This window comes from Eleutherodactylus coqui, chromosome 5 (assembly GCF_035609145.1).
Source record: "Eleutherodactylus coqui strain aEleCoq1 chromosome 5, aEleCoq1.hap1, whole genome shotgun sequence".
NCBI lineage: Eukaryota > Metazoa > Chordata > Amphibia > Anura > Eleutherodactylidae > Eleutherodactylus > Eleutherodactylus coqui.
The window spans coordinates 200,411,013-200,532,908 of NC_089841.1; the positions used below are offsets into that span (position 1 = coordinate 200,411,013).

Consider the following 121,896-nt stretch of genomic DNA (forward strand, 5'->3'; position numbering starts at 1 on the left):
CTGTACCTGGCACCTGTTCTAGGCCCGGTCACCACACAACCATCACACGTCTGTGCGTGCTCTCTGTAGCTCAGGCCATATCCCAGAGACAGCGTGCCCTTACGGTTCTCCTCTCTGCACAGCATCCCTCAGGCAGTCTCCCATAGTCTGCCTCAGTCCCATTACCAGGTAGCGCGAAGCAAGTATAACCCCAGGATCAGAGGCAACAGCAGGCATTTGGTCCCCGCTCACAGGTGGAAACAGCAAACTCAATGTATAACATGGATCACTTATCTGTGGGGGGTAGGTAGAGTTAAGAAGCTTAATCACACATTTTACGTTCATCACAGCGTGAGGACTTGTCATTAACTTTTATCTATCGTGGGGTCAAGTCTTTCTATCTCATATAATTATTAACATTCTCTATACACAATATTTACTGCATAACATTAAGATTCACACAACTACTACTACTCCAATCATCTGCAGTCGCTTGATCCTCCAACCTTAACAACCCCCCTCAGGAATTTCTCTTATCAAGGAGAGGTAATGGAGTAAGATAAACAGAGCTTTAGCTGTGTCTGCCTCCTACAGATAACTGCAGCATCCTTGTGCTATCCTTCCCTTAATAGGGACACTCAGCTCTCACATTATCAACAACTTCATTATTATTATATCTTACATGACATTATCACATTGAAAACACCATTTAACAATCAAAATCACTGCAAACCAATCACAGAACGGACATGTACACAAATAACAGCAAGAATGGACGTTCCCTGTTCACACAGGTTTATACTAAACTTCATTCCTGATCATCTTCATTACAGGTCTATTCATATCAAGCAAGCAGAGCATGGCTAGAGTCAGTCACACTCCCCCCTCCCTCCCTCACTGAACTCTAAAGCTGAAAGGTGGGGGCGAGGGTGAAAGTAGCACTCCCATGTAACAGACGATTTAACCATTTGTGAGCTGACCCCATCTTATAGCACACACTTAATAAGATAGACAACATATCATCAACACACAGAGGACAGTGATGGAGGCTGCTGACTATTCCTATGCAGTTCAGAGAAGGCACTAATCACTGGTGTTGTGTACTACAAGTGCAAGCATTGGGATGCCAGGTAGAAGGTACAGCTATGGGATGTAAGGAGCCAAGATGGCGTCTGGGCGGCGGCCGAAGGTATTACAGCAGGTACTAAAATGGCCGCAGGCCATGACTAGCACTAAGATGGCCGCCAGGGACGTGGCCTGACTAGGAGTACTATCAAGCCAGGCAAGCATCTAGCCACGCCTTACCCCTTTGTGTGCAATGCCAACAAGTCCCTCATCTGACACACATCTATAATAATCTTTGTGTATAGCGCCAACATATCCCGCAGCGCTTACATAGACAGGGGAATACAGAAAGACAAAAGTACAAACATTACAGAACCACGGTTACATAGTAATCAGGCGATGCGAACAATAGGGGTGAGGGTCCTGCTCCAACGAGCTTACATACTACAGGTAATGGGGTGATACAGAGGGTAAAGGGGCTGGAGATGTGCACTGTATGGCGGGGTGGAGATGTGCACGGTATGGCGAAGTGAAGAGTGAGGGATGCTATACACATAGACATTGGTCAGACATTTAGCCGTGTGACGGCAGAAACGGTGTGACTGCAGGAGCGGTTTATGATGGCTAGCAGGGATTGCAGTCAGTAGGTCAGGGAGCAGATCTACCAGTATGGCGCTCGTCACTCCTTCTATAGAAGTTACACTCAGAGCTCTCCCAGCATCCCCCATGTGTCGGACGGCGCCCCCTCCTGGTCTTATACTCCCTTCTGCATTGTTTAGCACAAATAATACAAGACAAAAAAAATTTTTTTTTAGAGTAGATGGTAAACCCCTAGGCTGTGAACACTGTCCATATGAGTGCTACCATCCCCCCTGTTGAGACATGACACAGGCCATGGCTCAAAACTGCTGCACATCTGAAGAACAATTTAGGTAAGATAGCTTTTTTTTTTTTTTTTTTAACGGAGATGTACAGCCCATCTACAAAGAGTGTATTCAGCATCTACAAGAGATACCTCCTGCAGATCTGGTCTGAGTAACACCTCATGTGCCATCTCTCCTAGACAGTTGTATGGAGGACCGTCTGAAGAAATAGGCAGTAAGGTGGATGGATGGAGCGTAGCACATCCCTAGGTTGTCAGGTGTGGCTGAGAGCAGTAGTGCCCTGCAGGGGGATGTCTAGGAGGACTAAGATATGAGTATAACTAACTGCGTACGGTACTCAGTGTGTGGGGGGACAGCACTATAGTGGCAGAAGGTCTGACTACCGCTTGTACACAGGCTGGGAGCGCTCGGCCACTGGATCTAATCTACAAGAGTAGTATGCCAGCGGTCTGCTTCCCACGTGTTCCTGAGTTAACACAGAGGTGATATATCCTTCTCCTGAGTCAACAGTTAGCACAAAGGGCTTGCTCTAGTTCAGCAGCCCCCCAGACTGATGTGCCCACCAGAGTCTGTTTTAACCTGACAAAGGCTTCCTCAGAGGCCCATCTCACTGGATCCTGCCGGCTGCAGCCAGAGGGTCATCATAGATGATTCTGGTAAGAAGCGCTGTCAGAGATGCAGAATTTGAGATCCAGGAGCTATAGAAGTTTGTCTGTTACGATCGTGTGGGCAAGCAAAGCACGGAACCCACATGATCATGACCAAAGGGGACGCACACGGGTATCACCAGGGTCACACGGGACTCACACCGGTTTCAGGCAACTGACCCTGTGCTACAAGGGAGGATGATAGTGGCCCTACCTAAGCGGGGACATTGCCCTAATAAGGGCAGCCCAGCGGTCTTCGGATCTGGGCCCTAGCTGATCCTAGGAGCCACACACCAGAACAGGATGCATTCACATGCCACATGACAGACCCAGAATACACCGCATACAACATACAACCACTAGTAACAGATTGGAAGCTGAATATAAATACCAGGTATTGGTTGACATGTTGTACAAGATGTTGAAAGCTAGCAGGCCACTTCATGGCTCCTGGTTATACTGCTAGTCCCTACACTAACCAGGAGTCCAGCAGAACCGGACACCGTTCACACCGTACGCAGCCACAGGACAGGACACAGATAGCAGGACACACAGCAAGCTAACACAAAACTGACAGAATTTAAACGTACAAACGGACATGAACCAAGTCACACTGCAACCCTCACCAGACAAGCATTCATGACGGCCCACCTGATAGACTGACCAGGGGATTGGCTAGCAGACAGCACCACACCCAGCCAGCTCAATCATTAACCCTGTGAGTGCTGTGCTGCTGGAAACACAATAGAACAACAAATCCCAGCAGCACACGTAACATTCTCATTCCCAAAAAGGAGATCATTTGCTCATAGTTGTGGGACCTCCAGAATTGCTTGCCTACCTTCATCTGACAGGTTATACCCCAAATATTTAACCGTTTGCTGACCGTATTGGAGTTTCTACATGTTTACTTTATGGCCTTGCTCATAAATAAACCTCAAGAGTACGACTGTGTCCCTCCACAATGCTCTCCACTGTCTGCTGCTGACTACCAACATGCAGTAGTCGCTGACTACCTCTAAGAGGCTGGAACTGGGCTAAGTGTGCTGACATAGCCTGGGAGACAATTGTTGGAGGTTCACAGCAGCCCTGAGGTACTCTGGTGAAGGTATACCTAATTTTATCATAATATCTGATCTCCACACATTTACTGGTCATATTCAAGACTATATAATCTGACATTCACAGGCTTATTTGTCTCTAGGTCTGTTATAACTGGTTCAGAGAGGGATTCCCTGTGGGTCCGGCCATTAACCCCTCTTACCAGGATATGACTATTACTACATTTAACATTGGCTACATATTGGGATGTATTAATGCCCTGGTGGCTCCTTAGCCCACCAGGAAAGTAATCATCCGCCCATTCACCTGGAGATCTATCTCAGGCAGTGGAGATTGCCATGAGATCCTCCAAGTGTTGTACATCCACCCCTCCTAGTCATTTTTCCCCAAGGTCGCTGAGAACATTGTTTCTCAGGGCACTCTCGGGCAAAATCACTAGACTTCCATTATTCAAACACACATTTAAATCCCCGAGCTGCATCCCACATCTGCTTCTCCCTCTGTCTCTACTTTCACATCCTCTTGCTATCCAATAACCTCTCTGACTTTCTTGAACCATCATATCACATTCCTCTCCCTGTATAAAAAACCTCACTTTCTGACCCTTTTCTTTGTAACACTTTTCTGCATGTTTTGCATATTGCAAAACATCCTGCAACGATCCCATCCTCAGGGTAACTATGTATCTCATTATATAACCTCCTATTTCCTTCTTTACTGCACTTACAAACGTGTTCCTTAATGGCTGATTATATGCAGCATTAGGATCATCTCTCATGCCCCCTGATTATACTATGGAAGGGGTCTACCATCTCCTCCCCTCCCATTCTAAATTCCTTCTACAGAACTCCAATCTGGCCATAGAATTCTTCTATCTGCTCTCTCTATTTTTCATTCAATTGGAACTCCCCATTAACCCTTTGAATTGTCCATCAAACTGTCGGGGGTCTATTTTTATACGGGCGTGACAGTTTGGGGCTTCTTTTAACCAGACTTCAGCAGCGGATAATCCGTATTTCTGCTGATCTTTTAGCTGATTTTGTCCGTATTGTATCACATAATTCTTTACAACTAGAACTTTTAATTTATTTATTTATTCCACTCATCTCAATCACTCACACATTCGCTTCATGCAATATAAGACAGCAATACAAATAGTACATTATGTTAGTAGGCGGCCGCCCTCTTCATATTCTTAGTTACTCTATAACACAATATCAAAGAGAAAGTAATAGAAAGATAAGAAGTAAAGTTCCTGGACACCCCTGTGTCCCATGACGTCATCTAACCACTTTTTACGTGTCGCACGGAGTTAATTCTTTCCTGTAGCCTTCTCACAATGGCTATGGTCTCACATAGACTACTGCTATTGCCCCTTTGGCAACCCATTCGTCTATACTTCTCATTTACCTTACACATTTCACATAGACTACTGCTATTGTCCCTTCGTCTATGATTGCCTCTCATTTACAATACACATTGTAAATTCTACTAACACTAAAGTATACAGAAGAAGAAGAAGAGAGAAGAAAAGTTTAACCATTGTTATACTTACTACACGTTATCTGGGAGGCTTCCAAATTCTCCGGCTAGTTCGGAAAAACGTCACTGTTTCAGACAGGATGCCCGACTGGCCTCTAATTACGTCTAAGCAAGACGGAGGTCTTTTAATGATCGGAGAGTACTTCAGACCCACCTTTTCACAGCCAGGCTGTCCTCTCCCTCTGCAGTGAGTGATTCCGGCTCGAAGGACCAAAAATGTAGAGAGAATTTGTTTTCAAGAAGAAGACTATCAGATTCCGTGTAGTAATCTGAGCTCAGGAGAAATTCAAATCAAACCACTTATGTGGTATCAAATAATTTCTGCTTTATTCTGAAGTGGACAAAGCATATATAGTCTAAATGACATCACAGTAAAGATTATACCTCCAAAAATGGATAGAATATATGATAGGTTAAGATAAAAAATGCTTAACATAGGTTACACCTTCTAGGGTGTATCTATTACATACAATGAGACCACTATGAATTCAGGAGAAAGGAATGCATGTAATACTTTCCAGACCTATCCCCTGTGGTGTGTAGCTTCCTGTCTATAGATATGCATACATGGGGGGTCTAGTAGACTATCATCTTTCCTGAGAAGACATGGAGGCCTAAAGAAGGGATATATTTAACTCTTTCACTACTCATACTAGTATCATGCTCTACAAGGCAATATAGAATAATTAACTGATACATTGATCTACAATTTTCTTAACACACCTCCCATTGCTGGCTGCGAACAAGAGGCGTGTGCTTAGCTCCGCCCCATTCCACCTACTCCCATTGCACTGCATAAAGCCGGAGGGAAGGAGAGAGGAAGTGAGTCGGTGAGGGGGAGGGAAAGGGAGGCAACAGCATTGCGGCGTCAGCGTATATGCCCCAGGGCCTGTGCCTTCTGAACGGGTGCACAAGTGCTGGATTTGTGCGCTCATTTACGCGTTTTTATGGCGCCTGCGGGCGCACCTAAAAGCTCCTACAGACATGTGAAAGTGGTCTCAGTGTGGGCCTCTGAACAAGGGGAAGATAAGGTATTAAATCCCATCCTGCACATAACAAGTTAGCCATTGACACCTTACGTAGGATTTTTTTTTTCCAGTACCCCCTTATATTGAAGAGAGTAGTCCACTACACTTTTTATTGCAGTCAAAAAACAGGATACAGCTATTTATATAACACATCTTGGCCAAAAGAGCCCTGTTTTAACATTTGTCCCATGTAGATCTATGGATACATCACACTATATGTTGGGGTACTCTTTTCAATATTCAAACATACTGGTGACAATACCCATCAACGTGGTATGAGTCACACCTAAGCTGTCCTTTTGAGGACTCCAATAAAATAATATTTCATGATGTAATTAGACTCTATTCCCAGAATTCATGATGAATAGTTGCAGACAATGACAAGGTGCTTGCATTTAGTGGGTATTACAATGGATCTCCAATTATGTGTAAATTAAAATATTGACCCTCCTGTCTTTAGAAGGGATACTTTTAACAAATGGATACTTGAGCTTCCAGCAGTGATCAAGCAGGACAAACTATATCCACCTACCAGATTGTCTTTAAGAACATTTATTTAACATTAATACTAAACAGTGAAAAACAGGTTTAGGGCTTATTTACATGGACGTATATCGGCTGGGTTTTCATGCCCGGCCGATATACGCTGCCATTCTCTGCAAGGGTAGAAGTGGGGCAGGGTGGCAGCTAGTGTGCTAAGCTCCCGCCCCCTCTCCGTCCCCTGCCACTGATTGCAATGGGAGGGGTAGAGCAGGGCTAAGCTCTGCCCCTCCCATTGCAAACAGTGGTGAGGGCCAGAGAAGGGTCAGGAGCTCTGCTCACTAGCGCTTGTCCCGCCTCCTCCCCCTGCAGAGAGGGGCAGCGTATATCAGCCGGGCATGAAAACCTGGCCGATATACGTCCATGTGAAAAAGCCCTTACCGATAGTATTTCCTTTTTCCAAATCGATACATTTGACATATTGGTGTCTGTATGTAATATTAAAGACTTCAATTAAGGAAAAGAAACTCCAAAGACTTTGATTCCATTAATAAGTATCATATCTACAAGATTACCTGTTTTCTCTTAATGAGAACAATCAGATTATGTAATATCAATGACACTGATACACATAATGTGCTATAAAAATATTCATACATTTCTTCAAATCAGGCTGTGAGATAATTCTACTAGCTCCAACAGTAAATCATTAGCCTTGGCTGATTCATGGCCTAACATGAAACAGATGCAAGTTCTCAGGAAAGAACGAATCACTAAAGATGCTGCTCACTTCATCCGTATGATAATAGAGAACAGATGATGGCCTGGTCACACAAGATATCAGCCGCTGGGATGATCAAAAATCAGCTTCAGACTATCCAAAACACGTTTAAGGTGCATTCACACGGACGATAACGAGTCGCGCCTGACATTCTCAGGTGTGACTTGCATTGCACAGAACATGGACAGTCCATCCGTGTGCTGTGTGATGTGCAGGAGACCGCACATCTGCATGTTCTATTCTTATGTGAGACTCACACGAAAATAGGACATCCTGCGATTTTTCAGTGCTGTGAGAGAAAAATTACTGATGTAAATACACCCGTAATGGGTTTTTTTTTTTCAAGCTAGTTTTGTGTTTCTCGCAACGCACAGCGCACTTGTGCACGCTTATACAGGTATCTCAGTAACCTGGATGATATAAACATAGCAGACTGGCTGCACGTTTTATTTGTTATGCGTATAGATAACAGAGGGATGAAGAATTGGTTTTCTTTTCAAATATAACAGTATTGCTGATGTTAAGATATGTTGTAGGGTTAACTAAAGGGAGATATGTGAGTGATCTCCAGCATTATCTGCCGGAGGGGACTGCTCTTGCCCTACGCTGATCTGGCAGGGAAAGGGAGGACTGTGCAGTCAGGGCATGTGTGGCTGCAGAGTCCTCCTGATGATCGATCAGCATACTGCCGAATCATAAAGGCTGCGGTCAGGGGTCTCTGGATCAATCAGACCTCCCTGCCTCTGGACAATAAGGTGCAAATGCTTTTCAGCAAGATTTCTGCCCCTCACACCTCAAATTGGGCATTATAACCGTAGACCAGATCTCAGTCAGAGACCAATTAAACCTTCACACTAGTTCTGCTTTACATCGTTTGTCTTATTTAGTTAACTCTTCTTATGTCCATTTGTGTATAAAAAAATAAAATAAGATAAGCATGTTAAAATCTAAGAAAATGTGTAATTCATAGGGCTTATTCACAATTCATTTTTAGGAATTAAATCACTGGAAGATTATAGCGTGGGCCTCTTTATAAACCCTTATATCTTGCTCGTTCTCCAGGAGGGGCAACCAGCCAATGTTGTATTTGCTGTCCAAACTAGCTATTAATGACCCCACCCAACGCCTGACAACTCCGCACGCAAAGATCAGAACTTTCTTGGCTCTTGACAACACAGCTGCTTGGAAAGAGTCACAGAAGAGGCCATTCCAAGGGCAACAAGAAGCCATAGCTCATGCTCATCAATGGCAGAACAAGCACTGTACATGAGAGCATCTGTCACTGACAGGACATGGAGACGTGCGATTTAACACAGAATATGTAGAAGGACGAATACATGGGGTGTTGGGAGCGGGAATTATTGGAAGCTGGTCAGACCACAGAAAGAATGATGTGCTGACATACAGACCACCACAAAACATAGCTCACACTATAGCTATGTAATGATTTTACTGGGAGTCTTTAAACTAGATACTAGTGTAGACTGTATTTTATCCCCACAATAACAAAATACTAAAGACTATGAATATATGTATATATATATATATATATATATATATACATATATATATATATATATATATATATATATATATATATATATATATATATATATATATAAGAGATATAGCTACTAGAAACTGGAGTATCAACCCTTTTAACTCATAGTGCAGTTACACATGATATCCCAAAGTTTGGTTTATTCATCCATATAGAATATCAGCATTTACATCTCATGGGAGTTAATACTATGGAAATATATACATGAAAAATATACAGTTCTATATTTTGTAGTTCTCAGTGCCCACAAAAAAGCTGTAAAGGTGCCTTCACACAAGCATAATTTGCTGTGTGCCGCCTGAGTGACACGAGCCACACGGTGAGCAGCAAGTATGCATCGGGCCAAGATAGAACATGCTATGATCTTAATTGTTCGCGTATTTCGCTAAAAATGTGTGAGCAGCAACTTTGGAGGCTATGGCCAACAGCGGAATCCCTGTGTAACTTTTTTCTTATTTCTTTTTCTGTACTGTGGATGGTTCGGCCGTCGCACATGCGCAGTACAGAATTTCCTGCGATGTCGCTAGGCAATGTCGCGGGTAACCGCAGCCAATCCAGAATTGACATTGCGGATTGGCTGCGGGTCAGGTGGCTTCCATTGACTTCAATGAAAGCGGTCCATGCGGAGCTCGCACAGAAATGGAGCATGCTGTGACTTTTTTGCATTGCATGCTATGGGTTGTATGTGCTGCAGGAATCTGGAGGCGGACGCCCACTCCGGATTCCACAATGCAAATCCACCCGTGTGCAAAAATATGTATTTGGTATCACCGCGTCCGTAAAAGTCCGATCTATCAAAGTATGGCATTATTTTCCCTGCACAGTGAATGTCGACAGAAAAAAAATAAATAAATAGAGAACGCCAGAAATGCACTTTTTCAGTCACCCTGTCTCCCAGAAAAAAAACACAATAAAAAGTGATCAAAAAGTCGTAGGTATTCAAAATCGGTACTATCGTAAACTACAGCCCATCCTGCAAAAAATGAGCCCTCGCACAACTACGTCGACGGAACAATAAAAAAGTTATTGCGCGCAGAAGATGGCGGCAGAAAATAATTGAAAAAAATTAAATGTCTTTGAAAAAAAAAAGAGTAGTACGGTAAAAAAGTTTGGTATCGTAGTAATCATACTGACCCATAGAATAAAGTTATCATGTCGTCTTTGTTGCAGTTTGTATGCTGTAGAAACAAGACGCACTGAAAGATGGCAAAATGTCTTTTTTTTTTTCATTTTACTCTACTTAAAATTTTTTTAAAGTTTTTCAGTACATTATATGGTACAGTAGATGGCACTATTTAAGAATACAACTCATCCCGCAAGAAACAAGCCCTCATACAGCGACGTTGATGGATAAATAAAGGAGTTACGATTTTTTTGAAGGGGGGAGAAAAAACGAAATTGCAAAAAAGAAAAAGGGGCTGCGTCATTAAGGGGTTAAAGTATTTTCCAGCAATCACTCACAACTATCACCAAAGTAGTGTCTTAAAATGCAGCCATTTTGGGGGGCATGGCCTAGATGCAGGCAATACTAGACGTGTAGTCCCGAGCTCCGTCTAGACCTTAGCCTTTATGCTACAAATATAGCTTTACCAGCACTACAAAACACTTTAACAAGTACTGGAGGACCCCGGGCAGATCATGCAGAAGAGAAGGACATCTAAAGCACCTTTACAAAAGGTGTCCGACTTCTTCTCCTCCCGCGGCCGGGACAGCAGGGGCCGACAGGCAGTCCACAAGCTCCGGAGCGTGACATACCATCAGCCTGCACAGATGCACGATCCAATGGAGCTGTTCCTGCTTCAGCTGACAAGCCGGTGAGACGCCGGGATGAACTGTCAGGAGGTTCACTGCAGCGTTGGGTAAGTGACTATTTTGATAATCCCGACATGAACCTCATGGCTGATCCCAAAATGGCGCCGGAGCGCCCTCACTCCATGTCTGCTCCCTCTACTCCCTCTGCAAGCCCTGAGAAGCAGAGACCACGTCTCTCACCCCCCACAACCACCTGCCAGCAGTTATACCAAGCAGAGGATAATGATCCTATCAATAATCTGCCCTCATCAAGTCTCCCTGCTTCCGAGGACTTTATCAATAATATGATTTTAGCACTACGCGGCTCACTACAAAAAGATATTAAAGCTCTTTCTAATTCACTTAATGTCTCCCTAAAAGACCTGGAAATGCGCACTGACCATATTGAAAACAAAATGGGGGAAATAACATCTTCCCACAGCAAGTTAATTGATGCGCATTACATGCTGGAAAAAGAAGTGGAAAACATAAAAAACAAGCTGACCGATTTGGAAAACAGGAGCAGAAGAAATAATATCAAATTCAGAGGCATCCCGGAAAACGTATCCCAAGCTGAACGGAAAGATTTTCTCACAAAACTAATAAAACAAATTCTCCCAAACTCTACAGAATAAGAGTGCATCCTGGATAAAGCTCACAGACTAGCAAAGCCAAATTTTCTACCCGACTCAATCCCACGCGACGTGATTGCAGGACTTCACTTCTTTCACGTAAAGGAGGCTTTGATGCTAGCGTCGAGAAATGCTGACCTCCTTCCGTCTCCATTCTCCAATACCAAGCTCTACACCGACCTCTCTCAATCTACGATTCAGGCCAGGAAGTCCTTTTCTCAAATCACATCAGCCCTGAGAAACGCCAAAATACCCTACAAATGGGGCTTTCCGGCCAAATTAATAATCCACAAAAATAACTCCACTCAAATAATTTCTTCACCAGAAGATGGTGCCATAACCCTAGCTAAATGGGATATTCCTATGCCAGAAATTCTTCCTCCAGCTAAACCTCAAAGACCACCAAAAACTACTAATCGACGCACGCTACCTTCTACTCCTCCTTGAAGAAAATAAGCGTATCTTCAAACCTCCTCTACTCCGTTGAATTAGCTCAATATGCTGGACCCTTAAATTTCTCTAACACAAGACAAAGGTTATTGTCTATGTGCCAGACTTTTCCCCCCAAATGAACCAGGTTTTAACACCTGCTACTTTTCTCTGTTTTATTTGTTCTTATTTGCAGGTCGCCATTCACCTTCCTGGAGTATTCACCACCTACAACTCCAAAGGAGACACACCTCATTCTCCTTCTACTAGAAGACCTGCTTCTGTTTTTGTCGTTAACCAAGTTCCCAGAATCTACTCTGCAAGAAACCTATTTTCGCTACCTTCCACAAGTAGATCTGTATTTGTTTCTGCTTTATGTAAGTTCATTTATTCATGTATTACATGTTATTTCTGCTGCCACACTAATTCCACTCTCAACGCAAATACTAAAAATATACAATGTCAGTCAATGTTTGCTCGCTAAATGTCAAAGGACTCAATTCTCCTTTTTAAAGGGTGATGGTCTGGAAGGACGCTAGGTTAGCAAACATTGACATTTTGTGTCTTCAAGAAACACACTTCGCGCAACATTCTCCCCTTCCCCCACAAGTTCACCAACACCTCTTATCCAAATATCTTCCCCGCAAACGCACCAAAAAAACATACAGGTGTCTTAATAGCCCTGAGGAATAGTATAAATTTCTCCCTAAAATAATTAATCACTGATGCAAAAGGTAGATACTAGAGATGAGCGAACGTACTCGTCCGAGCTTGATACTCGTTCGAGTATTAGCGTGTTCGAGATGCTCGTTACTCGTGACGAGTACCACGCGATGTTCGAATAACTTTCACTTTCATCTCTGAGACGTTACCGCGCTTTTATGGCCAATAGAAAGACAGGGAAGGCATTACAATTTCCCCCTGCGACGTTCAAGCCCTATACCACCCCCCTGCAGTGAGTGGCTGGCGAGATCAGGTGTCACCCGAGTATAAAAATCGGCCCCTCCCGCGGCTCGCCACAGATGCATTCTGACATAGTTCAGGGACAGTGCTGCTGGTGCCCGAGCTGCTATAGGGAGAGCGTTAGGAGTATTTTAGGCTTCAAGAACCCCAACAGTCCTTCTTAGGGCCACATCTAACCGTGTGCAGTAGTGTGGAGGCTGCTTTTTGCAGTGTTGCACATTTTTTTTTTTTTGGATATCGGCCGTGCAGAGCATTGCGCCCTGCAGTAATTATACATAGTCCAGGGCCAGTAGTGGTGAGGCAGGGACAGAAGACATATAGGCAGTGGGCCTTTCCAAAAACATTTGGGATAAAAAATCTATTTGGGCTGCCTGTGACTGTCCTCAGTGTACTGGGTCTATGCTGGGTGTAGTTGTCCTCCTAATTCATATGCAGCCAGCTAAGTGTTACAGCAGGCTTGCGCAAAATTATTTCCTGGCTCTGTGTTGGCTGTTACATCACCGCTGTATTCCAGTCCACAGTGCAACAGTCTGCAGTTATTTTACATACTCCAGGGCCAGTAGTGGTGAGGCAGGGACAGAAGACATATATTTATTGAATATAGGCAGTGGGCCATTCCAAAAACATTTGGGAAAAAAAATCTATTTGGGCTGCCTGTGACTGTCCTCAGTGTACTGGGTCTGTGCTGGGTGTAGTTGTCCTCCTAATTCATACGCAGCCAGCTAAGTGTTACAGCAGGCTTGCGCAAAATTATTTCCTGGCTCTGCTGTGCCTTCCGTAAGCGAAGTTAGCCTCCAACCACAGGCCAATAAGCGGCACATTTAATTACAGCGTTCTGTTTCTGCATTACTGGTAATACACCATGCTGAGGGGTAGGGGTAGGCCTAGAGGACGTGGACGCGGGCGAGGACGCGGAGGCCCAAGTCAGGGTGTGGGTACAGGCCGAGCTCCTGATCCAGGTGTATCGCAGCCGACTGCTGCGGGATTAGGAGAGAGGCACGTTTCTGGCGTCCCCACATTCATCTCACAATTAATGGGTCCACGCGGTAGACCTTTATTAGAAAATGAGCAGTGTGAGCAGGTCCTGTCGTGGATGGCAGAAAGTGCATCCAGCAATCTATCGTCCACCCAGAGTTCTGCGCCGTCCACTGCTGCAACTCTGAATCCTCTGGCTGCTGCTCCTGATTCCTCCCAGCCTCCTCACTCCATTACAATGACACATTCTGAGGAGCAGGCAGACTCCCAGGAACTGTGCCCAGACCCCTGCCCAGAATGGGCAGCAATGGTTCCTCTCCCACCGGAGGAGTTTGTCGTGACCGATGCCCAACCTTTTGAAAGTTCCTGGGGTCCGGGGGATGAGGCTGGGGACTTTCGGCAACTGTCTCAAGACCTTTCAGTGGGTGAGGAGGACGATGACGATGAGACACAGTTGTCTATCACTCAGGTAGTAGTAATTGGAGTAAGTCCGAGGGAGGAGCGCACAGAGGATTCGGAGGAAGAGCAGCAGGACGATGAGGTAACTGACCCCACCTGGTTTGCTACGCCTACTCAGGACAGGTCTTCAGAGGGGGAGGCAAGGGCAGCAGCAGGGCAGGTTGCAAGAGGCAGTGCGGTGGCCAGGGGTAGAGGCAGGGCCAGACCGAATAATCCACCAACTGTTTCCCAAAGCGCCCCCTCGCGCCATGCCACCCTGCAGAGGCCGAGGTGCTCAAAGGTCTGGCAGTTTTTCACTGAGAGTGCAGACGACCGACGAACAGTGGTGTGCAACCTGTGTCGCGCCAAGATCAGCCGGGGAGCCACCACCACCAGCATGCGCAGACATATGATGGCCAAGCACCCCACAAGGTGGGACGAAGGCCGTTCACCGCCTCCGGTTTGCACCGCTGCCTCTCCCCCTGTGCCCCAACCTGCCACTGAGATCCAACCCCCCTCTCAGGGCACAGGCATTACCGTCTCCTGGCCTGCACCCACACCCTCACCTCTGCTGTCCTCGGCCCCATCCACCAATGTCTGTCAGCGCACCGTCCAGCCGTCGCTAGCGCAAGTGTTGGAGCGCAAGCGCAAGTATGCCGCCATGCACCCGCACGCTCAAGCGTTAAACGTGCACATAGCCAAATTTATCAGCCTGGAGATGCTGCCGTATAGGGTTGTGGAAACGGAGGCTTTCAAAAGTATGATGGTGGCGGCGGCCCCGCGCTACTCAGTTCCCAGTCGCCACTACTTTTCCCGATGTGCCGTCCCAGCCCTGCACGACCACGTCTCCCGCAACATTGTACGCGCCCTCACCAACGCGGTTACTGCCAAGGTCCACTTAACAACAGACACGTGGACAAGCACAGGCGGGCAGGGCCACTATATCTCCCTGACGGCACATTGGGTGAATTTAGTGGAGGCTGGGACAGAGTCAGAGCCTGGGACCGCTCACGTCCTACCCACCCCCAGAATTGCGGGCCCCAGCTCGGTGCTGGTTTCTGCGGCGGTGTATGCTTCCTCCACTAAATCACCCTCCTCCTCCTCCTCCTACGCAACCTCTGTCTCGCAATCAAGATGTGTCAGCAGCAGCACGTCGCCAGCAGTCGGTGTCGCGCGGCACGGCAGCACAGCGGTGGGCAAGCGTCAGCAGGCCGTGCTGAAACTACTCAGCTTAGGAGATAAGAGGCACATGGCCCACAAACTGCTGCAGGGTCTGACAGAGCAGACCGACCGCTGGCTTGCGCCGCTGAGCCTCCAACCGGGCATGGTCGTGTGTGACAACGGCCGTAACCTGGTGGTGGCTCTGCAGCTCGGCAGCCTCACGCACATGCCATGCCTGGCCCACGTCTTTAATTTGGTGGTTCAGCGCTTTCTGAAAAGCTACCCACGCTTGTCAGACCTGCTCGTAAAGGTGCGCCGGCTCTGCGCACATTTCCGCAAGTCCCACACGGACGCTGCCACCCTGCGCACCCTGCAACATCGGTTTAATCTGCCAGTGCACCGACTGCTGTGCGACGTGCCCACACGGTGGAACTCTACGCTCCACATGTTGACCAGGCTCTATGAGCAGCGTAGAGCTATAGTGGAATACCAACTCCAACATGGGCGGCGCAGTGGGAGTCAGCCTCCTCAATTCTTTACAGAAGAGTGGGCCTGGTTGGCAGACATCTGCCAGGTCCTTGGAAACTTTGAGGAGTCTACCCAGATGGTGAGCGGCGATGCTGCAATCATTAGCGTCACCATTCCTCTGCTATGCCTCTTGAGAAGTTCCCTGCAAAGCATAAGGGCAGACGCTTTGCGCTCGGAAACAGAGGCGGGGGAAGACAGTATGTCGCTGGATAGTCAGAGCACCCTCCTGTCTATATCTCAGCGCATTGAGGAGGAGGAGCATGAGGAGGATGAGGAGGAGGGGGAAGAGACAGCTTGGCCCACTGCTGAGGGTACCCATGCTGCTTGCTTGTCATCCTTTCAGCGTGTATGGCCTGAGGAGGAGGAGGAGGATCCTGAAAGTGATCTTCCTAGTGAGGAAAGCCATGTGTTGCGTACAGGTACCCTGGCACACATGGCTGACTTCATGTTAGGATGCCTTTCTCGTGACCCTCGCGTTACGCTCATTCTGGCCACTACGGATTACTGGGTGTACACACTGCTCGACCCACGGTATAAGGAGAACCTTTCCACTCTCATACCCGAAGAGGAAAGGGGTTCGAGAGTGATGCTATACCACAGGACTCTGGCGGACAAACTGATGGTAAAATTCCCATCCGACAGCGCTAGTGGCCGAAGGCGCAGTTCCGAGGGCCAGGTAGCAGGGGAGGCGCAGAGATCAGGCAGCATGTACAGCACAGGCAGGGGAACACTCTCTAAGGCCTTTGACAGCTTTCTGGCTCCCCAGCAAGACTGTGTCACCGCTCCCCAGTCAAGGCTGAGTCGGCGGGAGCACTGTAAAAGGATGGTGAGGGAGTACGTAGCCGATCACACGACTGTCCTCCGTGACGCCTCTGCCCCCTACAACTACTGGGTGTCGAAGCTGGACACATGGCCTGAACTCGGGCTGTATGCCCTGGAGGTGCTTGCTTGTCCTGCGGCTAGCGTCTTGTCAGAGAGGGTGTTTAGTGCGGCTGGGGGAATCATCACAGATAAGCGTACCCGCCTGTCAACCGACAGTGCCGACAGGCTTACACTCATCAAGATGAACAAAGCCTGGATTTCCCCAGACTTCTCTTCTCCACCAGCGGACAGCAGCGATACCTAAACAATACGTAGGCTGCACCCGCGGATGGAAGCATTGTTCTCTATCACCATCAAAAACGTGGACCTTTTAGCTTCATCAATCTGTGTATAATATTCATCCTCCTCCTCCTGCTCCTCCTCCTGAAACCTGACGTAATCACGCTGAACGGGCAATTTTTCTTAGGCCCACAAGGCTCAGTCATATAATTTTTGTAAACAATTTTTAGATGTTTCAATGCTCATTAAAGCGTTGAAACTTTCACCTGAACCAATTTTTATTTTAACTGGGCTGCCTCCAGGCCTAGTTACAAATTAAGCCACATTAACCAAAGCGATTAATGGGTTTCACCTGCCCTCTTGGTTGGGCATGGGCAATTTTTCTGACGTACATTAGTACTGTTGGTACACCAATTTTTTGGGGCCCTCGCCTACAGTGTAATCCAATTAATTTTTTGCCCACCTGCATTACAGCTGACGTTACATCAGCTGTGATGAGCACTGCAATGGGATATATTTATGTACCGCCGGTGGGTTACAGGGAGCCACCCATGCTGTCGGTCCACACGGAGTTGTAACTACATGTGTCCACTTCTAAAGAACCCCACTCTGACTGGGGCATGCAGTTTGGGCCGAAGCCCACCTGCATTTAATCTGACGTTAGCTCTGCTGTCCAGGACCATGCAATGGGATATATTTATGTACCGCCGGTGGGTTACAGGGAGCCACCCATGCTGTCGGTCCACACGGAGTTGTAACTACATGTGTCCACTTCTAAAGAACCCCAGTCTGACTGGGGCATGCAGTTTGGGCTGAAGCCCACCGGCATTTAATCTGACGTTAGCTCTGCTGTCCAGGACACTGCAATGGGATACATTTATGTACAGCCGGTGGGTTCCAGCGAGCCACCCATGCTATGGGTGCACACGGATTTCCCATTGCGGAGTTGGGAATTCCCAGTTGTACCTGCTTGTGACTATTTATAAAAAACCGCGGTCTGACTGGGGCATGCAGACACCTTGACAGAATGAATAGTGTGTGGCACATAGGTTCCCCATTGCTATGCCCACGTGTGCAGCTCCTGATGGTGGTGGCACAGGATTATATTTCTCATTGCTTCTGTATAGCATTGTGGGCTATCGCCCCGCCCCTTTTAAAGAGGGCAGCATGTAACCCAGGAGAAGTGGCCGCAGAGTGTCATGCAGGCAGTGATTGTGCTTTGTTGGAGGTAGTGTGGTGCTTAGCTAAGGTATGCATTGCTAATGAGGGCTTTTCAAAAGTAAAAGTTGTTGGGGGGGCCCACTCTTGCCGCTATTGTGGCTTAATAGTGGGACCTGGGAACTTGAGATGCAGCCCAACATGTAGCCCCTCGCCTGCCCTATCCGTTGCTGTGTCGTTCCCATCACTTTCTTGAATTGCCCAGATTTTCACAAATGGAAACCTTAGCGAGCATCGGCGATATACAAAAATGCTCGAGTTGCCCATTGACTTCAATGGGGTTCGTTACTCGAAACGAACCCTCGAGCATCGCGATAATTTCGTCCCGAGTAACGAGGACCCGAGCATTTTGGTGCTCGCTCATCTCTAGTAGATACCTTATTCTGCTATGCACCCTTAACGAGGTCCCGGTGACTTTAGTTAACGTTTACGCACCTAATAAGAAACAAATTTCCTTCCTAAATAAATTAATGAAGAAAGTCAAAAGAATCCAATTAGGAAAGCTGATTCTGTGTGGAGACTTTAACGCTGCCCCAGACAGTAAATTAGACTCCACAGCACAAACAAGAATGGCCCCAATGCTCCAGCCTTGGCTTCATGGAGAAGGGCTCTATGATTCTTTTAGATGCCTAAATTCCTCATCAAGAGAATTTACGTACTTTTCTCCAAGACACCAAACATACTCTAGAATCGACCTCATACTAATAGACAGATGGACCCTTGCTTCAGCCATAAACTCGACAATAGGCACCATTACTTGGTCAGATCACGCTCCAACATATCTAAAGCTTAATATCAACGCTCCCTTCAATCCAACCAGAATCTGGCGCAATGATGTAAGTCTGCTCAAATCTCCTACCTACCAAAAGATAATAAAAAACGCCATAGATGAATACTTCACCCCCATGCCACCCCTGACATCAACAATTTTACATTGTGGTGTGCTCATAAAGCTGTAATTAGAGGGGTCCTAATTAAACTAAAAATTCAAGAAAGAAAAAACAAACAAGCAAAAATTGATCACCTACTAAATAATATCAAAACGCTAGAAAAAGCACAACAAGACCCCCCTCAAAATAATCTCCACCAAGAACTAACCACACTAAGACGAGAGCTAAGGAAAACCCTACTAGACAACTATAACAGAAATATCACCTTTCTTAAAGCTAATTATTATTCTTATATGGATAAACCCTCAAAGTTAATGGCCAATTTAGCAAAAAAAAAGATGAGTCAAGGCCAAAATCCCATACATAAGCCATTCCAAAAATCCCACTCAAAAAATAACCCATCCCCAACAAATAGCGGAACAATTCAGATCCTTCTACGCTAACCTCTACAACCTAAACAAAGACATAAACACCTCCCAACCCACTTCAACCCTTATAAAAGAATTTTTGGACACTGTGTCCCTCCCTTCCCTAGCTTCTCAAAACGAATCATTAAATAACCCAATTTCCATCCCAGAAATTACTAATGCTATTAAGAGTCTAAAAAATCACAAATCTCCTGGCCCTGATGGCCTATCTAACGAATACTATAAAATATTTGCCTCCTCTCTTTCCCCTATGTTATCCATATTCAATGACTCAATTAGTCAAGGAGAGATGCCAGAGGAGATGTTGCAAGCCACAATAATTACCATACTGAAGCCAGGAAAACCCACACCTCTCCGGCAAACTTTAGGCCCATTTCGCTTCTAAATACAGATACGAAATTGTATTCAAAAATCTTGGCCAATAGACTCCTAAAGCTACTACCAAAGATCATACATAATGACCAAGTCGGCTTCACGAGGGGCAGGAACGCAACAGATGGTGCACGGAGAGTACAGAACCTACTGGAATTGACTGGCTTGAGTTGGACGCCTTCTCTCTTCCTTTCCCTGGATGCAGAGAAGGCGTTCGATAGAGTCCACTGGGGCTTTGCTTTCGCGGTCCTTCATAAATTTGGTGTGGGAGATAATTTCCTCTGAGCGGTTCGGGCCCTTTACGTGAAGCCCTCAGCCAAAGTTCTAGTTGATGGAGCCTTATCTTCAGCATTTCCAATCCCAAATGGGACCCGCCAGGGCTGCCCCCTTTCTCTCCTATTATTTGTAATGTTAATAGAGCCTTTGGCGGAAAAGATCAGAATGTCGCCAACAATCAAAGGCATTCCAGTTGGCTTAAGGCAATACAAAATCGGCCTTTTTGCCGACGATGTCCTTATTTCAATAACGGATCCCATAAACTCTTTAAGAAGCGCATACAAATGTATACTTCAATTCAGCCAAGCCTCATTTTACAAACTTAATTCAGACAAATCCCAAATTATGGGTTTCAACATTGACAGCACACTAAAACATGACATCCAAAAAGAATTTCCCTTTCAGTGGAAGCAAAAAATCCCCTACCTTGGGATTACGCTCTGTAACTCCACATCAGAAATTATCTCAGCAAACATGGACCCGCTACTGGCCTCTCTAGACAAAGAGCTAGAAGAACTGAGGAAAATGGATCCCTCATGGTTCAGAAAATGCTTATCCTACCAAAAATACTTTATTTTTTCGCACCTTGTCCATCCCGTTCCCCCGAAACACAATTGCCAACTTTCAAAAACAGCTCTTAAACTTCATCTGGAACAATAATAAACCCAGACTCGCAGCATCTATTCTATTCCTTCATAGAAAACAAGGAGGCTTGGGAGTACCAAACCTACAAGCCTACTATAACGCGACTATCTTGAACCAATCAGATATCTGGTTAAAAAACTCATAGCATCCGCCCTGGTACTTCATAGAAAGACACAGAAACCAAAACAAAATCCCTAAATTCTCTTATAAAAGCCTCAACACTAAGTATCCTGTACCCAGAAATTTCTCTTCTTCTGCATGTTCAAACCCTCTCGCCTTTAATGCTGACCACTCTACATTGCTGGAACCTCTTGGCACACAAGCTTAATTCCAACACCAAGGGCTCTCTAACAAACCTTCCTCTGGAGACCCTCCTATATTATATACAAGATTTAAACCTCAAAGAATGGCTCCGAAATGGCATCAGATCTATCGCAGACCTTCTGGAAGGAAGGAATTTGTCCTCCTTCTGGAACATCAAATCTAAATTCAACTTACCAGACAAAGAGATTTTTGCCTATTTAAAAATATCCTCTTTTTTCCGCAACTCCCAACTAGCTAAGCGTGTTCTTCCCAAAGAACTAGAAGATCTGCTCCACAAATGTACCATTTCCCAAAACTCCTTAACGAGAATTTTCTACGACACCCTAGCAGGCAACATGAACAACAACAAAAAAATACACCTACTAAACTGGGAATATGACCTACATGAGAAGTTCCACACAACACAATGGCTGAAATCCTTCGACAGAGCAAATAAAGCCACTCTCTCAGCAGGTCTTCTTTAAACTCACTATAAAGTACTAACTAGGTGGTACTACACACCCACAAAGTTAGCTAAGTGTTTCCCGAACATAAACAAAAATTGTTGGAGGGAATGTGGCAGTGAAGGATCACTCATTCACCTGTTTTGGGACTGTCCGCAAATTCAAGGTTTCTGGAAGGAGGTATTTGACACCATCAGATCTATCTCAGGAGTATGCCCCACATACTTCCCCCACTTGGCCCTCCTCCTTCTAGAATGCGACTCTCTCCCCCCAGGAAAAAGACCGTGGATTTGCCATTTTCTACTGGCCGCAAAGAACGCTATAGCAAGAAAATGGAGAGCAACCTCTTCCCCTGTGTTAAAAGAACTGTTGGACTCAATATCAGACCACTTCTGTTACGAGAGACTGTATGCGAGAAACAACAGTTCTCTCCCTAAGTTTACGAGCAAGTGGAATGACTGGCAGAAATTCGAATTAAATTGTTCGTTTAACTGTTTTTTTTCACATAACTGTTTTCTTCTGTTTTTTTTGGATAGCTGACATAAAACTAATGACTGATTCCTATAACTATGGCGTTGGCGACTCATTTCAAAATTTCTGGCTCAGATTTGCCAGAAAAGCCTGGGTGAATCAGCACACTTTTGTCTGGGAAGGTTTGGGCCAGCATGCTGGAAGCTGGACAAACCCCATTATAGTCAGTGGGATTCAGCGGCACCGATACTGTCGTTGTTCAGCTCCAAGGATGGAGGAAAGAAACAGAAATGACACGGAAGCACAGGTGCAAGTGTGAATATGCCATATATCACCTGCATCACTTTTTCAATCAGTTTTTCAAAAAATTGAAAAATCACTTTTTCTATCAGTTTCAAAAAGTGCCACTAATGACATGAATAATTTCCTTTGCAGTTTGCTATTTAGGAAATTTAGGATGTATTTTCCAAGCAGCTTTACATAGTGGTGTGCTTCCATCTAGTGGTGAGAACTGTGCCAGGCAAAAAGGATTTTATTTATTAGTTCCAATGTGTATTTATATTAAGTAGTTTTATATAATGTGAGCACATGTCTGATCAGATCCATAATATGCCATCAAGAACATCTATTGCAAGCCACGTACATTGATTTCTAAGCAATCAAATGATTTATGGGCATGAAAATTACTATAGGGTTATTTCATATGTACCAGAAAATTCCACAATATGGAGCATGCCAAATTTGAGACTTTTCTCTGCACTGAAGACTACTGAAAATGGGCTGGGTTTAGTGTTATGGTGGTGGTTAACAGTGGTCCGACAAATGTATTAAATTTAAAGCTAGAAAATAGCAAAAAGCAGCAAATATATGCAATCTAAATCCATCTTACATATGACATTAGTATCAGTATTTCATCAGTATCTGATCTGTATTGTATTAGATTTGTAGATTTGTATGCTTTATCATGGACGCAGAAGCTTACAGAAGCAACACTGATGATGGCTTCACACTGGCGAGGGAATCGCAGGATTTCCCAGCGCTGTGAGAAATTGCGAAATTATGAAGCCAATGGCTTCAAATGGCTCCATGCACATGTGTGATGCTTTAACGACATGTCCATTCTTTCTGCGATCTCGCCCATTCATTTCAATGGGGCATGCAGCAGCAGTTGCAGGGGACTGTCCGTGGTGAGGATTTTCGGGGGGGGGGAAGGGTGGGGGGCTTGAAATATATATGCCCCCATGCTGAAAATAATACATGACTGTTGAAAAAAAAAATACTAATACATCACCTACGGAGCGTTGTCATCTCCGGTGCGTTTCCTTGCAGGTGTCGGCACTCTTCTTTTCCTTGTCTTCCGGCCAGGGATTTAAAAATCTCTACCCCCTGAAAGCGCTGCCTCTGATTGGCTGAGCGCTGTGACCAATCGGAGGCAGCACAGAGCTGTCATTCATTAAATAAGCGCTGCCTCTGATTAGGTTAGCGCAGGGACCAATCAGAGGCAGCTCTCAGCTGTCAGTCAATAGCTGAGAGCTGCCTCTGATTGGTCACAGTGCTCAGCCAATCAGAGACAGCCTATTTAGCAGGCAGGAATTTTAAATCCCCGCCTGCTGAATACTCCTCAGAGCAGTGCCGGAGAAGAGCCGACAGGAAGCGGCTGAGCCCCGGCAGCTGAAGAAAGGTGAGTATTTTTTTATTTTTATCCCCATTTTTTTCTTCTTTTTCAGGGAAAGAATCATATTTAAAGCAATTACAGGATGCCGGCAGCTGGATCCCCTACTGCAGCTGTCATCTGTGACAGCTGTGGTGTGGAATTCTTTATTCCCCGCAGGGATGAAGAATTTCTTTGCTGCATCTGTCACAGATGTGGCAGGTGCAGCCGGAAATTCTTTTTCCTCTCGGGGATGAAGGAAACATCTGCTGCATGTGGCAGATGTGTTCTTCATCCCCACGAGGACACAGCAGCGGCAGACAGGTAAGCATTATTTTTTATTTTTTTTACACTAATATGTTTGTTTTCCAGGGAAGGGCTTATATGTAAAGCCCTTCCCTGAAAAACAATTCAGGGGTACCGGCAGCCCATTGCCTTCAATGGAGCCACGGCAGCAGCCGTGGCTCCATTGAAGGCAATGCACGGACCTTCATACATGCGTGTTTTTGCGCATACATAGGTGCGCACCTATGTATGCACAAAAACACGCTCGTGTAAAGCCACCCTTACACGTACAGATGATCACTACCTTTAGCCAGTTGCAAATAGAAAACAGAACCTCCGGCACTTCTGTGGATACCAGAATAAAAACAGCATTTTATTTAGGAGGCTGCAAAAGTGCAGCGAACTGGCCGAACTGAACTCTTCAAAAGTTTGCTCATCAGTATTGTAAAAGTTTACAAAACAGACCTTGAGGTACCTGACTTCAATGACGAACACCTACACGTGTTTGGATACTTTTTTAAACCTGAAGGAAGAATGCAGAATTCCCCTTAGTATCCTGAGGAAGATTTGTAAAAACAACCTTCATAATAGTTACCTTAATATGGACATTGAATTGAGAAGCTTTCTGTGCACGCCTGATCTGCAGAACGTTTATTTTCTTCATTAAAGAGAATTAAGAATTATTTGCAGTCCAGCATGAGTGAAGATCGCCCAAATGCTCTGGCCGTGTTGGTAATAGAAAGTCTCTGAATTATGATGATATAATTGACCGTTTTGTAGCACAAATAGCACATCAGAAGAAGTGCTGCTTTATAATTCACTGAGATGCGTGTACACACATTTTTGGGTGGCTTTAGACAAAATATTTCCTAGTTGCACAAGAAGTTTAACCTCTATATTCATATATTGTAATTTATTGTTTATTGCTAATGTTAGTAATCAGCATAGCATAGTTATTTATTATTACCGTCTTGTTTTGAGTGAAGATAAACTGGATTAGACAAAAAAATTCCCTTTTGCACTATATGCTGTTCTATATTAATATTATTTATTATTGTTTATTGCTAGTATTATACAGCATTATTATTTATTATTGCCATATTGTTATTATTGACGAAGATAAACCATTGCAAATTATTTGAATGCTTACCATATACTGTTTTAGGGTGACTACCACACTACAGTTTTTTTTTCTCTGCGAAATTTGCAGCGTTTTTTTTTTCTCTGCAGGGGTCTATGGGACTTGTAATATTAAAATCGCAATTTACCTCGAAATCGCGATTTTGTGCGATCACGATTTTAACATTACAAGTCCCATAGACCCCTGCAGAAAAAAAACGAATTTCGCAGTCAAAAAAACTGTAGTGGGTAGTCAGTCACCCTTATTTAGAATTTAGGATTCATGAGGCATAGATTTGACCATAAATAGTGTAGTATAATTGCTGTAGGTTGTGTTTGTGGGGCACCAAACTCTCTCAAATCAGTTGATGTGCAGAAAACAAAGGATGACAGTAAAAGATAAGTCTCTGCCAGAGGTGTGTGGCAGTAGCTTATTTCCTTCCCCTTAATGAAAACCCATCTACTGTAAGCTGAGCCTGTACGTCTATGGAGGAGGTGGGATGGCTGTCGGACTAATCAGCGTTTGGCCAACAGCTATGTAAAGTGTGCGAGTAGCAGTTTTAGGCAGGTTTCACATAGTCAACAAAGTTTCACGACTTTTCTCACGATGCGACAGCGCTACAAATTGCATCCATGTGAAGCCCATGCTTTCCAATGGGTTCCATCACATTAGCAATGTTTTGTATGCCTGCTGCATTGTGAGAAAAAAAAATGTGGGTTGCTACATATTGCCGTGATTTGCGAGGGTTTGTAGCCCATATTTCCCTATAGAGCCTTCTTATGTGTTGCATTGCATCTCATGAAAATGCGGTTTTCGTGCGGTGCGAGCAACTTTTACAGTAGGAAATCCTACTGTAAAAGCGCTAAAATAAGCCCTAGCTGCATAAAGAAAATACATCACCTAAGAAGCGCTCCGCCACACGTCTCTTTTGGTCCCCAGCACACTTGCTTGTAGTTTTCAGTCAGCATTACCTCGTAAGGTAACCCCTCCAGGAAGCACTGGCTGTGATTGGTTCTCCATTGTCGTAGCTCAGCCAATCAGAGCCAGCGCTTGATGAACCAATCAGCGATGAACCTATCACAGCCATTCATTAGGTGATGCTTTTTTCCAAGCCCTACACCCCAAACATCCTGCCAAAGGAGCGCTACAAAGTATTGCACGACTTTGTGGCAACACAAATTCGCGATATAGTCGTGCGAAAATGCAGTGATATCGCACAGAACACCGCTGCAATATCGCTGCCGCCCATATGAAAGAGGCTTCACCTTACTTACCCACAGAAGGTGCGAACCCTAAAAGTGCCTAGGGCAGCAAGAATTCTAACTACAGCTGTGGCTGCATAACACTTATTTTGGAGACTTTATGGTTACAGATTAGAAGTATTTGTAAACTGTGTAAGGGTGCACTCACGTGTAGTGGATTTAGTGCAGATTTTTTGCAGTGGAAAATTAGAATATGCAGTACAAAGTATGTATGGGTTTTTTGTTAACACACCCTAAGGCTGGATTCACACGAACGTATATCGGCTGGGTTTTCATGCCGAGCCGATATATGTCGTCTCTCTCTGCAGGGTGGAGGATAGAAGAGCCAGGAGCAGGAACTGAGCTCCAGACCCCTCTCTGCCTCCTCTCCACCCCCTCTGCACTATTTGCAATGGGGAGAGGCGGGGCTAATTCTCAAAACTTAGCCCCGCCCTGCCTCCTTTCATTGCAAATAGTGGAGAGGGGCGGAGAGGGGGTGGAGAGGAGGCAGAGAGGGGGCAGGAGCTCAGTTCCTGCTCCTGGCTCTTCTATTCTCCCCCCCTGCAGAGAGAGACGACATATATCGGCTCGGCATGAAAACCCAGCAGGAGCTCCTGGCTCTTCCATGCTCCCCCCCCCCCCCGCAGATGAGGACGACGTATATCGGCTCGGCATGAAAACTGAGCTGATATACGTTCGTGTGAATCCAGCCTAAAGCTGTATAACAGCCGGGCACTCAGAGTAGGGAACAGCTGAATGCAGAAGACAAGTGGCCCTGCTTGTTTTCTGCAACCCCCTTTGGAGCGATCACCTTGCACTGTAAAGAACACAACCAGGCTTTACACTAATTTATATATATATACACACACACAAACACACACACCTTTTTGGATCTATTTCATTAAGTGTGAAGAAGAGCCCTGCAATGGTTCAAAAGCTGGCAATAACATCATGTATTTTTGTTAGCCATTAAAAGGTATCATGTCTACAAGATGACTTGGTTTCTCTTACTGAGAACAATCACATTTTGCTTTACTGGCTAACATGGTACAAAACGTTATTCATTTTACGCATAATGCAGTAACAACAAATTCATCCACTAGGTGGTGTATGACCGCTTTCATATTCTACTACAGTGAACTGTGGAATAGTCTTTGTAATGTAATCAGATGGTGTGCGGAAAGCAACTCTCAGACAACAGTTCCATCCACTGGGAAATGTTGCATAGCTTCTAGATCCACTTAGGGAAAACAAGTTGATGTCACTCACCCAGTACAGAATATTTGCTGGAATCTCCAGTGGATAACACACAGTCATTGTTACCTGTCCTTTTATACTATAAGGAAATTAGTGCTGCTGCCTATGTAGAGCCGTGTACCTGACAAAACTACATAGCCAGGTGATATGAAATAATATACATTTAAATCATTACTTTTCTTATTTCAACTTAGCACTATAAGTAACCAGTTACAATAAAGACATTAGAGTTCTACCCTATCATTCTGCAAAATTATACTTTACCTCTTGAGGACACAAGCAATATTCATTTTTTTCATTCCCACCTTCCAATAGCCATAACTTTATTTCCCATAGACATATCCATATGAGAACTTGTTTTTTTGTTCGACAAATTGTATTTTTAGTGGTACCTTTTAAAATACCATATAAGTTACTGAAAGAACCTAAAAAAACTTTTACAGGTAAAATTAATATAAACTGCAATTGTACCATCTGGGTTTTGTTTTTTTATGTGTGTTTACCATGTGGTAAAACTTATGTTACCTTTATTCCGCTGGTCATTATGATTATTACATCTATACAAAATTTATTAAGTTTTCATTTTGCATGTTTTAGTATTTATAAACCCCTTCACAATCCATGATGTACTATTACATAATGGGAATGAGACAGATAGATAGATAGATAGATAGATAGATAGATAGATAGATAGATAGATAGATAGATAGATAGATAGATAGATAGATAGATAGATAGATAGATATGAGATAGATAATGAGAAATAGAGATAAATAGATATGAGATAGATAGATGTATATGAGATAGATAGAAAGATAGATATTAGGTAGATAGATATTAGATAGATAGATAGATAGAGATATGAGATAGATAGATAGATAGATAGATAGATAGATATTGGATAGATAGATGGATATTAGATAGATAGATAGATATGAGATAGATAGATAGATATGAGATAGATAGATAGATATGAGATAGATAGATAGATAGATAGATAGATAGATAGATAGATAGATAGATATGAGATAGATATGAGATAGATAGATAGATAGATAGATAGATAGATATGAGATAGATAGATAGATGTATATGAAATAGATAGAAAGATACATAGATATAGATAGATAGATAGATAGATAGATAGATAGATAGATAGATAGATATTAGGTAGATAGATGATAGATAGATATTAGATAGATATGAGATAGATAGGTAGATAGATAGATAGATAGATAGATAGATAGAAAGATACATAGATAGATATTAGGTAGATAGATAATAGATAGATAGATAGATATGAGATAGATAGATAGATGTGACCAATGAATGTTTACTCTAATAAGGTCAAATATGTTAAAGACTTTAACAGCAAATCCAGTAAGAAGATTGTTATTCATAATCACATGGAGGGTGGAGAATCAGCATGAATGCCCAGGAGTCGGCATTAGTTGATTGTGATCCTGATAATTTACTCCAGGGCCTGGTTTCATATTCTTTGTTTCTGACAGTTGGAAAATCAGAAAGATGATACCAAAGTGGGTTAGGGCAGGTATTAAGTTACACAACTGGGAATAGTAAGAGCTATAGAAGGCTTTCCCTACTGTGCATCCATTGCATTATAGCCTCATGTTTATTACTGCCAGATTATGGCAATGCTGTACATACTGTGATGGGAGAAAGTATTCCCAGATATTTCCAGAAGTACCACATTATTGCACATTTGTCCAACTGTCCGTAATGTTTTAACTCTTTCACTGATTGAAATTTGGATGCTGTTTTTGCTCAAGTTGCCAAGAGAATACTTTAGTTTTTGCCTTACCACATTCCGACAGCCATCATTTCATGTTGATGCATTTGTATGAAGTCTTCTTTTTGGGAGATGAAATGCTGTTTTATATCCTATTTTTTTCCAATCTGCATTCCATCCTTCAGTTCAAGCACTTGTCTCCTCCGCTATGAATATGACTCAGGGTAAGCACACACAGGGTGCGGTTGTCATGTGGCTATGAGTCGCAGCAAGTCTATTTTTCATGCTTTTCTATAATAATTTAGATATGCAGCACAGATGGAGCAGAGTTGATTTATAGATTTCCTCAGCTATGGATTAAGCATTTGGCCATAGGTTTCTACCTGCCTGTCTTTATGTATTCTGCTGTGTGTTGTGCAGGAAGCGTGTGTCTCAAGTTATACAAAACGGCACCCAAAAACACCCCAAAAATGTATGTACCAGTTAAAAAAATCATTTTACATGCAGTTTTAGGGCCAACAAAGCACCACAAATAGACTATTTGTAAGAGAAGCCTAAATCAACAGTTTTGCAGGGGTGCTGGGAGCAAGACTCGCAATGACCAGCTATGGGTTCGTTCATATCAGTGATTTCCGATATGGATCTGTTAAAAAAAAAAAAAAAGCTAGCAAAACGGAATTGAAAGGGAAACAAATGGAAACAATAGTTTCCGTTTTTAAAAGTTCCCGAAAATGGTTCAGTTAAAAAAATGGACAGTTTTTTCTTCCATTTGCTTTAGTTTACATTCTATCTTGAGAGATCTTTTTTTAGTTCTTGTGTCTTTCTAATCTTCTATGCATGCTCATTTTAAAGCAAATCTGTTAAACAGACATCAAAAGTGAGACCAAACAGAAGCGTTTTCATTCCGTTCCGTCACCAATTGACTATAATGTGAAAAAAAAAAATCCTTTTAATTTCCATTTTTTTAAACGGAAATAATAGCTCCGATTGCTGCGCTAATGTTTCCATGAAAAAAAGGACAAAACTTAAAAGGAATGAAATTGAACGGAGCCTCACTGAAGCTCAGAAAATCCCATTGAAACCAATGAGACTTAGAACAGAATGATTTTTTTTCTGCTTTGCAACTCATCTTACAGAAACACAAAGCGGAAATCAAAAACAGTGACGTGAACGACCTCCAACCCCTGTGGACAAGAGGCTGTCCCTTTACAGAACTTGACAAAACACTTTTTTTATCTAATGTATTAATTTTAAGGGTTTTTTTTCACAAGATTCAACATTGTTCCCGGAAATCAATGCACCTTTCAGTTGGGTGTGACCCTAAATTGTCAGACACTGTCCAATCTTTGCTGACAGGTCTACTTTTAGGAAATACAGTAGTGTCCTGTCAGTGTGATGATTGAAAAAGTAAGTAGCATATTTTTTGCAGGCTTATCACTTTAAAAAGATTTATTCTATATTCCTCTCTGTAAAAAGGAAGTTTATTCCATCTATATGTTCATGTAAGTGTCCTGTAGCGGCTCTTCACGTATGGTTGACACAGTATAAATAATAATAATCTCTATATAGCGTCAGCATATTCTGCAGCATTTTACAGATCAGAGGGTACCTGTATAGACAAAATCAGACATTACATACAGTATAAGGCCTGTTTCACATGGGCAACGCAATATTTCCGTGAGAAAATCATAGCGATATCGCATCAGTAGTCCATGCAATATAGCTGCGTTTTCTCGCGGCGATACCACAATTTTGTGGCGCTACAAAGTCGTGCGACTTTGCAGCATCATGTGCGAGGATGTTTGGGGGTGGGCTTGAAATATAAGTCCAACCCCAAAAATAAGCCCTAGGTACATCGCCTAAGAAGCACTGTCTGGCTTCGCTGCATCCTTTACCCGGTCCCCTGCACTTGTCTTCAGGCATATCTTCTGGTTGGAGATTAGAAAATCCCCACCTCCAAGAAGTGCTGCCTCTGATTGGCTGAGCGCCAGCGCTTGATGAACCAATCACAGCCATTCACCGAGTGGCTGTGATTGGTTCATCGAGTGCTGGCTATGATTGGCTGAGTGCCGCAGCGTTCAGCCATTCAGAGGCAGCGCTTTCTTGTGGTGGGGATTTTCCAATACCTGGCCAGGCGACATGTCTGAAGACAACTGCCGGGGACCAGAGAGAAGAGGCAGCAAAGCTGACAGCGCTTCTTAGGCCTCCCTCACACAGGCGTTTTTGTACAGCATTTAGCGCTGTACAAGGCTGGCATTCTTTTCAATCGTCCTGCTCACACAAGGCTGAAAACACAGCGTCTTCAATGCTGCGCTTTGACAGCATTGCATGTTCTATTTTTGGCTGTTTTCAGCCCTGTGTTGCCCATTGAAAGGAATGGGCAGCGCTGCCGAAAACATGGCACAACTTAGTATTGCGCTTTTAGCAGCGCTAAATGCCCTAGCTACACTGCCTAAGTCCAAAATAAAAAAATCAATCCTCACCTTGCAGGTGATGTCGCTGTCCCCGGTTGCACTCTCAGGACTTGGCAGGGGAACTTTTTCTCTGCTAACGGGGATCGCTCTGATTGGCTGAGCGCCGTTGAGTGACAGCCCACTCAGCCAATCACAGCCAGCACTGGATGTGTCCAATCGCAGCCATTCATTCATTGAATGGCTGTGATTGGACGCATCCAGAGCTGGCTCTGATTGGCGCAGCCAGTTGTCACTCAGTGCCACTTAGCCAATCAGAGCAAACGACCGGCTTCACAAGGTCCCGACAGTGGCACCTGGGACAGAGACTTCACCAGCTAGGTGAGTATTGATTTTTTTTTTCAGCAGCCAAATGCTGGCATAACGTATGCCAGCGCTGCTGAAACCGGGCGGAATCTGCAGTAAAAGCAGCATTGAAAAACGCTGCATTTCTGCAAACGCCTGTGTGAGGGAGGCCTAAGGTCATGTATGTTTTTTTCCCCTGCAGGTAGAGCTTAGTTTCCTACTGTCAAAGTTGCATTGCACCGCACGAAAACCACGTTTTTCGTGTGATGCGATGCAACAGACAGGAAGGCTGCATAGGGAAACATGGGCTACAAAACATCACAAGTTGTGGTCATATTGCAAAGCCCGCAAGGTTTTTGAACCGCAATGTCGCATGCTACAAACCATCGCAAATGTGAAGGAAAACATCCTCATTAATATTAATTTACAATCATTTACTCCCCTGCTTGAATTCTCACACAAAAATGTTATATTTATTATTCATTATTATAACACATTTGCTATAGAAATGAATTGACATAAGACAGCAAGCGTTCTTTCATAACATACATCGATCGTTAGGTATGATATAAGGATCCTAACTTTCGCCTCAACTTTACACATTTGAATATTAGAGTCCTGAAATACAACAATCTGTATTTTGCAGTGCATAGAATAAATCTATAGCCATCTAATACATAGAAAAATATGGAAAATATAGTTTAGATAAAATGTAAGAACATATCTGAATTCATTTACAGTATATTGCTTTAATTAAAAAAGAAGAATGTCTTATTTGCCGGTGAAGTTCTGAAAGACATCTCCGACTTCAAGCCATGTCCGGATGCAGGAAAGTCCTCTGTCTCTTATCTGTTTTCTTCCTTTGTCTGTAATTACCTCCCCATTTTGTTTGATAATGACAAGTTTTGGTAAAGCTGTAATCTTGTACTTGACTTTCAGTTCACTGTAAAACAGAAGGGATTCTAAATGAATCAGATGTAACACTATAGGCTGCCCATATGAGTAAAGAGCTTACATTTTAAATTAACCCTTTGCAATCCAATTTTCAATTTAGAGTTTCCTAGGGAGCTTTCTCTTTCGGCCATTATACAATGGCGCCATCTGCTGGCTAGAGCCAGTACTGCGGTATAGGACATGCTGGAGAGGCTCCCAACAACAGAGCGGCCAGTAATATACAGTAAGAATACCCTGCCGGACATCTTCTGACGTCATAGCTGTACAGCCTTCAATCAGAATGTCTTCAGACGTTAGACAGTGCATTGGAAAGGGTTAAATCATAGACATAGAAAAAAATATATTGAGAAATATAAGTGGAAGTCTGGTTTAGAAAACTTATTTTCAAATACACTATTACAGCATTGTGAATAAAGAGTCCCTTATTCAGAAGTCCCATCAAATAGCGGCAGTAAGCTATTGTCAACTCCTCCCCTTGGCTCTTGATTGATGACTATCAGCCAATCAAGAGCCACGGGGATGGAGTGACAAAAGTCTGCTTTAGAAAACCCAGAACCACTATCCAGCAATGAAATCCACTGGACCACCCTAGTGTGATTTACATATGGTGTGTAGTGGTTTGAAAAGAGCATTTCCGGGCTCCTGAGACTGGCGGAGCAGTGGAGGAGGTGTGGTTAACCTCTCAGCATACCTGGTTTGGTATCCCCAGAGATGTTGACAGATGTCCTTTAGGCTAGGGCAACACAAAGATTGCAAATCTATTGACAGCTGATGGTCTTATATTACGACCTTTGACCTAACTCAACTGCGAACCAACAGTTACAAAAATATCCATCTCGGTTGGATTTTGATTAGAGATCATAAGTCACAAATAATTTTTCACCCACATCAATGTACAGTATTGGTTGAAAGTATGTGAACCCTTCAGAATTTTACATATTTCTGCTTATATTTGACCTAAAACCACATCAGAATTTTGCACGAGTCCTAACAGTAGACAAAGAGAACCAAATCAAGCAAATGAGTCAAAAAGTTTAGACTTAGCCATTTTTTTAAGGAAAATAATCAAATATAACATGTCTGGGAATGGCAAAAGTTTGTGAACCTTTAGGATTAGCAGATGATTTGAATGTGAGTCCGGTGTTTTTAATCAATGGGATGACAATCAGGTGTGAGTGGGCGATATGTTTTATTTAAACAACAGGGATATTTTAAAGCCTGATCTTTATGATGTGTTTGTGGAAGTGTATCCTGGCATGAGCAAAGGAGATTTCTGAAAAACTCAGTAGAGTTGTTGATGCTCATAAGGCTGGAGAAGATTACAAACTCATCACTAAAGAGTTTTGTTTTTACCAATCCACAGTCAGACAGATTTTATACAAATTGAGGAAATTCAAGACCATTATTACCCTCCCCAGGAGTAGTCAATCAACAAAGATCACGCCAAGAGCAAGGCATATAATAGTTTGCAAGGTCACAATGGAACTCAAAGTAACCTTTAAATAACTAAAGGCCTCTTTGTATATTAGCTAATGTTAGCGTTACTGTGTTACTGTTAAGTTCAATATCAGGAGGACACTGAACAACAATGGTGTGCATGGCAGGATTGCAAGGAGAAAGCCGCTGCTCTCCAAAAAGAACATTGCTGCACATCTGCACTTTGCTGAAGATCACACAGACAAGCCAGAAGGCTGTTAAAATAATGTTTTGTGGATAGATGAGACCAAAATCGAAATTATTGGTTTAAATGAGAACTGTTATGTTTGGAGAAATACAAACACTGCAATTTAGTATAAAAACCTCATACCATCTTTGAAACACGGTGCTAGTATTGTTGTTTGGGCTTGTTCTGCTGCATCTAGGACAAGATTGCTTGCCATCATTAATGGAACAATGAATTCTGAATTATATCAGGATGTATAGCAAAAATAGCGTGGTACCATGTTAGCCAGAAAATCTCAGTAGTGTTATGTTTTCTTGTATAAAAAAAGACAAAAGTATTATAAAGGTGATACCTTTATTGGCTAAACAGAAAAATTATACAGCACTGCCTTGACATACGAGTTTAATCCATTCTGAGACGGAGCTCGTAAACCAAAAACTCGTATGTCAAAGCACTTTTCCCTATTGAAATGCATTGAAATGCCATTAATGTGTTCCAATGCATATCAATGGGGAAACTAACTGCAAGTAAAAAAAAAAAATCAATAGTCACCTACCGCCAACGCTCCCCGATGATCTGCGACGCTGCTGCATGCTGTCGCTCCCTCCTCCACACCAACACAGAACATTGCTTTCTGGATGCAGGGCTTGAATGCCCCACCTCCAGCAAGCTAATGCTCTGATTGGTTAACTCAGAGCAGCGCCAGCCAATGAAAGCCGGCGCTGGGTTAACCAATCACAGCCATTCAATGACATTGAATGGCTGTGATTGGTTAACCCAGCGCCGGCTTTCATTGGCTGATGCGGTGCTGAATTAACCAATCAGAGCTTAGCTTGCTGGAGTCAGAGCATTCAAGCCCCGCATCCAGAAAGCAATGCTCTGTGTCGGCGTGGAGGGAGCGACAGCTTGCAGCAGCGACGCAGACCATCACGAGGACTCAACACCGGCTGCAGGTGAGTATACATCCCCGAGCCTCAGCTTCCAAGTTTTTTAACTTGCAAGCAGGCTCGTACCCATGAGTTTTTGCTCATAAATCAGAGCAAAAATTCGGGAGAGAGCCTGCTCGCAAGTCAAAAAACTCACAAGCTAAGGAACTCGCATCCCGAGGTACCACTGTATATGCAAACTTTTGATTCTGTTTCATGCCCCTTCATCAGGTGTGTCGGATTATAACTGAGGAGACATTCAATACACAACAGAACAGAAATGGTGTGATTAATTTACATTTGCAAATAAGGAAGAAGGAAAAATATTTCTGCAGCACCACCTATTGGATGGCAGCATTCCTGCAAATCAATGTCCGACCCTTTATCCGGGTCTTTATAACAATCATTGGGAATTAAAGACTAAGAGCCAATCAGAGGCAGCACTCACTCACCCATTCATGAATTCATGAATGGGTGTGACTGAGAGCTGCCTCTGATTGGTCAGGCTGTGACCAATCAGAGGCAGCTCATTCAGCAGGTGGGGATTTTAAATCCCCGGCTGCTAAATACTACAGAGAGCAGTTCAGGAGAACTGCCGGCGGCCGCGGCTGAACTCCGTCTGCCGGGACAAGGTGAGTATATATATTTTTTTTATTTTTACACATTTCTGGATGAATTGCAGGGAAGGGCTTATATATTTAAGCCCTTCCCGACAATTCATCCCGCACTCGCCCGCAGCGCATTGCTTTCAATGGAGCCGGCTGTATTGCCGGCTCCATTGAATTCAATGCGCTGGACAGCTCCGGCCCATTTCGATTGAAACGCGGCTAGGAACAGTTTTTTCGGGCGATTTTTCAGCCCGGTCACGCGATTTGCGGATGCGCATCCATCATCTGATCCGCAAATCGCGGGAAAAAACGCCCGTGTGACTAAGGCCTAAGAGAGCACTTTAAAGCATCATTTGACACAACACCAATCGGTCGATGATAGTTGGGTGTCGGCCAGCAATCAGCACATATAATAACAAATAATAGATAGGTTAGGTATTACTACATTACTGTAGAATAGAGGAAGGATGCATAAATTGGGTTAAAGATGTAGTTTTGCTAGAGTACTCTATTGTGTATGCCTACTCCTGATGATGAACCGAAACAGGGTCATGTTTTTGGAGAAAGCACATTATGCTAGAACAGAAAAGTGAAACTTAGATCGCATTAACCTTTGGTTTTGTACGATTATAGCAATTATTTTAACCCTATATGTATATTTACTTTTCCTTGGGAAATGTATAGGCAAGATTTTACTGTATTTGAAAACACTAAGCATGGATTTACAGTACTTTATCAGTACCTTTACACTGGCTTTAATCACAAAAGTAATTTTTTTGTATAGAAACTACATTTTTAACTCCACTGATAGGACAGTGTCAGCTGATAAAGAAAGTCCATCATTTAGGAAGATGAATTAGGTAGATGACAGAGCATCTATTAGGGTGCCTTCACAAATGCCGTATTTGCAAATCCACACCTTAAGGGCGAAGTCAGGCGAGCCTATGTGCACAAAAAAAAGCTTGTCTATTAGAACCATTGGTTCCCTATACAGTGTTTACGTTTTTTACAGGCGCAAAATGCTCGCTCCTGCAAAAGATAGGACATGCGTGCATCGGGAAGATTTTTTGTGCGCCTAAAGATTCCCCGCATGGAGTCCCCTCATTACTGAACTCTTTGACAGCACTGTCACAGTGTTCAGTGATGATAGGACTCCCCGCGGGGATGAAAGAATCCCCTGCCACAGCTGTGGCAGTGGACACGATGTTCTCCCATCAATGAATGGCTGAGCGCTGCTTCTGATTGGCTTAGCGCTGTGACTAATCACAGGCAACGTTCAGTTGTCATTCAATGAATGGCTGAGCGCTGCCTGTGATTGGCTGAGCGCTCAGCCAATTAGACACAGCACTTTCAGGAGGCAGGGATTTTTAAATCCCCGGGCAGCCAAAAGTGCTTTAGAGCAGTGCAAGCTAACATGACCACAACAGTCAGAAAATATCCCAAATCTTGGGATCTGTGTGTCTTCAGCTTTGGCCACATTATACATAAGGAGTTCAGGGAGATTTTCATGGTGACAGCTTCCTTTCCATAAAAGCTTTTAGCTGCTTAATCATGATTCTAAAGATACGAGCCAAGTTTAAGTTATTTTCCATTGGGTCAAAGTTCTTGGCTGTTACTTTTTTATGCTATTTCACAAATCACCTGCTAGTCTGTATTAATAATATGCATGTGTGTTCAATCATTAAAGCACAGCTTACAATGTAATTAATGCTGGGGCTACATGGCGACATTTGTTAATGCATAAGGCCGGGCTCACACGACCTGATCGGATTCCCCATGCAGGAGGCCTGCAGCGGCTTCAGCCTGTGAGCCTGGCTAGTGACCCTGCATACGGCAGATAATTGCATTACGTATGACCGCGGAGATATGCAGGAAGTCATGCGCAATACAGCTTTTAATTTGGTTTGTATTTCCTGCGCCGTCACTTAGCGATGACGTGGGTACCTGCAGCCCATACGCTGCGTATGGACTCCGGGCATAGAGCCTGCAGTAAAAAAGAGCAAGCTGCAATTTTTCTTTCGCTTGGGACAAATATGTCCCTTGGTCCTCAAAGAGTTGAAGAGGTTATCAAGCCTTTAAAAATTGATGGCCTATCGTCAGGATAGGATATCAGTATCTAATTGAAGGGGGTCCACTACTCGGAATCTCTGTCGATCAGCTGATTGAAGGGTCTGATTGATCAGCTGATTGAAGTGAATGGGACAAGCCTGTAGTACTCAGGCAGGCCGCTATAAACAATACGGCGTTCTAAGAATGAACGCAATCGTGCACAGAGACTGAAGCGCTCACAGGAGTCCCGCTGCCCCATCAATCCGCTGATCGGCGCTGATCCTGAGTACTGGACCCCCACCGATCAGATGATGTGCTATCCTGAGGATAAGCCATCAATTTTTAAAAGGAGGATAACCCTCTTAAGGAAACACTGATGTCGCACTGTGGGAATCCCATGATATTATGCCTCAGCCTTAAAAAGGATATGCATTTATTATATGTAATGGAAGGAATGTAGTGGAAGTATTCACCATCTACGGTACTGTGCAAACGTTTTAGGCAGGTGTGAAGACAATGCTGCGAAATAAGAATTTTTTCAAAAATAGAAGGCACCTGATTGGCTCCAAATTTATTCTGCAGCAGAACAACAACCCCAAACATACAGCTAATCTTATTAAGAACTATCTTCAGCGTAAAAAGAACGCAGGGTCCTGGAAGTGATGATATGGCCACACAAAGCCCTGATCTCCTCATCATGGAGTCTGCCTGGGATTACAGGAAAAGATAGAAAGATCTGAATAAACCTACATTTGAAACAACCTCCCTGCCAAGGTTCTTCAAAAACTGTGTGCAAGTGCACCTAGAAGAATTGATGCTGTTTTAAAGGCAAAGGCTGGTCACATTAACATTTCTATTATTAAAGCATTCTTACTTTGCTGCATTATTTCCACAACTGCCCCAAACTCCTGCACAATACTGTACATGAAACAGACGCCATAGCGAAGAAGTATGAAGTATTAAGAATGGGAAACGGGTTGGATTTTAACTCTTCTGATCATTTGTTGCCGATCTGGCCATGCATGTTTATGCAGTCAGGGGATGGATGTCATGGCAGATCCTGATTACAGGGATCAGAGCTGAATGGAAAATCTAAAAACTATTTCATGGCAGGATCTAATCTTTGCTATGTTTATCTATTGCTTATATAAAGTAACTGTAATTCACATAAAGAGCGTTTTCTCAGATGGGTGAATCTGGTTAATTGATCAAACATAGTTACAATGTTCACTGCTTCCCTTAGTGCTGCTCTTCTGTCTACAAAGCTATGTAGTGACCACATAGTACTGTGTTAGAATTGTCCACCATAATGCCATAACTGGCCACTGCCATCATGAAGAAGTGGACCTAATCAAAGAACTAGTGACTGAGAAAGCAGCAGACCACAATGGGAGAAGAATTATTCTTCATAGACTTTTCTATTTTCTTATAGTGTACTCAGACAAGGAGTTTTCTGGAGTTAACCTGAAACTGTAGAACTCCTTGAAGAGTTGCATTATTACAGGCAGGCAGGTATGAGGAAGCATGGAATTACAAATACTATCACATAAAGATAAACAAATCCAATTTCTATCACATCAGTCATATTTCATTTCAACTCAGTTTATTTTGGGCAAATATTAAACGCTGGATACATGTATACTAATAGTAATGCTGATGAGAAATAAATAGACAATCACATAGATTTGTAAGTAAGTCTTACACTGCAGTTACTTACTGTTTGTATGGATCATGCCAAGGTAAAGCCAGCCAGTCCCCATGCATTTCATGCATGTAATCCACCATGTCTTCTGCACTTCTATCCATAGAGATAAATACAATTTCAAACTGTGCAGGCTGGTCTGCTTCTTCCACCAGATCAGTGTAAAAGTCACACAAAACAGGGGTGAAGTCCCTGCAGGGGGAACACCAAGCAGCCGAGAAATATAATCCAACTATTTTATTCTGTAAAGCCTCCTCAGGGTCCATCTTTTGCCCATCCTTGTTAACCAGGGTATGCCCAGTGAATATATCCATTCTAATTAGATGTATGGAATAACAGTGTGGAATGTGTTATTGTGCGCCGCGACTCCTAAGGCTCTCAGCAAGAGCTGACAGTGATGTATAAATACTCATTTCTTCTAATTCCTTTTAATCCCATTCCAATATAACCCTGTGCTGCACATTGCCTGCTGCCATCTGTTCTTCAACTACTACAGAGCAGTTCACCCTATAAGAAAAGTCTCATACATCAGTTTTCTAGTTTATGTTGTTGTTGCTTTGCTTAGTCACCTAGTAAAATTGTTAAAAAAAACAGTGCTCTGTTTGGGCTCAATTAGCCTTGTATACAAAGTTGTTAATTCTCAGTGCTGATTATGAAATACCCATTTCCTATATATTCATACTCACAGGGAGTTTTATCTCATCGCTTCTATTTTCATTTGTTTGATTTAATGTTGGTAGGTTTTTAAGAGCTTACATAACACCAGGCTCCACCTCACCTTAGGGCTTGTGGATCACAGATCTCTTACATTCTTGCATGTTGCTGCCATCTTTTGGAAACTGAAGAAATTTATGGTTGCCTAATATTAGCTGTATAACTAATGTATCACAAATAACACAATAGTGAAGAAACATAGGCCGGCTGCACACGACCGGGTCGGATTCTGGATGCGGGATCCTGCTCCGGAGTCTGACCCTGTGCCCGGCCGGTGACTCCGCGTACCTATCAGTCTTCTTCTTTCTTATATACTTCGGATGGTCTGGATGGCTCGTCGTCAGGCAGGCGCAGTTCAGATTTTCCCGCATGGGTCCCGCGACCTTTACACATTGCGGAAGGGCCTCGGGTCGGACGGCTTCCATTGACTTCAATGGAAGCCATCCATACAGACACTGCACAAAACTAGAGCTGGCTGCGATTTTTTCCTCCGCAAGCGGAAAATTGCAATTGATTTCTGCTTGTGTGCAGAGAAAAGCGCTTTTCTATTGCATGCTATGGGCAGTATTTGATGCAGAATACGGGGGAGGACGCCTGACTCGGATTCCGTAATGCAAATATGCCAGTGTGCAGGCGGCCTTAAAGGACCATTTATGACCCAGCAGTAGTGACTGTGAATTTGTATAGAACAATTATTTTCTATTTAACCCCATAAAGACCAAGAGTGGTAAATACACTTGCATACAGATGAACTAAAAGGTTGCGGTGGAGATTTTCGGGTGCAACTTGGATCGAACAACACGTGGACATCCCATCTGTGTGCTGTCCGATATGCGGAAGACCACAAACTGACATGTAATATTTTCATTAGAAAGTCAGACAGGAATAGGACATACTGCGTTTTTTTTACTCAGACGAAAAGAAGCTCATGTGCGCACGCCCATTCAAATGAATGGATGCTATTTTCATCTGATTTTCAGACCAATTTCTTGGTCTGAAAATAGGATATGTGCATATATCCTTAGAGCCCCAAACCATCTGCTAGTAAGGCAGCAAGTAATCATAAGGCTACCTAGAGAAAAACAGTCTTAGGCATACATAGGGAGGAATATATTAGGACCTGCTGTCATAACACGATTCTTGCTGGCGCAACATGCGCCTAATATATGGCGTGCCGTACATCACTTCATACATTAGGCGCATGTCAGGCTGTCCATGTGCTAACAAACATATCTACACCAGAAATATATTGGAGTAGATTTCTGGAATAATTTACATCAATTTCTGTCATAAATTACATCTAAATCGGTCGGGTTGGGGTGGCAAACAATGTGATCTCTTAAAGGGCTCCTACACGCTTGCGTTTTTTTAACGCTGCGATATCGCTGTTTTTTTTAATATGATTGTCAATGGGACTTTCTAATGTTAAAAACGCATCTCACATTAATTGCAAAGCACCTACTTGCGATGCGTTTTTAACATTAGAAAGTCCCATTGACAATCGCGTTAAAAAACGCAGCGATATCGCAGCGTTAAAAAAAACGCAAGTGTGTGGGAGCCCTAAATCTCATCCACTGCACAGCTAGAAATTCCACAAAGAAAATCTGCAGCATTTGTGCCCCGTGAGAACATCCGCTTGTACTCCATATCAATGCAACTTTATTTCAATCAGCTTGTTAGGCCGCCTGCACACGGGCGGAAATCCCGCAGCAGTATTTCCCGCGGGATTTCCGCCACTGAAAGTCTGCATAGGAGTGCATTACAATACGCACTCCTATGCAGACGGCCGCGGTTTGGCCGCGCGAAATCTCACGCGGCAAACAAATCGTGGCATGTCCAATTTTTGTGCGGGGCTCGCACTCACCCGGTCGCCGACTCTGGTCTGCGCATGCGCCGGCTGCCCGGCAGCCGGCACATGAAAGAGCCGGGGCCGCCAGGTGCGGGAGAGTACGCGCTCGTCCCTGCAGGCTCTCGGGTCGGGTCCCGCGGCGAGAATTCTCGCTGCCGGATCCGACCCGCTCGTCTGCAGGCGGCCTTACTAAGAATTCAACTCGCTAAATAGCTTTCATTGTACTTAAATGAAACATGTTTAGAGTTCAGGCAGATTCTGCTTTCACTGTTCACATTTTTTGCATATCATGATCTTTCAAGGTGATGATAAAAGTTTAATTTATTTTTAGAGCTACGACAATTTCTTGAGGCAGCTTATACGTCTTGGATGAAAGGATGTCAAAACTTATTACTTAAACAATCTTTGCCAGTGCCACCCTTTGGCATATGTTTACAATTCTGAAATCCCTAACGGCTTCGATGTGTTGAAGTTCACATTGAAAGACAATCATTTTTGTCCACTAAAAAATAAATAGAAATGTGTTCTGAAATATACGCTTTTAGAGTGAAATAATTCGTTTTATGTGCAAAAATTAAGTAAAATGAGACAAAAACGGTGTATTTTGAAAAAACCATTTGATACTTGACTGAATACCCTGTTTCCCCGAAAATAAGACGCGTCTTATATTAATTTTTGCTCCGAAATATGCGCTACGTCTTATTTTCAGGGGGTGTCTTATTTTTCAATGAAGAAGAATTCACATTTATTGTTTAACAAAAAAAATGAACATTTATTACCGTATATACTGCACAGTACCGTAGTTGTCACCACAAACCAATATAGCTAGACAAACTGTGAAAACAAAGCAAAAATTACTCAATGACAGTCATGTCATCATTTTCTGGCACATCATCATAAACATCTGAACCCGGAATCTCCTGCTGAATTTCTTGACACTCCATTTCTTGTAAAATCTTCGGGCCAAAGCAGGAAGGTTTTTGCCCCAAGAATCTTCCACGATTCCTTTCTTGTACTCAACGGAATAGCTCTTTCTTTTTGCGCTCATGTCTAGGGGTAAAAATATACAGTAGCAACATTTTTTATTTCTTGTACAGACTCTTCAGCAAAAAAGCAGACACCCCCTATTGAATCAAAATGACAAAAAATAAGAGCTGTAAAGTACCTGGCTCCGACACACTGTCTGGAGACTGTAATGCTCACCCCCTAAGGCTGGAAATACACTCCGTGAGAACCCAGCCTTAAGAATCACACATATGGTTGCCTGACTCACACACACAGCCATAAAAAAAAGTAACGTACCTGCAGACAGAAGTTCCTGTACCACTTGTAAGCAGGGATGGTATTGCAGCTTCCGGCCACCAGGGGGAGCTCATCACAGCAGACGTGTGCAGCAGCAAGAGAACGATAGTATGGGGTTTTCCAGCCAGCAAGGGGAGCTTACAACAGCACACTCGTACAGCACAGGAGGAGGTAGGAGACAACGGGGATGGCAGCAGGGGACAGGCCTCTTGACTTGCCTGCACACTTTAGTATGCCTTATTATCGGGGTGTGCCTTATATTAGCGATTTCTGCAAATTTCTTAATGTGTCTTATTTTCGGGGGTGCCTTATTTTCGGGGGAAACACGGTAGTTTTGCATGAGTTTATTATATAGTAACCATCAATTAGCTTTGTACATTTGGACACAATGTTTTCTCCCTTTCCTTTGTAATTTCTAAAAAAATTGTCATAGTTTTTAACTTTTTTTATATTGCAGTAGTCAAGGCAACGCATGTTGGTATAATTCAGAGTAATGCATTACCCCATGGAGAATGGAGTGTAGCAGTAGTTTGAAAGTGAGGGCTTATTTCAAAGTGCCTATATCGGACGTGTTTTTTTACACCCAGCCTATATACAATGTCCCTCTCTGCAGGGGGAAGGCGAACCGGGCCGGGAGCAGTGCACTGAGCTCCCGCCCCTTCTCCGTCCCTCGCCACTATTTGCAATGGGAGGGGGCGGGATGCTGCAGAACTTAGCTCCGCCCCCATCCCACCCCTCCCATTGCAAACAGTGTCGAGGGGCAGAGAGGGGGCAGGAGATCAGTGCACTGCTCCTGGTCTGGCCCGCTTCCTCCCCCTGCAGAGGGGGACAGCGTATATATCGGCTGGGCGTGAAAACCCGGCCGATATACACACGTCAAAATAAGCCCTGAGACTGTAGTGATGCCCAATATTAGACAACAACATAGTTTTCTCTATGGAGCAGATGGGCAGAGGTCAGTGATGTCACTGTTCAGCGTTTGCCTGCTCATTCCCTAGTGCAACCTAAATGCAAGGCGCCATGAATAGAAATGCTTAGGGATTTTTTACATGGGTGAGAAAATCGCACAAATTCTGTGTGTTTGCATAAGGTAGTAACAGGCACACTGACTGCAGGGATGTCTGCCTTATGTATCTGTGCAGTAGTTTGTGCAACCACACATAGCTGACTACAGAACATAGTGCTTAATATTTATGAGCAGCAAACTACCTCTGATTGACACCTGTCTTAAAAATATATTTTCTGCCACCTTCTTCTGACTGCCATAACTATTTAACTTTTCCATGGATATAGCTGTGTGAGGGGTCATTTGCTGTGGGATATCCTGTTGTTTTTTACCATTTTGGAGTACATAAGACATTTACAGTGCAGGGTAAATTATGTGTTACTTTAATAGAGCCGACTTTTACTGATGCGGTGATAACAAATATTTCTTTTTTATTTTTATATTTTTTTATTGTAAATGGGAAAAGGGGGGTACAACTATTATTATTCTTTACTTTTTTACAATAATACTTTTCTTTTTACTTTTTTTAAATTTAAGTCCCTATAGGGAACTTGAACTCATGATCTTTTGATCGCTTATACCATATACTGCAATACTTTAATATTGCAGTATATGCATTTCAGCCAGCATTGTATTAAGATGTGCCACAGGTACACCTTAAGGTTGCTTCACACACGCATGCTTATGTGCGTGCGTTCGCATGCACAAAAACACTCGGCTATTATAACCAATGCATTCCCTATGGTGTGTTCACATGTCCATGTTTTACAGGCATGCGCTTGTAAAGATAGGGTATGCGTGCACCATAAGGAATTCGGCTGCTGCCGGCGGCTCCATTGAAGGCAATGGTCTGCCGACACCCCTAAGTTGTTTTTCAGGGAAGAGCTTTAAATATAAGCTCTTCCCTGATAATGAACCATTTTAGTGTAAAAAAAATTAAAATATATATATATATATATATATATATACCTGTCCACCACTGCCATTTCCCCTGATGTTTTCTTCATTCCCGTCGAGAATAAAACATTCCCTGCTGCAACTGTCACAGATGTGACAAATGTAGCAAAGGAGTTTTTCATCCCTGCGGGAAATAAAAAATTTCCGACTGCAGCTGTCACAGATGACAGCTGCGGTAGAGGATCCAGTTGCTGGCACCCCTTAAATAAAAGACCTTCCCTGAAAAACAAGCCAAAGTAGTGCAAAAAAACCCCAAAACACATACACACCTTTCTTCAGCTGTCGGGGTTCAGCCGCATCCTGTCTGCGCTGCAAGGAAGCTGAAAGAGCTGCGTCTGATTGGCTGAGGTGCTCAGCCAATCACAGGCAGCTCTCGCTGAATAAATGACAGGTGAGAGCTGCCTGTGATTGGCAGCTGTTGTGGCCCAGTATTGGCTATCAAAGACAGCTGATACCAGCCGTATATTCAGTGGGCTTGGCTTCAGAACCTGAGCCGTATTAACCCTGTGCACCTAGAACGTACATAAACATTCTGGAGGGCATGAAGGGGTTAACACGTGTCTAGGCTTCATATTTCTTTGCATTCTAAGCCTTCTAGTTTTACTTTAGTGTAGCTACATCTTCTATAATCACTATGAAAATAGACATCCCATTCCGTCAGGGACAGAAGCTGAGTGTTGCGTGCTGCAGTACAATTCTTTCTTGAAGTACTGTTTTCTTTGTTGGAGAAATGTTTGAGAGGCTCTTATGGGACTATCCAGAGACATATGTCACAGGCAATCATATCATAAGCACTGTATATGCCATTAAGATTCACTCTAGAAAATGTCAAAAGAGTATCATTTTCACTCACATAATGCAAATGATAGTAGCCCTCACTATATAATTTGCATTCATTTCAGCCTAATCTCTTTATTTTACATGCAGTCTGCAACAGCTGGTCCTTGGTATGCAGGGTGCTCTGCTCTAATAATTAACTAGGCATAATCTACATTGTAAAATAGTTTAATCAATTCTGTTCTTAAATGGTTTTTGATTTGAAAGTGCATCTTGAAAAGAGGTCACAATACATTTTAACATAATAATATACAGTATTATTAATTTAATGAATACTTTTTAAAGTGTTAAATGAAACTACCACATATGTATATATGTATGAGTAATGTGAAAATGTAAGAACGCCCCATGTTAATTAATTATTATATGAAGAGAAGCCATGAGGTAGCAAAGAAGCCTCAATAGGAAACATTTCCACTAACAGTTGATATCAGGATCTTTTCGTTACATGTAATCTTTGGTTTTAGTGATATATGTCTTCTAGTAGAGTGACCATTAGAGATGAGCGAGCATACTCGCTAAGGGCAAATACTCGAGCGAGTATTGCCTTTTGCGAGTACCTGCCCGCTCGTCTCAAAAGATTCGGGTGCTGGCGGGGGGGGGGGGGGGGGGAGCGGTGTGCTGTGGGAGTGAGCAGGGGGAGGGGGGAAAGAGAGAGAGAGGGAGAGATCTCCCCCCCGTTCCTCCCCACTCTCCCCCACCGCTCCCCACCCCCGCCGGCACCCGAATCTTTTGAGACGAGCGGGCAGGTACTCGCAAAAAGCAATACTTGCTCGAGTATTTGCCCTTAGCAAGTACGTTCGCTGACCATATAACTAGGGAATCAACACTTTTAACAGGTTTCTTCACCTGATTGACTAAAACATGCATGTGATAAGTCAGTGGTGTAGCAGGCTGCAGAAAACTATTCCTGAATAAATATTCAAATGATACAATGACAATATTCAAAATATATCTGATTGTAATTATTAAATGGGCTGTCTCGCAACAGGTTTTACCTGTCATGCAAACACCCAAGCCGCGGCTCAGTGCTGAAGTAAATGGTAGCCGGCGCTGCGTATGTTAACCAACACTCTATTCACTTCAATGGGACTCATAGGGATAGTCGACTCAGATCTTTCCATTCGCTTTGGAACTAAACACTCTCATTTTAGGATGTCTAGAGCGGGTTCTGCTGAACGAGACTAAGGGGGTTGCAAGGCCACAGCAAATTGCAGTCACCGCCCCAGTTCCAGATAATTACAATTTAATCACTGCAGAGTTTGTTGGTCAATGAATCTGACTGATGAACCTATTATTCAAAATATTGTGACAAGGGTCAAGGTCTTTGTCCAGGACTCCATAAACTAGGGAAAAGCACAGATGGTTCCAACTACAAGCTACACAGAGAAGTTTCAATGCATTGGGACCAAAAGATGCACCCTGTCTTGGCAAACTGATCGCTCAGTCATATGGTGGGATTGTGTAAAGGACAGCATGTCCACGGTCCAGCCTTGCTGTACCCTGTCAATCACATGCATCCCAATTAGGTTGGAAGAATTGACAGTTCAGGGTACCTGGAGAAGTATAGCACAACAATACTCTTTGAATCTAAGACAGCTTAGAGCAATTGCCTTTCACTTCATTTTTTCCCTCAAATCAGGGCGAAAGCAATTAAAATAAGGACAGACAACATACCAGTGGTACATTATATAAACAATAAAGGGGGCACCTAGTCCTACACACTTCTGGAAGAGGCAGATAAAATCTTGTCTTGGGCAGAAAAGAATCTATCCAATCTGATGACCATATACATTTGTGGCAGATCAACCAAGTCAGGGTCACCCAGTGGCAGGTGAGTTGTCACTGAAACCATTGATTTTTCATCAGATCACTCTCATATGGGGAATGCCAGAGATAGATCTCATGGCAATACATTTCAACACGAAAGTGGAGAAATTCTGCTCCCTATACCAGGAGGTCAATTTTCTAGCAGTGGATGCTCTGTCCATCCCAAGGAGGTTCAGGCTGGCCTATATCTTCTCCCCAGTTTCCATGATTCCGAAGGTGTTGATGAGAATCAGGCAAGACCAAACCTCAATTATAGCCATCATACCATTCAGGCCAAAGAGGTCATGGTTCACCAAACTCATATACATGAGTTGAGGGCACTACTGGAGGCTTTTTCATTGCAGAACTTGGTCTCTCAGAGCAAGAAGCTCTGCACTCATCTTAAGAGCTTCAACCTGGCAGCCTATAGGTTGATCAGTCTCTACTAAATATTAGTGGGCTGTACCAAGCGGTCTTGAGAACATTAGCCCATTGCAGGGGAAGCTCTATCAAAAGAGCATATATTAGGATTAAAATAGTTCTTACAGACTGGTGTTTGGAGAAGGGCTTTAACGCTGATGATCCATCACTCAGCAATATATTGAACTGGATAGAGGCCTTAATATTCAGCCTTTCTAGGTAGACATTTGTTTCAGGGCAGAGTGGTATAGAGATTCATAAAGCATGCAGCTACATTGTGACCTACAGTACTTGGGGCTATTCAAGAATGGGATTTATCGATAGTAGTTAAGGGATTATCCCTTCCACCCTTTGAACCTCTTGAGACAGTGAAGGTGACCTTTTTATTAGCGGTTACATCAGCTAAGAGAATAAGAGGGCTTCATTTTTACCTGATAGAGTATTACTTAGGTTCTTACCTACCTCTACTCCTAAAGTCCTATCTTTTAGAAATATTAATCAGGTTATCTCATTACAGTTTTTTTTCCAAACCCAATTTTGGAAGAGGAAGCTAGACTACATACTTTAGAAATCTCCAGATGTCTTTGAATTTATCTAAATAGATCTAGGGAAATTAGGAAGGTAGAAATAGGGACCTGAATGGTTCCAAACTCACTCTTAGTAGGTGGATTGAGGGGGCAAGTAGGCTCGCATTCATCTTACAAGGGTTAGATCCCCACCCCCCAGTTTGTTAAGGCCCACTCCACTAGGGCTGTGTCTAATTTTTGAGTAGAGAGATCCTCATTACCCTTAGAATATATCTGCAAGGTAGCCTCTTGGAGTTCTCAGAATACTTTTATTAAACATTATGACTAGCATCAAGGTTTTCAGGGCATCTTTCAGACATTCCACCTTGAACGCCGCATAGCTTGAGGACCCTCCTGATGGAGTATCTCCTTGCTGGTTCTCTATATTGTGAGGCTGGTAGGACATAAAAGAAGTGGTGATTATGTATATTACTCTGTTAGTCCTAAAAGCCCATTGAGACACAACGATTATTGCTCAAAATTCTCTCAAAAGCAATCTTTTGAGCAATACTTGTTGTGTCTAAACGCGTGGCCATTGTGCACTATTCGTGCACTGTTCATTCATCGCTGATTTCTAGCAAGCTAAAAATCACCAATGACTGTTATCAGTGCCGCACACTGATTTTCTCAGTGGGCGACGCTGATAGCATTCTTTCAGCTGGTATCCCACTGGGACTTCTCAGCAGGATACCAGCTGAAAGTTCCGAGAATAAAGTAGCTGTCAGCACTCCTGCTGTTTTCAGAGCTATCAGCTCAGCGGGACACCAGCTGAAAGCTCCAAGAACAAAGCAGCTGTTTGCATATACAAAACAGTTGCTGTTCTCAGAGTTATCAGCAGTGTCCCGCTCTGCCTGCATTTAACTCTTTAAGTAGCTAATTAGCTAATTAAGAGTTATGCAAAGATGATCGTTCAAACTGTCTCTCAAACTGTTGTTTGAGCGATTTTTGAGCGATCATCTTTCAGTGTAAATGTACCTTAACAGCAGCACAAGCTCCCTCCCTATATAATTTTTTTGCTAGGTTTCTTATAATAGACACTGGCCAGACTAGGTATAGTTAGGTCTTATAAAGGAAGGAAAGGTGGGTTTAATCTAATTAGCTTTTTAAAAAATTTATTTTCTCATTAAAATTTCCATCTGTTTTACCAGTATACAGTATTGTGTTGCCGTTAGGACTAAGGGAAAACAAAAATAAGATACATAATCACCACATATTTGTTGATTTTATTCTATAAGGCCTCCTTCCCACGAACGGATTTCCGCCGCGTAATTCGCGGTGAAAATCCGCTGCGTTGCCCGCAGCTATTAGGTTCTATTGAACCTAATAGCACAATGCTCACGATGCGTAATTCCACCGCGGAATTACGCACCGCGATTTCTCCCGTCCTCACCCGCAGCATGCTCTATTTTCTGCGGGTGAGGACGGGCTGTACGCACTGACGGCTTCCATTGCAGTCAATGGAAGCCGTCCATTCACGCTATCTCCCGCTGTAACCAGCGGGAGATAGCGTGAAAAAACGCTTTCCCGCCCACCGCCGAGCGTCATATGACGCCAAATGACGCGGTCCGGCCGCGTCACGTGACACGGCCGGCCGTGCACGTGACACGGCTGGTGACGCGAGGGCGGTGGGCGGTGACGGGCGGTGACGCGCGGCGGTGGGCGGGGAAGCGATTTCACGCTATCTCCCGCAGGTAAGTATAGGGGCTCTGGGGGGCGCCGTGACGGGCTTCGCAGCGGAATATTACGCTGCGGAGCCCGTCACGCTCGTGGGAAGGAGGCCTAAGCCATTGCAAAAGGAAATGAGTGGCAAAATTAGGTTTGTACATATATGACAATTAATAATTTAAAAAATGTTGACAATTTTTAAGGATCCCCAAATAAACTAATGTATCTAAATCCATCCAAACACAAAATGTAAATAAAATTTTTTACATTTTGTGTTTGAATGGATTTCTATAAGATCCTTACTTCATGTTCAGGCACTTAATCATGGTTTGTTAGTAGAGATGAGCGAGCATGCTCGGTAAAGGCAGATACTCGAGCGAGCATCACTCTTCTCGAGTATCTGCATACTCGTCCGAGAAAAAGCGGGGGGGGGGGGGGGGGGCAGCATGTATTTGCTCAGACGAGTATGCAGATACTCGAGAAGAGCGATGCTGGCTCGAGTATCTGCCTTTAACGAGTGTGCTCGCTCATCTCTATTTGTTAGCCAAATTAGCTTTACCACAAGAAGTACATTATTAAATAATATTTTTCATGCAAATTACGTGTGTCATTCATAAAACACATGCATTTATATTTTAAATAATTGTATATACTTTATTCCTTTCATATTAAATTGAATATGTTGAATTTAATTCACATATAATACAATTAAAAAAATAGAGCTTAAACGTTTGCCATGGAACTGAACCTGCAAGGATAACAAAATAGTCTGCAAATTGGTTATGGCTTGAGGGAATACATCTCAGGCAACTACACTACAGAATGCTCAGGCTATGTAACATGTCATAAAGGTCCACATAGCCCTCAAACATATGCAAATAATTGAGGAATAACACTTGCTTTCATAACAGAATCTAGTAATCTCTTAAATGTAACTTTTAATTACAGTCTTACATAAAAAGGATTTGTTTATTCAAAGTCCTAGCTTACAGACACACAGACAAAAAATAAATATTAAAAAGTCTAACCCCTAGCACCTTCTGGGGAAAGAACAGCCAATGAGCCACCCTTGAAAAAAGTGTATAGTTACACAGTATCGGGGGATCAGGAATTCCCAATACTTCTCAAGTTTTTTTTTTGTTTTTTTTGTCGCATACAACTTGAGACAGAAAAATCAGGTTTGGCTCAATGGGATTAACTAAATTGTTTCCACCATGGTGAACAGATAATACAGCTATTCAATGAGAATGAATGCTGTCGATTTCATCAACAGGCCGTGGTTATGTCTCTTGACTGAGATAAGATACACCTTTTACGGCTAGTCGAAGAGAAAAAATTCTTCTTGAGCTGACAATCGTCAATCAATATGGCTCAACATGGCGTTCTCATAAGCCAATGTTTAGCCAAAGAAGTGCAGTGCATCAACTGCTGAAAAAATGCTTAACTGGGTTTGACGCGTTTCCGCTACGATAAACGTAGCCTCCTCAGGAACCATCAAAATTATGAATCAGTTAGTCAGCTATAAAGAGAGCGGTAAGTCCCGAAAAACGAGGCTCACCCCTCTTAAAATAGAAGGAAAGTGGACTGTTCAACCAATTAACGAGAACAAATAAGTCCACTTCCTGACAGTAAATAAAACTGCAGGAATAAAGGTTGAAAGGTAAGTCCCAAGGTGGGGAGATACCCTGCATTCACTCAGAGGAGATAGACGATACTATCACTAGGTTTGAAAAGATAAGCCCAGTTTCCCCCAGAAAAGATTTTTCAGGAACAAAATAAAAAAATGGCAGCAACCAGCCTCAGTGGTAGGCAGGTAGCAATGAATGAGCTCTGTGTCAGGTCAGGTTCTTATAGTGGTATAAACCCTCCCTTACTTGGGGGTATGTAGCCTTGCAGCCAATGAGCTTCAATTAAGTCTATTCTCTGCCTCCTGTGGGCGGAGAGACCACTGGTCGAGCAAGGCTTCCTTATTTGAGCCATCAATAAAGAATTACAGCACATCTTTCTTTGCTATAGCATCCTGCTCCTCCAAGCAGACCATAGAGGCATTTAAAGCTCTCCTTAATGTGTCCACCAGAGCGTTCACTCCTCTGTCGCTCAGCTGGATCGCTGGGGGAAAAGGACCTGGCATTACGTCATCACTGGGTCACATGACCGGGATGAGTCATGTGACCTTCAAGACACAGATGGAGATACAGAGCGAATGATTATCGCTCCAAATTCGCTCAAAAGCAATCTTTTGAGTGATAATTGTTTTGTCTAAATGTGCCAATCTTTCAGTTGTCGGTTTTCAGTTCTGCTTAAAACCCATTGTTCGGCAGAATAGCTGATAAGCAGAACCACAAGCTGTGTCTGCTGTCCCTGGTGCTGAATTCTCCACGGGGAGCTAGAGATTACATAGTTTTCTCTTAACAGCCAGTGGCTGATCAATGGAGCTAATTACATAGCTCAGATCTGCTGATGAGTTCTTCAACAGCTCCCAGAAGCTCATTTGCATGCAAATGAAGCTGGTAAAGTACTAATAGCAATAAGTGCCTATTAGTACCTTATACAAAACGATCACTGATCTTTCAATCTTTTGAAAGATTATCTGTGTGTGTAAATGGGCCTTTAAAGGGGTTGTCCCGCGAAACAAAGTGGGGGTATACACTTCTGTATGGCCATATTAATGCACTTTGTAATGTACATTGTGCATTAATTATGAGCCATACAGAAGTTATCAGAAGTTATTCACTTACCTGTTCCGTTGCTAGCGTCCTCGTCTCCATGGTGCCGTCTAATTTTCAGCGTCTAATCGCCGGATTAGACGCGCTTGCGCAGTCCGGTCTTCTTCTTTTCTGAATGGGGCCGCTCGTGCCGGAAAGCGGCTCCTTGTAGCTCCGCCCCGTCACGTGCCGATTCCAGCCAATCAGGAGGCTGGAATCGGCAATGGACCGCACAGAAGCCCTGCGGTCCACCGAGGGTGAAGATCCCGGCGGCCATCTTCACCAGGTAAGTAAGAAGTCACCGGAGCGCGGGGATTCAGGTAAGCACTCTCCGGTTTTCTTTTTTAACCCCTGCATCGGGTTTGTCTCGCGCCGAACGGGGGGCTATTGAAAAAAAAAAAAAACCCGTTTCGGCGCGGGACAACCCCTTTAATTATACCATATTTATAATATATGTATATTTTTACGTCCTTCACCAAAATGAGGCTCTGAGTCCGACTACACAACTCCAACTCCACAGCTAAAAAAAACAGGGTATCATAAATATTGCAACAAAATCTTTCCATCAAACTAAAATAATTATGCTCATAAAAACATTTAAAATGTCCTAAACTTGAATAATGTAAAAATGTTACATTTATGTAAAAGAAAGATATTTACAGAAAAGCCATCAACAAATGTTCATCAGCAGGGATGCACCTCCTCATATCAAAGCAGGATGAAGTTCCTCAAGCAGCTGGTCCAAGGTAAAAAGGGGCATAAAATGTAAAAATAATCTTCTGAAGCCCTGTGGGATGTTATAGGATGCTATGTGGTGACTCACAAGTGGTTCCCTTCAAATAAGACAATCGCAGACCATTAACTTCACTGAACATAGCTGCAAATACAGTGGTGCAGAATCTTAGGGTACTTTTAGACTGAGCAATTTATTGTTCACACAAGCGAATAATGATGAAGAAAGTTCAGTCGTGCAGCCTGTTTACACAGCAGATAAATGTGTTTGCTCACGAATCATTCAGTCCTTCACATTTACTGTACCAGTGAATGTGGCTAACTAAACGATTGTTGCAGTCACCAGATCCAGCGCTGCAGTAACCAGTCTACTGCCTCTGGCTATATGTTTACATACTGCTGTCAGGTTGTGTTCAGCCAATCACAAATCTCAGCTGCAGCAGTGACACCCATCTATTGGCTGGCTTCTGTCGTATCGTTCATATTGCAGATTTAGTTGCATGCAGTCGCTCCTCCCCAATCTGGGCTGGGTTGAGTGGGTGACTGCATATAAGTCTGCAGTGGACAATTTAGCTCCTCCAGTTTATAGTCTGGCTTCCTGCATATTGTTAGGGTCTACGGCCATTGTGCTGGCCTTATGGCGATTGTGCCTGCTCTGCACTTTAACAGGTATTGCATTTTTGGCTCTTTTCCAGTGAAATATGTTTTTGTGTTCCCCCTCACCTCTGTGATTATGATTTTATGTTGAGTTTAAAATCCATCATTCAACTGGGCAGCTGATAGCAGGGACCGCACGCTGTGATTCTCCATGGGAGTGCTGATAACATTGTTTTCAGCTGCAGTCCTGTGGCAAAAAAAGGGGCTGTATGCAGATAACAGACCACCTGCTGTTATCTGCATACAGCTCAGGGAGGCTCATTTACATGCAAATGAAACTAATAAGCTAATAATGGGCATTAATGCCCATTAGCAGCTTATGCAAAATGATCGCTCAAACTGTCATTCTCCCTATCTTTTGAACGAATTTTGAGCGATCATCTTTGCATGAAAATGGGGCTCAAGCTGATTTCTGCAGGAAGCAGACAGTTTAATTCCCATTGCAGTAATCTGGCTTGTGGAGACCCCCAGACCATTAAACTACAAATAGTCTCAGTAAAAATGCAGCTGACGTACTTCATCAGGTTTTTCATAATGCGATATTATAGGGTGTAAACAGCGACGTAGTTGTAGAACAGAACCAGACTCTGCTCTTATGGACTACTATCACAACACAGATCAGACCAAGGGAAGGGGCAGGCAGCATACAAGGAAAGTGTAGTCAAAAAATTAATCAAGGTCAGGATTGGAGACGTTAGGAAAGCCTGCTGGTTCAAACTCAGATCACATAGCAAGAGATTAGACAGAAACACCTTTAAGCCTCATGTCCACAGCACGCACGGAATCCAGCACTGCCCGCGGCCAGTGAGCCCTGCTTATCTGCATCGGCGTCCGCGTAACCCTCCACTTCTGGGTTTGCTATACTGTGCATGGTCCTCACGGCTCGCTGTCAGACATGTGCATTAAATATATATATATATATATATATATTTTAAACCTCCTGCGGATCCACGGCACATCCGCAGTGTCATCTGCGGTGTGCCGTGGATCGGACGGCATGTACCCAGCTTTTCATCTCTTGGCCATTCCAGAGTAAGGGGGCGGAGCTGCAGGGAATCTCTTACATATCTTCCCATATTTGGAGAGATAGAGGACGGGGCTAGAGGGCTTTCCCAGGGCTTCCCCCAGAGCTGGTATTATTGTATCTTGTCACCACTGGAAGTGTGGGTGTTGACAAGATACAGGCTGGTTGACAGCCCAGCCACACCCCAGTTTGTAATTGGCTGCATGGCTGCCCCCCTTGCTCGGGCTTTCAGGTCCTGCCATTCACTAAGAGCGGCTTCCCCAAGGGCTGTGACAGTGGCTTCAGAGAGCAGCGGCTGTGGATACTGAGGGAGTGGCAGCGCGGCATCAGGGATTGGGCTTCTTATTATCTGGCGACTGTGAGAGCGGCTTCAGAGAGCGGTGGCTGTGTAGACTGAGGGAGTGGCAACGCGGCATCGGGGACTGGCCTTCTTCTTATCAGGCGGCTGTGACAGCGGGTTTAGAGAGCGCCGGCTCTGGACACTGGGGCATGAGGCTGTGACAGCGGCTTCGGCGAGCGGCGGCTGTAAAGACTGAGGGAACGCGGCATCAGGGATTGGACATCACAGTGCTGGGTGAGAGTGAGGAAGGGGGAATGCTGTGGGGAAGGCCAGAGGGAAGCGGGGACACTGCAGTAACAGTGGCCGATGCTGCACTACCGCTCCCTCACTGTCCCCCGACGCTCTCTAGTCCCACGTGTGCTGCAGGGAAGCCGGTGTCACCGCCTGATAAGAAGCCGCTGTGCGCTGAGGAAGCTGCTGTTAGTCAATGCCCGCCCTGCAGCCTATTAAAAACTGCCCAGCCTGTATCTTGTCACTGCCCACACTTCCGGTGGTGACAAGACACAATAATACCCTAAGAGATGGGGAGAGGCTAGAGAGGGGGTGGGGCTAGAAGGCGGATCCCTCTAGCCCCACCCCTTCTCTTGGTTAGAGAAGAATCACCTTGAGAACCCCTCTAGCCCTGCCCCTCTTGGGGGAAGCCCTCTAGCCGCACCTCCTATCTTTTCAAATATGGAGAGATATGTAAGAGATCCCCTGTGGCTCCGCCCCCTCTCTCCCCTCACTATGGCGGATTCCAAAGCTCTTTCGCAATCTTCTCCCATTAATTCCAATGGAGTCGGCACTGTTGCCACAAACAATAGGCGATATCACAGATTTTTTTCATCGCAACTTCGAGTGAGTGAAAACAGCACAAATGAGAATGAAATAATTGAAAACCATTGGCTTCAAAATCATGCGTTTTCACATTTTCGCGTCGCAGGAAAATCTATCGCCAGTGTGGAAGAACCCAAATGGTGATATTATTACTTGTCAGTGTCTCCCATCTTTCTAGGAGCCCTGAATGCCATGTTTGACTAGTTATAATGATGTATGTGGTTTAAATGCTTGCATAACTCTGCAGTTGGTATTCAGGATCCAGAAGAACTGAGTGACAATGTAATGATGATTCCATTAGTTGTCACCCAACTTTTCAGGAATCCTGAATGGCACTTCTGATTATGGTGAGGTGTGAGGTATACATACGGTAGTTGTGCTGGAATCAGTTGTACCTACTGCTCTCCTCCCACCCCTCCCCCACTATGTAACCAACAGCTGTGTGATAAGGAGTGGAGGAAAGCTGTCTATACCTACAGCTGATTGGTGGGGGAGTGGAAGCAGAAGAAGTTCTCTCCAGCTCACTAATCAACAATTCCTACATTGGAGCTGACCTGGGATCCTTATCACACAGCAGGGGAGAAGAAGCATAGGTAAAGGCCCATTTAGACACAACGATTATTGCTCAAAAGCCATCTTTTGAGCGATAACCGTTGCATCTAAGCGCACTGCCATCGCGCACTTTTCGTTCACTATTCGTTCATCAATGATTTTTAGCAAGCTAGAAATCATCAATGACTCTTATCAGCGCCGCACGCTGAGTTCTCAGCGGAATACCGCTGATACTATTTGCATATACAAAACAGCTGCCTTGTTCTCGGAGTTATCAGCGGTGGCTGCACTAACTTTTATCCAGCACTTGTCTTATAAAGCGAAAAATACGGTAATTTATGTTAAGCTATTCATTACACCACATTTTCTTTCTTCTCTCCCCCTTTTATTATTTTACAAATAACTTTATTAACCCCTTCATGACATGGCCTATTTTGGGCTTAAAGACGCAACAATTTTTGGCAGATTTTCTTCTCCGTTTATCAAAAGTCATAGCTTTTTTATTTTTCCGTCGACGCGGCCGTGTGAGGGCTTGTTTTTTGCGTGGCGAACTGTAGTTTTTATCGGTGCCACTTTTGGGTACATAGACTATATTGTAAAACTTTTTTTTTTTAATGATAGCAGGGAGAGAAAACGCATCAATTCTGCCATAGATTTTTTTTTTTTACAGCGTTAATCATGCAGCATAAATGAGACATTCCATTTTTTCTGCGGACCGGTACGGTTACAACGATACCAAAATTCTTACATTTTTTTTAGGTTTTCCCACTTTTCTGCAATAAAAACCCTTTTTTTTGGAAATCTTTTTTCTATTCTAAATTGCTGCATTCAAAGTCCTGTAACTTTTTTATTTTTCGATGTACGGCGCTCTATGAGGGCTTATTTTTTGCGAGACGAGCTGTAGTTTTTACTGGTACCATTTTGGGGAATGTACGGCTTTTTTGATCACTTTTATTGCGTTTTTAGTGAGGCAAAATGCTAAAAGTTTGCACTTTGCCTCAGTTTTTTAGCGTTTTTTTTTGCGTGCACAGTCAAAAGCAAGTGCAACTTATTGTACGCGTCGTTACGGACGCGACAATACCAAATATGTGGGGTTAAATTTTTTTTTACCTTTTTTTTATACTAATCTGAGAAAAAGCATAAAAAAGGGGGTTTTTTTACATTTTTTTTTTACATTTTTCTTTTCTTTTTTTTACATTATTTGAGTCCCTCTGAGGGACTTACATCACTGTACCGATGATCGCTGTCATAAGGCATGGCAGAGCTACTGCTCTGCCATGCCTTATCGCTTATACAGCGATCATAGGCATAGGCAATACAGGACGCCAGTGTCTGGCGTCCTCTTGCCATGGTGACAGGCCGGGCTCTCGCGATGACATCGCGAGAGCCGGCCGGAGACACAGAGGGAGCGCGATCCCTCTGTGAACTCTTTCCCTGCCGCGATCTACTTAGATCGTGGCAAGGAAGGGGTTAACAGCGGGGGGCGCATCTCCGATGCCCCCCGCTGTTGCAGCGGGACGCCGGCTGTGACTGACAGCCGGCTCCCGCTGCGGGATAGCGCGGGATCATATGTGATCCCACGCTATCTCCAGGACGTAAGTTTACGTCCTGTTGCGGGAAGTACCAGGCTGCCAGGACGTAAACTTACGCCCTGCAGCGGAAGGGGTTAATAATATTTTAAACTTGCATCTTTCACTTGTCATCGATCCTTTTATATTCTTGTAGACTGGACGTCTGCGTTGTTTGCATGCAGGTAATCACATGCCTTAAAACCATCATACATTACCCATTTAGCACTTTCACTCCATTAGAACCAACAGAATATCCTACTAGATAACTATCCCACTATATATATATCTCTGCCAGCATTATGTACAGCACTCAGGTCTTTTAGGGCTAAGTCAGACGGGCGTTTTTTTGCTGCGCATGTTGTTTGCATTTGCGATTCGCATCTATGTAGAACCAATGCTTTTCAATGGTCGCAGTCACATGTCCGATTTTTACATGCGCATAAAATTCGCACCTACAAAAGATAGAACATACGGCTGTCAGTGGACGTGGGCACGCAATTTGTTTCACGCGCAAATAAACGCATGTAAAAAAACGCCCATCTGACTGAGCCCAAAGCCATACATCTTTTCCATTTAACTTTGTTACATATCCCACATACACTAACTGTGTCAATACACCCATTTCTCCCTTCTCCTCAAATATCCATACATTTGCATTCTGCATAATCAGATTACCTCCCCCCCTTTACAAATAAATGATCCACACTCAGATTATCCTCCCCCCTCCCCCATTGTACCTGTACAATAGATCACCCACCCCCCCTTCTACTGTTTCATTCCTCAGACACTAGTGCAGTGTCTCCCTCACGCATGCCACGAGTGCCCGGCGGCGGGATCACACATGCGCGCCATTCTACCTGCCAAATTTGACATTTAAACCCAGGCACGCTTCCCTACATCATCCTTAGCCCCTCTCCCGCCGCTTGAGTGGTAGGTACATTCAGTGTGCCCTGCATTATCTCCGACAGTGGTATGTGTGGGCACCTGCTTGTGATGTTACATGTGTCCTTTTTTTCTTCTTCTCCTTTATTTACCCCCCTCCAATTCTTAACCCTACATTCTCTGCATTCCACTCACTCCCATCATTCATCATTTTCCACTTATGCTTGAAAGTGTCCGCAGCCATGCCCATTTATTTCCAACCTCTCAGCCACTTGTGTCTAACCATCCGATCGCAAACCACTAGTATTACTCTCTCAGTATGTATCCACTCCGTATTTATATTGCTTTTAATGCTATTATTACCATTATTTTATGTCCTTTTATCATGTTGCATTTTTAATGTCCTTTTTTGTACTCAATCATTCTTATGTTATTTACTCCTACTTATATTATCCCACGATTATTTGCTCCATCAATGGAAAATATATATATAGTTTTATTTTCCCCCCATAACTTCTATTTCCTCTACATCTCCCCACTATGTATTCTTTTAAATCATATTTCCCAACACTCTTATGTATATTGTAGACAGTGTACTCCCAGCAATAATAATCTTTATATATATAGCGCCAACATATTCCGCAGCATTGTATGGCTTCGAAATGCGTTGCGTCTTCTAAGCTGGCTTCATCAAATAAAAACTAAGATTTTTTTCATGACTAAGGATTTGTGGATGTGCATGTCCATCTCAGGGTTGTGCCTTAGGCCGAATGCCCACGGATTGATTATTGCTGCGGAATTCGTGGTCAGACACCTCCGCAAATTCCGTAGCTATGTCTGTCCATAGACATGCCATGTTAAATGATTCTCCCCTGCCAATGAGCAGAAATCAACTGCAATTTTCCGCTCGCGGGAAAGAATCACAGCATGTTCTAATTTATGCGTAAAATCGCATGAACCGCTCCCATTGTGAGCACAGCTGAAGTATCACGAGAATCCGCGTCACCGCCAAGCGCCAGTGCGTCATGTGCTGCACTGCACATGCGCGCCAGCTGAGACACTCGCGGCAAATCCGAACAGGTGAGTATAAGGTCTCTGGGGGGCGCCGGGTCTGATTCCGCTGCAATATTTCGCAGTCGGAATCTGACCCGGCAGTGGGCATGAGGCCTAATTCTCAGTTTTTTCCTGACATTCATCACTACATTTATTATACGTCAACCCGTGGGTAGAATGGATAGTGGGTTGGCTGCACCCAGTTTCCCATGCACATATCTCTATTATGTCACCACCAGGATACCTAATTAGGAGAAGTACCTTCCTACCACACTGCATTTTACCACAACTGGAATAGCTCCACTGCTTTTTCTACACCACATCCATTATGCATCATACGGTCATCCAACCACCTGTGGCATGACATTAGGCCTGTGTGAATTGCTTCAGATAGGGACAACAAGAGCAGCCCTCAAAGTGATTTTACTTATTAGTTTTCATATTACATGTTACGTCAAACACAACCACGAACTGGCGAACTCAGACCGAACCGCAGAACTGCAAAACCGACTTCATATTTGTCGACAGGCGAACTCAGATAGAACCGCAGAACTGCGAAACCGACTTCATACTTGAAGACATACATAAAACAATGGCTGACAAGCGCTCAAAACACTCACCTACATACATAGCCAGATGGAATAACTATAGAATGTATGAGGTATTCGTTCGTACTTTGGCCAAGATACTTAAGCCCGCGAGCCCACTTCACCGGTCCTCGTTGTCTCGTGTGTTCCTACCCTAATGAGACAACTAACCCCAAGGACACCTGCTTGCATGCGGGGCAATCGTCCTGACAGGGACGACCCCACGCTAAAACTTGGGGACCTACCTGCATTCTAGATTATGAAAAATTCACAGCAGGACACAGTTCCCACTACACAAAAGGCAAACTGCACAGACACGCAGGAACATGACACTGATCAAATCAAAACACACTGAACATGCCTGCTCACACCGCATGTCTGGCCACATGCACAGACACACAGGAATATGACACTGTTCCCACTGAAAGCTGTCCAGACACAGAGGAACATTACACTGTTCATTCTGAACAAACAGAGCAGCCACAGCAGAGGAGCTGGTATATATGAGCTGCAGACCTGGGGTATTAGCTGGCTGGAGCAATCCACACCCAGCCAGCTCAATCAACCACCACCTGTGGAGCTGAGCTGCTGGAAACCATGTAGAACAACAGATCCCAGCAGAACGCTCTAACAATACATATATAAACAATATAGAAAACTAATGAATAAAAGTACTTTGAAGTGATGTTATAGCAGCTGTTTGCATGCAGTGGGGATAGTCAATCAACTACATCCATGTACTGTATATACAAACACTGAAAAAAATTGCCAACAGCTCCAGTCACAGCTCCCTACTACACCCCAATACCCCCCCCCCATCCCCCTAAAAAATGCTTTTAATAATATATATATTTTCTACCATGGACATAGCTTGCATAGTCTCTGTTGTGTTATATCTCACCGCTTTGTGACCTGTGCTGAATTGATAACATTAGCCCCTCCACTTCTTTAAAGGTGATGTCCGAGATATAGGTTTTAGCTTTAAACAGCTCCCCATTGGCCACAACATAACAAAAAGCTTATACTCACCTCTACCATAAGTCCCCAGCAGGCGACTCCCGGTCGGCCAGGTGACCTTTTATTTACAGGTTGCAGTCACGTGTGACATCCCGTAAACCCGCTGCTGCAGCCATTGACAGAGCTCAGCGGTTTCCATACCTGCCCTTTCAGAATATGCTGCCATGAGTGTAGATGAGCAGTGGCACTATTTCTGACCATTATATAACTTGTATCCTGCAGTTTTCACTCTGCAGGCTGTATCTGTCATTTTCAGAAAAAAATATTCTTATTGCGGTAACATTGCATATGAATAACATTAGAAAAGATCATTTGCGTTCTGCAACTGAACACACTTGTCAGGTATGTCTAAGACTGCTGACAAAACTAGGATGAGTAGGATACCGAAGCACATACGGGAGAATAATGGTAGCTAGATGCTGGATCGGACAGATAACATCCTGATCCTCCCTGATTGAACCCTGACAAAAAGGAAGACCCTGCTGCTTGTATAAAGTAAGGTCTGAAGTCAGAGAGGAACTGGACCGGGGACCCACAGACAGGTATGCTGAGAGTCCTGACAGAGCCAGAATACTAGAAGTATAACCGGTGCCCACAGCAAGGAGGAGCCAGTTAATATAGGAGAGCAGCAGACTGGCTGACTGGGCTGTCAATCCAGTCAGGCAGCCCATCGGCTAAACAACTCTAAAAAGGTTACCGATTAGCAGGCTGGACAGTCAACCCCCAGACAATCCTTCAGCTTATAGCAGCAGGAAGATATTTAACCCTTGATAATCAGGACTGACTGAAGGATGTGTACAATGGCAGGCGAACTACATGATCCAGAGCTGATGTTATGACGTCACCCTTGACCTTATCCCGAGACACAGAAAAAAAAACTGTGCCCTCCAGTTCTTGTAGACAATAATGGATGCCACGTTGAGGAATTATCGTTACACTGTAAATGTTACTTCTGTTCTGTATCTTAGGCTGTTTGAGGTTTAACAGGTATTGTAAATGTCATATATAGCAGGAAAAAATTTATTCCTATGCCCAGTCTCCTTGAATTTGTTTTAAACGTCTCACAGAACCACATTGACCCCTGGTGGTGAAATTTGGAACAAAATTTTTTTTCCACTGTCTTATATTATTTTTTGCCCCAATAGAGGCACAGTGTCTTATTTTCTTGGGGGACGGGGGGCTTATACTCACCTGGTCTGCGGCATCCTGATGCCTCACGATGGTCCACGGTGGCGCTGCGGCAAGCTACAGTGTCCGCCGCGCTGACATCTCAGCTTGCTTTCTGGTGACGGGGCTTTGAATACCCTGCCTCCAGCAAAGCGAGCGCTGTGATTGGATCGATCGCTAGCCAATTACAGCCAGTGCTCGATGAGCCGATGACAACCATTCAGTGATGTCATTCACTGAATGGCTGTGAATAATTGAGCGCCGTCCATGATTGGCCGACGCTTGATCCAATCACAGCGCTTGCTTTGCAGGAGGCGAGGTATTCAAAGCCCCATCAGCAGAAAGAAGTTGGGATGTCAGTGCGGAGGACACTGTAGCTTGCAGCAGCGCCGCCAGAGACCATCGCGAAGCATGGGGACGCCGCAGACCAGGTGAGTATTTTTATTTTTTTTTCATAAAGGTTTTCAGAGGAGGGTTTATATTTCAAGCCAGAGTAGAGCTTTTTATCGGGGTAGGTCTTATTATCAGGGAAACATGGTAGTTTGCATTTGCACATCCTGGATAGTAATATTACGAAGTTTCGTTCAATTATACCCAGGAAGGGTTGTCTCTCTAGACATCTCGGAACACTTTAATTATGATCACCTTGTATATGTTCTTCGTTAGTGCTTGCACATGTGCCAGGGATGTGGTTAGCTCAGCAGGTCATAAATCTTCATTGCCGGTCATGTGTTCTTTCTTCAGCGCTGCGGGGAGTCGTCCGTCTTGAAGTACGGCCGTCTTCTTCCTGCAGTAAGGGCTCAGTCACATGGATGCATCGGCTCCTGTGTACGGGTGCCGATGCGCCCGTCTGACTAAGCCCTTACTTTGAAGCCGAATTGTAGCAGTATATGGGCTCAATAGGACTCTTTTACACGGGCAGAATTATTGTCAGGAAGCAGCAAAGTTTTCTGCTGCAGAAATCTGCACTGTTAAATGCAGATTTTGATGCAGAATTTCAGGTAGAATGAAGTCCTTCAATTTCACATCAACATTTGCATGTTAGCTATGTGAATTTTGGTGCAGAATCTTCTCCAAATTCTACTGCATCCTGGTACAATAATTCAGCCGGTGTAAAAGCACCCTTAGTAAAAGAGAAGACATTAGACATGATTGATTTTTCATGCCCCCATTGGCCAGTGAAGTTAGTTTGGGGGAAGATGGTAGTGACAGGGTCCCTTTTAAAAGGGCTGTAAAATATTGATGGTCTATTCTTCGAATGGACCATCAATAGTAGATCAGCTATTGACAGTCTACCACTTGGGACCCCTGTCAATCAGCTGTTCGTTTGGCCAGTGTACTTGTGATTTCTGCAGGAAGCAGACAGCCCCATTTCCACTGAAGTGGCCAGGCTTGGTATTACAAAAAAAACCCACCCATACAAAACTTGGCGCACACCTAAATACAGAAGACGTAAGAAATACATTTTATTACAATATGCCAAAAACATCCAAAAAACTGAGCTAAAAACATTTTAAAACAACGATTCATCACCAGAGACCACATAAATAAAGGAGTCCTGGTATGCAACAATATCACCAAAAAACAAATAAATTGGATGGAGCAGCAACAAGTGTGTATATAAATCTATGGTTCAAAGCCAAATAGGATCCAGGAAATATATTTCAATGGGTTTGTACTAATGATCGTTTTTTGCGTGCGCAGAAAAAAAGTAGGACCTGCTCTATCTTTTTGCGTCTTGCTCAGCAAAGACCTCCATAGAAGTCTATGGGAGGTGCGCAAATACGCAAGGGGAAGGATTAAACGCGGGGAAAGGAACACATCTGGACCTTATTATATTAATTAGCCTTTTAATCCTCTGAATGGGTGTATCGTATGCGCATTTGAACTGGCCCTGCATGCGCAAAGAGTATAGTACTGTGCGCAGACACACACGCAAATGTACCTCATCCAGCCTTGTTCATGCGTAAATATGTTGCGCTGCTGCGGTGAGCGATTTTGGCAAAAGGCACATCTGAATAAGCCGTAAAGGAAGTCTATCACCAGGGCTACTAACGGAATACACAGGTGGTTACCCAATGGCACAAACAGTATAATGCTATTTTTTTTTATTTTCCAGTGTGCCTCTGCTCGCCTGATATAGCCTGGGCTTTGGGAGGCTTTGGGCTGCACGCTATATGCAAATGAAGGTAGCACCGTCTGATGGGTGTTCCCACTGTGCCTTCCGTCCGGTTGTATCCCTGCCTGCCCACTCGGTACTTTGTGACGTCTCCAGCTCTGCCAGCTGGATACATCGCCATGTGTGCAGCATCACTGCGCTTGCACCACACTGATGATAGCGCATTGCGTCCCTCCGCCTGGGAAAGAATCACACTGCATGAGCCTGCTTGCTCAGCGAAACAAAACGCATTAGTAACATCTCCAGCTGGAGATGTCCCAAAGTACGGAATGGGCGGGGTTTCATCTGCGATGGGCGGGGATACAGCCGATCCACGGACACAACGAAAACGCCCATCTAACTTCATTTGCATATAGCGCAGAAGCCAAACATAGTATGCTAGGCCGACCGAAGACAATGTCCATCTAGTTCAGCCTGTTTCCACCCCTCTTTGTTGAGGAAGGCAAAAAAACTCCAATGAGGCAGAAGCCAATTTAGCCCATTTTTTGGGGAAAAAAATCCCTTCCCAACTCCATAATGGAGTTTGAAATGTTTGAAAATTCCTACCTGACTCCAAGACCCAGATCAACAACCCTGCTGGTAACCTAATGTCTACATTCTGTAATATTATAGTGTTCTAGATAGACATCTAGTCTCCTCTTAAACTCCTCTATGGATTTTGACATCACCACGTCCTCAGGCAAAGGGTTCCACAGTCTCACTGCTCTTACAGTAAAGAACCCCCTCCTGTGTTGGAGATGAAACCTGTTTCTTCTAGACGTAGCGGATGTCCTCTTGTTACCGTCTTAATCCTGGGTATAAAAAGATCATGGGAGAGATCCTTGTATTGTTCCCTCGTGTATTTATACATAGTTATTTGATCGTCCCTTAACCGTATTTTTTCCAGGGTGAATAATCCCAATTTTGATATCCTCTCTGGGTATTCCAGTCCCCTCATTCTGTTTATTAATTTAGTTGCCCTTCTTTGAACCCCCTCAAGTACTGCAACAACTTTCCTAAGCACCGGTGTCCAGAACTGTGCACAATATTCCATGTGAGGCCTGACAAGTGCCTTATATAGTAGGAGAATAATGTTCTTGTTCCTCGCCCCTTTTAATGCACCCCAAGACGTTATTAACTTTTGCAGCAGCTGACTGGCATTGGTTGCTCCAGTTAAGTCTACAGTCCACTAGTACCCCAGGTTTTTTCCATATCACTTTTCCCTAGCAGTACCCCATTTAGGCCTCCTGCAGACGGCCGGGTCGGATCCCGCTGCGAGAATTCTTGCAGGGGGATGCACGCCGTGCCGCTGCAGTGACAGCTGCGGCTCACCTGCTCCCTGTGTCTCCCCTCTCTGCTATACGCAGAGCGAAGCCGGCGTGTCAATAGTGACATATCTGTGTGGGCCTCCGCGAGACCCACAGAGAAATAGGATGTGCCGCAATTTGTTTTCCGAGCGTGTTTTCACGCAGACAAATCGCGGCTGTGTGCATAGGATTGCATTATGTAATGCAATCCTATGGCAGCAGGCACAGGCGGAAATTCTGCGGGAAATCCAGCCGCAGAATTTTCGCCCGTCTGCAGAAGGCCTTAGGCTTCATGTGCACGGGAAAAATGTGGCCCGCGTGGATATGTAATGTGGATTTCTGCTGCAGATGCAGTGCGGATGAACTTAAATTCTATTTTTTTTCATGCGTGAGATCAATTGATCTATGAGCTCTATGAGCGCCTGCACGCGTGATCCGCACTAAGGCCTCATGTTCACAGGCAAATTAACAATTTAAATCCGCCGCGTTTTTCCTGCACGCGGATCCGTGCCCCATAGGGATGCATTAGACACCCGCAGGTAGTTAAATACCTGCGGATGTCATTTTTCCCTGCAGGCGCGGGTCCCGCGTGCAGGAAAATTCCGGACATGCTCCATTTAGGTGGGGGTCTCCCGCTGGCTTCTATTGAAGCCTATGGAAGCCGTCCGGATCCGGAGGAGACCCGCGCCTGAATTAAACTCACCTGCTCAGGCGATGCAGGTCTTCCTTCGCGGCCGGAAACTTCTTTCTTCGGCCCGGCGGATGTGCCCGGCGCATACACGCGGCACACAGCCGGTGTGCCGAGCACATCCGCCGGGCCGAAGAAAGAAGATCTGGCCGCGAAGGAAGGAAGACACGCACGGCCCGCAGCAGGTGAGTTTATTCTTATTTTCAGCCCTCATGTCCGCGGGGCAGGAGGGACCTGCTGCGGATTCCCCATGGAGAATCCTAGCGGGCCTGATTTTCCCCGTGGACATGAGGCCTTAAAAATAGAGCATGTTGCGTTTTTTTTCACGCACATGACATTTTTAAATCACTTTAAAACACCATCCGTGGCTATTTATCTACCCGCGGGTGGTCAATGCATTCCTATGGGAAATTGTACATGCGGGTGATCCGCTGCGGATTTTAATATATATTTTTCCCGTGGACATGAGGCCTCCATGGGTAAAATAAAATTTAAAATCCGCGCCCCATAGGGATGCATTGGACACTCGCAAGTAATTAAATACCCGCAGATGTCATTTTTTACCGAGGCGCGGATTACGTGTGCGGGAAAACACGCGCAGCATGCTCCATTTTAGTGCGAGTCTCCCACGTAGACGGCTCCCGCAGGCTCCTATGGGGGCCGTCCGGATCCGTGGCACACCCGCAGCTGAATTCCTGCTCTCTGGCGCGGGAGAGCAGGAGTTTAAAAAAAAAAAAAAAGGGTGCACGGCGCATGCGCGCGGCACGCTCCCAGCGTGCAGAGCACACCCGCCGGGCCGACGAAAGAAGATCCGGCCGCGATGGAGGGCAGATCTGAAGCGTCCGGACAGGTAAGTAAATCTTACTTTTAGGCCTCGTGTCCGCGGGAATGTAGGGACCCCCTGCGGGATTCTGGATGAAGAATCCGCGGCGGGCCTGATTTTCCCCGTGGACACGAGGCCTTAATGTATATTAGCGACAGCCATTTCTTCTGCCCATGTGCATAGTCTTACATTTATCAACATTGAACCTCATTTGCCATTTTTCTGCCCAAGCCCCCAGCTTGTCCAGGTCCGTTTGTAGCCGCACATTGTCCTCCGTTGCATTAACTATCTTGTATCATCTACAAATATTGATATTTTGCTGTGCAGCCCCTCTATCAGGCCGATGATAAATATATTGAACAGTATGGGGTCTAATACTGAACCCTGTGGCCCCCCGCTAGTGACCGTGGCCCAATCAGAGTATGAGCCATTTATTACCACCCTCTGCTTCCTATCTCTGAGCCACTTCTTTACCCAAATACACACGTTATCGCCCAGACTGAGCCGTCTCATGTTATATATCAATCTATTATATGTCACAGCCCGGATATATGAGGTGAGCGGAGTCACTGGAGACTAAACAAGCTGCCGTTATACTGTTGATATAATTGGGCAGCCACATGTGTATTCAGCTAGGAGCCCAAATCCTGGTGGCAGCCCCCCTTTCACCCCCGCCCACTATACAGCCCCTCAGCCCGTCACCACACACACAAATAAAAAAAGGGTAGCGCACATGCGCACTTGAGTCCTACCGCGGCGGAGAGCGGGCTCGGTGTGCGCATGCGCGCAGCCCTGTGCTGCACCAACACAGGGAGGCGGGGCTCCGCACTGAGGGGATCATTATTTGGCAGGAAGGCGAGGCCTTCTCCTTGCAGGAGAGACACAGCGCGGTGTATACAAGCGGGCAGAGCCAAATCTGGCAGTGTGTAAAAGAGGGAGGAGGAGGAGTTGGGAGGGAGAAAACGAGAACTGGAGCGTCGGCTTTGGAAGTTCGGTGGGGGGAGAGGAGCGTGAGGCGGGAGCCGCTCTGCCACCGAATACCGACAAAGGCGGCGGCGGTGGGGGGGCCGCAGGGGGGAGCAGCGCCATCACCTGGAAGCTTTCTGTGAGAAAGTGGAGGGAAAACACCTCAAGGTAAGAGCGGCCTGCAGCCCTTTGTCTCTCCATCCCCGACCCTCCTGTTGCTGCGAGCGCCACACGGCATTGCCGAGCTCTCCCCTGGCGCGCAGCGACGCCCCCTTGTGTTCCCCTTCAGTCAGCGCGGCGGGAGCAGGTATGACGTCACAGAGCTGTTGCTATTGTTCCACCTGGGCTGAGGAATCCTCGGCTCGTGATGTCACCGGCGGCGGGCTGGGGGCGGCGGCAGACACATGAGGCGGGGGAGGAGGAGAGCGCCGGCCAGCGGTAGGTGTCTTGTCTGTGTCTCGGGGTTCCTTTGTCTGCCGCCTCCCGCCCCCTCCCCCTCTCCTCTCTTTCTCCTACGACTGAATTGCTGGCCGCTGCAGGTTTGTAAATACTAAAGAGCTGCACAAACATGGCTGCCTGCTAGCAGTGCCCGCTGGATCCCTGGCAGTGCAGGGTAAGAGCTGGGCACAGGAATGCCAAGTCTGCCCAACAGCAGGCCTGGTACCCAGTGATGCAGCAGCTCTGTGTGATGGCTATTTCAGGGTCTGCATGCTCAGCTCTACTGGATTACACTTGATCCTGTGGGATCCTTCTTCAGGAGTGATCGTGGGATCTCCGGAGATGAATGGCCCCAAGTGTCCTGGAAGGACAAGCCGCTGCCTATTGTCCCTGTGCGGGAGGACCGGCTGTGCGGCTCCCTCTGACCTTGTTGGATGCAGCATGATGAGTTCTTTATTACTGGATGATGGAGAATCGCCTTCAGTGATTTGTGGGGCTCCTGTGCTAGTTGTGGGGAGAAGTTGGCAAACTTTTCTCTACAGCAGGGTGCACTGGAAGGTTGGGCGCTGGAAGGCCCGGTGCTGGTCTGGCAGCATGCCGGCGGGTAATGGCACTTCAGTGGTTATTTGCCCGCGGATGGGGTGCTTGGTTGTGTTTTATTTATTTATTTTTATAGTACTTTTCATGTATAGTTGCTGAGTTTCTTAGTTGACACTCTTGTGACCCCTATTAGGAATGGTTACACTTGTCTTCTGTCCTGAAGGTCTCAGCTGGATCTCCTCCTCTTATTGATGATGATGCATTATATGACCTGTAGGTGGACAAGGTCTCTGAATGGACTGGAAGTAAAAAGGGGTTTTCTGGGGTAATTATGTGACAATGGGAGGGCGTAGAGTATAGAAAAAAACAAAACGGCACTCTCCTCCCGATGCTGCGAGGTCTTAAGTTGACAAGCGCTGCAGCAGTCACATGGGCTTGTGATGACTGCAGCCAATAGAAGGCCCAACGGGGACATCACTGATGGCATCCCGTAAGCCTGCCAAGGATTACATTAGAAGCCCACGTTAGGTTTACAGGACATGGCTGGGGGACGTCATATTAGATACCGCGGTGCCAAAATGGCGGGCTGACGTCAGTGTGTATGTTTAGTTTATGTAGTTTGGGACACGGGGGCCAAAACTACCTAAAATAAAGAAGTTGTTCAGGGTTCATTAAACTAGTGCTGTACACCGCACAGTGGCCCAGTCGGTAATGCAGGCTGAGTCCTATTGAAATGAATGGGACTCAGCCTGCAGTACCAACCCAGGCCACTGTGAAATGTACAGTGCTGTTTCCTGTAGTAAAATGGCTAGTAGTAGGGCAACCCTGTTAATGAACAGTTTGTAATAGTCATTCAAAAAGAATGGCACAAAAGTAAAGCTGAGTTATTTGGAGGGAAGGCGGGCGGGGGGGCTAGCGCTGGTTGAGAAGCTATTGCTAGGAAAGCTGGGTAATAACCGTCTAAGGAATCTGGAAAGTATTGTGCCCAGAAACAAACCAGGCCGCAGTATTTAGATTGACTTAAGAAATTTGGATAATTGGCTAAAAAGGTATCTGGTAGAGTCCAGCATGCTGGGAGAGCTTTTATAAGTATCTCACTTAAAGGGCCATTTCAGCCCTTGTTGCCCCTGCCTTACCGGATTGCCTGTCACACTCTGGGCATCTCCTCTGTATATTGCGGTCACTTCCATGCAGTGCAGCTTCCTGTCTAATACTTATCAGACACTACCTTAATTTTCAGTTTTGTCCCCTATTTATTTATTCTTTCTCTCTTCCTCTGTGCTGGGCTAGTAATCCAAAGCTGCATCACATGAGCAGCTAGAGCCAGTACCATCTCTGCCTGCTACAAGGCCAGTGTAATTATCATTACCCTCTAGTTTTTCCTAAACAAGTTAAAGACCATAATTATACACTCAGGGAGGATATACTATCTTAATAATAAGCTTTGTATCGCGCAAACTTATTCAGCTGCACTTTCGAGGCACATGGGGAACACAAACAAATTACCGAAATTACCAGTTACATGTGGTATTCAATTGTTTGGGAACAAAGGGGGTGGGGGGGATACAGACGGTAAAGGGGCAGGCAGTTGAGCAAGAGGGAGCACAGCAATGGGACACAAACTGGGTAGGGGTAGTACAGGAGGTGCTGGCAGGAAATGTAAATGAGAGGCAAAAGTGGAGAGCCATAGGGAGGGGCATGTTTTTTTTTTGGGGGGGGGGGGGGGGCTAGATCAGGAGGTTTGGTATTGTCCGGATGTTTTGGAGTAGTGTTTCCAGAGGACTGGTGCTGCTCTACAGAAGTCCTGGACCTCGTATTAGAGGGGTGTTTAGTCTAAGTGTGTTAGCGGGCTGGATGATGTATGGACAGGAAGTGATGTACGGTGGTGCAGCGCCATGGAGAGCATTATGGGTGAGGGCGATGAGTTTGAATGGAGTTCTGTAGTGGATGAGCAGCCAGTGCAGCGACTGGATAGAACACGAGTCTAGCTGCCACATTTAGGCCGCCTGCACATGGGCGGAAATCCCGCCGCGGGATTTCCGCCACTGAAAGTTTGCATAGGAGTGCACTACAATACGCACTCCTATGCAGACGGCCGCGCGAAATCTCGCGTGGCAAACAAACCGCGGCATGTCCTATTTTTGTGCGGGGCACGCACTCACCTGGCCGCCGGCTGCGCGGCAGCCGGCACATGAAAGAGACGGGGCCGCCAGGCGCGGGTGAGTACGCGCTCGTCCCTGCAGGCTCTCGGGTTGGGTCCCGCGGCGAGAATTCTCGCTGCCGGATCCGACCCGCTCGTCTGCAGGCGGCCTTAGTATGGATTGGAGAGGGGAGAGTCTGGTGCGGGGAGGCCGATTAGCAGCGAGTTGCAGTAGTCGATCCGAGAGTGGATGCGAGTGACAATGAGTGTCCTTAGCGTGTCCGTGGTGAGGAATGGCTGGCTTTTAGCAATATTCCTGAGGTTCAGGTGGCATGTTCGGGCCAGGGATTGGATGTGGGGGGTAAAGGAAAGGTCAGAATCCAGTGTGACCCTCAAAGCAGCAGGCGTGCTGTCTGGGGGATATGATGGTGCCAGATACTGATATGGCGATGTTGGGGGGAGGTCATCTTCATTGTAACTGATTGACAGGAGTGGTCTAATCATCAGCACCATCTACGATAATTTTGTTCCTGCCCCCTTGTGAAGAGCGAGCTAGTTTGGTATGGTCCTTGCAATAGTTTCACCATACAGGAAGTCCTGTTGACTGAGGGAGTATTCTGCAGAGGGAGAAACAGTTCCCCGTTACATAATGAATTCATCGGATTGGCTCTTTAAATAGTTTGGCCAAATGTGTCTGGTTGCCATTCACTGAATAAAATAAATTACATCTTTACACGTTCCCTATTTAACAGTCAGAGGTGATTAGAAGTCGTCTTGTAAACTCTGGGCTCTGTGATGACAACATCTCTGTATCCTAAGTCCCACATTGATAAACTTTGCACAGTGTCTCCTCACTACTGCATGAAGCTTCATTTAGGTTCCCACATGCTATCGCTTGTTTTGTCTGCATCTCTACATCGCTGCATAGATACATTTTCATTTCTGGTTAATTCGACCAAGATGAAGGCCGGCTGCAGATAGCAGAGTTGGATTCCGCATGTAGGACCCTGCAGCGGAATCTGGCTCTGACCCCATGCGGTGACTTCCGCCCCACCACATGCACATAGCACTGTTGGCGGGGGGGCACTGACAGCGTGGGACAGCAACGGCCAATGTGGAAAATTAGCAGCAGCTGACAGTGGTTGCCTGTTGGGGACACTCACAGCAGCGGAGAAGGGTGTGCCGTGGACACGCACAGGGGCCTGGAGGGGACATGATGGGAGAGCGGCAGGGGAAGTTAAGGGAGCAGTGTGGAGAGTGTCAGCAGTGGTACTGCTAATTTCTCCTTCTGGCTGCTGCTACTCCTCAACCTGCTCAGTGTCTCCCCATCCCCCGAAAGAGCTGTGGGCCTTCGCTATAAGTCCGGCAGGACAAACCGTGCTTCCAGCCATAGTTCCGGTGGAGACAAGATGCAGCAGTACCGACTGAGGCCACTTCTGTGAACCGTGTAGAAAGGAGTAGATAAGGCGTGATCTTTGCATATTGTGAATGGTGGCTGCTGTGTTATCTATAGGTATATTAAAGGGGTTGTCCCGCGCCGAAACGTTTTTTTTTTTTTTAACCCCCCCCCCCCCCCCCCCCCCCCCTGTTCGGCGCGAGACAACATGCAGGGGTTAAAAAAACAAACCGGAGAGTGCTTACCTGAATCCCGGCGGTCCGGCGTCTTCATACTCACCTGCTGAAGATGGCTGCCGGGGTCTGCTCCCTCCGTGGACCGCAGCTCTTCTGTGCGGTCCATTGCCGATTCCAGCCTCCTGATTGGCTGGAATCGGCACGTGACGGGGTGGAGCTACACGGAGCCGGCATTCTGCACGAGCGGCTGCATTGAATACAGCAGAAGACCCAGACTGCGCAAGCGCGGCTAATTTGGCCATCGGAGGCCGAAAATTAGTCGGCACCATGGAGACGAGGACGCCAGCAACGGAGCAGGTAAGTATAAAACTTTTTATAACTTCTGTATGGCTCATAATTAATGCACAATGTACATTACAAAGTGCATTAATATGGCCATACAGAAGTGTATAGACCCACTTGCTGCCGCGGGACAACCCCTTTAACCTTTCATTGTAATATTGTTTGGATTTATGAGACTGCTGAAAAGTTTTCTCCACAGGACAAGTATCAAACACTTATGGGGCTCATTAGAGCGGATCTGAGTTGTGGATTCTGCGATTGCTGTCATTTGTTTTGAACATTTTTATTTAGTAGTAGGAGAAGACAGGAAATACATTAGTTATATTACAACAGAATACTTTTGAGGGCTTCCATCCCTCTTATATGCTCAACATGTTCCTGCTCCTCCATACAAATTTTGATAAGTTTTAATTTAAGAGCTCTTCTTTATTGACATTTATAGCTTTAAAATGCAAAACAGTTTAATAACAGAACATAACTTTAAATTGCTCTCGTTCATTTAATTCGGATAATGTGTGAGCCACATGGGCCACGTTTTCTCGTATTTGTGCAGGGTGTTGGATCTCATTATCATTTGTGATGCACTGTAATACGTGGGCACTGAAATGCATGGACCTTTGCCGTTTTACTCTCACACTTTTCGAGTAGGAATTGCGGATTTCGCGAGTGGAAGAAAAATTGCAGCATGCTCTATTTTACCACAGTTTCCATGTGTATGAGCTCCATATGGATGCGTTCGATCCACAGTGCATATGCAATTACATTGCGTATGGGTGCGGATTTGTACGTATGTTGCTAGGGGACCAGATACAAATGGAATAAAGAAAGCAGGAATCTGTGGTCAGACAATGCAGGACAGTCTTGGGGAGCAAAACACAATCTCGACTGTTGCTTGCAACCTTCCTTGTTCTTCTGGGCCCGTCCTCCACAAAAATATTATATAATTTTTTTAATGGTTTATACTACTTCCAAAAAAGTAGTATAAATCCAGCCAAGCCTAGAGAGCAGCATCCCGTCCTGAAGACTCTCAGAACAGCTCTCACCATGACAGCACAAGAAAATGTCGCCTCAGTGATAGAAGGGTGTTTCCAGTGGGTTCGGCTACTTTCTGATGTCCTTCTGCGTGGAAGATATGTTATGTACCTGTGCGGAAAACCGCACACACATGCGACCATATGCAACTTGTTTCTGCTGCAGAATCTGACCAGCCGATGTGAGCCCAGCCTTAATGGTCAGCAGGAAAACTGCAGGATCTTTAAAAAGTCTTAATGTCAAATATTGAAAACCTTTTTTAAAGGAATGTTTAGAATCACTCTGGTAACTTTTATTTATTTTTCATTCGTTATATAACTAGTCACCCAACATATAGTATATGTCAGCTAGTGTTACCTTGGTTACCTTTCTGTCTGTAATTCCTGGAGTCCTTCTCCTCAGGTGGGTCGTGTGATCTCAATTCTGATTTTAAATTACTTGGGTTTGTGCTTCTCAAAGTCTGTTTCAGTCAGGATAATTCCTGTTTGATGGACCCTACCACAGGAGCTCTTTAGGAGGGGGGGGGGGGGGGGGGCACAGATACTCCTATCACAGTTACTTCAGATGCTTAGAAGCTCCTGTTACAGTTATAATAGAGATAATGATAGTTCAGCCTCCTGTCTGCATATTTATGGTCTGGAGCTTATTTTAGGCAAGGAGTATATGTAGTAGTGATGATTATTGTACTCCCTGCAGCAGAGCTGAAACAGGCTGCTAATAACATAGCTGTTAATGTGATGTTGTGTTGATGCATCATGGATAGATGGCACAGAATAGTGAAAGAGAAAGCTGGTGCCTGATAAGTATCAGACAGGAGGCTGCACCGCATGGAGGTGACTGCGGTATACATGGGGAAAACCTCCAGAATATGACAGGCAATCAGATAAAGGGAGTAAGGATGGAAAAATGTATAATCAGGAAATTACCTCCTGTGTAAATCGTGTTTTAATGTTAAACACTATTTTAAGGATTTTTGGTGATTTGTACTAAAAGAAAATCCTGTATATTTTTTTCCCACTGCCCGCGGAGTCTAATAAGGGGTCTGTTCTGCAGAGATAACTTTCAGCAGTCGTGTCATATACGTGATTACAATGAAAGGTGACGCTAGACATAGATTACACAGGATCCTCCATTCACAATGGATAGTGATAGCTCATCTATTCCTCTCCACACTGGTCGCAGAGCACGCCGTCTCCATCCATTGGGTGTATGGCCCCGTGAGCCTGCTGTAAAGCAAGCTGCCACCCCCAGCGTCATGCGTAGGAAACAGAATAAAAAAATCTTCAACACGTTATAAAAATGGAAAATGTTTTAATTGGTAAAAGAAATGGATACGGCTGATGTATATTTTTAACCTTATGACCGGTCTCACACGGCCGAAAATATCACAAGGGTGTTGTGCGTTAGGAGACTCACAAAACTCACCCGACTATGAACTCCATTCTTGTTTTCCATCATTGTGATGTGGAGGGAAAAAAAATCACTGCGTGTTCTACTTTTTTTTCTTTTGTGGTGCCTTAGAAGGCATTGCCCATTGTTTTCAGTGGGACCTTAAACGCACTGCAGGGCTCTTGAATGCCACGCGATGTGCCTGTGCGGTTTTTCCAATAGGAAACCCTTCCGATCCGCCTGAAACTTGCGCAAGAGGATTGGATTTTCACAGAAGGGATGCGAGGTGGTTTGACTGAATATATCGCATCTGTGGTTAAAACACAGGCTGACAAGTGCGTTTTTTCCACCGTGTGGCTGAAGGAATTCCCCCTGCCGTGACTCACAGTTTTTCCATTGAAGTGCTCCCATAGCGCCGATCGCATTGCCGGGGATGTGGGGCTCCCCACGAAACCCACAAAGCCGGGATGTAAAAAAAAGACAATGGGGCCGTCACTAAGGCCTCATGTCCACTAGGAAACCCAGGCCCACGCAGATTCTCCATGCAGAATCCCGCAGCGGGTCCCTCCTTTCCCGCAAACATGAGGTCTGAAAATTGATTTTTCTTACCTGTCCGGACGCAGCCAATCTTCCCTCCGTTGCGGCGGATAAGTTCGGCACACTGGAAGCGTGCTGCGTGCGTGCGTGCACCGTGCACTTTTTTTTTTTTTCTTTTTTGAACTCCTGCTCTCCCGCACCGGAGAGCAGAAATTCAGCTGCAGGTGTGCCACGGATATGGAGGGCTTCCATAGGCTTCAGTAGAAGCCTGCGGGAGACCCGCACTAAAATGGAGCATGCTGTGGATCATTTCCCGTATGTGCGATCCGCGCGGCAGGGAAAAAGGACATCCGCAGGTATTTATTTATCGGCGGGTGTCCAATGCATCCCTATGGCCGCGGAAAATGCGAGCGGGACACCCGACCGGATTTTGTAATTATAATTGTCCAGTGGACATGAGGCCTAAGGGGTTAATTGACAGTTTGCAATGGGAAATATATATATTTTTTTCTTTTTCTAGGGTCTCTGGATGAGGTTTTTAACCCCTTTAATGTTACATTCTGTGGGTTTGTATGGAAGGGAATCCCTCTCCAAACAATGCGGGTGCCATCTGTTTCTCACAACTGACATCCGCAATCAGCGCTCACTGATTGTGGCTATTAATATTGTAAAGGCAACCCATCATGTCCTCACAGCACCATGAACAAGGCTATGGCGCTGTTGGGGGACAACAGGGGCCAGGTTATGTTTTGTTTTTTTTTTGTTTTTTTTTTATGCTCACCCACTTTCACAATCCACTGGTTTTCCACATTGAAGTCAGGGCACAGCACAGGCTCACCTATACAAGTCTATGGGCGATCACAAGTTCAAGTCCCCTGTGGGGACTTAATTTTTTTTTAACTAATTAAAAAAAAGTTATATTTAAAAATTCATCCTGCTTTTAACTTTTATATATATATTTTTATATATATATATATATATATATATATATATCATAAACAAAAACCTATTTGATGCCACTGCCTCCTTATAGATCCGGTCTAAAACAGAAAGCAATTTTTATTTTTTTCCCTAAGGCCTCCTGCGCATGGGCGGAAATTCCGCGTCAGGATTTCCCGCATAATTTGTGCCCGTGCCCGCTTCCATAGGATTCAATTACAAAATGCAATCCTATGCATACAGCCGCGATTTGTTCGCGTGAAAACACATGCGGAAAACAAATAACGGCATGTCCTATTTCTGTGCGGCTCACAGAGGCCCGTACAGAAACGTCACTAGTAACGCCCCGGGCGGCAGCCAGCACATAGCAGAGCTACGGAGCCGTGGGAGCAGGTGAGACGTGGTCACTGCAGTGGCACGGGCCAGATCACGTTGCGAGAACTTTCGCAACGGCTTTTTGACCCGGTCGTCTGCAGGCGGCCATAGATGGGTCTTGTTTTGAAAAGTAGAACGTGTGTGTGTGCGTGATATATATATATATATATATATATTTATATATATATATATATATATATATATATATTATAAAAATTTGGCATTGCTGTAATCATAATGACCCATAGAATAAAGTTGTCGTTTTTGCCAAAGCATGTACACTGTAAAAACAAGACCAATGCCGGTATAGCCTTTTGTTTTCCATTTCACTCCGCTTAGGAACTTATGTAAGTTTAGTTCATCATATGGTATATTAAATATTGCATAGAATCATAGACTGCTAGAGTTGAAAGGGACCTCCAGGGTCATTGGGTCCAACCTCTGCTCAGTGCAGGATTGACTAAATCAATGTCTAATTACCATTGAGAGGAGAACACACCTCACAAAAGACAAGTCTTCACACAGCTATATTGATGGATAAATAAGTTAGGTATTTTTTTTTTGAAAGTGGGAAGGGAAAAATGAAACTGTGGGTGGAGGTAAAGGTCCTTAAGGGGGTCAATACCCTGCTATCCATTAGTCTGCTGCGTGTGTAGTGTCAAATTAGAGCCCAAGAGAACACTATTAAATCAGTTCAAATTTACTGGTATATATTGGAAATGCATGTTTTTCTATTTTCGCACCCTTTTAGGATTTCTTTAAAGGGGTTGTCTGTGATCAGCAACAAGAAAGCCAGACCAAAAAGCGCTTGGCTCACATGAATATACAAGGGTCCTGTAGGACAATTATATGTCCCTGTGACTTTAAATCCTGGAAAATATTCAATTTTCTGCCAAAAGACTGGATAAACCAGTAATGTATGCCAATCAAAGAGGGGATCGTTATCACGACCAGCAAATCTAAAGGAGATCGTTATCACGACTCGGTTCTATAAAACGGTTCGACGCGTTTCCACCAGTAAGCCTGGTTTCGTCAGGAACCAAAAAGAAACTGCCAGCAGCCACATCAGTAAGCTGCTGCAAAAAGGAACTAAAACTTCTGATCCTCGTACAGGACCCTTGTATATTGATGTGAGCCAAGCGCTTTTTGGTCTGGCTTTCTTGATTAAGGATACCTGTCCTGGTATAGAGGGCTTTCTGCATAGAGGCATTGATCTTGGCCTCTGCCTCTTGCCCTCTTTCTTCCTTTCCCTCCAGCCCTGGTTTCTACTCATATAGTAGGGCTATAAGGAATTTTTTTGTGACTTTTTTATGTTTGTGTGTCCTATTTCTAGACTTTCTTAAGTCTATTTTAAGTTTTGAGTGGATATTTATTAAAAGTTACGTTTTAAGCTGCATAGAATTCTAAACCGTGAAAATTTTAAGTCCGTGGTTGGTCCATTAGAGAAGGTTGGGAATAGTTTGTGAACTAAATGATCGCCAATAACTAATAATTATTTTTTATGCCTGCATGAACAATAATTAGTAAAGAACTAATGCTTTTGCCAGATTTCTTTTTTTTTTTTTTTAATACCATGGCAACTTTTTTTTTTTTATTTGCTGATCCCATATCATCCTTGAACATGGGGAAACAATGTAGCTTCACTGGATAAATGATCAAAACAATGGAAACTGCAGTTCAATATTTCCAAATGTAAAATAATGCACTTGCAGAGAAGAAATCCCCTGAATGAGTATCATACCAACGGTTCTGTGTTATCAGGACTTCAGAGAAGACGGATTTGAGGGAGTTTTTGGTTTCTGGCAGTCTCAAAATGTGTCAATGGTGTAATCCGTCAGCAGGAAAAGCAAGATCTGCAGCTTATTTCACCTCTTCTATTTGAATGCCGTTATTGGGGTGAAATCTGCTGCAGATCTGCACCAGAATCCATGACGCTGCAGCAAATCGCACCCTTAAATATGTTGGAGGTATAAATGATTCGGGAGAGTATTCTAGTATTTTCATTAGGGGGCTAAGCGCTAGAACAAGGGGCACACTCTGCTTTTGATCTTTCCCCCAACTAATCTCAATGTCGGAAAATCATGTTTTACCGAAAGTAGTAGATGCTTGGGACAAACTACCAGCAGACGGGGTTGGAAAATCAATCAATGTGAAGCATGCCTGGCATGAGCATAGATTTATCCACAAAGAAAAATAAGGACAGATTAGATGGCCCATGTCCTCATTTGTCTGTTTCTAACCAGTTTACTTGGGTATGATAACAGGAACCTGAATCTGGGTGCCATGGGCAATGCTTTTCATATTAGACCCACAATGCTGCAGTTTGTTGCTATAGATCAGTGATGGCATACCTGTTAGAGACCGAGTGCCCAAACTGCAACCCAAAACCCACTTATTTACCACAAAGTGCCAACATGTCAGGGGGCGGGGCTTATCATGACATATGATTTTTGCCTCCGTCGTTCTAAAAAGGACAGGGCCGCTTCAAAATAGACAGCATGCAGATTTTAACCGCTTTTTGGATGCGGAAATACTGCAGAATGTCCTCAGCGGAAATGTCTGTGGAAAACTCTGCAACATTTCTGCATCCAAAAAGCTGTCAAAATCTGCACCCGGTCTATTTTGAAACAGCCCTGTGCACAGCAGTAGTAATGCCCCCCTCTCCCCAGCAGTTCCCCCAGCAGTAATAATGCCCACCCTCCAGGGGTTCCACAGCAGTAGTAATGCCCCCCTCTCCCCAGCAGTTTCCCCAGCAGTAATAATTCCCCCCTCCCCACTAGCAGTAGCAATGTGCCCCCCACCCCAGGGTCCCACAGCAGTAAAAAATGATCAGCTCGCTTTGGAGAATCGCAGCATGTTGCAATTGTAATCACACGAGTGGAAAGTTGCTATGACTTTTCTGCATGTGTGCAGTAGGCTGCGCTTTCCATAGTTATCCCAGACCCACAGGCCCCTAGTCACTGGACAGCCAGTATCTGATGGGGATACGGTTTGCTTTCCTCCACTAGACTGAGTCGCTCTTAAAGGTTTTCACTAGCTAACCCCTTTAGGCCTGCCTCGCACACGCTCTTTGCAGCGTTTTTAGCTTTAGCTCATTGAGGTGGAGCGTTATAAGGCCAAAGATAGAACATGCGCGGCTCGAAAATCACGTTGCATGTTCTGAAAGCGGCGCAGTAATCACGGTAAAAAGCGCCTGTGTGAATAGGGCCTTAGGCCATTCTGAAATGCAAGTTTCATCTATCGATTCCAAACTTTTATGATCCACTAAGGCCTCAATGATTGACAACTTGGTTTTGCTTTTTTTTTGGAGCATTTATTTTTTTCTTAAAATTTAAAGGGCCGCTCCAGTGAGAACGCCTTTCTGTATCTCTGCTTTCTTCATCTGATTGCCTGTCTCCTCTGTTTATTGCAACTCCTTCCTGTCTAATGCTTATCAGGCACCATCTTGATGGTGAGATTTTTACCTTTACATCAATCCCCTGATCTGTCAGCACAGCATTAGTTAGAGGTTATACCAGTTCTGCCTGCTAGGTAGACAGCTTAACCCCTTAACAACCGCTGATACGCCTTTTGACACCTTGTATCAGCGGTCTACGTATGAAGAGGGATTGCGTAGCATTCTCTCCATACACCGCAGGCGCCGGCTGTTCCTTACAGCTGACACACAGCGGCAACAGCTCCGAACAGCCGCGTGGCTAATCGTAGCTGTTAACCTTCTAAATGCTGCTTCTGATACAGGGAGCCGTGCAGGTGTCATGACAGCAGGGGGCCTTCTGAAAGTCCCCAGGGCTGTCCTGTCAGAATGCCTATCAAGACAGGCAGGCAGGCAGTCTGTCAAGTACCTATAGGGTGGCTTGACAGACTGCCTGCCTGATAGCGGTATCATGTAATGCTGTGGCATTACATCACACTGCAGAAGCGATCAAAGCATCGTAAGTTGTCCCCTGTTGGAACTTAAAAAAAAAAAAAAAAGAGAGAATGAGAACAATAAAGTTTTATCAATTATTAAAGAAAAAAAGCCTTTTAGATTATTTTATTAGAAATATGACAAACAAAAATACATATTTGGTATATCGCTGCGTCTGTAAAACTCTGATCTATTAAAGTAACGCATTACTTACCCCGCACGATGACCGTCAGAGAAAAAAAAATTAAGAACGCCAGAAAAGCGCTTTTATTTATTTATTTTTTGATTGCTCTGTCTCCAAGAAAAAAATGCAATAAGCGATCAAAAGGTCGTATGTATTCCAGAATGGTACCAAAGGAACCTACAGGACATCCCGCAAAAAATTAGCCCTCGCACAACTGTCAATGAAAAAATAAAACCTGCTGCGCGCAGAAGATGGCGGCAGAGAATAAATTAAATATCTTTGAAAATAAAAATAAGTTTGGGATCGCAGTAATCGTACGGACCCGTAGAATAAAGGTATCCTGTCGTTTTTTGTTGCAGTTTGTGCGCCGTAGAAACAAGACGCAATAAAAAAAATGGTGGAATTTCACTTTTTTTTTTTTCAATTTCCACTTCTACTTTTTTAAAAAGTTTTTCAGTACATTATGATACATTAAATAGAACCTTAGAAATATACAACTCGTCCCGCAAAAAAACAAGCCCTCGTGCAGCGACGTTGAAGGATAAATAAAGGAGTTAGGATTTTTTAAAAAGGAGGGGAGTGGTAGGGGGGGGAGGGGTTAATCATCATTTCATTCAGTATTCCTCTAAATAAGTTAGTCCAGAAGTATATAGTCAGTTGGATGTTATCTCCTCTATTACAACTGTGTGAGCAGTCAAGTTAATCTGAGGCCTCCCTTATACAGATGTTTGGCAAAGCGACACGATCTTAGGCCTCCTGCCCACCGGCGATATGTCACTGCGTTATCGTCATTTAGGTGGTGCGCTAAGCACGGAAAAATAAAACAACTCGACTCAAAAATCGCGGTGCCGGAAAGCGCCGTGATCGAGCGGCTGGTTGAGAGGCTCCATTGAAAACAATGTGAGCGCTATACTGCGATTAGTGCGATGACGAAAACGCTGCGTTAATCACAAAAAAAAGCGCCTGCTGGTCAGAATTGAAAGGGCATCACCATCTGAAGAGAAGGACCACAGGAGTTAAGATGGAAAGCAAGAAGTAACCAAGGTATTACCTCTTTATGGCCTTCTGTCCACGGGCGATATATCACTGCGTTATCCACGGCGATAATCCTCACGTGGGCAACGCAATGAATGCGTTTTTATAGAAGGGACTATGGAAAGCGCAGCCTGATGTACACGAGTGGAAAAAGCGCCACGATTTTCTGCTCTCGTACAAAAATGGCAGCGTGCCGCGATTTGGCCACAATTTGGCTGAGATTTTTCTATGATTAATGATGGGTTCATCGCGGAAAATGGTGGTGACTTTAGTGTTCTCCTACAGCAGAAATCCGTTGGCTGGGAAATGCTACACCCGTGGTCAGGCGGCCTTACGCGGGATGGCTCTTCTTTGCCCAAGCAAACAATCTGGTGCCATCCTCACCAGCTCGTTCCCGCAGAGGTGGCCCGCTTGGACTGCACGATTCTCGTTAGTTGTGCGGTTCTTGCTCACCTGTTTAGGGTTTCCCATGCCAATGTGATAGAATGAACGATCAGTAGTATTTAAACTGCCCGACGAGTTAACGAGCCGACGCTGATTTTCATGTCGGTTGAAACTGAATGACGAGCGAGAACCTCCTGATTATCCTTCATCGCTGCGGGGCCAGTTACATAAGGCTGCCTTCACACTGGGGAGAAATCGGACAAATATGAACCCCATTCTTATGTTTTGTGGTGTGTTGTCTTTTGCGCTAAAGCCAAAAGATTGATTTGGCTAAAAAAAACAAACTATAAACTGCCACAAAAGCCTGCGTGCGCATAGCGCCACCTGAATCGCGCTATGTGCGCACCCCAACTTCACGGGGACACGGCACAGGAAACCAGTGATATCAAACCCCGCCGCCTCTTCCCTCACCTAATGAGCTCCATTATTTAATATATTTTTCTGACCTATAAGATGCATTTCTCGGCAAGGTAAAACATTGCTGAAAAGTGTCTGCACCGTACCGTTCAGAGGCAGCGGGTCTGATGGATCCCTGACCGCTGCCTTAATGACCCTGCACTGCCGAATCGGGAGAGCTCTGCAGCGGTACATACTGCCAGGTCAGGAGCAGTCCCCTCCAGCGGATGACACTGGACATCACTCACATATCTCCCCGGGAAGTAGGTCTTCTGTGCACACAGGGATAGACAATGGCAGAGATTAAAGGTCTTTGATGCCATAACCGTGTGATCAAGAAGCAGGGAGAGGGTGTCATGCAATACTACACTTGGATGTGGGGATTTAGTGATAATATCAGTATTTTAAAAATACCAGCTGTGGTGTGTGCATATGCAGCAGAGCCGTGTTTGCTAGGTGAACTTGATTGTGTTTTTTTTTTGTTTCCTCCCCCCCCCTAACAAAACCCCTTTAATACTTGCCTATTCCTCCCCCATCAGTCGTCTTACCGTATCTTCTCCTGGCTCCATCAGTCTGCCCGGTCACCTCACCGCAAGCCTGCCGGATCCTCTTCCTCCTGTTACGAAGCGTCCATTCTTGGCATTCTCCTTCCTGCAGGTCCGTGTAGGTTACATCACTACTGACAGAGCGTTCACTGCCTAGCATGAAATGTCGGGCTATTACCGAGACTTCGCATGCGCTGTCCCGCTGCGGGTGTTCACATACTATTGCAGAGAGACAGCGTGCATGCACGGTCTCAGCAATAGCCCAGCATTCCCTGCCAGGCAGTGAATGCTTAGTCACTAAAGGCCCATTTACACGAGCAGATAATCTCTCAAAGATCGCTCAAACAGTTTGACAGCTTTGAACGATTATTTTGCTTAAAAAATAATTGGTATTTAAGTAGCTTCTCAGCAACTGAAATACCAATTATGTATGTTAATGAAGCCTTCACATAGCTTGAGGCTATTAGCTGTGTTCAGATCCTTTGTTCTCCATGGAGGTGGGGGGGGGGGGGGGAATGCTATCAGCTCACTTGATTTTAGCGATCAGCGAAAAGAGCCCGAAATGCGGCTGCCCTGCGCCCATTTACATGCACAGATTATCGCTAAAACAATTGCTGATGAACAAAGTTTTTAGCGATAATCGTCCAGTGTAAATGGGCCTTAATACACTGCCCCGTAGGAAGGAAGCTGCCGAGAATGGATGCTTCATCGGAAGAAGAATCAGCCGGCTGGAGGTGAGCCCAGGGATTCATTAGATTTAAAAGCAATTGACTGTTAAAGACATTTTCTATACTAATTAATGACTGTAGTTCCTCCACCCTAAGGCTGCATTCCCACGAACGTATATCGGCTGGGTTTTCACGCCGAGCTGATATACGTCCTCCTCATCTGCAGTGGGGGGGGAATGGAAGAGCCAGGAGCAGGAACTGAGCTCCCACCCCCTCTCTGCCTCCTCTCCGCCCCTCTGCACTATTCGCAATGGGGAGGGACAGGGCGGGGCTAGTTCCACGGAACTTAGCCCCGCCCCACCCCGCCCCCTTTCATTGCAAATAGTGCAGAGGGGCGGAGAGGGGGCGGGAGCTCAATTCCTGCTCCTGGCTCTTCCACCCCCCCTGCATATGAGGACGACCTATATCGGCTCGGCGTGAAAACCGAGCCGATATACGTTCGTGGGAATGCAGCCTAAATATGTTTAAATTAATGATTTCCCCCCCCCCCCCCCCCCCTGTATTGTATTGTATAAACCTGTGATGCCTCTTATAGTCTGAAACATATAGTAGTTTATGGGGCTCAAAGGTGGTAAGTTCCCTCTAACATTTAGATGGCTGTGAGTGAGACCGGCCAATCATCTGATATTTATGGAGTTGTCCTGATTTCTCCCCTGACAGCAGAAGTTGGGGGAAACAATCAGACAGTTGGCTTTTAGCATCCCCTGATCCTTATGTTCTGGGGAGAGGAGCGGTCTGCAGAGGTGTCCCGCAGCAGCTCGTTCCGCTCTCCCTACTGCAAACACTTGGGCTCAGCAGAGCGTGGATGAGGGTCACAGGGAATCTACTAACCTCTGCTAGTTATAGCTGATGCAGATTAGACTTACTGACTGATGTCAGGAGGCAAGGATCAGCGAAGATACATTTCAGCAGATACAATACCATGCTCTCCTTAACACAACTGATTGGTTGCAGACACTTCTGCATGAATGAACTGACAACTGGTTCATTCATTTACATGGGATTGTTTCCTATTCAGACAACTGGGACAATCAGAGACTTGCCACACGTGAGTTCTCCCTCCATGCCGAGTTCTCCCTCCATGCCGAGTTCTCCCTCCATGCCGAGTTCTCCCTCCATGCCGAGTTCTCCCTCCATGCCGAGTTCTCCCTCCATGCCGAGTTCTCCCTCCATGCCGAGTTCTCCCTCCATGCGCACGCTCCGTTGAGGAGGTATTTTGTGGTCTGAAAAGCTTCTTGCTTTGCAGTCCAGATCTTATCTCTGACCTCTGAGGAACTTTACAAGTCCTCTTTCTGCAGTTTTTGCCATGAAGAGACTTTTCAATTTGTGAGCCAAAATCATGAGCTTGTTGTTTCTGTAAAGCAAAGGATGCGGCCAATGTAAGGCCGCCGGCACACGGCAGAGCCGGATCCCGCATGCAGGGCCTGGCCCTGGGAGCAGCGGCACCCGCACGTACCTGCCTTCTCGATCTTCATCTGTACTGCGGATGGTCCATACGGCTCGCCGTCACACATGCACACTGCAGATTCTCTTTTTTTTTTTTTTTTAAACTTCTGCTTTTCTCGCCGAATCCTTAGTCCATCCAGAATTAACATCGGGGAGGTCAGACGGCTTCTATTGACTTCAATGAAAGCTGTCTGTGTGGACACCGCAGAAAACTGGAGCATGCTGGGATTTTTCTTTTTCTTTTTTTTTTCTTCAACAATTAGTTTCCGCTCGTGTGCATAAAGAATCACTTTTGCATTGCATGCTATGGGCAGTATTTGCTGCGGAATCTGGAGGCGGTCGCCCTCTCTGGATTCTGCGATTCAAATCCGCCCGTGTGCATTCAGCCTAAACTGGATAAGGACACCTGCACACGGGCGGATTTTTGCTGCGGAATTCGTGTCGGACGTCCGCATCGTGGATTATCACCGAAAAAACATCCATAGCATGCTATCTAAAAAAAAAAACAAAAAACTTTATCCTGCACAGCTGCAGTTTCCATGAGCGGAGGTAAAATCACAGTATGCTACATTTTTGCGCAGACGGCTTCCATTAAAGTCAATAGAAGCCGTCCGATCCGCAGCCCGTCCGCAGTTAATATTGCGGACAGGTCGTGGATTCCGCGTCATCGCGGTGTGACTGCGGAGTAATTGTTTGAAGAGAAAAAAATCTGTACTGCGCATGTCCGACGGCTCGCAGCGACCATCTGGAGTACAGATAGAGGGGAAATGACAGGTATGCAGGGTCGCCGGCTGCTGTTGGGGTCAGATTCCCCGTTAGGCTCCCGCATTTGAAATCTGACTCTACAGTGTGCATGTGGCCTAAGTCTCATTAAAGGGGTTGTATAAGATTGTATCTTTAGTTTTCCTTTTTTTTTCTTCCCTTCCTTGGAAGCGGCACCACTCTTGCCCATAGTTCATTCACTGGAATAGGGCTGAGCTGCATCCCATATAGGAGTAGCGCTGTTTCATCAAAGGAAGCACTTTAACTCCTTAAGGACCACCCACCGCAGTGTGGGGAAAAATTGCAAAAATCTGCATTGAGTGACCACACAGATTTTTTTTTTTTCTTCCCCTCCCGCCGCCCTTGTGCTAAATCTGTTTCGGAACTTTGAGGTTCAACCTCAAAGTTCTGCCACGGATTAAACTGTTGGATTCATACGTAGTTTATATCTGATGTGGACCTCAAACTGCAGTAAATCTGCCTATGTTCGGTGCGTTAGTGACACGCTTGACTTTCCCACTCGAAATGTTTATAGGTGGGAAACTGACCCAAGAGACCCCCAGTGATGAAACATTTATTGCATTACGGTTCAGGCGGCCATAGAGTGTACTCACACGGTGCAGGCATTACATTTTTGCTGCCATTTTTCTCATGCTGTGAATATTTATAACTCTTAGAAGCCTCGTGTGGCACAGAGTGTTAGGGCAGCAGAAATGTAGTCTTAAGCTCTCGCTCACAACCTGAAGGTTGCGGGTTCAATCCCTGTGTGGTTCAGGTAGCTGGCTCAAGGTTGACTCAGCCTTCCATCATTCTGAGGTCTGTAAAAGGAGTACCCAGCTTGGTGGGAGGTAATAAATAAAATTACATGAAAGCTGTGGAATAAGTTTTTACTTAATAAGCGCTATACAAGATTTATTTATTTTTATTTTTTTTTTCAATATATGTTAATTATATATATTTTTTTTCCCCTCCTCAGTAGCATTACTTGCACAGTTACTCTAGCAGAATTGGTTCCTGTTTTGGTTATATTAAAAAAAAAAAAAATGCTGACCTACACTTTCCATATTTCCATTGCTCACGAGCCTGTACCCACGTCACTAGTTGTAAAACAAATTCATGCTTAGAGGTTCAGCATATGTAAATGAAAACCTCTTTGGAAATGCAGCCGTTCTCCTCGGTCTTCCATGCTTGGGTAGTAATGTGTTGCAATAACATTATATAAACAAGTAGGTTCCTGTGAGCGCTGCTCTTCTGGAACACAAATAGTCCTTCTATTCCTTGCACCAGTTTATGTGCTGCTCAAGTTCCCTTCAGTAAGTTTGCTAGGCTTATGTTCGGCGATGATTGCAGTATTTACATGTTCAGGGCCCAAATATTAGTGACAAATATATGAAGCTTCTCCTAGGCCAGACTTACATGCTCTGCACCACTGTCACTTAGGCCTCCCTCACACAGGCGTTTGCAGAAACGCACTGTTTTTCAATGCAGCGTTTACTGCAGATTCCGCCTGGTTTCAGCAGCGCTGGTATGTGTTATACCAGCGTTTTGGCTGCGTTTTCAGCACAGCTGAAAACATAGCCAAGGCTGCTGATAAAAATACTCACCTAGCAGATGAAGCCACTGTCGGGACCTTGTGAAGCCGGCAGATTGCTCTGATTGGCTGAGTGTCAGCCGGCTGAGCCAATCAGAGACAATGAATGAATGGCTGTGATTGGAGGTATCCAGCACTGGCTCCGATTGGCTCAGCAGGCTGTCACTCGCCTGATTCCACCAATCGGAGCAATCTCTTGCTGGAGGCGTGGATTTAGAATCTCCGTTACCAGCGAAAGTTCCTCTGAAGGCTGACAAGTTCCGAGAGCACCACTGGGGACAGCGACATCACCTGCAAGGTAAGTATTGTTTTTTTTTTTTTTTTTTTTTTTTTTTTTTTACTCAAGCAGTGTAGCTAGGGTGGTTAGCGCTGCCAAGAGCACGGCACCAAGTTGTGGTGCGTTTTCGGTAGCGCTGAAACAGCTGCTTATTCACGTCAAAGGGCAACATAGGGCTAAAAACGGCCAAAAATAGGACATGCAACGCTGTCAAAGAGCAGCCTTGAATACGCTGCATTGTCAGCCTTGTGTGGGCAGCCCCATTGAAATGAATGGGAGCATTGTACAACATTTAGCGCAGCGCTAAACGTTGTACATAAACCCCTGTAAAGAGTGAGAGAATGAAGTATCGAGGAGAGCGCGCTGGCACCACAGACAGATCACTTAGTAACTCACCCGGTGCTCGGCATGTCACCCGAAGGTGATCATGTCTGCACCAAAGGTCCTGGTAGTCTTATAGACATTCCCTTATCCAGGGTTCATTGAAATCCAGAAAACTGGAGAGCCGCAGATAGGTCAATAATCCGTTCCCCCGTAGAGGTCGGATAGCAATAGATAGTCAAGCAGAAAAAACAGCCACTGCGCTACTTATAGAGAACCCGTTCGAGAAGTAACTTATAAGAGAAAACCTCAGCTAATAGCAAAACAAGGTTTAATACTAGTATAATATAATTTAAGAGACATACAGCCTCATAGATCAATCTAGACAACACTCCATAAAATGCACATGCGACGCGTTTCGGCATAATAAACGCCTTTCTCTGTTAAATTATATTATACTAGTATTAAACCTTGTTTTGCTATTGGCTGAGGTTTTCTCTTATAAGTAACTTCTCGAACGGGTTCTCTAAGTAGCGCAGTGGCTGTTTTTTCTGCTTGACTACATAAACCCCTGTGTGAGGGAGGCCTAAGTGTAAAAAAAAAAAAAAAAACTGTCAGGGATCACTTTTTTAAGGAAGCAGTTCAAAGAATTTTTTTTTTTTTGCATTATTGCACCTCTTGTTGTATTGTTTTGCATTTATCCATGCCTGAAAGCGCTGTGGAATAAGTTGGCGCTATACAAATAAAGATTATTAATACCCCTTGCTACAACCTGAGTGTCTTGCTTAACAGGCTGAACATAGATGTACATTGTCTTCCTTCAGCCTAACCTACTATGTTGCTTTCATTAAAACCAACCACAGTCTCCAGTCCCGGCTCCCTGCAGCTCCAACATCTCCTCTGTTAATGAACTGCACATCTCGGCCAATTACCGACACCCCCCCCCCCCCCCCCTCCCCCGGCGGTCCTAACTTTATTGGGACACATGTCATGACTTCAGTTCTGGTGCAGCGTAATAGCTGTTACTTTCACCGCTCCTCCCATGTCAGGTCTACTTTTTAGTAAACCCTTCTATTCTCTATGAAATAACTTCTTGTCTTCGTTCTGTGTTGCATCAATCTTTGGTTATTTTGCCTGGATGTACCGTGTTTCCCCCAAAATAGGGCACCCCCCGAAAGTAAGACATAGTAAGACATTTGAAAAAGTCCCAAATATAAGGCAACCCCCCCCCCCCCCCCGATAGTTGGGCATAGTAAAGTGTTTGTATGTAAGCATGCCCGCCGAACAGAACACCAGAGCATGCAGCTGTGATGCTTTTTAGCCCGCCGCCGCTGTCCCCCACCTTCACCGTCCGTTGCAGATCAGATGCATGCAGGACATGAAGACAGCCACCTGCCGCCGATCCTGATGTTCCCTTCCGCGGCCATCGCTTGTAAATGTGCAGGCATGTCAAGAGGCCCGTCCCCTGCTGCCATCCCCGTTGTCTCCTACTGCCAGATGTATCGGTAGATCTGCAGACAGTCTGCTGTTACCCCTTTTTCTGCCGCCGTTATCCTGTCCCTGCTGTGCTGTACGAGTGTGCTGTCGTGAGCTCCCCCTGCTGGCCGGAAAATGCCATACTGTACATTCTGTTCCTGCTGTACACGTCTGCTGTGATGAGCTCCCCCTGGTGGCCGGAAGCTGCAATACCATCCCTGATTACAAGTGTTCATTTTTTTTTGTTAAATAATAAATGTGAATTCTTCAAAAATAAGACACCCCCTGAAAATAAGACGTAGCGCATATTTGGGAGCAAAAATTAATCTAAGACACGTCTTAATTTCGGGGAAACAGGGTATGTGAATATTGTGGCAGCTGAGTATTGCCTGTCCCCAGGGATTCGGGGTATGTCCCTATACCCTCCAACTGTACAGTCAGGACCAACAGTTAATCTGTAGGGGGACATGTCTCTTTGACAAGTACATGTGTGGAAGGAGTACTAGAAGTACAAATGCATTTCTCATAAAGTTGTAGTATAGAGCCGACACGCCCCATGTAACTCCGCTTTAAAATTTATCATGTCTGTTATGTCATCGCTTATTACATCAATTTAACTGAATAATTACCATTTATAGAAATTAAGTTAATATTAACTACTTTAAGAAACTATTTCTTTTGTCCCTGCCTTCCGGGCGCCATAACTTTTTAACCCTTCCATTGACATAGCCAGATGAGGGCTTGTTTCTTGCGAGACAAGTTGTATCCATTTTTTTTTAACCGATACATTTTAAAGTACATTAAACAGTATGGCAAAACTTTTAAAAAGTTAAATAAGGGTGAGGGAGCAAAAATCCAATTGCACCATATTGTCAGGTTTTAGTTTTTACAGCGTTCATAGAGCAGTAAAAATGACATGAACTTTGTACTACAGGTCAGTACGACCATGGTGATACCAAATATTATATAGTGGTTTTTTAAATTTTTTTTATGGCTTTTATTAAGCTATAAGGATGCAGCCCCCCCCCCCTCCTTTTTATGTTTTCTTCCCTACTTTTAAAGCATCATAATCTTTTATATATCCATTAGCGTAGCTGTCTGAGGACATGTTGTTGTTTTTGTTTTGTTTTTTTGTATCTTTCCATTGTACAAATTAATGTACCATATAATGTAGTAAAAAAATTCTAAGGAGTGTAATGAAGAAAACGCAATTCTGCCGTCTTTTGTGGGGGGGGGGGGGCGAGGTTTGTATTTACAGTCTACACGCAGCAAAGATAACTTTTTATTTTTATTATTCTATAGGTCAATATAGGTTTTTATAGTTGTGTTTTTTTTTTTTCTTCCCGCAAAGAGGAGGAAAAAAATCAAAAATGCTGCCATCTTCTGACAGCCATGACGTTTATTATTTTTATCAACATGGTTATGTGAGGGCTTGTTCTTTGTGGGGCATCCTGTAGCCTCTGTTGGTACCACTTTGGTTTACATTTCACTTTTTTATTTGCTTTTTATTTAGTTTTTTTTCTTTGAGACTGGGTGACCCAAAAAGGGGATTCTGCCTTTTTTTTTTTTTTGCACCCCATAATCTCATTGTGGGAGGCTGTTCAGGGCATTTAAATACCGCTTCTTAGAAAATGGAATAAAATCATCAAATACTTATTTGACTTGAAGGGACTTGAAGTCGCGTTCATTTGATCACTTGTATTATATACAGCACCATGCTAGCCCATTGTCACCCCACCCCCCCACCCCCCGCAGTGCCAACAGTGTTTGGTGGGGGTGCAGGAAGGGGTCCTCCCTCCCGCTGACTGTTTAGACACGCAGTCAGCTTTGACTTCGGCATCTTACACAGTTAACTGCTGCGATCGGAGCCAATTCCAATCGCGTCTGTCAACAGCTGATAGCCGCCACGTATGGAGAGGACTTTCTATGCGTTCAGCAATGGTTAAACAAAATATACTTCGAAATTTTAAAAATGCATGTTAAATTAGTAAATCTAAATTGCTCAAAAACATGTAAACATTTTCAAATGTGCTTCCAAAATAAACAAATGGAAATATATATTGGATACTTGTACAGGGTGTACATATTTGACACAATGCAGTTGAAAAATATGATAACGACATTTCTTTAAAATTTTTCTCAATTTTGAGGTTTCTTAATATACAGAGGTTAATAATCTATTTTTTTTTATTTTTTTTTACCAATATGATAAAAAAAAAACCAGTCAGGATTACTTGAGTATATGAAACGTTTGTTAACATGACACAAGTTTTCTACAGTTTGGCTTGGTTCTGAAAGGCTTGAAGTGGTCAATTCTTCACACTTGCATTGGAAGCCTTGTTGTGTTTTTGGTTATAGACTTAGCCCTGTCTGCCGTGCTATTGCTGCCTTTTAGAAATCTTGTAACCCATATGTCAGTTTGGATCCAGCTTATAACCGGATCTGTTAGAGTATCAACACATCCATTCCCGACAAAAGCTGTGATCAAAGGGTGCCTGAAAGGGAAGGTTCACCTCCTCACCTCTTCTGACCCGTCGCTGTGACCCCCTCCAGTCACTTAAATGAAGTAGCATTTGAATGCCATGAGTGGATTGAAGTTTCAACATATTTTAGGAATTGGAGGACACAGACCGACCAATTTTTAGGCCTCCTGTGGCATACTGGCACATGTATTGGGGTGCTTTCAGACAAGCAGAATTTAATCTGCAGCTGCAGATTTTTGCTATATGTGGATTTTGTGGTGTGGAATTTTCAGTAAATCTTGTGGGAAAGCACCTTTTTTGAAGATTTTTAGGAGAGGGTGCAAAAATAATGCTGACAGCCTTTTTATTCTCTTGGTGCTTGTTGGTTCTTCGGCGACTTCTTCTGGATCATGAAGAGTACAAGCTCCTCTCGTTTCTAGAACTACCCTAGCGGACTATCACCCCGATCGCTCCCTTTCACTTGTCTCTAACTGGGTTTCATGTCTAAGAAGCCTCCACTGAGAGGTAACGACTACAAATGGCTACCAGCAATTTCTGTTGCTTTGATGGAGCCGTTTCTTCTGCTTTATGATGACAGCAGTTTAGATTTTCCACTCTAAAGAAACTTTTTAGTGAGCCAATTCAAATGATCTGGAAAGTTTTTGGGCTAATGCCCACAAACGTTTTTTTTTTTTTTTCACCGCGGTTCCCGTGGCGGAATTGCGCTGCTATTAGGTTCTATTGAACCGAATAGCTCACGTGTGTTTCGGACGTGGGAAAAAAATCGCGGCATGTTCTAATTCACCACGATTGCTCGTGGGCAAATGCGGTACTCCCACGGCAGGAATCGTCGGGCGTATCCTGGTCCATCCGTGGGCATGAAGCCTTTGGCGTTGAATATTATTCTGAACACATCTTGATGATCCTGTTAAATATTTTGTTTGGTTCTACTGTGATTGTTTGTGTAGAGGAACGCCTATTTTTTATTTATTTATTTTTTGTTCTTCTAACCTATTAATTTACCCTTTTTGAAACCCCAGGGGTAGCAATCTTGAGTCTCCTGGTGGAATTTTTTATTTTATTTATATCTGCTATGAAATCTAATACTGAAGGAGCGGTTGGGTATTCCCTGATTGTATTTCCCTAGACATTATTTTTCTAAGAATCTTCAGAAAAACATGACTTTATATATCTTGTAGGCTAAATTACAGACTGTAGTGCGAGGGCATGTTTGTGGCGTTATTTGACAATGCTTTGCTTACAAGTTTCCACCTAAATGGTTCTGGAAGTTTTGGTTTTTCAATTGATTTGGATGAAGATATGATTTATTAGTTTACTGGCCTGGAATGGGGTTTTTGTGTCGAGACATGGATGTCCAGTCAATGGCAGTCTAATTATTCGGCTAATCTGCATTATTGTACGCTAGAACTTGGATGTCATTGCTTTCTGCTGCAAGCCTTGGAACCATGATGTGATGGCAAAAAACGCAGGTACAGTCACGTTCTATAGGTGGTGGACAAAAATATGGAAACGTCGTACGATATGTATGGGATTTTACTCATTAGCACTGAGCTGTCCTTTTGATCCCTGCTTGGCTGAGAGCTTTCCCACCAAATTTGTTTTTACTTCACCTCTTGCCCTGCTCTGGGTGGTTTTGGAAGCCTGCTGGTTACAGTAGCTGAGCAGCTCAAACCCCTGACTAATGAAACCTTGTTGCTCGGGCACATGTTTACTTCTGCTTGGCAGCATCTGTCATATTGCCTCCACTTACATGGGATTATAAATCCTATTTCAAGAAGACATTTAGAGACTGATTTTAAGGCATACATTTTGTAAGGTGTTTCCATATTTTTATCCACCCCCTGTAGAAGTGTCTTTTATTTTTTTTTTTTCCTTCTTCTTCTTGAAAGGAGTATTTTAGTAAAGTGTTAGCCAGTAGAGCACAATGTGATTGCTCCCAGCAAGAGAAACAAAGTAATCTTGTAGATATGATACCTTTCAATGGCCAACAAAAATACATGATGTTCTAGCGAGCTTTCAAACCTCTCAGGATTCTTCCTCAGGCATAATGAAATGGATCGGAAGAGGCATGCATATTTATAGACACATACTTATGACAAGACAGAGACAAGGATGTGATTTAATTTGCACTTAAAAGAATACCACACAACAGGATGAGTAGAGAAATAAATAGTCCACTGATTAAAGATGTGACAGTTTTATGGTCCCTGAGTTGAGGGCCATTTAGACACAAAGACTATCGCTCAAAATTCGCTCAAAAGCCGTCTTCTGAGCAATAATCGTTGGGTCTAACTACACTGACATCGTGTAGTTTTCGTTAACGAATCATTGATCGTTCTCTTTCAGCTTGCTGAAAGAGAACGATGAGCCTTATCAGGAGTTCACAGCGGGATACAGCTGATACTATTGTTTCAGCTGTATCCCGCTCCCTGAAGACAGGCGGGGTATGAAGAACACAGCGGTCCAGGTCTGTTCTTCATACTTCGCATGGAGCACACAGCTGTATACCAGCTGAGCGCTCTGTGAACACCAGGGGTTTGAAGAACGCAGCGGTCCAGGTGTGTTCTGCATATCCTGCAAGGAGCTCTCGGCTGTATAACAGCCGAGTGCTCCAAACAGAACAGCTGGATACAGAAGACTAGCGGCTGCGCTTGTCTTCTGCATACCCCGCTTGGAGCGCTCAGCTGTATAGCAGCTTAGCGTTCCGAGCAAAAAACAGCTGGATGCAGAAGACCCCGCTTGGAGCGCAAGGTGATAGGACAAAGGTTTTATGGTCTCTGAATTAGTGTTAGGGGGTGACCAGGCCAGAGTGGTATCTGTGCTATAGATTTCTCATACTTCCTAGTAAAGCATGAATCCTCTTGAAGAATTTAGGCCTCTTAAAGAGAGACAGAATTACCTGTAGCTGAGCAGTTTTCTAGTCACGGACATAATCCTAGAACACATGAAAGTCACCATATTAAAAGGCAATTGCAAATCACAAAGCCAGAGAAGAATTTGACACTTTGAACAGAGGGCTAAATTCTTCAAGAGGATTTATGCCTGACTGGGAAGTATGAGAAATCTATAGCACAGATAACACTGCTGGCCTGGGGACTCCCTAACACTAATTCAGAGACCATAAAACCTTTGAAATCTCTTCAATTGCATCGTAGAGGCCTCTAGTGGTCAACAAGCTCTGCACAAGTGGAAAAAAAGGTCCACTACACACAAGTAGCCTCTAAGGCCTCACTCCCATAGCCATCGTGGAATACGCCACGGGAGTACTGCGGCGGTAAACAAAATGCGCCCACTGGTGATTGCAGAAAAACGCGTGTTTTCCGCAGTCTCCATTAATATATTAATGGAGACCTCCCGCGATGTAAATCAGCGGAAAATAAAACATGCCACGATTAATTTCCCGCTGCGGAAATCTGTGGTAAAATTCCACGTATCTGCATTGGCAGGCAGAAAAGCTAGTGGGTTCAATAGAACTGAATAGCTGCGGAATTCCACCGCGGGAATCGCGGTATAAATCAGTTTGTGGGCATTTGGCCTTTTTTTATAAACCAAGGGTGCAACCACTTTTTGGATCTTGGGTGACAAGACCGTTCCTCTTATCATGCCACGCCTCTAATTATTTGCTTATCTGCCTGAGATGTAACTGCGTGGCGAGTTTTGCAACAAAACAACTTTTTCTTCTGGGGAGGGGGGCTGGTTTTTATTTTTTTGACAGTGTGTATTTACCATCAAACAGGAGTTGAACAGAATGGCTTGAAACTGCTAAAATGGAAAGTTCTGACTGTTCTTGGACACGTGAACACGGCCCGATGCGCATATTAACAATTTCTGCATCACAACCAATCAGGTTGAATCGGCCAACCCAAGCAGCCAATCAGGTTGCTGGAATTGCTGAATACGGCTGAGGTGTTGCAGAAATTGTTAATATGCGCCCGGTGCTAGAAAGGTGCAGCAAGTAAAGTGGGCAGACTGAAAACCAAGCTTTACTTCGAGTACCCAACCCTTAAAATCCTACTTGTCTAACGAGAGATTACACTTCTATTAACGAGCACGGTATAGGCCGTAGTGTTACGTGGCTTCACAACCATGGGTGTAGCTTGTGGTCACTTTTACTACTTGTACTGCTGCAGTGTTGTGATGGCAATTAAGAACAATTGTCGCAGATGGGATATGAGGTCTTCTGAATAATCCATATTCCCAATGGAGACGGAAATGATTATCCAATAGCACGGGGTCGCGTTTCTCATTAAAATGAAATGTGATCACTTTGTGTACTAAACATCTGCGGCACAACTCGCCCTGCTTCATACATGGATGTGTATGTGGTACATGAGCTCCTGGCCACACGCTTCGTCTAGTAAGTCGGCTCTAACATTCAGCGATTTGACATAAAAGGCTTCGGTGTGTCGGACCCCCACGACCCCCTAATAATGCCACGAAGGGGGTATATTTTTGACTAGGTTTGTACATAGAGCTTTTGCGAGAACAGTAAGGCCATGGTCGTACTGATAAAATGCTGTGGCCGCCCACCCCCCACAGCTTTTTACCGGCTTTTGTAAATACCAGCTCTGCTGGCATAGACCGCGTATGGCTGCAAGTGTGCTGCGCATGCCCGGGTATCACACGGGTATGCACACTGTGAGTCGGGGTTTTTTTTGTTTTGTTTTTTTTCTTTTTAAATTCCCCACTCTGTTGCATATGAAGCCGCCGCCTATAAACAATGTGTTGCATATGAAGAACGTTTGCATCCGCTGCATATAGGGGTCCCACTGCATGGTTTGCGCAAAAATAGAACCTACTAGGATCTGTTTCTCGTGCGTATCCACAAGCGGTGTCTACATGCTCATGTGCACGGATGAATGGAAGTTGACTCCATTGACTCCATTTCCCACATATCACGCGGCCATGTATCACACACGTAATACGCGGTGAAAAAACTACCGTGGACGTAAGCCCTAAGGGCTCCCACCCACTAGCGTTTTTTTTTCTCCACTGTGCTGCGAGAGTAAGTGAAAACTCTCGCAGAGCAGTGTGAGAAATCGCAGCGATATCGCTGCGACAGTCTTTTCAATGGGGCCAGCGGCAGCAAAAGTCAGCGGCATGCTATCCCATTGCGGGATAGCATGCCGCTGACTTCTGCCACAGCTGTGACAGAGGGTTCCTTTATCCCCGCGGGACCGCGGGGATGAAGGAAACTCCTGCCACAGCTGTGGCAGAAGTCAGCGGCATTCTCCATATCTTTTCAATGGGGCTAGCGCTGCTGCCACTGGCCCCATTTAAAAAGACTGGCGATGTCGCAGCGATATCCCAGAGATTTTTGGGATATCTGCCTGCGTTTTTCTCGCACTGCGATGCGAGACTTTAACTTTAGAATCGCATCGCAGTGGAGAAAAAAACGCCAGTGGGTGGGAGCCCTTAGAAGCGGAAGAAGTGCAGATTTTCCGCAATGGAAATTCAGCATCAAAACCACATGAAAAGGGTGAAATCTGCTGGGAATCCGCATCAAAATCTGCACTAATTATGTGTTTGTGGTGGTCTGGGTTTTTTCTTTTCTTTTAATGTATTTGCTGTGGAAAGCCCACACCATTTGCTCTGTGTGAACGTTCCCTGAAGGCTCAGGTTGATTATCAAAATCTGTGTTTTAACACTAAATGTAAAGAAAGCATGATTGCCCTAAGGGCTTATCCCCACGGGCGTGCGTGTAAAATGCTGCTGGGTCATGTAGCGTCTTACCGCCGTGGGAGGCGGTTATTGCAGTGTTTGGCTGAGATTGTGCACCGCGCATTATGGCGTATCTCAATGCCAGATGGGGGAATCGGGTTTGTAAACTGGAAGATCGTGAAGTTATTACTGATTGCTTAGGGTCCCACTAGTGCCCTTCTCGAAGATCTTCCATCAAGGTCTTGATTTTGTTGCAAAGAAGTTTCCTAAGACCGTGTATCCCTTACAGAAGTCCACATGATACACAAGCCCAGCATTGGTCGTCTTCTGGTGTGTCCTGTTGGTAGTCGGGGATTGGTTCTCATCTCTGTCTGCCTCTCTGATACTGTGGGTTTTTTTTCTTTTAAATGAATGTATGTGTGTGTATATGTATATATATATATATATATATATATATATATATATATATATATATATATATATATAATATAAATTCTATCCAGTCAACTTATGACATGATTGGCTTTGTTTTGCAGATACGTTATCGTTTGAGATCACTTCATGGTTGAATAGCTTTTTGTCTGGAAGGTGGAAGCAAAGAACGTCTTTCATGTAGACTGCTACTACTACTTCACCCTAGTTTGGCAGCGCTGCTGCCCTTGCATACACAGATGAATGAAGACTCCATTTGGAAAGACAGCCGCACAGCGATCAAGAGCTGATGCAGGTAAACGTGTGTTGGCTCGGATTGTCGGTGCGACCGGGAACTCATGAGATGACTATATAGTATTGTCAATGTATCAAATGAACAGGAAAAGTTTGGTCAACTTGCATGAGTTTGTAAAGGTTTCTCAGGGCCTTTTTTTTTTGCTGTATCTATAATTGGCTGAGGTTTTTTTTTTTTTCTTAATCCACCAAAAGAAATGCAAAATGAATAGGAAAAATTAGGCAAATAATTACTACAGAAAAAGCACCTAGAAGTCAGAGCTGCTGTAAATTACCTTTTTTTTTTTCGGACTGTAAGACGCACCCCATGTTTACACAACAAAATAGGAGAAAAATATTTCCTACCAATTTAAACTTTCCTGATGGTCAAAGGAAGGGGAGGGATCAAAGTCACTAACTTTGGTTGCCTAGAGTAGTGCTTTCTTATTTTGGTATTTTAGGGTAGGTGAGGGGTTAATTGCCAACAGTCCCATCCTGTTAAACTACAGCCGTGTTTACATCACTATTCAGTCTGTCGCAGATTTTTTTTTTTTTTGTTTCACATTTAAATCGGACAAACTGTCATAGTATGCTGCGCTATTTCACCAGATGAAGACTGAACAGACCCCGCACTATAATCAATGGGGTCTGTTCAGCGCCTTCATCAGATGGGCCCGTTTGGCAAGGGGATTACCGTACATCTTTATGCTCCCATAATGCAGCAGGAAACTGGACCCAAAACAGCAGTATGGACTTCGTATTCGTGTGTCGTCCTCTATTGATTGAAACAAATAGCAGTGGTACACCTAGATGCTGCACATTCTGCTAACCTCATAAATGACTGCGGAATATGTCTAATTGTCCTTTTATTTTAGCTTTTAATTTTATAACTTAAGTTTTCTTTTTTTACTCAGTTAAAGGGGTTGTCCCGCGCCGAAATGTTTTTTTTAAAATTCAATAGGCCCCCCGTTCGGCGCGAGACAAACCCAATGCATGTGTTAAAAAAAACAAAACGTTTAGTACTTACCCGAATCCCCGCGCTGCGGCGACTTCTTCCTTACCTTACTAAGATGGCCGCCGGGATCTTCACCCACGATGCACCGCGGGTCTTCTCCCATGGTGCACCGTGGGCTCTGTGCGGTCCATTGCCGATTCCAGCCTCCTGATTGGCTGGAATCGGCACACGCGATGGGGCGGAGCTACGAGGACCAGCTCTCCGGCACAAGCGGCCCCATTCACCAGGGAGAAGACCGGACTGCGCAAGCGCGTCTAATCGGGCGATTAGACGCTGAAATTAGACGGCACCATGGAGACGAGGACGCTAGCAACGGAGCAGGTAAGTGAATAACTTCTGTATGGCTCATAATTAATGCACGATGTACATTACAAAGTGCATTAATATGGCCATACAGAAGTGCTGAACCCCACTTGCTTTCGCGGGACAACCCCTTTAATGAAACTACACAGCGCTCTGCAGTGCATGCTCTGTATACACACAGCTCTGCTGCATATGCAGAACATGTGTGCACACAGCTCTAAAGTGCAAACCATGTTTACACACACATATGCAGTACTTTATATACACACACATATACCTTGATTAATAAATTACAATAAATCTTAGACTTGGACACTAAAAGTTCAGCGTCCTCTTACCCTGCTGCCCCAGCTTGAATCCTTCCGGCATCTGGGCACATGATGATGTTGTCATGAAGTTCCTCAAAGGTCCTTCATACTGTATCTGCCCTATGAATGTAGAGCGTCTGAGGTCTGTTTTCTGTCCTGCAACTCTCTTCCCGGTCAGAAATGAAGTGGTCAGGGGGCTCTGGCGCTGCCAGACCCTGCTGACTTTGGGCTAGACAGCCAATCAGTGGGTGCACTTCAGTAATACAGGGCTTTTACCAGTTAAATGCGCATGCTGGTTGGCTGGATCTTCTGGCGAAGTGCACGTACCGCAGATCCAGCTGTCTGTAACTTATGTCGAGCCCTGTTTCATGTTAAAATGTCTCCAGAAAGTTCATTTTATGTTGAAAATATTGTATCCTCAGGCTATTGGGACTCAAGGGTTCACTAGTCATTGCAATAATAAAAAAGTTAAGCCTGGCATTTCGCAGTGGCAAATCCACCTGCAGCCACTATTCCCGGAGTTAGCCAGCCATGTGGACAAGATTTGTCAAAAATCTCGTTCACACGGGGTAGTGAATCCGTCGCGGCAAAGCCGATGCTGGGGCGCAGATTCCCGAGACCCAGCATGCCAATTCTTTTTCTGCTGCGCTCTCCTCTATGGGAGAGCCGGCCGCAACAGAAAAGCATGCTGCAAAGCTCCTCCAAAACCGCAGCTAAGTGCGGCGGGTTTTAAAGCTGCGCTTTTCCAGCGGAAATCTTGCGTTTTTTCGCTGCGGCAAAACCCCGAGATTTCCGCCTAGAATACAACTCGTATGACTCCAGCCATAAGACCTTTTTTAAGTACAGAGAGCATTTTGGCATTAAGGCCTACAGGAATTTTTTTTTTCTTTCCTTGCTTTGTAATTGCATTGAGAGCCAAATTCTCTTCTTTTTCATTAACATAGCTTGTGCTTTGTGATCAGCTGTATCTTTCAATAACCCCATTTTGGGGGCCGATAACTTTTTTTTTTTTTTCTGGAGGTAATGAGACAAAAGCTGTTGCCATAGACGTTGCCTTTTAAAGGAGTACCTTTTTTGTCTTGGTTTTTGTTTTAAGCTTTCATAAGTGTAGCACAAGTAATGCTGGAAATGTAAGCCTTTTTCTCGGTAGTAAAGCGTAATACCTTTTTTCTCTCAATGTCTTATTTATTAGGCTTCTTTACTGCACTGATCATCCACTTGGTTCACTGCTCAAATCTCTGAAGACAGGTTAGCATCTCACAGATTAGGTTACATAGAAATCTATTGAGAAGGAGGAGGAGCGGCTGAAGGGAGACTATAGCAGACAGACATGCTATAGCTGCTAGTAAACGCCCATTTACATGTAACGGTTATTGCTCAAGATTTGCACAAATAAGCGATGTTCCATGTAAACGTGGGCATCGTGCGCTTTTCATTTGATCGATTATTTTAAGCTGACTTTGCTTTAGGATGCTTTTACACAGAACAACCTGTAGAGCGCAGATGCCAGGTTATCCCAGAGATGATTGTTCCTTGACTTTTACACAGGAACGATCCTCTCTAGTGAAGGGAGGCGGAGCAGGCCCCGGGGATCATTCCGGCCCACCCACCTCCATTCACAGTAAACAGGCAGTTGTTCATATATGAGAGACTGCCTGTTTTACATGAGCCGATCCGTTGTTTAGTTTCTATGCATGCAGAAACTGGACACACAGATTACCGTTCAGTCATGCATGCGTTTGGACTGAAGAAGGATCGTTCAGATTCTCACTGATCGCGGGAATACGATCGGGATCTCAGCCTGTCCAAAAGGGCCCTTAGTGTTTGAGGGCGTCTATCTCACTGAATGGATAAAATTAAGATGGGACGGGGGGGACCCACAATCTGCGTACCGACTTCCTACTGTTTAGATGGAACCCTGGAACTGTCGTGAATCTCCACAAGGCACTGAAAACCAGCAGCACTCCGGATTTTAGTAATCGTGGAGAAACCATATAAGCCTAACTTTACTCAGGCAAGTGTGATATTGAGCCGTGTCACCTGGCCCAATATCGTGCTCAGGAGGCTCTTTTGTGTCAAAACTCCTCCTATCACTCAGTACAGCTGTGATCCTCCTCTCGCAGCGCACAAATCTCGTGTTTATTTTTTTTTCCCCTCCCCATTTTGAAACTACACAAAGTCCTGCAATGAAGAATAAAATTTCATATAGTCAACAATATAATTAAGCGGTCTCCAGAGCTTAGTGATTCCATAGCTGACATTGTCCCGGTCACCGCTGGTATCTTTTTATTCTCCTGCACGATAACTTAGAGAAGCACATGAGGTGGGCGACCCAAACTGCTGCAAATATAACTTTTTTTTTTTTTTTTTAAGGGGTTGTCCATGATTAGGAAAACATGGACTCTTCCAACAGTAGGGTCACATCCTTGCTGTTTGGTATTGCATCTCAGCCCAGTTTACTTCTATAGAGTGGAGCTGTAAGACAAGACAACCCATGGACTGGTGTGGCGCTAGTTCTAGACAAAATCGGTCATAGTTTCTGATCCTGGAAGCACCTTTTAACCCTGGTTTTGTAATAAACATGCACACAATGTAGACTTATTGGTTGTGTAATAATGAACCCTGAGAATTTGGCCTAAAGTAGTGGCCACTGGACGGGTTCCATAAACCCGCTGGTGATGCCAATGAATGAAGTGTATACTTGCTGTAGAGTTTTAGGCAAGCCATGCTGCCATTGCCAACCTACAGCTAACAAACCCTTAACCCCTTAGTGACCGGGCTTTTTTGCTTTTTTTCCATTTTTGTTTTCTCCTACTCCCTTTTAAAAAATCGTAGCTCCTTCATTTATCCATCGACGTCGCTGTATGAGGGCTTGTTTTTTGCGGGATGAGTTGTATTTTTCAATGGTGCTATTTAAAGTACCATATAATGTACTGAAAAACTTTTTAAAAATTCTTAGCGGAGAGAAATGGAAAAAAAACGACATTCCATCATCTGTGTCCTGTTTCTACGGCGCACAAACTGCAACAAAAACGACCTGATATTTTTATTCTATGGGTCAGTACGATTACTACGATACCAAACTTATATAGTATTGTTTTTGCTGTGGTACTTGTATTTTTTTTTTTTTTTAAGATATTTAATTTTTTTCAATTATTTTCTGCGGTCATTTTGTGCGCGCGATAACTTTTTTATCTTTCCGTCGACGTAGTTGAGCAAGGGCTCGTTTTTTGCGGGATGTTCTGTAGTTTCCGATAGTATCAATTTGGAATACATATGAATTTTTGATCGCTTTTTATTGCGTTTTTTCTGGGAGACAGGGTAACTAAAAAAATGCATTTCTGGCGTTCTTTTTTTTTTTTTTTTTTATTTTTTTTTTTTTCGGACGACGTTCACCGTGCAGAAAAAATAATGCACTACTTTGATAGATCGGACTTTTACGGACGCGGCGATATCAAATAACATATTTTTATTTTATGATTTAGATTTTTTAATAGATATGGCAAAAGGGGGGTGATTTAAACTTTTATAACTTTTTTTTTTTTTTTTTTTTTTTACAATTTTAAAAAACTTTATTGATCTTTTTTTTTTTTACTTTGAAGTCCCCCTGGGGGTCTTTAACATGTCATGCCTTGATCGCTCCTGCAGTATGACGTAATGCTATAGCATTACATCATACTGCTTTTTTACAGGCAGTCTATGAAGCCACCCTGTGTGGATGGCTTGATAGGCAGTCTGCTAAGGCAGCCCTGGGGCCATTCATTAGGCCCCCGGCTGCCATGACACCTGCACGGATCCCCCGATCTCACCGCGGGGGGAAATAATGCAAATAAAGATGTCAGGGAGGCGTTACCCGTACTGGCTTGGAGCTATATATTCTCCATATGGTTACTCCAATGATGAATTAGAGTACTACTATAGATGAGTAAAAAGAGATTTAATTTGACTCACCCGGTGTCTGGCGAGCACCCCTGTAGAGGGGTCTCACCAGCACCTCCACATCCTCGTCGGCTTTAAGACAATCTGGCGTGTCCTAGCGGCTGCTGGGCTCCTGTGTCCTGCTGGCTAGCAGGACCCACTTGAAGACAACGGAGTCCCTCACCGCGGGGGGGTCATGCAGGACCCCCAAACAGCGTTCAGGGGATTTAAATGCCGCTGTCAGAATTGACAGCGGCATTTAAAGGGTTAATAGCCCCGAACGGCCGAGCGCGGCTATTGCCCGCGGATGTCAGCTGTAATAAACAGCTGATGCCTGCGCTGTATGGAGGGAGATAGCGGCGCTACCTCCCTCCATACACGTCCTGCAGCTGCAGGACGTAAAAACACTATAGGGTGGTCACTAAGGGATTAAATGCTACAGACCCCTTTATGGGGCAAATCTTTCCCATCAATACATGTATTTTGGGCAGACAACCATTTTTGCAGTGGGGTTTGGATTATACACTTGGATCATTTGTCTACTTTTACAATGAGCTAATAAGTGCCTTACTTTATTCCGTATTGTTGAAACTTTGACATTTTTTCTTTTGTCTTGTCTACCAGCAAATGCAGGTGTTTCGGCAAATATGATGAAGAAAAGGACCTCTCACAAGTATGTATAGAAGAGCTTTGTCTATATGTTTGGGCCATGGCTGAATCAGCTGGGGAATCCATGGCAGAAATCTAAGGATCACACTTGGATTTCTTCCTGGAATTTGCTTTTTGAAATATTGCAAACCGGCGGATTTAGCCTCATCAGTTTCATTTTTTTTTTTTTGCTCTATTATGTGATTGTAGATTTCAAATCGGCGTGCATGCAAAAGACTGCGCCAACGGTGCGGAATCCCATTGAGAATAGGACACTTATTCAGCGCACACTGTCCATCGTGTGAACATGCCTGTTAGTGTGTTTTTTTCCTATAGAGGCTTTACTGGTGCAACCAAGTGGTAACATTACTTAGTAGTCCTAAAAGGATTCTTCAGCGTGATATTAGAGCTTTTGGCCTAATGCACATGGGCGTATTTGCACTGCGGGATCCCAGAGCTCCAGATCCCGCAGCAAACACAGCACATAGGACATGCATTTCTATGCCCACGAGCAAAAATCAACCTGCGATATTTTGCTCACGGCATGTAAATTGTGGCATGTCCTATTCCAGTGCGAGCTCCACAGAGGATTGCACGGCTGTGTTATCTATGACGCGCAGGCTCTGCACTGCGCATGTGTGGCTGTGCGCCAGCCGGCATATCCACAGGGTCTCATCCAGCTGCAAGAATCTTGTAGTCTGAATCCGACCCTGCCGTCTGCATTCGGCCTTACATTGGGCGGCACTCCCTGATTCTACATGTGGAATTTTGCACCTGCAAGAATCCTATACTAAGGCTGCACATCGTTGCTGCTGCAGCTGTATGATTGCTCCAGAATACTGCATGGTCTTATGTTGGTGCAAGATCGTAGTGGATGAAGACTGTAAATTACATTATTGCAAATGAATTATTTATGCAGTTCCCTACTATTTCTATCAAGTGAGTAGAGGATGGAGCTTCAGTTAGCAACAAACAGCATTTGCACTCGCCCATCCAAACATTGGTCTGTTTAACAAATATCCAGTTCCGATTGCATAGAAGCCACAAACTCTGTGCTGCTACTGATTAGTTTCATAAGCCTAGAGGGATAATCTCTCTATTGTATGCCCCAAGTAAGTTAACTGCTGGTGTTCTCTGCCTAGAGATGCGGAACTGCCATAAGTTTTATAAAGTTTCAGTGCTATTGACTAAACATTTGGGGGGTTGATTGAAGCACTGCTGATACTACATGGCTTCTAAAATTGCCTACTGTCTTGGAGAATGACACAATTATGCTTTAATAGATACTCTTATTTTCAGGAAACATCGAAGCAACATGGGACCAAGTAAACCAATCTCTCAACCAAGAAGAAATATTGTAGGATGTAGAATACAGCATGGCTGGAAAGAGGGCAGCGGTCCAATAACTCAATGGAAAGGAACTGTTTTGGATCAAGTACCAGTCAACCCTTCACTTTATCTTATAAAATATGATGGATTTGATTGTGTTTATGGACTTGAGCTTCACAAGGATGAAAGGGTGTCTGCTCTCGAAGTTCTTCCAGACAGAGTTGGTAAGTGCACCAATGTACAATTGACCAGGTAGACTAGCGCCATCTTTCTTGTATGTTACAGCTCGGACAATCAAAAGAATAGTGTGTGTGTGTGTGTGTGTGTTATATTACATTATCAGAACATTACTTACCTTTGCTTCACCTATTCTGTGCTTTGGTAAGGCCTCACGCTTACAGTAGACTTTGGCTTGCACTCCAAGCCTTTCATTTGATTGACTTGTCACTTCTTGATGTGTAGTCGTTGTTGGGTTCTCCACACACAGGTTAGCCTAATCTGCTGCAGAAGTCTGAGGCTCGGCCTCTAAATTTCTGTTGTGGATTATGACAGGTCCAACCTGGAACACAGCTATTTGAATATATCATACGGGCAAATGTTTTGATTAGATACACGAATGCCAAACTGGATGGATTTCAAAACTGAACACGTGAATACAATCCAAATGCTGCACATATAAGCCAGGAGAAAAACCATTTGAGAATTATACGCTGCAGTTACTGAACTATTAGATGCAGCAGCAGAATGCTGCATAGTTTTAATTCTGGAGAATCTGAGCTCATTCAAGACAATGAACCTGACGATGCAATGATAAGGAAGGAATTGAAAGGGGGAAGTCATCTGCTACAGATCTGCAACAAAAAAACGCCTCAAAATACGCCCCTATGGCATGGATTTTGACAGGTCTTTCGTCACAGTTCTGAGGCGGAATGTCCGTTGCAGACGTTCTGCAACATGTTCCGCTGTGTGGGAATATACCCTTAATTGAGTTATCCCACTTTGAACTGTTCTGCTGCAGATCCGTACATTGTGCAGTGATCCAGACTGGTACTGCAGGCTGAGTCTCATTCACTTGACTAGGACTCAACCTGCAGTACTAACCCTAGCCACTGCACTGTGTACAGAGCTGCAGCAAAATGGCTTGCAGTGGGGAAACCCCTTTTTTAAGGTGCTCATACGTGTGAGGATAAACTCTACCAAAATGTCAGATTTTTGACCAAAAATCATTTGAAGAACCATGTGAGCAATCGTTCACTGTGCCTGACTAGAGATGATTTGAGTTGCCTCTTTACCCATGCATAAGAAGGAATTGGTATTGTGTAATTATTATAATAATTTTTTTGGTCTGGCCATGAAAACTTTTTAGTGAAACCATTTTTTGTACTTCTCTCTCTTAAAGCATCATCCCGGATCAGTGACGCCCATTTAGCAGACACAATGATTGGTAAAGCTGTAGAGCATATGTTTGAAACAGAAGACGGCTCCAAGGATGAATGGAGAGGGATGGTTTTGGCGCGAGCGCCCATTATGAACACATGGTTTTATATAACCTATGAAAAGGACCCTGTCTTATACATGTATCAACTTCTAGATGACTACAAAGAAGGAGATCTTCGCATTATGCCAGACTCAAGTAAGTGGTTTCATCGTTCTCTTAAACATGCGAACAGAAATGGTTTTCATTTCAGCACTTCGGTAATATAGAAAGCAGATTTTAAAGAAGAAATCTATATAGCTAATGCCAGCATAATCCATAGGACTTCACTAGTGTGAGGGGACAGGAATGGGTAAAATGGAACATTACGTTAATCAACAATCTAACCAGTAAGCGAGTCCCTTCTACCAAGAGCTTACAATGTTGAGGTAAAAAGGGTGACTATGTGTAAATATTGCTCTGAATCTCAACCAACTCAGCTGTTGGAGGTATCCACTTCACTGCATACCAAGCACAGTGCCATACATTTCAGAGAGGCTATGCCTCGCATAGCGGCTCAACGTCATTCACTTGGATGGAGCATGCTTGCTCTCATTCATGTGACGTCACGATCTCTACTCAAACAGCTGATGTGAAGGAAGGCCTGAGTAAAACCCCTACTGATCAGATATTGATTACTTTGCTTAAGGATAGCTCATAAATGTCTTGGTCCTGGAAAACCCCTTTAAAGACGCAGAATGACCTTATCTTAAGTCACCGGCTTCATATTTTAAATAAACTCCTGAGATCTTGCAGTTTTCACACGGACCACTGAGCCTCATAATGGTCTGGCACTTTTTATTTTCTATAGGCACTTTGAGGCAATTATTTCTTTCACTAGAGGGTGGGGTTACAATAGAAGGCCTTTTTATAGGGTCACACGTTGACACAGGATGGTGGTAACGGCTTACATGCTGTTCCTCATTGTACAGGTCACTGGCGCAGTCTAATGTACAAGTCAATGAGGGTTATTATCAATTCATTCGTGGCACTATTTTGGTGTAGAAAAGCTGCAAATTATGGCACGCACACCCATTTGACCTAAATTGGCAATTTTTTATTCCCACCCCCCACCCCCTTTTCTTGCTACTTCAACGAGGATACTTGGGTGGGGCCAGAGGTTTTCAGACCCTTAATATTTAGAAAAACAAAAAATTGGTCATAGATGCAACATGTGTCCACCACTTGATAAACTTGGTGCCTTTGACGCTGACAAACCACAGTCATCTGTAGATACCGGTTTCTTATGTCCATGTGGCTGCAACAAATGCTGGAAGCCTGCCCAAACCCAGGGACCTTATTGGTTACCGTTTTGAATAATGGAAGCTCCAGGTTTTGATCTGGATGCAGTTTTCGATGTTGTAGATTGAAACCTGTGAGAGACTGTTTCAGCAGTGGACTCGGTACTGCTCCTTTTTGGTTCCACTAAAATATGTTCCCTACTATCATCTAAGGGGTTGTGTGCAAATTACCAGATCGCTGCAGGCAAAACGGATACTGTTAGGCCTTGTGCAGAGCTAATGGGATGGTGCATGGTGATCGCTTTGCTGTTTCTTCAGTTATGCGACTTACCCCGAGGGCAGATCTGATGGATTGTTATTCCTAATGTGGAACTTCAGTTTTTTTCCTATGTATTGGGTAAAACAAATCCTTTTGGAGCTACATTTGTGGCTACTGATGTTGTTTTAAAGGGGTCGTACAAAGTTTAAACGTTCTCCCCCACAGGATAGGGGTTAACTTGCCGATTGGTGGGGGTCTCACTGATCGATGTCGCGAAGGAGGGTCACTTTTCCCCTCATAGTGATGTCAGATTAAATGGAAGCGCTGGCTTGAGTATGCATGGTCAGTGCACCATTTATTTCAATGGCGCTGGCTGCAATGCCCAAGAGCTTGCCGCTCGGGTATCTTGGCAATCCCATTGAAAGCGGTGTACCAGCGCTCCATTAAGTCTTCTGCTGACTGTGGGGGGTGCAGTAACCGTGCCATGATGAGAGGATGGAGTGTTTGGGAACCCCATTCTCGATCGGTAAGGCTCTCCGGTGATAGCTTGAAATCTTTGTACAACCCATTTTTAAGGCTGGTAATTATTCCTAGTATAATACATGAGTGGTGCAAAGAATATAAGCAGCTATGTACTATATCCTTGCTTCAGCCTCTGATTTCACTGATTCGTCATCCAGAGATGGTGACCTTCACTTTGATTTTATTGTATAACTCGGGTATAATCTGATTAATATATATGTAAATTTCTATTAGGAAATTCTTCATCCATGCCCAAGAATGAGAAAGGTAATACATTTTACATTTGTTCATAGAAACTTTTATATACCATATTAAGGCTCCTTAAAGGAATTGTGCCAAGTTTTAAACTTGTCCACAGTCCAGCAGTCCCCCAGGGGGTGAATGCAGTTGCCACACACGTTCGACCGCATCCCCTATGCTTTGGCTAGAGGATGAGTTTAACACTTGGTATAACCCCCCTTTTTAAGATATATTACCTTTTTATATGTGCTCCATCAAGAAGTGCACCCAGAGTCAGCTGTACCCCATCTGCTGAAGAGCTGGGTGACCAAACGGAGTAATGTCTTACAATAAAACAAAACGAGCACCATTTCAGGAAAAAAGGAAATGCAAACCCGTTTGACACTCGTATTTACGGTACTAATGTCTTTGTCCTAAAACTACTACTCATGTATTATAAGGAATTGTGCACTTGAGAATTCTGTAACTTTCCCGGAAGTAAGCGGCAGGTTGGCCTACTTGTCAGTGCAGTCCTATGACTGTGTAGAGCCGGTGGCCATGATTTACAGCTTCACAGCTCGGCAGGTAAACCCGTTTTGCCCGCAAAATGCATAAGCACATGGAACCGTTCCCTGACTTCTCTGCTTGGTGTGCATTATCCCTTATAGTTACACAAATGGTAACCTGCTTTACTTAAACAGTATAACTTGTGGGCTCATCCTTTGTTCTAGTAGTTACTTTTCACAACTTTTTCACCTCTTCCTCTATCGTAAGTTCTATCGTGTTTCTTCTTCCCCCAACTAATGTTAAGTCTGTTGAATCTTGTTCTGCTACACGATCCGTTTTAACATGTATAAAAATCCATTTTTTTCTCCTTTGCTTCATATTTAGTGTTTATATAAAAAAAAAAATTTTTAAAAAATGTATAACTAAGGAAACTTTTTTGCAGACGCACTTCTAATACCCCAAATGAGTTTACATGGGGGTGAGGTCTTTAAACCCTATTCCAGACCTATCTGAACTCCTAACTTTTATACTTTGACTATTGTGCTAACATATGGTGCTTTTGTTTTATGCTACCAATAGATGATTCTCCTCCAGCTGAAAGAGAACCGGGTGAGGTTGTTGACAGCCTGGTGGGGAAGCAAGTGGAATATGCCAAAGAAGATGGCTCCAAAAGGACTGGCATGGTTATTCATCAAGTTGAAGCCAAACCCTCTGTTTACTTCATAAAGTTTGATGACGATTTCCATATTTATGTCTACGATTTGGTGAAGACCTCCTAAGTGGTGGGATTGTGGACACCCTTGCCAAACTCTGTGGATCTAAATATCTGTAAAATTTGTAGAAAGACTTGCTGCTTTCTGATTCCAGAAAGGCTCCGATATTCCTGCGAACCCACAATCCCCGGTGTTGTGTACAAAAGAAAGGGAAAAGTCATTTTGTCTGAGCAACATGCTGATCCGTCTTTCTCTTAGAAGGAAAAGGAACAAACCACTTTCAAAGATTTGACGTGTTTTGGTTTTAGAGACACTTAAGTTTTTGAACCTAATCTTTAAAGCAGGAGGTGTCTTAGTGCAAAGATGAGGCCGGCCATGCAGATTCTGAAATATTGGGATAGAAATGTATTTCTTAACACTCATTCCTTACTCTACAGAGAACTGTTTGCTATGTCTAACTTCCGTCAAGTAGGTATCCATTATTTTAGCTTCCGGCGTCTTTGTTGAAGGCAGTAGGGGTAATTGATACTTTTTCGTGCTGTGAGTCCCAGCAAAACATTGCACTGTGAAGTATTGACTTAAGGTTCACACCAACATTTTTTTTTTTTTTTTTGCCAAACACTTGGCTTAATTCAGTTGAGAATCTGTGGGATGTTCATTGGCTGTAAATTGGCCTCAAGCTCCACATTAAATATGGCAACACTAGTGCGGCTGTGCAAACGAGAGAGAAAAATGTATTGATACAAAAAAAATAAAAACCTAACTTTCTAACTTCTGGCTTTACCCCTGGACAATAATGTCTTGGGGCGCGTGGCAATTCTGCACCACTTTAAACTGTGTCGAAAGAATGTTTCCAGTGTTACGTCTGTCTTGTAAGTGAGAAGTGCTCCTACTTCTTGCTGTTTGTTTTGTTTTGTTTTTGTGTTTTTTGTTTTCTTTTGCCTATACTTTACTTTTTTTTTATTCCCCAATCACTTGCTGCTGGTTAACTGGTTTCAAGCACTATCAAAAATTAGTAACTTTTTTTTTTATTTTTATTTTTTTATTCCACAAGCATTAACATAAGTGGCTGACTGGAGATAAGAAGTCCATATTCTATGTGGCAAACCTAGACATATGGTACTATTTCTGGCTGCATTTTGTGTCACACTCCTTGATCTCGATCTACAGCCTCAGGCAAGCATGTGAGTTTCTTGAACCTAGCAGTAAAAAAAAAAAATGTATGGGAAATTGGCTAGAGATAAATTCTTCCAACACTAACATCGTCAACTTAAGCCGAGAGGGTTTACAAAGCAGGTTTATATGTAAAAATGTATTTATATTAGGGACAGCTTTTTTTTACCTGTGTTTTTGTTTTTTTTTTGTTTTTTTCTTCTGCATTGTGTTTTGCACAAAAATTTTCTTCCTTTTTTTTTTTTGGTCTTGACTTGTAGAGTTAACAAAAGTTGCAGTTTAAAAATAGTTGCCCGGAAGTTTAAAAAAAAAGTCAGTTTTATTTCAAAAATAGTGCAACACCACTTCACAGGTTATAGGGGGGTACTGCAGCTAAGACCCATTAAAGGGGTTGTCCAGCTCTTAAACACTGACTTCGGAGGGCAGATCAACAGCTGATTTGGTACAAGTTTGTATAATCTGCAGTGGGAGCTTCAATAAGAGCTTTGTACATTTTGCAGTGGCCCAGAATAATACTGAGTTGTCTGTTTCTGGCTCTGTACATAGACACAGCAGCCCAGCAAACGGATGGGTGCTGGACCCCCACCACTAGCCTGATGGGATGGTTCATCAATCTTCAAAGCTGGACAACCACTTTAACTACAAGTATGACACACTTTCTGGAAGTAAACAGCCTTTAAAAAAAAAAAAAGAATCTGGTCAGCCCCTTCGAAGTTGAGTTTGCGCTCCTCTATATTCTTTGAGTATTGAACCTTGGCAATGCGCTGTTTTTTTTTGTCTTGTGTCCACTCTCTAACATTGCGTAGGCTGACAGCTCTGTTTGTGCCAACACACTTCCTTTTCTCTGTTAACTTCCCGTTCTTGTATTTGAATCCTTTATACAAGCCTATAACTGGTATACATCCTGAACCGTGTAGGTCACCCCCATATTACTACGAAGTATTGGAAGAGTATGCTTCACATGCAACGGACACAGAAAAGTAGAACGTGTCCTCCAATATCACTATCTGTACGACTTTATAAGGGAGCAGGTAACTATAATGCTTAAAAGGTTTTTGTTTTGTCCGCTTTGCTGCTAAGTTTTAGCACTTGCCTCCTGTTAATGCACAAGAGTGCTGAACTGTTACTCAAAACCTTATGGCGTTCTTTTTACTGACTTTTTTTATTTTTATTTTTCTGCCATGTTTTCATATTTTAGCCTTACGGCAAATGCCTTGTAACTTTTCTTTTTAATTTCCTTTTTCTTCCTACTATTCAAAAATTTAATGTAAGTGTAGTTGTCCATTACTATTCCAGTACTTTTTCTCGAATGTTTTCGTTTGGGCATGCAAAGACAGAGAGGGTATTCGGTAAATAACTTATCCATTTTGTCTTTTTGTTACACACTAAAAGGATGTTGAATCATCATGTTTGTGCATTCAACGAAGTCCGTAGATTTGCAATAGTGTTTCTATCCTGCAGATCTCTAAAGTGACATATTGACTCTGAAGAGTCCTGCATGTAAATCTCAAAGCAGAGCCTGGCTCCGTGAGCCCACCACTATAGTTTGTTACACATAGTAAATGTGCTTTGTGCGCCATTGGAAACGCACCGTATGTATTGTCAAATTTGGGCCTTTTTTTTTTTTTTTTTCCCTTGTTCTCCTCCCCCCCCCCCCCCCCCCTTCCTTTTTTTTTTTCTTTTTTTTTCCCCCTCCCTTTTTTTTTTTATTTCCAAAGAACTCCTTATTTTTTGTCTAAGGTTATGTGTACTTACTGTTTATATACATTTTTCTATATATAACATATTTTTTTTATGCTTCTGTTATATTGGATTTCACCTGTTTGAGTCAGGTGCATGTACATTAAAGAACTTTTCACCATTCATCTCTTTCAGGTTTTTGTTAGGGCTCACGTTTTAGATCTGCATGCAGTGCTTGCATTTAATGTTACCTTTACATCTCGATAACCTGGATACAAGTGGTTCGAAGTTTTATTGTCCAGAAATTTCACAAGGACTGAATTGCAAGCTGTGTTTTGTTTGTAATCCTATTTTCAGCCTTTTTTTCTGATGTACAATTGTATTTTGTGTGCGTGATGTCAGGCTGCCATGTAATATTACATAAAAATATATATAAAGAATATAATTGACCAGACCATTCTTTTTTTGCATGCTTAGTATGCTTACTGTTACAGAATAAAGGTGCATGTGTGAAATGCTATATATAGGTTTATTTTTATTTTTAACCATCACCCCCCCCCCACCCCATAGAATTTTATTTATTTACTGCATTTCTAGTTTGCTTGCTTTGATAAAATGTAGATTTAAAATACACTGAAGAGGTTCAGTCGTCAACAGCTTGGTCTTTCTCACAACTTACGAGTACTTTAGTGTATGTAATACATCAGGGTTTTTTTTCGGATTACTGAAAGCACTTTTTTTTTGTTGTTTTTTTTAAGAAAAAAGTACTGAAAGGTTTATGCATCTAATAGTCCGAAGATAATGGTGAGATGGGGTTCCTTATCCGTTGATCATGAATGGTGTTTTTTTTTTTTGCATTTGAGCAGGAGCTGATCGTTTTAGTGAAAATCTGTGCATGTACATGTGCGCCCATCATGCGCTTTTCGGGCACTGTTAGCTGATCGTTAAATTCAAGCTAACCTAAAAAATCGTCCTTCAGCCTTATCAGTCGTTCTCCACGGGGAGTGCTGATGGCATTGTTTCCCCATGGAGAACAAAGGATCTGAGTGCAGATAATAGCCTCAGGCTATTAACGGTGTTCAGGGAAGGCTTCATTTGCACACCTAATTGCTATTACTTAGCTACTTAATAATTTATGCAAAATGATCGCTCAAAGCCTTCACTCAAACTGTCCTTTCAGCGATCTGTCAGTGTTAATGGGGCCTTAAGTCTATTCTGCAACCCCCATAAACTACAGAACTTCTTAAAATGGAGAGAAGTGTGACTTGAGAAAAGTAAATTTAATGCATAGTTCATATGCTCCTAACTAGAGATGAGCGAACGTGTTCTTAACGAACACTTACGCTCCCGGACACCGGCTTTGCCGAGGACTTCAGTGTCCGCGCGTAAAGCTTCGGGGGGTGCCGGGGGGCGGGGAGAGGCGCGGCGGCGCGGGCGGCAGCAGCGGGGAACAGGGGGGAGCCCTCTCTCTCTCCCTCTCCCCGCCGCACCCCCCCCGCGCTGCCACGGCGACCCCCGAACTTTTTTCGCCCGAGCACGGAATTGCTCGCAAAGTTCGGTGTTCGGGCGAAAAGGGGCGGAGCCGAACACGTTCGCTCATCTCTACTCCTAACTCATGATTGTTATCAAAGTTCCTTGAGAGTACCAATTTGGTGAACTATTGAGTCTAAAATCCATGTTTTGTTCCCCCCTCTCGTCTAATCTTTTTCTGCATCCTATTGTCTGAAAATATAGGTTTTGAGCATCGGGTCAGTTGATAAAAGTCTTAGAATTGGCCCGATGATCCAACAAACGCCCTCAGATGATAAATAATTCCTGAGTTAATTGCCAATGTTTTTTTTCCGATTTTAAAAACCAATAGAAATGGAGTTTATATCTGGCATATCTAGCTAAATCTTTCCTATTCAGCATGCACATTGCAGTGGTCTTTATTGGTAAAAGCATCTTTCATCCCAACTAGAAGATTTGTCATCTTCTATATTCTACAGAAAGCCTAAAGCCTCATTCACATGGCAGTATATTTGGTCAATGTTTTGCATCAGTTTGTAAGCCCTAACTAGGAGTGGATCCAAAAACATACATACTGAACTATTGGGCTGCGTCCAAAAATCGAGCAAAAATCGCGACCATCTGAAGCATTGGATTTTAATGTAGTCATTCAGATGAGCTTGTGTGTGTGTTTTTGTTTTTTTTTTGTTTTTTAGAAGCCGTGTAAAAGAAAACAATTAATTTACTGGGAAAAATAGCACCTCAACTGTTTTCGGTCCCTCATTTTTTATGCTGTGGCCAAAGATAGGACTCGCCCTATCTTTTGCCAAGATGCACAGGAATCTGCTATGGAGGGGGAAAAAAAAGATGCGGGAGGGAGTTGAGCCGCATCCAACACTGGCAAAAGACAGTCATTCCCAGGATTTATGCCAATCAAGGGATTTACGCACTGCAGCGCATTTGATTTTTGCCAATACGCTGCAGCCACCCGTGTGAACAGCAGAAAATATGTCGCTAAAGATTGAGACTTGACTATGGCTATTCTTTCATGTGATTTCACAGCGCGTAGGGTTAAACGTAAGAAACGCATACGGTCGTGTAAAAAGCCCTTGGAAAACTAACTTTAAAAATCTATGTAAGGGTGCATTCAGACGACCGTATATCGGCCGGCGTGAATACCTGGCCGATATACGGCGTCTCTCTCTACAGGGGGAGGAGGCTGGAAGAGCTGATAGCAGTGCTCTGAGCTGCCGCCCCCTCTCTGCCTCCTCTCCACCCCCCTGCACTATTTTCAGTGAGGAGAGGCGGGATGGGGGCAGAGCTAATTCCTGGAACTTAGACCGCCCCTGTCCTGCCTCCTCTCATTGCAAATAGTGCAGAGGGGGTGAAGAGGGGGCGGGGCTAAGTTCCAGGAATTAGCCCACAGCACTGCTCCCCGGCTCTTCCAGCCTTCTCCTCCTGCAGAGAGACGCCATATATCGGCCGGCGTGAATACCCGGCCGATATACGGTTGTCTGAATGCACCCTAAGGCTGGTGTCACACGAGAGTATAAGCATTTATGCGATGGATGTTGCATTTTTGTACACGCCTGCGCATGTTTTATTGCATTTTTTGCGCACGCTCGTTGTGCATATATGTGCCTGAAAAAAAACTAAATTACGCTGGCAGGCTCCGATTGATTGCAATGGGCAAATAAATTAATTTGGTATGTGCTATTTTCGGGCGCAAATGCATAGGACAAAGCATGCTGTGTCTTTTTTCTGCGTGAACAAAACGTGTGCGCAAAATATCCTCGTGAAATCGGTGGGCTCTATTCACTGCATTTTGCTTGTGCAAAGTTTGTATACGCAAAACGCTGTGCAAATATGCCCATGTGCCGGGCCTAAAGGTACGATCCCACAGAGGGCCGGTTCTGTAGCTACAAGGCCACAAAATGGTGTCTGATATGTGTCTAAAATCTACGGTTCACTGCATTTTAGTGGTGATCATAATTTGAGTGTTAATTCCCTGCACCCACTGTTAACAATTGGCACAGAGTTATCACTTAACTCATTAGTGGACCATAGCAGGCTGGAATGTGTCTTCTTCTGGGTACACTTGGTCATGGGACCCTACTGTAATAAGACTGCATGAGTTGGGGAAAATACTGGTTGTATAAAGGGCTTATCTCCATTGAATAGGTGATAAGGGTTTGATCAGAGGCGATCGCGCTGCTGAGACCTCCTGTGCACCCAAGTATGAGGATCCCATGGCCCCCCCTCTCCTTGAATGGAGCAGTATCACTCCATTTATTTTCAGTGAGACACTTGGATAAAGCTGAAAACAAGCACTCGGCTATTTCCGGCATCCCCATTGAAAAGAATGGAGTAGCACCATGCATATTTGATGTCTGCTGCTACATTCGAGCTCCTCGCTGTGAGGGGGGCAGTGAGAAGGTGACTCCATTCCCGGGATTGGCAGGGGTCTGGTTGTAAGAGGCCCCACCCATCAGACTTATCAATGTCTATAAAGGTTGGAGGGCCCAAGAGTTGTGCTGACTCTCTACCAAAGGAGCCATGCACACACGGTCATTACATGAGCCCTTAGCAAAGGAGCTTGTACAGACCATGTGCATTGCCATGTAAGCTCCTTTGGACTTATACTGACCTGTCTCTGGCCCCCTGGAGACCGAACTAAGTCACTCCCACTGCTCCATCCATGGGTGGCCAATGGCCACAGTAGTCACCTGACTGCCAATCAGAGGCGGCAGCGTCACAATCTGCACTCTTGGCATCAGCAGTCACATCTTGGGCGCCATGATGCCAGGAGTTCGCTGCGGCTTCTGATGGAACAGGGCATTATACTGTTGCTTTTTCTCTTCAATTGCCCAGTCTTTATTTTAAAGAAAATTGTCAAACTTCCCTAGAAGTTTTTTGCTTATGCACAAAGTTCGATGCAGCTTGCCAGAAATCCAACAGATGGTGTGGACTACGTATCCATCAGTGTGATATAGGTAAAGTGATGGATCATGCTTTTCTAAGGAGTACAACACTGATGTGGGGGTTTACTTCTATATACATTTGTTTTTACTTTGCAACTTTATTTGTGCAGTAAGTTACATGAATTGTTTTAGAACTATGGGGCTTTTCCTTTTTTTTTCCTTAGGGATTTTAATGTTAGTCTCCAAGCGTATTCATTGTATGGAAATAAACTATCTATTTTGATGACCTTTCAGAAGTAGATCTCTATGCAGCCTGAAGCATGTTTTACAGTTTCCTACTGGAAATTAAAGAGGTAAAACCTCAAAAAAGCCAACTGAAAATTGACAATTTGCCGCGTCGCACCTTTTTATATCCTTTTTTTTGTGGCAGTTTGTAGGTATGAATGTGGCTCGGATATGTTGTGATACGTGTAAATTCCCCCCTATTTTTTATTTTACAATGCTGTATTTGACAATATAACCCATATTATTAATATGCTACTTCTGTAAATATTTTAATACGTTCCTGGTGTGACTATCCTGAAAATGTTTAAAATAAATCTTGTACATGCAGCTCTTCTTTGTAAATGTTCATGTTGACTGTTTTGACTTTTGCTTATTGATGCAG

General features: G+C 44.1%; 2 protein-coding genes across 3 annotated transcripts; one reads left to right on the forward strand and one right to left on the reverse strand.

Annotated features, from left to right (window-relative positions):
• Positions 1–32,925: 32,925 nt before the first annotated feature.
• Positions 32,926–40,390, reverse strand: NXNL2 (nucleoredoxin like 2). Its single transcript, XM_066604062.1, has 2 exons — positions 40,092–40,390; positions 32,926–33,117 (listed from the first exon to the last, which is right to left on the reverse strand). The coding sequence occupies exons 1-2, from the start codon at positions 40,388–40,390 to the stop codon at positions 32,946–32,948; spliced, it is 471 nt and encodes a 156-aa protein (XP_066460159.1). The 3' UTR covers positions 32,926–32,945.
• A 29,902-nt stretch (positions 40,391–70,292) lies between these two features.
• SPIN1 (spindlin 1) lies at positions 70,293–116,782 on the forward strand. Of its 2 annotated transcripts, XM_066604060.1 has the most exons (7): positions 70,293–70,414; positions 101,343–101,533; positions 107,680–107,728; positions 109,003–109,256; positions 110,432–110,665; positions 112,763–112,795; positions 113,834–116,782. In XM_066604060.1, the coding sequence occupies exons 2-7, from the start codon at positions 101,482–101,484 to the stop codon at positions 114,031–114,033; spliced, it is 822 nt and encodes a 273-aa protein (XP_066460157.1). In that variant the 5' UTR covers positions 70,293–70,414; positions 101,343–101,481; the 3' UTR covers positions 114,034–116,782. The 2 variants fall into 2 exon arrangements, with proteins under 2 accessions (XP_066460157.1, XP_066460158.1); XM_066604061.1 differs by lacking the exon at positions 112,763–112,795.
• The last annotated feature ends 5,114 nt before the right edge of the window (positions 116,783–121,896 follow it).

Excerpts from the sequence above, each read along its gene's own strand:
- NXNL2 (XM_066604062.1), bottom strand. The coding sequence starts at position 40,390 with ATGGATATATTCACTGGGCATACCCTGGTTAACAAGGATGGGCAAAAG. Across the intron at positions 33,118-40,091 it reads TGGCATGATCCATACAAACA|TGAACTGAAAGTCAAGTACA; the intron begins GTAAGTAACTGC and ends TCTGTTTTACAG.
- SPIN1 (XM_066604060.1), top strand. The coding sequence starts at position 101,482 with ATGAAGACTCCATTTGGAAAGACAGCCGCACAGCGATCAAGAGCTGAT. Across the intron at positions 107,729-109,002 it reads AAGAAAAGGACCTCTCACAA|GAAACATCGAAGCAACATGG; the intron begins GTATGTATAGAA and ends TCTTATTTTCAG. Across the intron at positions 109,257-110,431 it reads AGTTCTTCCAGACAGAGTTG|CATCATCCCGGATCAGTGAC; the intron begins GTAAGTGCACCA and ends TCTCTCTTAAAG.